The sequence below is a fragment of the Adiantum capillus-veneris genome, chromosome 10 (genome assembly GCF_014529385.1).
Source record: "Adiantum capillus-veneris isolate H3 chromosome 10, ASM1452938v2, whole genome shotgun sequence".
NCBI lineage: Eukaryota > Viridiplantae > Streptophyta > Polypodiopsida > Polypodiales > Pteridaceae > Adiantum > Adiantum capillus-veneris.
Genome location: NC_140940.1, coordinates 73,153,596 through 73,297,774, shown reverse-complemented (window position 1 = coordinate 73,297,774; position 144,179 = coordinate 73,153,596). Strand labels below are relative to the sequence as shown.

General features: G+C 43.7%; 1 protein-coding gene across 3 annotated transcripts; it reads right to left on the bottom strand.

Annotated features, from left to right (window-relative positions):
* Positions 1–63,504: 63,504 nt before the first annotated feature.
* LOC147449060 (vacuolar protein sorting-associated protein 60.2-like) lies at positions 63,505–116,810 on the bottom strand. Of its 3 annotated transcripts, none has more exons than XM_086521563.1 (9): positions 116,578–116,797; positions 116,351–116,449; positions 85,366–85,497; positions 85,064–85,215; positions 84,815–84,908; positions 84,282–84,353; positions 84,096–84,207; positions 83,875–84,017; positions 63,505–63,774 (listed from the first exon to the last, which is right to left on the bottom strand). In XM_086521563.1, exons 3-9 carry the CDS (start codon positions 85,432–85,434, stop codon positions 63,721–63,723), a joined length of 696 nt encoding a protein of 231 aa, XP_086377689.1. In that variant the 5' UTR covers positions 85,435–85,497; positions 116,351–116,449; positions 116,578–116,797; the 3' UTR covers positions 63,505–63,720. The 3 variants fall into 3 exon arrangements, with proteins under 3 accessions (XP_086377689.1, XP_086377690.1, XP_086377691.1); XM_086521564.1 differs by having other exon boundaries at positions 116,604–116,797; XM_086521565.1 differs by lacking the exon at positions 63,505–63,774 and having other exon boundaries at positions 83,845–84,017; positions 116,578–116,810.
* Between the last annotated feature and the right edge of the window lie 27,369 nt (positions 116,811–144,179).

Here is a 144,179-nt window from a genome sequence, read left to right as displayed (position 1 = left end):
GGCAAGGCTGCTAGGCAAAAACGATATTGATGATCGGTTTGAGGGTCATGGAAGCTCGGACATCCCATCCATGTGATCAACATGGCAAGTTGATATGGTGTCAAGCATGATTATGATCAACCCATTGTTGGCAAACAAAATTTGATGGGTTTTAAAGTGCATGCAGGTAGTATTGGGCAACTCGGTTGCACTTTGTTTTTGTAATAATTGTAGGTATATTTATGCTTCTAGTATGGTATACTACTCGACAAGGTCAACAATTGATGGGGTTAATTTTCTTTTAACTCGTTTTTATATGATAACATCATAAGATGCGCCACAATACATCAATTTTCACTAGGGAGCAAGGCTCCGTACAAAGATTCTAAGAACCGGCTTATGTATTATGTCAGTTGGTATCTCATTGATATGTCCTCTTTGTACTATGAAGAGGAGGGGAGAAGCAAGACTTCCAAGAGCACAACTTCATATATATTTATATGCATTGGGCGCACAATCACTACAAAGTAGGTACAACTTGCTAGAGTGATGAGTACACGAAGTACATTGAAAGCACAATCATGCCACAAGATGCTACGACTTCTGATCCCAAGAGTGGCGGTCACAAAAATTTGTAAGTACCTTAAATTTAAGTTTCATTTTTTAGCTTATTCCATGTTGCAAGATTCTACAGTGCCAATTTGACAAGAAAATGTTGCTTCAATCAAGTGGAGTTTGGCAGTTAAATGACATTCAATAGCTAAGCTTTAGGAGCTATCTCTTGTAAAATTGGAAAATCTCATGCTTCTTGATTTTTACTTTGACATTTGTGTGTCATCCCTAGCACCTCAATGAACTTATGCAAAGCAAGGATTGACTTTGTGGTATTTTGGAAGCTTCCAAAGTTTGGAATATGCTAGTAGCATACGAACTTGGGAAAATTTGGCAGCATGTTTACCTATTTTTTAGGTCAGAATGACACAAGCCACGAGGGCATATAGGGTACATCCGATTGATCTAAATTTCTTAGTGTACATGGCTATGAGCTAGATTCAAACGAAGGCAAGTGCTCCTAGAGGGGGGACAAGATTAGCCAATTTCTAGTTCTACTTGTTTTTCTGTCTTTATCGTTTCATTTGAAAAAAAATTCTTTGTTGTGCAAATCAAAGTGCTTTGATAGACATAGAGGAAAGCAAGGCTTCTATTTTGAGCCAAAAGTATTATCCATTGGCTTGAGATCAAGGATAATGGCACATAGGTATAGTAAGCTCACAATTATGGTAACTATGATGTATCTATACCAATAAACATTGTGCAAGGCACGTATGCTATCGGATTACATTGTTGAGACCATCATTGAAGCCAAAGGCTTATCGTTCTATGCATGCATGGCATGCCAATATGGTGGGCTCATTCCACTAAAGCATGGTTTACATTTCTGTTATAACATCACCTACTATGTTCAAAAAGAGTTGATGAGGCTGGTATATTTGCTTGTGATCGTTGTATATGACTACATCGTAGAGGCAACTACTATGCAAAAGGTGTTGGCAATACATATAATGTTTTCTATGGGTAGCAAGTAGGCCTAGACTAGCTATCTAACACCTAATTCATGGGACGATATGAATAGACTAATGAAGCTCAAAGTAGGGGATCTCTTGTTGAAACACCAAAGCAAGTTTAGTATGACTCCTTTTTTGGGGGTAGTAGTCATCTTTATCTTCTGTTCAAGGAGAGCTAAAATTATCCCAATCTAGTTGTGAATAGGATTCCAAGTGGAGAAGATCTATTGCTTAGTTGCAGTATTGATTATGTCTCTAGGAGTTGTATTTTTCAAGGGTATGACCCGGCTAATACACGATCTCTTCATAGGTGTTGAGGATCACAGTTTGATCTCATCGTAGTTGTACTTTCAAGGAAAGAAGTCCACAATCTGCCAAGGGATAGTGGACAAGTTCAACTTTCCAAGTTGATTCCAATCACTATTAGACACGATAAACTATTTTGGTTACCATTGGCTACTAGTTAAGCAATATTTATACAGAGTCTAACCAAGGGGTTTGACATTACACATTTTTAATCAAGGGGTTTGGATTGCAAGGGAAACACCCACAGTTATCAGCGTAATACTACTTCATTTTCACTAATGTTTCAATTAGTGTTGCTAGGCCTTTTAGGTAAGAGATTTGGTCATGTGTATTTCACTACGAGTAAGTGAGCACTATGTTCAACCTCCGAGTACGCATATGATTTGGTATTATTTCATTTTTGAATATTGTTTGATTGAATGTTCTAAGTAGAATGTATAAGCTTGAATGCTTTTATCCATTTTACTCTTCAAAGAGGTCATGTAGGAGTAAGGAATTTTGGGTCGTAGTGTCCTAGACACATTTCTGCATTATGCAATTAAGGACATACATGGTAGAGTTTTGTTTGGTATATGTTGTCCCAAGGGATACAATATGGTCTAGGAACTTATGAAATTTGGTTTAGCCAGTGTGGAGAAAAGATTATGAGGGTCCTTCTCACTCGTGCCGCAAAGTGTTTACAGTTTCCTCCACACACAAGTACCTCTTGTAGTTGATGGATGTCATTTTTTGGACATTCTTATATGATACATATTCCACATGTGGAGAATATGAGTCTCTAGGATTGACACTAGCACCCATTATTTCAATTATGTGTCATGTAGAGTCCCTTGGTGCTAGTCGCATCTGTTTATTAGACCATTTTGAGCTCATCGTATCAGGAACATGGCAAAAAATTATCGAATACCTAGTAAGACTTGTTAAGGTTACAAGGTTGTTTACACATGTAGAAAATTTATGTTCTGTTAATGAACAAGTTCATTTGGTACTTACATGTGATGGACTTTCACATTCTATTATGGTCCAAATAGGTTAGCATGGTTTTCACGTGGAAAATAATTAGTTCTTTTTCGGTGAGCTATGAACATAATATTAGCCATAAGCATTGGCAAATATGGTCATGGATATGTAGGTACAAATCTATTTTTTGCTAAATGCATATACACTAGGTGTTATGGGCCCTAGTTTTTAGCAAAGGTTGATTTGCAGCAGCACGCACATCTTCTAAAGAATTCCACATTATATGTGTAATACTTCTATGAGATTAATTGTAGATCTAGTACCAATCACCAATAGAGGTCATGGCTTGGTTTGAGTGCCTGTAGATTAGCTCACTAAAGCTAACCAAGATTAGCTCACTAGAGCATTGAGCAGCCCAATGGCTTGCTTGATTCCTATTGGCCAGGAGGCAAAGGGGTCCAATGAGAGTTTAGTTGAATTATTAAATTACCTAAAGCTCTCACAAAAGGGAAAAGGGGGACACATGTCAGAAGGCTATCACTTATACTGCTTAATTACAATTGGCTAGGCTTGGGGAGGTCCAATGAGAGTAGAGCACGAGCAAATAGCAAGAGGGGTCGACCAAGAGAGAGAGGGGGCTGATTTTTGCAAGGCATTATCACACACACACTCACACAATCTCATGTGTGAAGTAAAGAAGACTCCCTCTCCTTCTCAAGCTTTAATGAAAAGCTTACCACCTACTCCAAGCTTGTGAGAAGGGAGGCCTACACCAACAACTCTTGGCTTTGTGATGCAAATCCAACCAAGAGCCAAGCTTCAATGCATGCTCATCTCCTCTACCATGCTAATCACGAAGCTAAGCTATGCTAATATGAGTGATTATGTGAGGATATGTACATCTTTCTCGTAAGAATACTCCTTCTTCCTCTCAATCTACTCTCATACCCTGCTAGCTCTCACCATCTTTGAAGGTGTGTGAGGTCTTGGGTCTGAGACCGGAGATAATTGATGTTGTGTTTGCTAAGTGTTTTGCTTAGTGCATGAAGCTTTCATCTTCATTGCACTAGCTAGTCTTGAAGGAACACAAAGAATTGTATTGTACAATGTCTCTCTTGATGGGAGAAACCATAATACAAAGCCTTTTGGAGGGGGGACCGGCTCCATGCAAATCCGGTCCTCAACTGTTGTCAATAGTTTAATTTCTCTCTCTTTTGAAAGTATTGTTCGTGCTATCTAACTAGGTGTTATGTTTTTTGTTTCTCTCTCCACCCAAGCACTCTTGTAATTCTCATTAGGAATCTATTCTAATGAAATTCCCACTATGGATTTCCGCTACACACAAGTTTTTAGGCCATTAAATGTTACATTGCTATCATTGTTGATTAATTAGCAATGTTGCAAGGAATTCTGATCCCTGTTTACTAGTCATTTTGGAGGACTGTATGTAAATGGTGGGGATACACATATCAATAATACCAATAATCCAAAGAGGATAGGTAGATTACAAGTATTAATCTTGTGCTAAAGGATATGCTAAGCGCATACATTAGCACTAAGCAATCCAATTGAAAAAGCTTATCTTTCTAGTTGGAATTTGCTTACCATGAGACAAAGCATGTTGCAACTTAGGTTAGGCCCTTCATGTCTAGATCACGCTCTCAACCTTGATCACCAGTTATGGTGGAGTTGTTAACGAATGAAGAATGGTATTAAGTCAAAAACTTGTGCTTTGCTAATGAGTTATGTTAGCCAGTTACTTTCATGGAAAGTAAAAAGAGTTACTCTTTTAGATACATCTTACTTGTGATAACTTGTTAAGCATGCTCAAGTGAGTTCTAAATGGAGTCTATATGCTATGTTGGTGGATATGGGCTAGTTACACAAGACGGTTGTAATGGGTCAAAAATGTGGAAAATCAAGATGCTCTTCTTGATTTCCTTGAACTTCCTACCGTATTATGTTCCGGTCAAGTGGACAGTTGGATGTATAAAGGAGTCCATTGTAGAAAGCATTAGTTTCTTATGAAGATATAACCCACTTATGTTTTCGAGGATGAAAACACTTATCCAAGGGGGGAGTAATCTCATGCCCAGGGTAAGACCAGGCAAGCAAAGGGCCAAGGCAGACATGTGATCAAGGGGTGCTATATTTTAGCAGCCTATGAGTTTATATATAATGAGGTTGGATAAAGAGTTGCATGGCATCGTCCCCTCTGGTCTCAAAAGATGCCTTAGCTAGAGAGAAGCTACAAGATGTTCCATTGAGGGAAATCAAACTAAAGCTACCTATGTTTTAAGGTAGTGATGATATGCCTAACCTCATGAGGGTTTTAGACATATGGGAGTGTCTTAAAGGACTTACCAAGGGCCAGAGGGAGTGGCTTGTATGCAAGGCAATATCTCCTTATCAATAATGACCTCTACTGTAAGGATAAGGATCAAATTCTTAGGCGAATACTTCTCTCTAGAGAGATCACACAAAATAATTTCAAGTTTCCATAATGGTGTTTGTGGAGGACGCTTTACACTTGATATCACTAGTAGAAAAATCCTACAAGTTGGGCTTGTGTGGCCTAGTTTTTTTTTTAAAAGATATTCACCACTTGTGAAAAACATGCAAGGAGTGCCATAAGGTTGGGGATAGGAGGCTTACCAACGAGCCACAAATTCCTCTAATCTCTTCTATACCATTTGATAAATGGGGAATTGATGCTATTGGGCCTTTACCAAAAGGACCCAAATCAAGTAAGTTGTACAACATAATGGGTGTGGAGTACAAGACCAGGTGGGCCGAGATATTTGTAACCATTGTGGCACTTCTCTTGAGATAATCTTTGATAGGGGGCAAGGTTTTAGAGGAGACTTAGTAGGAGCGCTAATGGAGAAGCTAGACATCTCACATTGACACTCAACTCCCTACTATCCACCATGCAACGGGTTAGTGGAAAAGGTAAATGGTATGATCTACAAGATCATCACTAAATAAGTAAACAATTACAAAAGTTATTGGAGCAAGCACCTTATGGCTGCACTTTAGGCTTATCATACTTCATTTTCACATCTCTTGGATACACACCTTATCACTTGGTGTACGGTAAGGAGGCCATTCTACCAATAGAAGTATAGCTTGCCAATCTCAGGGTGCTAGCTAGGCAAATGGAGCAACATGCTGTCCACTTTTGCAACCATATTCTTGATTTGGAATGGATTTAGCTAGACAGAGAGGATGCTATCAAGTACTATACAAGACAAGGAGAAGAATGATGACTTACCTTCAACAACAAGGGACTCAAGGAAAAAGGTCTCAAGAAAGTTATATTGGTTTTAAGACACAACAACATGTTTGACACTAGGAAAGACAATAATTTTTTTATTCTAGAGGACAGAGACTCCTCAACCTCAACTCACAAAGAATCAAGTATGGAGCTAGAGGCATGAACGTCTTTAGCCTAAGGTGGAGGGCTAATGAGGGCTAATGAGGACCTCTTTTCAAATTTTTGGTCCATCTATCTCCTTTGCGAGAGAACCTCACCTAGTTCTTCACATTTTTTAATTTATCTTCAACTAAGTTTATTTCTACTTTATAGCTTTTACATCCAAAAATAAATAAAATTTATGACCATTATCAATTGACTTACCTATTTTCATCTCATCATAATTTTTTTGATTTTTATTATATTTTATTCCACCATGTAAATATTATTATTCCACCTTTCATCTCTTTTAATAATACTTGTTGACTACTTGCATTATGGACTACGTCTTTATATATTAACAAAGGGGGCCTCATTTGTATTTTTATAAGAAAATTCAAGACCTTGGTGGTGCTTTCAGACATGGATGAAGACGTTTTGGGATGCATAATGGAAGTGTCAACCAAGATGGGACCACCAAAGACTTTAGTGACAACAAAGGTACACATTTTTCTGGAACTTTTAGTGGCCTGTTCCACTTGGAATTTGAAAAAAACTAAAACATGATAATGTAGTCCATGAGCTAGAGTTTTTGCCTATATTTTGTTGATACTTTTTGGAAATGGGAGAGCCAAGATATGACCCAAATAGTGGTCCCGAGTTTGCGCATTGGACAGCCTTGAACTCTTCTCAGTTTCTCCTCTCCACACTCACAACCACACTCATTCCTCACTCTCCTTCACCAAGACCTACAAATTTCAGCCCTCTCACCATCTTGCTCATATTCATCTCTCCCTTCACCTCCATACCTTATAACTTCTCCTACATACTCTCTCTCTCTCTCTCTCTCTCTCTCTCTCTCTCTCTCTCTCTCTCTCTCTCTCTCTCTCTCACACACACACACACACACACACACACACACACACACACACATGCACGCGTGTGCGCACACACACAAATACATACTTACCTACATGCACACATATGTACATACAATATTAATCACATGCCCACATAAAAACACAAACACATCGCATCCTCAAGCTTGGTAATAAGGAGAGGTTGCTACCTCTCTAAAGGATTTTTATCGAGATGACATGACTTAGAGTCTCTCTCTCTACATGTCAGGAAGCATGATGGTAATCACTCTTTCATCGCCTCTAGTAATTCTTCCTCTAGGAAAGAGATTGAAATCATGCAATTTATTGCATTATTGCAAGAGACACAAAGATCTTCAATGTGGTCTTGGCTACTTTGGAGTGTTCTTTGCCAAGTCTGGTGGTCCTACCCTCTCCAACAACGTTCCACCTTCAACAATTCCTTTGTAAATTACTTACCTACCCTCTCTCTAAGCTAGTGTAACTAGCAACCATGTAAATTTACCATCTCTTTCTCTCTCTCTCTCTCTCTCTCTCTCTCTCTCTCTCTCTCTCTCTCTCTCTCTCTCTCTCTCTCTCTCTCTCCCCGTCTCTCTCTCCCTCCCTTCTCTCTCATAAAGCTATTAACATGGAACGTATACACCTAACCAAACAAGGGTGGCCCACAAACACATGGCCCTTATTTTAGCTTAATAAAAATATTAGAAAATCCCACCCTCTTTCTCTATATAAGGAGGGGTCTCCATCACCAAGAAAACAATCTCACCAAGGCACAAGCTCTAAGTATTAGAGGTTATCATGAGCACTTTAAGGAATAGGCATCATGCCTCCACATTCTAGCATAGCTAGAAGTGTTGATCTATGCAACAGGTTTTGGGAGCAACCATCTACACCATCACACCACAAACCTTAAGGAGGCCATGCAATAGATGATGCACACACATAAGGAGAGTAATGAACACATAAAGCATAATGTACACCCTACCCTTTCATCACCATCTTCACATGCACCCTTGTGTAATTGCAATGAAGGACTCAACATTCAACATCAATAACAATGAAGGCCACCCTCACATTATTGCTATCCATCACCTCCCATCCATCAAAGATGCACACATATTCTCCTCCTTTCTATCTTGCCCTTCTCTATCCATTATATCTTTCCCTTGCAAGTAATCTACTATTTTCTTATGTCATTCATTATATCGCATTGGCTAGCAAACTCTTGTGAGTATGTTTTTTATTGTTCTTTCTTTTGTTTTCTTGTTAAAGTGCATCTACACTAACACTCTCTCTCTCTTTCTCACCCTCTCTCCCAACTTGTTTCTCTACTGCCATATCCCACATGCGATATGAGTGAGTGCATCAGTCCATAGCATGTTTGGTTTCCTGACATGGTATGTAGTGTGTTGTATAATCTTGTCTTTGTGTCCTAGCCAAATACTCGCTAGTTGGTGCCCCCAATTTCTCTCTAGATAAAGCATATTCTCTTGAGTTGATAGGCGGATCTGGCTAGATAAAGGTGTAGAGGCCACCTCCACTTGGCTACAATTTTCCACCATCACAATCTTGGTGTTGGAATTAGGGTTGCAGGAAAACACACATAGCTTGGAGAAGACGAAGGAAGTTCAAGGCACACAATAGAGAGTGTTTTAGTTAGTGTGCAATGGAAAGATTAGATAGCCCTAGAGTGATGGGTGTATATACAATGCACGGGGGAAAAGACCTCCTTTTGAGGGAAAAAATGCCCCGGTGGTCCTAACTGTGTTCACACACATCATTACCACATGTATATGGCCCTGGGAGTGATGTGGTGAACAAGAGCTGGCACCTAGAGTATAGGGAAGTGCCATGCCCTAAGGACATGATCAATCCACAAAGGGGAGTAAGCCCAAAGCTTTGCAGAAAGCTTCAAACTTCTCACGAGACAATGCCTTTGTGAAAAGATCTGCAAGGTTGTCCTGTGTTGCCACATAAGCCAAGTTGATCTCTCCTGCTGAGAGCCTCTCCTTGACATAGTGGTAATGCACCTCAATGTGCTTTGTGCGAGCATGAAAAACTAGGTTCCTTGCAACTACCAATGTGCTCTGACTATCAATGTAGATAGTGTTGGCAGTGTCCTGTCAACACCCAAATCAGCCATAGGGCATCTGATCCATACACTCAACCGTAGTTGTGAAGACTGCCTTATACTCAACCTCACAACTGGAAGTGTCCATAGTATATTTCTTCTTTCTCAACCATGATATGCATGAATTTCCAAGCATGAAGCAAAAACCACTCATGGACACTCGTGTGTCAAAAACAACAGGGTCAACCTGAGTCCAAAAAAGCATGTAAATTTGGTGGCAATGATCCCCCCTTGGGATAAAACAAGCCAAGATGTAAAGTGCCACTCAAGTAGCAAAAACTGCTCTTGACAGTCTACCAATTCTTAGACCCTAGTCTATGCATAAATCTGCTGACTTGTGAGACTACAAATTGAATATCCGACCTCCTGTTGCATACATAAATAAGGAAGCCAACAGCAGTTTTGTAAATAATAGTAACATCAACATGATCACCAACATCATGGAGACTCACTTTCAAACTTGTTTTCATGGGAGTGGCAATAGTTTTTCAATCCTCAAGTCCAACCTTACATAACAATGTCTCTATGTAACTTGTCTAACACAAGGCAATACCACCATCACACTGCTTAAACTATGTACCCAAGTAATGATGCAACATCCCCAAATATTTCATCTTGAAGGTAGAATTCAGATCAACCTTAAATTCAACAATATGTCTCTCATTTGGTCTAGTGATCAACAAGTCATCCACATAGAGAACCATAATGAGAAGTACATCACCCTCATACTTTACATACAATGTGCTTTCTGTTGGAATGTTACAAATGCCTCATTTGACCAAATGAGTGTCAACTTCCTCATACCAAGTATGAGGAGATTGGTTCAACCCATACAAAGCTTTCTTACATCTGCACACTTTATCCTCTTGTCCTTTCTTGACAAAACTGTGACGCTACGTTACATAAACTTCCTCAAATATGTCACCATTCAAGAAAGCAGTAACAATGTCTGACTGATGTACATCCCAACCAAAATGAGTTGTCAATGCACATAGAAAATGCACATTAGTCATACAACAAGTGGTAGAAAAAGTCTCTTCATAATCTATGCCTTTTTTTTTGTGCATAGGTCTTTCAAACAAGTGAAGCTTTATAGCGATCAATCTCACCATCCGGGTTGCATTTCAACTTGTAAACCCAGTTCGTACCAATGGCCTTTTTTCCAGGAGGCAAAAGTCCATGTGTCATTTTTTATAAGTGCATCATATTCAAATTGCATGGCAACCATCCACAATTTTTTTAGTTATATGCTTCATTGAAATACAAAGGTTTCTCAACATCACATAAGGTAAACACAGCCAAAGCATAACAATTTGATGAGAAGTTGCATGGCAAGAACCTGAACGAGTACGACTAGACAAAGGTGCATCCAATTTACAGTCACGCAAAGTATGAACCAACCATTTTGGCATACCTCTAGCCTGCTCATTCTCAACCCTTTCCTCATCAAGTACATCATGTACATCCGCATTAGTAATAGGCTGGTTTGTAACATTTTCAAAAACCCCCATAGGCTGTACATTTGTCTCATTGAAAGTTTCATTCTAACCTCCACCACTGAAAAGAGGCAAGAAAATGTCATAAACGTCCTGTGAGCTTACATACTGTCTCTAGGACATGACAGCAAGGGCTAAATAGAATCTTCCACAAACACAACATCTCGTGAGACCAAGATACGCTGTGTTTGTGGATGATACAACCTGTAACCTTTTCTTTCAGCACTATATCCAACAAAAATACATTTGACAGGCTTATCATCCAATTTTTTGCATTGTGTTTGTGGCACCAAAGCATATGCCAAACAACCAAAAACATGCATGTGCTTAGTAGAAGGCTTTCTATCATGCCATGCTTCATATGGAGTCATAGACTACAAAACTTTTGTAGGACACCTGTTAAGTACATAAGTGACACACATGATGGCCTCAAGCCAAAACAAATGCGGCAAAACTTGAATTTTGACCATACATCGTGCCATTTCTGTAAGTGACCTGTTTTTCCTCTTAGAAACACCATTTTGGTGAGGCGTATAAGTCACTGTACATTGGTGTTTTACCCCATGACTAGCCAGAAATGCATTAAATTCATGAGACATATACTCCCTCCCTCAATCGGAATGGAGGGTGCCCATAATACATTTCGGATTTCACTTTAAGTGGATACACCCATGCATGCTTGGAGTAATCATCAATGAAAGTCACGAAGTAAAGGTAATTGCTGAAGGACGGTGGGCCCACAAACATCACTATGCACAAGCTGCAACCTGCATGTGGCCCGAGTGTGGCCCTAACTCAACCATCCTTTGGAAACTTCGAACGCTACATCTTACCCAAAATACAAACTTCACAAACATGTTTGACAGGTGCTTCAAGAGGTGGCAAAGAAGCAACATATCAGATTTTTGCAAACGCAACAAACTAGAGAAATTCAGATGTTCAAAACGTGCATGTCAAAGTTTTGCATCTGAATAGCCTAGAAATACAACTGCATTTGAAAAATTCTACCCACACTTGTCTTACAAAGTGAGCTTATACAACCCACGGCATAAAATGCCACATGCAACAATTTCATCAATCGATGTTGAGATCATGTATTGTACATCTGCCATCCACAAATTTGACTACAATTCCAAGTCTAGCAAGTGCAGATACAGACAAAAGATCCTTCTTGATCCTAGGTATTGAGGATAGCTTTATTAAAATTTTGCTTTATTCCCTCTCTTTTGTGTGAGAACCTACTCAACCTTTTTCATCATGTACATTCCATCTATATATGTTTTATTTCTACTTTATATCTTTAACATTGATTAAAAATAAATATTATTCACTATTATTATTTGACCCACCTATTTCTATCCCACCATATATGTTTTGTGATATTCTACCATGTACATATTATTATTCTACTTGCCTAAATTTTAAGGAAAAAGAAATACTATGTTGATTAGTTCATGGTGGGCTAGCTCATAGATTATCAATTTGACCCCACATGGATGGTGGTGAGGAAATTCAATGTCCTAAGGAATGCTTTCACACATGGTTGAAGACTCTTGGGGATGTCTAAGGAAAATGAAAACAAAAGGGGGACCACCATGAAGACTTTTGTGGGCAAAAATGTACATGCTTTTGCTCAATTTTTGGTGTCCACTTCCTCACCAAATTTGAAGACCTTTTCAATATAGAAATGTAGCTTATGAGCTGAGCTTTCCAGCCCTAATTGTGTTATAGCTTTTTGAGTTTTGAGCGGCAAGATATGATCAAAATGGTGGACCCCGGTCTGCCATGTAATGCTAGCCCAGGCAACCCTCCCTCAAACTCTACATATTTTTCTCTACACACTCACAACCCCATCTAAGGTCTCTTCCCCACCATCATGGGACCTTGCCACAATAGTCAAGGAGCATCTTTGCATGAGGCATGAGGGCATTAAAGGAAGTCTTCGCCAAGTATGGACAAAAACCTCTATCCCTAATAGGTTCACCCTTGTCATCGACTACTCACCTCCGACAAACCCTTATAATTTCCCTCTTCCCTCTTTCCTAATAAGCTAGCCATGGTTGGCACCTTGTAAATTCCCTATCCCTCTACCATATCCTTTCCTCGCTCTTATCTCTCTCTCTCTCTCTCTCTCTCTCTCTCTCTCTCTCTCATAAGACTCCTAACTTGGCATATGCACACACATCCAGACAAGGATGGCCCACCACCACATGGGCTTGATTGGATAATTATCTACCATTTTAGAAATTGTTGAAATTTCCCTCCTCCTTAGGGGTATCTATCTATTAAAAAAACGAAGGAGAGGGAGGAGACACACATCTCTATCACAAGCGCGCACACACACACACACACACACACACACACACACGACTACACCATAATCACATCATCACAACACCATCACCATGCACAAAATGAGCATTACATCTCCACACACTTGCTATGAAGGATTCAAGGCATGATTTCAAGAAGAAGAATGAAGGCTACCCTCATGCCATTCCTCGCCATCACCTCCCACCCTTCCATTATGCACCCGACGGTCATGTTTCCTTATCATCTTCTTGCCCCATGCTACCCGTTGTATTTTCTTCTTAAAAAGAAATCGACACACTCCATCTTGATGCCATATCTTGTGTCCTTTGGTGTATTCTTTATTGTGAGTATGACCTATGCTTGTTTACTTTCATTTTCATGTTGAGGTGTGCGGGTTCTCCACCACACAACATACTCTCTCTCTCTCTCTCTCTCTCTCTCTCTCTCTCTCTCTCTCTCTCTCTCTCTCTCTCTCTCTCTCTCTCTCTCTCTCTCTCTCTCTCTCTCTCTCTCTTATTGTTCCTCTCATCTTACTTAGGTGTGCGGATTTGCCACCTCTTGTATGAGGAGAGAGCATAGTTGCATGTTTCCCTTACATCTTCATCCTCCTTGCTATGTGCATGGGTAGAAAGTTCACTCTCACTATCTCTCTCTATCTCCTTACATCTTCATCCTCCTTGCTATGTGCATGGGTAGCAAGTTCACTCTCACTATCTCTCTCTATCTCATTGCTTCTCTCACGTTGACCGCCCCATCTCACACGTGGGTGTGAGCCTTAACATTGTTTACAAGGCATGTTTGGTTGTGTATATGTGTGCATCCTAGCCGCATACACGCTAGGTGGTGCTACCATTGTCATAGATGGCTTGCATATCTTTCCCTGAGGTGATTATGGACTCCAGTCAAGGAGGTGTAGAGGCCACCCCAACCCGACAGCAATTTCCCGCCATCAGTACATAAAGTGCATCAACAAGTGTGAAAGAACTACCATTCACAACAGTCGGCACAATCTTTCCAACTTCCTCAACAAGATAAGAGGCATTGTTGGCACAAGTAACAGAATTCCCATGAGGGACATCCTTGAGAGAGGTAAACAAGTAACAATGAGCAGTAATGTGCCTCATTACGACTTGCATACAGACCAACCAAAATATCCCAAGATTGTTTTGCAGTTTTTTCTTTATGAATGTGAGGAGTAATAGTGCAGTTCATAGACAATGCAATCAATGCATGAGCCTATGCATCTTTTACATCCTGACGAGCTTACTCAGCCGTAGGCAAAACAGCTCTAGCAGTAGCCATTCTGCCACCAAAACCTACAACATCCTCAGCAACGCCTACATCCTTAGTACCATGACGTTGGTGCATCCAAAGTTGGTTCGAGCTAAAAAATGGTCTATGCCAAGCAAAGGTTGTAGGCACGTGCAGTGCAAAAGGCTAGGGAAGGTACCGGGGTTCTAGGCAGCCAAAGGATAGCGGACGTGTATGCTCAATGCGGTTTTTTAGGCCAAAAAACCTTCAAGATGAGTCCAGATGGGAGAGTGGGTAAAGGTGTCCAAAGAGCCGAGTCAGTGCTCTAGGATGTAGTGTTCAATGTGTTCTAGAAGCCGGTCTAGACGGCTCATCAAACGGAGCCCCGGTGTGCAAGATACTGAAGTTCCAAAATAGAAGGTTTAGAAGATCCCTGACGGACAGGGCAGCTGGGGACAGATGACCCAAGCTGATGTTTGTGGATGCGTGTGTAGAGCTCAAATTATGGAGCATGTCTGTCTCTTGAATTGCAAATCGAAGCTCGGGATAGCAAGTTATGATTTGTTGAAGATTTTTCGAGGGCCAGGTTTGTGCCCACTTGTCCGCATCGTGGAATGTGTCATCTGACATCTTTTTGGCCTCACCAAGGTTCTCGATGATAGTATGCTTTATGTGGAGTTGGCGGAAACTGACCACGCATCAATCGGGTTCTTGGTCAGTGAGTTATTGCAAGTCAAAGTCGGTAGTTGGCAATGAACGCGGGGTGTCATATGATTTTTTTGGTGTTTTGTACGCATTGTTCGAAGACACACAAAGGCCGAAATGTGACGAGGTTCATGTGGTTAAGAGCCGGCAAGGAGTTCTTCCCACTGAGCTTGATAGACTGCTCATTGAGCATGTGCGCGGGGAGGTGTTACCAGTTAAAGAAGACCAAAAAGTTTGCCATTGGAGAGGTTTTTATGGGAGCATTTTCAAGTAAAGGGACTCCTTGGAAACTATTCACGGGCAGCTGCCACATGGTAGGCGGGCATAAGTCCCATATGCAAGGACGAAGCATGGACAGGCGGGCTATATAGGCCATGAGCGCCTCCATTTCTGGTATCAAAGAGAGGAAAGGGAGCTCCCCTTTCCGTGTGGCGATGGCAGACCCCCAGGGGCGCTGTTCTGGTTGTGCGCAGTGGCGCGGGGCACCTCAGGTGGCCCATTTTGGTGGTGAGGGGCAGCGCCAGTGGCGCAATCCCGCGTGAGGAGGAAGTGGAGGTAGCCGGCGGTTGTAGTGATGAAGTGGCAGCCCCCGACAAGGAGGTCATTCCCACGGCCCTTGCGGCCCAGCCTTTTTTGAAGATGCCTCCCCCCCCCCCCCCCCCCCCCCCCCCCCCCAATAGCGACATCGCCATTTCCTGGGGGAGGGGTTCCTCTGGCATATGATAGAGAATGAGAAAGAGAGTAAGAGATGGAGCTCAAAGGGCGCCCATGCGGGGGCAAATGCAAAGGGCGGGCCCATTTCAAGGGCCGGCAGGCAAGCTCATTTCAAAGCCGGCCGAGCAAAAGCAAAAGCAAGGAGGGAGGCCGGACCAAAAGGGAGAAAAGGAGGAGAGAGAAATAGAGAGAAAGAGAGAAGGCAGGTGTAAGCCAGACAGAGGTGGTCAAAGGGTAAAAAAAAGAGGGTGCAAGGCTAAGCTCCCAAAGGGGTAAAAAAATAAAGAAGAAATGAAAAATAAAAAGCCTAGGGGGAAATAGTGACATCGCTAATCCCCCCCAAGTGCAAAGAGAATAGATAAAAAATGAAGCGGCTACCCCCTCCAAAAGATGCCAAATGTGAATGCCAGATGGGCCAATGGGGGCTTTTTTTGTGCCGTTTGGAGCCTGCAAAGTGGAGCTCTCTCACAGAGGAGTGTGCCTATCAAATCCCTTTGTAATTTTTTCTTGAAAATGGCCAAAGGTGATGGTAGTGGAAGCCTTTGTACATGCCTTTTGACGTGCAATGTAGCCATTGTTGCCTCGTCTTGTTGTTGTTTCCCCTTCCCCCCTTCTCTTCCTCCTGCTTTCATGTTTCCCGTCGGTGCCGGCTGTGTGGAAGTGTGTGCCCCCCCCGGACCGACGGTGTTTTGTGTGAAAGAGTGAGATTGAGCGGCTGTGTGCGTGTATAAGGGTGGATACAAACCATGGCATTAAGTGTGCTTTGTGTGGTGGATTTGTGGAGTGTGTGAGCAGTGGAAATTGAGCATGCGGTGGTCTGCTAGTGTAAAGTGTGTTTTTGAAGGTGTTTTCCGAGAGGATAGGGGTGTTGTGGATACCTTGAGCTATAGAGAGGCCTTTGTTGTTGTGTCGGGTGTGTTCCCCCATTCTCCCTCTCCATCTTCTGGTGCCCCCACGGAGGAGTGTGATGATGCTCCTAGTTAAAGTCGAAGCGGTGATTTTGGTGATGCCAAAGGTGCGACCTTTGAAGAGCAGGTGCTGCTAGTGATGGCTTGGGTGGGATTTCCCATTTTCACTGGGGTTGAAGATGTGGAAACTTGGCTTCAAGACTATGGATTGTTCGTGTTGGAAAGCGATTTATCAAGAGAAGATGGTGCAGTACAGGTGTTCCCGCTCCTAGTTCGTGGTATAGCGAGGCTATGGTTCGATAGCCTATGTGAAGAAGACAAGGCAGATTGTGAAGCCCTAGAGGCGTCTTTTTGAAGAAGATTCGTGGCGGATGCGAAGCTGGATGAAGTAAAGCAAAAGCTGGATGGTTTGAAGCAAAGCTTGGAGGGTGATTTTCAAGCGTTCGAGTGGGAGTTCGAAGCCCTTTGGGGGAAATTGATCAAGGTAATTGCTGCAAAAAATGCCGGTTTTTAAAAATTGAGTAAATTCATGGATTGCCTGCATGAGGAAGTGCGAGATAAGGTGGAGGTAGATGGCCCGGTGTCGTATGAAGAGGCAGTAGCTCTAGCAAAAGGGCGGACCAAAAAGATTTTGAAGAAGCACGAGGCTAGGAGGTGTTTGCAAGGCAGTGTAATGCGGTGGTAGCCGAGCCACAGGTGGTACAAAGAGAAGTGCAAGTGCGGGAAGAACCCAGGGTTATTTGGCAACGGAGAGACAGGGTGGTTCCTATGCCGAAGGTGCCGACTGGAGCGGTTTCAATGGTAGAGGAAGTGCAGGGGTTCCACAGTGGACAAAGGATGTGCTGTCAAGTTCGAGTGCAGTTGTAGAAGCTCCGTTGAAGTGTGGTAAAGAGCAAAGAGTGCGGTTCGCAGATGAGGTCAAAGCAGTGAAGCTAGAGGAGATTCTTGAGCTTGAAACAGAGGAAGAGATTGAGTCAAGGGAAGAACCAAGGGTTCTTTGGCTACAGAGAAACAGGGTGGTTCCTATGCCGAAGATGCCGGCTGGAGCGGTTTCAATGGTAGAGGAAGTGCAGGGGTTCTAGAGTGGACAAAGGATGTGTTGTCAAGTTCGAGTGCAGCTGTAGAAGCTCCGTTGAAGTGTGGTAAAGAGCAAAGAGTGCGGTTCGCAGACGAGGTCAAAGCAGTGAAGCTAGAGGAGATTCTTGAGCTTGAAATAGAGGAAGAGATTGAGTCGAGTGACAGTAGCTCTATGGATGTAGATACGAGTTGGGAGACCAAGTCGTCTCAATCCAAGTATGATGAGTTTGACCTCTTGCATGTGAGTGGAGAGGCAGTAAATGTGTGCGAGGAGCAGCATGAAGTGCAAGCCGAGGTGCCTAGTGGAGACCAAGTGGAGCGGTCTAGGCCTACTTGTGGTGAAGAGCAGGTAAAGCTGGTGTGCAGTGTCGTTCCCACCTTCACCTCATTGGGTACCTCCCACTCTCTCACCTAACGAGCACCCTCTCCACTGCCTTTACATCCCCATCGTCTCGCCTAACGAGCTGTAGGCTTCAGCACCAAGTGCTTTTTCCCATCTTCTTGCCTAGCAAACACCCTACACTGCCGTCGGCACAATAGACACCTCCCATGCTGCGCCTAACTCACTGCCTTCCCTACATCTCATAGCTCGACTTGTAGCTATGGCTATGGCCTCCATAGCAGCAGCGCTGCTGTGTACACCTGTGGCAACCACATAAGGACCCGCGCCACTCGAGCCGGGCATCCACGACTACCGTCTTGGCGTAGTTTACGGACCTGTTGTGCTGCATTAAACCCCTGACGAAAGCCCTACTGCGCTGCAGCACTTGGCGCACCTGATGGAGCTTCTGCTGCGCTGCAATACCGCCATGAGGAAAACATTGCTACGCTGCAATACCTGCAGCACTTGGCGAACCTGACAACACACTTGCATGCAATTTCGGCAACACCTACAGCATGGCACACCTGACGACTTACTGAATACAATCTGCGGCATGGCGCATGCAACGGCATACTGCATGCAACTTGCGGCATTACCTACAGCACGGCGCAGGTAACGGCACTGATACTTCAACCGTGGAGCGCATGCTCCCTCTCTCTTACAAGCTTCACCTGCACAAGCTTTGTTTCACCGGCACATCTTGATTTTGAGTTTAACTGTCCTCCCTCCCCTACCTTTGTCAAAACCCCCGCCCATTGCTCCACTTCCTTTACTGCACCCAAGCACACACCTACACACTAAGCCCTGCTCACGCTCTCCAACCTTTAGCTTAACTCTTAACCTTGCTTTATTTTTTAACTTCATCTTGCTCTTAACCAACTTGGATCTTGATACTCAGTCCTCTACATAGTGACACAAACCTTTCATTTTACCCGCCAAGACCTCCACATTTGGTCGCCTTGTCATTAGCCCTACACCCTACAATCCCTTGGGTCACCTTCTCTATTCCAATGGATGCCAACACTCCAACTCCGCCACAACCCCACGACAATCTCGCCCCGGATCTCCCTTCCTCTATGGCTATCGGCCCTTCGCTCCCCGATTTCATCTCGACTGCCACGTATGCAAGAGTGGAAACCTCGGCTTCTCACCCGACCACCTCGACTCTACTTTCGATAAATAAGGATGACGTTACAACCAACCCCTATGAAAACATCACGGAAGAATTAGAGCGTCTTCCGGAGGAGTCCTTTGATTTCTCTTCGGTGCTTGCAAAAGGAAGTGGCGAACTAAACCATAATGTTAGCACCCCTACTATGGCTACGACCATTCCACCCCAAGCTGGAAAACGGTCAACCCCTCAACATGTTGGCCTACCCTCAACCGCCCCCCTTACCAATGAAGAGGTTCTCCCACATCTCAAGCAACCTCGGGACTTTGAGGTGATTATTTCCAACTCGCTTTTGGAATATAAGAAGCTTCATGGTAAAGTAGGTAAAGCTAAAAGCTTCCTTAAGCACCTCAATGATCTACTTTGTAATCAAAGAGCACTTAATAGCCTTTGTATGAAGCCACCAAAACTATCCCTAGAGGATACACAAGCTCAAGCCCTCCTCAATGCTAAGTTTGTCTCACTCACTGTTAGATATCAACTAGATTGCACAAAAGCTCTTGTACAAGCATAAACTCTCCTCATAAATAATTTGCAAACCTACCTTGATGGCTATCATGATTTAGTAGAAGAACGGCTCAATGATCTCCTACTAAAGCTCCTCCAAGTCTCCATACCCTTAGTCTCCAAACATGCTTGGAGCCTCAAGCTACAACAATGGAAAACCTCATCCCTCCTAAGCTTCCTCTCGGATATTCAAACCCACATTGTAAATGCACACCTTGCTACCTCAAAAGAGGATATAGCTAAACTTGCCCGCAAGAAGGCCATCAACAACATTGAACAAGAGGTGCTCTCACTCCCTGAGGAGCAAACCATCAAAGAACTTGTGGAACAAGTTGTCACAGAAAAATTCCATACAATTCCTCCCAAGTTTCAAGTCTCCCCTTCCGCCTCCCCACATAAGATGGTCTTCCCTCCCTCTAAAAAACCCACCCACCTCCTCTCCAAAAAACCGTTTGTACCGCCAAGAACCTTTAAACACCACCACCCCTGTCCCCAACCATCCTTTATAGCCACCAACAAACGACCTTTTCAACCTTCCTCCAAACCCTCCCCTGAAAAGTCCTTCCCTCTATCTAAAAAACCTAAATTTACTCCTTCTCACAACACCCCCGCCTATCCTCTTTACCCCCTTAAAACCCTCAATCCTACACCCACCTCCATTGGTCCCTCCTCTATTCCATCTCAAAAAATCCCCAACCACCCTTACCCACACCCACACAACAAGGATCACTCCCGTAATGTTTCCACACACCACAAGAATAACCACTCGAGAAAAGGCAAAGGGAGGAGGGATTCCATACACTTGGGTACACCTCTACTTCTCCAAACCCCCCCTCCTCCCATATATTTGGATTTCTAATGACACTCCCGTACCCCCACCCCACAAAGGAAGAACAAGAAGAAAGTTGTGGCTCCCACTCACTAATCCACAAGGGTACAAACTTTTCCTCTTTGGAAAAATTCAAGTTTCAACCTTGGAGCATGGTATCTCTAACTACAAAATCCACAATTTGGCACCTCGAGCTCTCTCCCTCTCCGAAAGGCGATGTTTGGCCTTAGGCTTAAAATACATCCCTCCCCCTCTAAACCCTTCCCCTCTCTTGCTTCTCAACTCACACCGCAATCTTTCAAGAAATCTCAACCTTAAGTTTTTCTTCAAAAACCTTAAACCCTCCTCCCCCTCTCCTTTTAAGGAAACCAACCCACTTTCGAAACCTCCTCTAATAAACCCCCATCTTAACCAAATTTTGTCCACTAACCAACATAAATTTAACCTCATGCTAAATGCTTGTAATTTTCCCACTTCAAAGCGACCCCGTTTTGTCATTGAAGCTTTATCTAGCCTCTCCTTGGACTCATCAATAATCATAAAACCAGCCGACAAAAACCTTGGCGTAGTTATCTTACCACTAGATTGGTATGAGAAAGATGCCCTCTCACATTTCAATAACCACTCCACCTATGAACCTTGCCTTAACTTCCCTCTTGCCTTCTTAGCTTCCCTTCTTACCTCTATCACCCTTCGCTACTCCGCTCTCCCCTCTATGGAGCGGAGCTTTATCCTCTCCCCCCTTAATAAACCCCCAAACCGTGTCCTATCTACTTTATCCCTAAACTCCATAAACCATGCATTGTCTCTCGTCCTACATGTTCCTATAAGGGTTACCTTTTTGAAAAAGCATCTATCTGGCTCCATATAGAACTCTACCCAATCCTCCTTGGCCAAAAGCAACACCTTCAAAACTCCCATACCCTCATCCAAGACTTGGATAAACTTCCCCTTCCACCTAACACCCTCCTTTTTACCTTTGACGTTGAAGCCTTATACCCTAGCATCCCCATTAATCAAGGCCTCATTGCTCTCAACTCCTTCATCTCTAACTTTTTTGACCCGCAAAAATCTCACTTTATACTCTCCCTTGCCTCCCTTATCCTATCTCATCACTACATTACCTTTAAAGGAAAATTTTGGAAACAAACCAAAGGCACTGCCATGGGCTCAAACTTTGTCGTGGTATATGCATGTCTTTTCCTCTGCCACTTGGAAGCCTCTTGCTCCCTCTTGCATAACCCTAATCTTCTTTACTTCAAAAGATATGTGGATGATGCCTTTGGACTCTGGAAAGGGTCCCTCAAAACCCTTACTTTTCTCTTAAGCACATATGGTGAACCTCTTCAAGAGCACATCAAAATCTCTAAAACCATCTCCTCTACTCGGGCCATTATCCTCGACATAGAATTCTTTAAAGGTACCCGCTTCGCTACATCTAGCCTCTTGGATTCCCATTGTTTTCAAAAACCTTTGAATGCTTATAACTATATCCCTTGGATCTCCTGGCACCCAACACATCAAAAAGTCGCATTCATCATCTCAGAGCTCAAACGATATTGTATTAGAGAATCAACCTTGAAGGGATACCTCTACCTCCGCAACCTCTTCTACTTACGCCTTCGGGCTAAGGGTTACCCACCTAACTTCCTCCAAAAAGTTTTCTGCAAGGTCTCTTACCTCAACCACACCTCTCTCCTCCTTCCCCTACACAAAATAACAAAAAATCCACCCACCGTGTTCAAAATCCCCTTCACACCTACCACTAGAAGATTACTACCCTCTCAAAATATTAGCAATCCCATTTCAAAAGCTTGCCAGCTTGATGCTGACCTCTCCTACCTCCCTAGGCCTACTATTTGTTGGACTTTAGGCCCCAACATCCACAGCCTACTGGTGCATAGTTCACACCCCCCTTAACCCACCCCCCCCCCCCCGCCCCCCCCCCCCATTTTTTTAACCCCGCACATAGTCTCTTTTCAAAACCTCCCAAGCCATCCCAAAACCACCTGTATACATCTAGCCTTTAATTCAGTTTACTGAATTTTCTCTTTTTTTAAATAAAAGCACCATACCATCTAGAGCTTCAATTTTTGGATAAACCGCCCTGCCTCCCCTTGAATTATCCTTTGGACACTCCTTGCACTCTTGTTTCATCATTACACTTCTCTCTCACCTAAAATAGCCCCCCCCCCCCCCCCCCCCCCCCCCCCCTCTCACACCTCTACCCCTAACCTCTCATTCCCAAAAACTTGTACCTTGAAACCTGGTAATTTTCTAGCTTACATCCACACCTAACTCACAATAACTCCCCCCCCCCCCCTTGTACCCTAGTACTTGGCCTTTAAAGCCACTTCTCCCAAAAAGTGATGTCCCCCAAGATAGAAACCTCAAAAAGACTCCTCCAAGCTCCCTTTATAAACCCCTTGCCTCCTCCTCTCTTACAAACTCAATCCATTTAACACCACCACTGATGAGCTCATTAGAGCGAAACGCGTTTGGTGGTACTCTCCCTATCTTTACCCACTACTTTTGGCACCTATGCTAATCTTATGAAGTTGTTTTCGCACGCTTGAGTACTCGTTTTATTTTTCATTTTTTTTAAAGTTTGTGGTAAAGCGAGGCTATGGTTCGATAGCCTATGTGAAGAAGACAAGGCAGATTGCGAAGCCCTAGAGGCGGCTTTTTGAAGAAGATTCGTGGCGGATGCGCAGCTGGATGAAGTAAAGCAAAAGCTAGATGGTTTGAAGCAAAGCTTGGAGGGTGATTTTCAAGCGTTCGAGTGGGAGTTTGAAGCCCTTTGGGGGAAATTGATCAAGGTAGCTGCTGCAAAAAATTTTGGTTTTTTTAAATTGAGTAAATTCATGGATTGCCTGCATGAGGAAGTGCGAGATAAGGTGGAGGTAGATGGCCCGGTGTCGTATGAAGAGGTAGTAGCTGTAGCAAAAGGGCGGACCAAAAAGATTTTGAAGAAGCGCAAGGCTAGGAGGTGTTTGCAAGGCACTGTGATGCCAAGGCAGTGTAATGCGGTGGTAGCCGAGCCACAGGTGGTACAAAGAGAAGTGCAAGTGCGGGAAGAACCAAGGGTTCTTTGGCTACAGAGAGACAGGGTGGTTCCTATGCTGAAGATGCCGGCTGGAGCGGTTTCAATGGTAGAGGAAGTGCAGGGGTTCCAAAGTGGACAAAGGATGTGCTGTCAAGTTCGAGTGCAGCTGTAGAAGCTCCGTTGAAGTGTGGTAAAGAGCAAAGAGTGCGGTTCGCAGACGAGATCGAAGCAGTGAAGCTAGAGGAGATTCTTGAGCTTGAAACAGAGGAAGAGATTGAGTCGAGTGACAGTAGCTCTATGGATGTAGATACGAGTTGGGAGACCAAGTCGTCTCAATCCAGGTATGATGAGTTTGACCTCTTGCATGTGAGTGGAGAGGCAGTAAATGTGTGCAAGGAGCAACATGAAGTGCAAGCCGAGGTGCCTAGTGGAGACCAAGTGGAGCGGTCTAGGCCTATTTGTGGTGAAGAGCAGGTAAAGCTGGTGTGCAGTACCGTGCTAATGACCATGTTGGTGAAGGTAGTTTCAAAATGTGCCATGGTGGTACAACAGGTGCAGAATTTTTCCAAGAGGGATAGAGCAGGCGTGCCTATGGAAGAAGACAAGGATGATGCGATAGAGAATGAGTTTCTCTCTTCCTTGCCGAAGCTTGATGATGCAAGGGTAGAAGAGCAGGTAATTGTAGCCGACAAGAAAATGGTGCTTATCGATCTTGAAGGGCCAGTTTTGACGAAAAGGAGCTCGATGATGCTGGAATTGAGTGCATAGTAGGTGAGAAGGGCAGTGCGGAGTCAAAGATAGAGGTGCTTCCTATCTAGTCGGTGCACTCTATGACAGGTGATGTGGATTCCAAGGCAGTGTCCAAGCTTTCTAAGGATGTCTGTGAGTGGTGGTTGAAGGGAATGCTAATAAAGGCAGTTGTGCAGTGGGCCGTTGAAGAAGTACAAGATCTGCTAGATGAGGATCTAGCTTTACATGGTTGGGAGGGTGGGTCAAGTATGTTAGGTATGTCAGGTCTATTTGGTGCAAGTGATGGGTCAGATATGTCGAGAGTGTTGGGTGAGCAAAATAGTGCTCTATTTGGTGTTCTTGGAGGTGCTTGGACGCGAGTGTGCAGTTTGCCAATGAGTGCTTGGAGTGGTAGAAGTATGCTGATGGCGGTTTGGATATGCAATTGGTTATGTGCCTTGGTGTGGCATTATACAAAGTTGTTGCAAGTGGGTGGAGGAGACCAATGCAAAGTGTTTGACCCTGGTGGGTGATTACAGGTAAGGAAGGGGGTTGGGCAACACGCATGAGCAAAGGTGGCGGGTGATAGATGTCAGGTTTTGTACATATGTTAGGCGTTTTATGGTGTACAGAGAGTTTGTTTTGGATGTGCAGTTTTTTAGTGCAATAAGCCCATGTGTGGTTGAACATAAATGTTCAACGAGGGGGTGGGCAATGATGGTGTAGCCAAATTTGGTCCGAGCTAGAAAGTGGTCTATGCCAAGCAAAGGTTGCAGGCAAGTACCAGGGTCCTGGGCAGCCAAAGGATAGCGGAAGTGTATGCTCAATGCGATTTTTTAGGCCAAAAAAGCTTCAAGATGAGCCCAAATGGGATAGCGGGTAAAGGTGTCCAAAGAGCTGATTCAATGCTCTGAGATGTAGTGTTCAGTGTGTTCTAGAAGCCGGCCCAGACGGCTTGTCAAACGGAGCCCCAATGTGCAAGATACTAAAGTTCCAAGATAGAAGGTTTAGCAGATTCTTGACGGACAGGGCAGCTGGGGACAGATGGCCCAGGTTGATGTTAGTGGATGCGTGTGTAGAGCTCAAATTATGGAGCATGCATGTCTTCTCGGATTGTGAATCGAAGCTTGGGATAGCAAGTTATGATCAGTTGAAGATTTTTCGGGGGCCGGGTTTGTGTCCACTTGCCCGCATCGTGAAATGTGCCATCTGGCATCTTTTTGGCCTCGCCAAGGTTCTTGGTGATAGTATGCTTTATGTGGAGTTGGTGAAAACTAACCAGACATCAATCGGGTTCTTGGTCAGCAAGTTATTGCAAGTCAAAGTCGGCACTTGGCAATGAACGCGGGGTGTCAGATGATTTTTTTGGTTTTTTGTATGCATTGTTTGAAGACATACCAAGGCCGAAATGTGACGAGGTTCATGTGGTTCAGAGCCAGCAAGGAGTTCTTCCCACTGAGCTTAACAGACTGCTCAATGAGCATGTGAGCAGGGAGGTGTTACCAATTAAAGAAGACCAAAAAGTTTGCCATTGGAGAGGTTTTTATGGGAGCATTTTCAAGTAAAGGGACTCCTTGGAAACTATTCATGGGCAGTTGTCACGTGGCAGGCGGGCATAAGTCCCATATGCAAGGAAGAAGCGTAGACGGGCAGGCTATATTGGCCATGAGCGCCTCCATTTGTGGTATCGAAGAGAGTAAAGGGAGCTCCCCCTTCCGTGTGGCGATGGCGGACTCCCAGGGCCGCTGTTCTAGTTGTGCGCAGTGGCGCGGGGTGGCTCGGGTGGCCTGTTTTGGTGGCGAGGGGTGGCGCCAGTGGCACACGCCCACATGAGGAGGAAGTGGAGGTAGCCGAAGGTTGTAGTGATGACGTGACAGCCCCCGACAAGGAGGCCATTCTCGCGGCCCTTGGGGCCCAACCTTTTTTGAAGAGATGCCCCCCCCCCCATAGCGACATCGCTATTGCCTAGGGGAGGGGTTCCCGTGGCATATGACAGAGAATGAGAAAGAGAGTAAGAGAGGGAGCTCAAATGGCGGGCCCATTTCAAGGGCCGCCAGGCAAGCTCGTTTCAAAGCCAGCCGAGCAAAAGCAAAAGCAAGGAGGGAAGCCGGACCAAAAGGGAGCAAAGGAGGAGAGAGAAATAGAAAGAGAGAAGGCAGGTGTGAGCCGGACAGAGGTGGTCAAAGGGTAAACAAAAGAGGGTACAAGGCTAAGCTCCCAAAGGGGTAAAAAAATAAAGAAGAAATGAAAAATAAAAATCCTAGGGGGCAATAGCGACATCGCTAATGCCCCCCCCCCCCCAAGTGCAAATAGAGCAGATAAAAAATGAAGCGGCTACCCCCTCCAAAAGATGCCAAATGTGAATGTCAAATGGGCCAATGAAAGGGTAGTTTCCAAAGTTGAAGGCCCCCCCCTATAAAAGTCAAATTTTAATCAAATTAGGGGCTTTTTTTGTGCCGTTTGGAGCCTCCAAAGTGGAGCTCTCTGACAAACGAGTGTGCATGTCAAATCCCTTTGTATTTTTTTCTTGAAAATGGCCATGGTGATGGCAGTGCAAGCCGATGTACATGCCTTTTGAAGTGCAATAAAGTTACTGTTGCCCCGTCTTGTTGTTGTTTCCCCTTCCCCCCTTCTCTTTCTCCTGCTTTCATGTTTCCCATCGGTGCCGGCTGTGTGGATGTGTGTGCCCCCCGGGACCGACAATGTTTTGTGTGAAAGAGTGAGATTGAGCGGCTGTGTGCATGTGTAAGGGTGGAGACAGACCGTGGCATTAGGTGTGCTTTGTGTGGTGGATTTGTGGAGTGTGTGAGTAGTGGAAATTGAGCAGGCGGTGGTCTGCTAGTGTAAAGTGTGTTTTTGAAGGTGTTTTCCGAGAGGATAGGGGTGCTTTGGATACCCTGAGCTATAGAGAGGCCTTTGTTGTTGTCCCAAATGTGTTCCCCCATTCCCCCTCTCCAACGTATATCAATGTCCTGCACAATGTTACGGACACCCTTTGACACAAGGACATGTTGCATCATGTAAGACCACATAGGGTAATTGTCCCCATCCAAGCAGCAAACATCTTGAACACATCTGTGTTGTTGTCATCCATGGCGAATGATGCACCTAATGTGAAAACTGCTCAAAAAGAGGAGAAATGAGGCAAGAACAAGGCATGCTATAAAGCACAAACCATGGAAGACTATAAGGGACCCGTTATGCAAAAAACGGCATTGATAGAAATTTTGCACAAAATGACAAAATTGCCTCTGAATTACTACCTGTAGCGGAAACAGAGGCCGAAATGAGCCTGAATCAAAAATTTGAGCAGACCAAGCTCTACGAGGTTACCCGAAGTATTTGTCAACTTGTTGACGCTCCCAAAGCTCACTAAAATCGGAGAAAGTGAGCAAGCGTGTGTTGGAGCTGCTGGCGACTAAGCCCAAGAATGCAACCTTCTCTGATACCAATTGTTGGAATTAGGGGTACAAGACAACGCACAGCTTGGAGAAGACAAAGGAAGATCAAGGCACACAACAGAGAGTGTTTTACTTAGTGCCTAATGGAAAGATAAGATAGCCCTAGAGTGATGGGCGTATATATAATGCACGGGAGAAAAACCTCCTAGTGAGGGAAAAAATGCCCCGGCGGTCCTAAGTGTGTTCACACAGATCACTACCACATGTATATAGTAGCACTTGGTAACTTCTAGATGTCTAAAGTAGGCAAGAGAAACCTAGTGAGCACTTTTTTGGAATAAGTGAGTAGATTTTTTAATATTCTTAAAGAATATTTTGTAGAATATTATTAAAGAGATTATTTAAAGAGCATGGCTTTTATGTGCTCCTTCGTAGAGACACCAAGCGAGCATGGAGGTCCAACTCTACATGGAGCCAAGCGAGTATAGAGGCTATAGGACCAGCCATTTTTGGAGGCCCCGATAGAAGCTCACGCCTTGGTGAGAGACAGTAGCATCCACACGACCGAGAGTGGTTCCGGCAAGCAAGTATGTGCTACAAGAAATCTCTCTCTCTCTCTCTCTCTCTCTCTCTCTCTCTCTCTCTCTCTCTCTCTCTCTCTCTCTCTCTCTCTCATGCGCGCGTTGAATAGATCTTTAAGGTCTCTTGGGATAGTTTCCTACGGCGTTCAAATAATCTTCTTCTCGCATGTGTGTGTGTGTGTGTGGATGTGTGGGTGTGTGCTAATAAAATGAGTAAAATGGTATAACCTTTCTATCACCCAAGTGTGGTAGATTGGTTATGCCATTTCCCTCTTTAATAACAAGTCTTGAGTTCAACTCTCCTCGTCACATAGATCTTTAAGGTCTCTTAGGATAGTTTTGTATGACGTTAAAATACTCTTCTTCTTGGGGGGTGTGTGTGGGTGTGTAGGTGTGTGCTAATAAAAAGAGGAAAATGGTATAACCTTTCTATCACTCAAGTGTGGTAGATTGGTTGTGCCATTTCCCTCTTGAATAACAGGTCTTGAGCTCAACTCTCCTCGTCAGATAGATCTTTAAGGTCTCTTGGGATAGTTTCCTATGACGTTAAAATACTCTTTCTCTTGGGTTTGTGTGTGTGTGTGTGCGCGCGCGCTAATAAAAGGAGGAAAATGGTATAGCCTTTCTATCACCCAAGTGTGGTAGATTGGTTATGCCATTTCCCTCTTGAATAACAAGTCTTGAGCTCAACTCTCCTCGTCGGGGATAGATCTTTAAGGTCTCTTGGGATAGTTTCCTACGATGTTAAAATACTCTTCTTCTTCTTCTTCTTCTTCTTCTTCTTCTTCTTCTTCTTTCTCTCTCTCTCTCTCTCTCTCTCTCTCTCTCTCTCTCTCTCTCACACACACACACACACACACACAAGCACAATTGTGCTCACATATAGATATTCTTTGAGAATTTTGCCTCAAGTAGCTCTCACCTTTGACTCTTGATGTGAATAAAATCTTGCTATTGAGACTAAATGAAAGTAGCAAGAACATCAAAATGAGTTTCATGTAGACATTGACATTCCTCACGGAGTCAAGACACTCATGCATGTCTTGTGAGTCTTGGAAGCCCAAGTTGTCAAAGAGGGTGGCAATCATAAATAATCCAAGGACGTCCATGGTAGCATCCCAAAGTCTCACAGAGGCAACATGGTCAAGGCTTGGCCAATGCATATGCGAGTATTTGAGCAAGTATAATCAATGTTAATATGTATTGGGAGAGCTGGCTTGCATGCACAACAGGTCTTAGACTCAAGGTTTTGCTCAAGTTTTTTCATGGAGGTGGAAAAATAGGGGATCCAAAGGAGGTATAAGGCAAGATGGACAATGATTGTCAAAGCGGAATATATGTAATTGATATTGGAGCTTGTGTAAGGATCAAAGCTCTCAACAACACTTTTTGGCCTACAAGGCCTTACCTTTAAGTTGAATGGGGAGGTCCAAACCCTTTGTCTTTTTCATCCTCTCTCTAATTGGGGGGTTGAAGGAGGCATATCTTGAAATTGAATGTCTCCTTGAAACTCTCTCTCTCTCTCTCTCTCTCTCTCTCTCCCCCCCCCCCCCACATGGGAGTTGGGTCCCCTCCATTGTGATCTTTCCCTCAATTTTGAGAGTAGAGGGTTACTATTCCCCTTCCCTAATCCCTCCTCTAGGAGCCTCCTTCTCTATGAGAGAAGCACCGCTTAAAGACTTACTGAAGGTATCTAGCCCTTGCTTGTTTGGAGAGGATATGCTCAATGGTCCAATTTTAGGAGCTTAGAACCAAATTGTGGTTGTTTGATACCCTAATGACACCCACATTATTGTATGGGGTATGGATTTGGGGTCCCAGTCTTGATCATCACACTCAATCGGATGGGATGTCAGATGGGTGGAGAACTGTGGAAAAGCCACTAGCTAATTTGATCTCCAAGATGATCCGATGCAAGGCCTCGGAACAGCATGAGATAGTTAGAGCAAAATTGGGTGTTGCACCGATTGTGGTTGAGGCACTTAAAACCAGTATCTAAGATACATAGATACTTAGCTTGTAGGATCTCCTATTCATTGGTATGCTAAGCTTGCCCTTGAATCATCTCGCCACCTAGCTATGGGATGAAACTCTAATTGCTAGTATGCACAAATGTCATCATGGTTTTAGCTACATGGCTTTACAATGGATAGACTGACTTTCAATACTCTCTAGATGCTTCAACGCTCACACTAATTTTCCCAGAGATTAACAAGATGGTTAGACAGGATCTTACACAGTTCGAGACAAAGAAGAGCTGTGAGCACCATAGCTAGAGAAATGTGGGGTTGATCTTCAATTGACACGCAAAGTGTGTGTGGTTGGGTTAGCGCGCACAAGATGTGGCTAAATTTGCAACAACATACAGTAAGATTTGTGCTATCATAAATCTGTGTTTGAGATCAAGCTTGGGGGCCACATACAAGGTGTGTGTGCGAGCTTGGATCACACATGTGGGAAGTATTATCTGGCAAATTTGCGCAAGAAAGCACAAACTTGTGCCATAGCAATGCCTATGTACGTTTTGGGATAGTTTGCCTAAGCAACCACACAAGGTGTGGGTTATTTTGGTTGTGCCATTAAGATCGGTGCTATAGCCAAGCCAAGGGCTATGGCTTAGCCATATTCAAGAACATTGCTGCCATAAGCTTGCATGCTTGTAGAACTAAGCTCTAGGGATGCTAAGGGTAACCACAAGAGCGCATCATGCTTGGGACTTGTAAAGAGATGTAATCATAAAAGTTATACACTAGAAGAATATAATTCATCATCAATAAAAGCTTAGGGTTACCATATTGACATCGAACTCATTGCATGCAAGAGCATCTTGCATAAAGGTAACAATCTGTAAGTTCTCTGTTGCTTCCAAATTTCTTTCTTCTTTTTTTAAACAAAGAGAATTGCATAAGGTTTATGCAAGTTACACACACGTGTAAAAAGGTCGTTGTTCTACATGCATAAACACATTTCTATACATACATAAGGTGTGTGCATGTCTATACAAGACCTTAGACAAAAGTTGTATGCAATCAGGGATTGCATGCATAAGTATCTAGTTTTGTAGAATCAACAAGGTCGCATAAGGCAAGTTTTTTGCATAAATCTTACATGAACAATTTCTACAACTATTGATGTAGCTTTTGTGCCAAGTTGTTACACCTATCAATTGGTTCTACTCGTCCGCTCATGTTCCACACCAAACACTAGGGCGACAGAAATCACAACCAACCAAGTAACCAAGTGCACTCCAAAATCTATTAGAACATGTACAACAAAGAGCACTGGTCTCATTGCTCAAACAGTTGTAGAGATAGCCATGAAATTGGACCATTTTAGAGACAACTATAGAGGTAATCAATCATCATATATGTTTAAGAAATACACATACAATTCTTTGTTAAAAATATGCCAATGCACTTTGTACTTATTTATGCCACGAGACGATGCTGCACTAGTCCAGGCAATGATGGATGTGGAGTTTCTTTTCTCTAATCCTACCTCGAGGGTTTTGGTGGATTCCCTTCACTTCGCTCGACCCTTTTCCTCCTCAGTTCTAGGCCAATGTAGGGTTTCCACCAATATATGGACCTCTGCGGTATTCTAAGCTGCGAGACCTTGTTTTAGGCTTGTGCAGTCGGACGACAGATCTAGAGCGCCTTCCTATCACATGCTTGCAGCACTGGCCTGTGATTTACTTTCATGTTTCCACAAACTTATTGCAGGAAAGCAACGGGTTGTTTACATCTCCGACTGTGAACAGTTGTGTCGCCCACTTACAATGATTTTTCTATATCAAAGGGCTTTACTTCTCTCCTATGCTGATGCAAGAGAAGACATTCTCGCAAGAATTTTGCCATGGAAGATGATTTATCTTAAACATGGAAAGAGAATCAAGGGTGCATATCTACTTGATTCTTCATCAGATTAACACCTTGGAAGACAACATAGGTGGTACTCATCCACTCATGTAGTTAAAACACAATGCCATGAAGGCCATATGGATGCTGGCTAACTCGGCTTTAAGCATGCAAGGTGCATCTGCTAATAGTTAGAACGCTGCAAAAGGAGACAGGAAACAACCCAAAGTAGCACTAGCAGTCCATCATGGTGGGCTTGACGATGGAGAGTTCAGACAATGGTGTCAGTACTTTGGTGAAAATGAGTTCTTAACTATTGGAGCCAATCTTGCACTCTAGAAGAGGGGTGGAATTGCTTCATATCTCTACTAGAGGTGAAGCGTGCAAAGTATGATATTTCAAAGAAACTGAATTTTCAATACAAGAAGGTGCATTGGATGCGGATTAAAAAGGCATACCTTGGATTCATGACACAGGGATTGCATTGTCTAAGTGATATGACTGTAAGTACTTCTATATTGATCATGATGATGGTTCCACTGCAGTGTGTCAGTGGTGTTGCAGTTTGTCGGTGGTGTTTTCAGGGACATCCTTGTACAACTAATGCTAGAACAAGAGAAGGATTGCATACTTGTGTCAGAATGGGAGAATGCGATTACCCGGGAGGTGACAAAGGCAAGTCCCAATCTGTGCATGTTGGGATTTATGGTAGAGCACGAGGTGCTTGCTAAGATTGTTCGAAATTGATTTTACATGCATGGTAGATGGGTCAAGTGTGAGAACATTGTTATATTTTAAAAAGGACATGAAGAATTTCTAAAACTAAAGGATGGATGTACTCTTTATGTTCCTTATGGTATCAAAACGGCATGACGATCGAGAGCTGTGACATAGGACATGGACATATTGCAAGATTTGAGAGTGATAGATTTGCTACCGCTAGAGATGGCTTCATTTTGTTGACTCACTTCTTGAGGTTGACACCCTCAAAGAGTCTTCGTGCCCCATATAAGTCACTTCCCTTAATATTGACATTATGTTAGTTTCAAATACCTATGCTACAGACGTCCGTTGTAGTAACCCGCTAACAACAACATTTTGACTAAAAGCTTCAGAGGCTTTACTAGTAGCTTTCCAATGTGGTGGATCAAAGGCCATTGTGTTGCTAAACATGACTCTTTTGGCGAACAACCCTCGAGTAGTAGCACTCTCATCATGAATGCTCTCACCCATGTTAATATTTTGCATAAGGACACAAGCCTCAAGGCGCAAGCAAAGGTGATTGCATTTAGAGTGTGGATTTCTCTTTGCATCAAGTGAAAACAACCTAGAGCATTTTTGTCCAACATGGCAATTATCGCATTCCAACAAACGTCGTTTTGAAATTGGCTTGCAGGGAGGTGGTCCCTTGTCTGTTCATTAGCACCCATAGTGTGCTAGTTCTAGTCTTTTTTTGGGATGAGTACAATCCAGCAACAAGGACAATTTGTCGCAAGTTTTTGGGTGGGTGGAGGCATACTCTCTCACACCCCTTTGTGATGCGTTTTATCATCCGTAGTTTGCGATTTGGCTAAGGTTATACACGCAACATGGCTAAGTTTTGCAAGATTTTTGCGGGTTGGTTCCTGGACAGATCTATACACCAGCTAGGTGTAGTGCTAATGTTGTCAATGGGCTTGTGCTTTCTAAGCTAATTGCCAGAGTGTGTTGATTCCTTTGTGGTCTTAAGACTTCTATTGGCTACTTTGTAGGTTGTCGAGCCCCTCGTATGTATGCCTGTTGTGGTTTTTCTGGTACGAGCTAGGAAGCTCTTATTCTCGTTCCTTTTTTGTTGTGGAGCCTTGTACTGCCTTTACGAGTTGAGGTGCATAAACCCTCTCTCATTTCTACCCTATTGTATCAAGTTATCAGGTGAGCCAGCTACTATACCCGGTCTCTTTGTTGCTTCAGGACTCGAAAGGAGATCCCCCATCAGTCAATACACGCAACCACTCTTTTGCAGCAACTGTTGTCTTCTAGTTTGTAAGAATTAAAAACCATCCTACACTCAAGCTTGAATGCGCTAGCCTATGTTGCTTTTTAGATCCAACAACTCTTTTCCCATGTCACTTTCTCATTGTAGCCTATATAATAGACTTCAACTACTTGTTCTACACCTTACTTGCATCACCATTTGTTGTCTTACATTCTATCCTTGAGAAAATCGGATGTGTAGGAGTGTCATCATTGACAGTAAAGAGGCAAAGATTAATGTTTGTTATTTCAGCCCTATAACCACTAATGAATAACTATAGTCCATCAACGGGTTGAATTTTTCATTGTTATAAAATAATGGTTGTCTTCTTGCGCTCATCGACCACCACATCAAAAAGCAGTAATAAGAACAAGGATAATGCAGTCAATTATTGGAGAGAGAGAGATGCTCGTGTTTGATGGACTGGTTGGCTGCAGAGTTGTTCACAAAGCTGGCTGGCTATGGAGCTATTCTCAAACCTGCAAAGGTTGGCCTTGAGAGGTGGGAAAGCCGGTACTAAAGCCACCAGGGTCACAAGCGCCCTCGAGAGTCCTACCTTGACGAGGGTGAGACCCTTTATATTGCACGTAGGGGTTTTCATGGTTTTGCGCATCCACGGACCACGTGGTTGCTTGTGCGCCCAACGAGGTGCCTGTTACCATATACATGTGGTAGTGATGTGTGTGAACATACTTAGGACCGTCGGGGCATTTTTTCCCTCTTTAGGAGGTTTTTTCCCCCATGCATTGTATATAAGCCCATCATTCTAGGGCTATCTATCTTTTCATTGCACACTAAGTAATACACTCTGTTGTGTGCCTTGCGCTTCCTTCATCTTCTCCAAGCTGTGTGTGTTTTCTTGCAACCCTAATTCCAACAATTGGTATCAGAGCAGGTTGCATCCTCTCGGACTTAGTTACAGCAGCTCTAGCACACGCTTGCTCACTTTCTCCAATTTCTATGAGCTTTGTTAAGCATTCGCAGGTCCACAAACATTTTGGGGGATCTTGAAGAACTTAGTCTCCTCAGCTTTCTGATTTGGGCTCATTTCAGCCTCCATTTCCACTACAAGCAGTACTGCACATGCTATTTTGTCATTCTGAAAATTTTGTCAGCGCCATTTTGTGCATAAGAGGTTCCTTATAGTCTTCTACGGCTTTTTCTATATAGCACATGTTGTTCCCGCTTCATTTCTCCTCTTTTCGGGCAATTTTTACATCAGGTGTAGGCATTCTCCGTGGCCGACAACAATACAAATGTGTTCAAGATGTTTGCTACTGAGGATAGATTGGATGGGGACAATTACCCTTTGGGCTTACATGATACAACATGTTCTTGTGTCAAACCGTGTCTAGAATATTGTGCAAGGAATTGATGTACGTCCTGGTTCTGAGGATGTAGGCGATGTTGAGGATGTTGCAGGTCTTGTTGCAAGGATTGCTGCTCTCGTAACAGCATCTCTTGCTTTGGAATAACTCCCACTGGATAATCTAGCCACCAAGGGCAAACATTGCCTCCCATGTGGTCACGTTCCTCTCAAGCAGAGAGGGAGAGTACATAGTACTCTCATCATGCACATTAATCCAATCCCTAGTGAATAATGGGAGTGCATCCAATTGTTGCTCCTCTACACATTGTGTAATCCATCTACATAGTTTTTAGAGCATATATTATTGAAAAAAAATACATAGCTTCCTTTGTATGGGGATCACTTTTTCAAAAAAAAAATGTAGACCCTATCTCGAGCTCCCACATGGGAATAAGCATGGTCGTTTGTTACACAAACTTCTTACAAAAAGTCCATCCACCCATCCTGGGCTCCCATAGGGGATTCAAGGATTCTATTTAATGTCAACAATCAAGTAATCACACTCACTTAAAAATTTTACAACCCCCATTATGTTGAAGAGTGCTCTCTTTGCTGAAAACACAAGTTCAGGCATCTTTTCAGTAGCATCGGAAGATTTCATGCATCCATTAGATAAAGAAAAGCCTACATACACAGTAACACGCAAAAACCATACTCAAGTAGATCTTGTGCAAACTCAAACACATCTATAATCAATTAAATACAATTCTTAAATACCCACTGCAAAATGTGATTCTTCATGCTAATCTTGTAGAATAGATCAAAGGAATTTGGAAGTTGGGGACCTTCTACTTGCAGCCTCTCAATCATACGTGTAGCCTCCCCATGCAAGTGAGCCCAATAAATTTCCTTCTTCATGTAGGTACGAAAAAGTTTATAGTTTCTAAATGAGGGTATTGTGGATCTTTAGACTTAGTGAGACTCATTAGATGTAAAATTAATTTTTTCTACAAAAAGGTACGTCATATCAAACAATAATATATAAACATGAAATAGCAAGTAGATTAGTATCAAATGAGAAAAAAATTGCTCAATTACCTCTCAGAAGTGATCTTTGAGCTTGTCAAACAATAGAGCTTATCTCTAGTGATTGTAAGCATGCCAGGTTCATCCCATTTAATGTTGAGCAAAATTTGAAGAACTCATCCCCATTGAGAGGATTGTAAATTGATAGGTACTCATATCCCCTATCCTTCAATTGCTCTCCTCCACTTCAGTGGCCTTGTCTAGCCGCTTCTTCCTCTTAACATCATTTAGACCAAGTGCATCAAGTTTTGCTTTTTCTTTCCCATAAATGCACTAAACTCATCCTAAAACATAATACCTTATTGAAACCATGACAGGGATATACATTAATCTAAAAACATGTAGTATAGGTATCACCTTCCACACTAGTTGAGAGATGATTCCACGTGGCATGTTGTACCACGGTGCAGCACCATGGTAATACCTTGCCTCCACAATCATCTCCACCCTAGCCCATTCTCTCATGTCGGGTGTCAATTTGTCAAGAATGGACTCTTTATTTGCCATATCAAATTTTTGAAACATATAGACTTCATGAGTGATGTTTGGTGTGACATGTGCCCTAGATATGTTGTAAACAAAAAAAAAAATTAAAGAGATAAACACAAGAATTTTTGCAAGATATGATAGTAGGTTTAGTGATTAGTAAACTTACACATTGGACGTGTCAAGTGCAAATAACAACTCTGCTTGAAAAAATGATACCACTTGTTCAGAATAGGGTATTCAAAAGTATTGTTTCAAATGAGAAAGCTAAACAAGGCCAAGTCGTTGGTGATGGATATGACAATATTCTAATGTTGCAAAAGCAGTGTTTTTCTATTCTTTCATGGAAGTCTTTTGTCTGGTCAAGGTGGACCTAATGATAAATGTTACATGTTCATCTACTCCACGCACATCGGTGTAGTCTTTAGGAAAAAGCCTAGGAAACTTCCTTAGCACACATTTGCACTCCTCTCTTTCATCCTTTGTAAGTGTTGTTGATAGCATACCTTCCAGCATCCCTTCATCTTGAACACCTTCGTTCTCTTGAGGACCTACCTCCTCCAAGCCTTGACAAGAGGTCTCTTGGTTGCTTGGCTTAAACCTTACCCCCATGACTTCGATGGAAGACTCCTCTTCAGTAATGCTGCCGCTACTTTCTTCTTCTGAAGTGCTATCGGTCCAACCTTCTTCCGTCTCACTTTGAGATGATTCTTCATGGAGCTCCTCTTGGCGTTGCTCCTTCATGTCAAAGACAACCTTCTTATGATTGTCATTCCTGCAAATTAATTTCCCACTCTCCCAATCCTGCAAAGCTCGCATTTTCATTAGCCATGGTCTTCCTAGGGTGTCACACTAGTGAGGGCATAAGGCGACCACACCAAGGTGCCAGGCAAATATTGGCTTAAAAAAAGAAGAACTTGAATTTAATTTTGACTATATATATATAGCTGGAACCCTATTAACCTGGTTATGTTTTCCTTACATTGTACACAGGCTTGTTCTGTTGCACCTTTCCTTCATGGTACTACCCTATATATTTTGAGTTTTTTTAAAAGATTTTGGGTAGGGGAACCCTCATTCTATTATATTCCTAATGAGATTTGCAATTGGTAACTTCATGTTTGAATACATCAACTGGTCATAGGCTGAGATTTAAAGTCTTTCTTTGAGAACTTTCATAAAATGACATGAATTAACTTATATTGATTTGATTTATTTTATAGAGGCTAAACAATACATTATAGTAGTAGACAATGTTAGGTTTTTGATTTTCTAAGTACTCTCAATTTAAAGCATAAACTATTGATACGGGATCAAACACTTATGGGGGATTTCATTGGGTGATTTTATGATGTTGACCCAACAATGCCACTAGGTCCTTTCTAGCATGGTATAACTTGGTTATGATTATCTTCTAGACATCTCTTGGTTCTATGAATCATGCATTGGGTGATGATAATATGACATTTCGGAAATATAATTTGTTCCTTTTTGATTTGGACCTAGTTACGGTTGTGTGCCCTTATCTAAACCTTATGGTTTCAACATAGGGATGCTGCCTTTTTGAATAAAATGCCCTTGAGCATAGCTTCTGGTTCTTATCTTGCTGATATTTGCCCTAGTTTTTTGATTCTCCCTAGAGTGTTGATGTGTTCTCTACTCATTGAGACCTCATGACTGATGCATTATTGTATCTTGTTTGGTTTTTATTGGGATTATTATGGTTGTATAATCATGTAATCCTAAAAAAACATGTTGAACTTTCTTTTTGGTCTATAGATTTCCTAATGTTTGATCTAAAGACTCTCATAGTTGATCTTACTTCAAATGCATCCTAATTTGACCGATGGATGGAAAACTCAGGATATATGATGATGCAAGCTACTTTGATGCTTCTTATGATTGTATCGACACTACTTTGAGAGTGTGTAATGATGTCTTGGTCTACTTCCTCATGGGATTATTCAAATGAAGAACTTACAACATCTATGAATTTGACAATGACTAGTTTTGAAATAAGGGTTGCCACGTTCCAGAGTTTCTCTTGGTGATAGTCTAAAGAATCACCAAAATCATTTATAAATTTCAAGAATAGGTTTTTGAAAACATGAAAACATTGAAACATAAATAAGAAGTTAAATTTCAAGAACATGTTTTTAAAAACATGAAAACATTGAAACATAAATAAGAAGTTAAAACAAAAATCTTTCTTACCCATCACAAGGGGTCATGGCTTTTGATGGAAAGACAAATTCTCAATAAACTCTATACAAAAAACAAAGAAAACAATCTCTTTACTTAAAACCTTTTTATATTTTAGGGTGGTAGCTAATTTGATCATTTTTAAGTATGCCATGGATCACAATTGATAGGTTCACTAAGATGTATCCAAGGTTACCCAATTTGTTGTCTTGTGTAGGTGAGAATTCAATCTTTGTTTAAAGAGATTTAGATTTGTTGTAGACCAACACTAAAGATGAAGGCCTAATTCATCCATATATTCATTTTTTTGTTTTGATTTATAGCTTTACTGGAATGATTCCTCATTTTGACCATGCTGTAAGAAAATAATCCGAATGCAAAATTTCTATTGTACAAATATCTTTTTGTTGTCTAAAGCCACATGCCTTTTGAACATAATGTTCTTATGTGTGCATGCCTTTTTGTTGTCTAAAGCCACATGCCTTTTGAACATAATGTTCTTATGTGTACAAGTATCATTTTTTAAAAACAACACAAGCAACACACGCGCCCGCGCGCGCGCACACACACACATGTCATCAGTTTAATTTGAAATTTATACTTAAACACTAAATATCTGACCTACGAACATAAAATCCATGTAGACAAGCCTAAGAATCTGACACATTTACCTAGCCCAAAAAACCTCACTTAGTTACTCCTAAGTTGTAAAAAAACCAGAGTCCAATATACTTTAACTGACTGAAATAGTAAAATCCCAGTTAGTTTTTTGGTCTTGCCCTAAAGAAAGAGAGCCATGGGACGGGGCCCTACTATGGCGAAGCTACTCGGGGAATTTTCATAAAAATCCACAGGGATTAGCTCGCTGTACTCACAGCATCAAGGGAAAGATGGTTCGTCATTGGAGCTGGCTGAAAGGAGCACCTTATCAACCCCTCCTTGCTTGCTGTGATTCAACACAATCGCTCACTATCGCCATGACGATTCTTCAGTTTTTTTCCTCACAGGGCACCCTCCCAAAGTAAGGGCCGTGCCCACACGGATTGGCCATCGGGAATAGTCATGATTAGCAACACGCTCGACATCGACATGCATGCCTCGACAATGGTCATTGACAATGGTCTTGATCGGCAAGGCCCTCGACATGTCAGAGTTTCAATATGCACACCTCCCTTTTGCTAGCCATTGGATGCGGTGGAGAGTCAAAGGCTCGGCAAGCTACCGAGTGACGATAACAGAGCATTTACCAAAGGAAACAAGGATTTTAGTTTTTGCAAAGTTATCTGCCATCATCGACAATAAGTTTTCGCACATGCAAAACCAAGCTTTGATGCCATTGCACACCACGGAGGAGGAGTTTGCTTTAAGGGATGCTTCCAAGGACAATTTCATGGACTATGGGATGGCCAAGTGCCATTTCCTCATGCTTTTGACAAGAAGTATGCGGCAAGGCTGAAAGTGAACATAAATTTCACACTTGCTTTGAAACTTAATTTGGGTTGCATGGAGTGGCTATGAGCTCACACGTTACGTAACCAAAGAAAAATAGCAAGGGAATCCTAGGTAAAGAAGGTTGCCTAACCGTAAGGCAAGTTGAATATTGCACAAGCACCCGAAATGTTTAGAGTGGATTTTCCAAAGTTGGGGAAATTTTGAAATGTACAAGGCATCATGCAGAACATCTTACGGACCATGGACCTTAAGGTTGGAATATTTTACGATTATGTTATTTTTTTGACTTCACATATGATTGTATATTGTAGAAGCCTCCAAAATATTCCGAAGTAAATTTTTAATGCAAAGGCAAGGCTTGATGTTAGAATGGAAAATGGGGCAAAGATGTTCAGCATGGCAGGCTCTTTGCTAATTAGACAGAGCGCTCTCTCCTATGCTTATGCTTGACAACGGAGATAGACATGCTCGACATCATTAGGGGAGGTTTGAGGTCTCTTTTTTTCCTTTTAACATCGTGAGAGAGAGAGAGAGAGAGAGAGAGAGAGGCCAATGAGAGGAGTGTTAGGTTTAATGGCCATGTGGTCGGCCGCCCATCACTAACTGCTCTACTCACCCTAAGTGTACAACTATACACTTGTGTGAGCCACTAACAATAAGTCTAGTGTGTATTGTGCTTGTGTGTATATTTGGATAAATGAAGATTAAAGGGGCATCGTGTGTTGGCTCTTCCCCTCCAAGCTGTGAGTGTGTGTGGCTATGGTGGTGTGAGTGTGTGTGTGTATTCCTCTTCCCCTTTCGATGTGCTCCCGGCTCCTCTCCTTCATTTGGTATCAAAGCTTGGCTGTGAGTGGTAGCGAGGCCAGTATTGTCTCCATGCGTGCACGAGCTTCGAGAAGAGCTAAGGCTTAAACCTTAGTGTGCAGCAAGAATCAACCTGCAATCGATTTGCTATATATGTTGGAAGCAAGGCAAGCACACATTCGATTTTCATTTCTGTGTGCAGGTCAAGCAAAGAGGAGGATCTTATTACGAGATCCTTGTGTCCACAGATCAACCCAGACACACCACACAACAAGCGGTTTTGCTCGAAAATCACTTTTTTGGCCATAAATCCCTCATACGGACTCCAATCTACGCAACCCAGGACTCTTCTTTGGGGTTTTGGCATGTTCCAAATGCAATGGTGATGTTTGTTTGACCTAATTTTGATCACAATTTTTTTTGAAGCAGCTGTGTGTATTTCGCATTTTGCATAGGTACATATTTCGGAGCTTAAATCAGGGCTTCAGATCAGGGTGATGGAAAGCTTTGGAGAGCTGAATCTTCAGCCAATTTAGAGTGGATGTATGCATGTGTGGACAGCTTGGCTGATTGACAGATCTCCTGTTTTGGTCCATAGGTTTCTGGCATCGATTGCATTGGTTACCATTTGATCTGGCATTATGTTGAGTGGTTTATGCTCATTGGTTGCAGTTTTTCAGATTGGGTGGTTATGCCTTGACATGGAGATCCTCAATGATGCTTGAGTTGGCTACACTTTATGCCAATGACTTGGTGCAGCTTGAGACTATGATTTGGCACAACTTGTCGATTTACTACCATTATACTGCCGTTTTTTTGTTAGTGTGCATTGAGGATTCCACACTTTGTTTTGTGGCAGTGTTTGCTCTTGCTTAGAGCGTGTTTTTTGGTAGTGGTTTTGCTCTTAGGAGGAAGGTTGTATGCATATGCTTTTGGTGCATGTTTGAGTGCATTGTCAGATCTTGTACGTTATTTGTGGATATTGCATTTGTACACCCTTTGTGGAGCCACTTTTGGCTTATACGGCAGTCCTGGCCATTTATGAGACTTGGTCCAAAAGATAGCCATTTTTGAGACTTGGCTATACGTTTGTTGCATATCCTACATTGAGAGGGTCATGGTGAGGTTTTCTTGAGCTGGGGTATTCTCAAATGTGGAGATACCTTTGGTGATACAAGTATCTGGAGTTACCCTTGCGTGACCTCGCCATAGAACATGTATAGAGTGGGATAGGTGCTCTTGATGCCAAGTTGGCGGTCTATGGTCAGTGTGATAGTTTATGTGCCTCAGTTGCTTTCTATACGGTATGCCTTGTGAGTGGCATTGCCCTCTTTATGCACTTTGAGTGACATATTGGTCATTTTGTCTCTCATATTTTGGTTACATTTTGGTTATATTTTGGTTGATATAGTCTCAAATACAAAGGAGACTCTGCCAAAATTTTTCCAGAATCTTTTGGACTTGTTATAATATCTACTACGAAGGAGCATGATATCTATGACATAAAGAAGTTTGATGGCACTAATTTTTATCTTTGGAAAAACCAAATGCAAGATGTGCTTGTCCAAAAGAAACAAAAATTGCCTATTATCTATGCGGCACAAGCTAAAGAAATGAACTTGACTCAATTTCAGAGGGAAGAGCTTGATGAGCTATCTAGGTCTACCATTAGACTACACCTTGTCAATCAGTGTACTTTTTAGTGTTAGAATGTGATATTGCCTATGCTTTATGGCAAAAGTTATGCAACACTTATGAAAAAGATACGACTAGTAATAAAGTTTTCATGATGCAAAAACTCTTTAACCTTCTCATAAAGGAGTCAGCCAGTGTTGCCAGTCATATCAATGACTTTGACTCTTTGTTTGCACATATTCATGCACAACGAATTAACATTGACGATGAGAAGAAAGCAATCTTCTTGCTTTGTTCGCTACCACCATCATGGGATATCTTTTGCACATCTGTCAGTAATTTTTCTCCTAATGGTACACTAGTGTACAATGATGTCACTAGTTCTCTTTTGTCAGAGGAAATGCATCGAGAGAGTATGAGTAGCTTGCATCATGGCAAAGCTCATTATGTACAAAAGGATGATAAACAACGTAAAGGTCGTTTTTGGCACCGTGAATCCAAGAAAGAGGGCAATAGAGATGCATCAAAAAGTAGATCAAAGTCTTGTGGTCTCCGCAATATACAATGCCATTATTATGATAAGTATGGTCACATAAAGAAATATTTTCATGCTTGGAAGCGTGATAAGGGCAAGGGCAAAAGCAAGGATCATGATGTGAAAGACAAAAAGCCAAAGAGTTTTGTTAAGATTAAAGAACTAAACATAGTTCAAGATGACAGTGATGCGCAAAACATTAATGTGTTGGACTGAACATTCAGATGTATTTTATGATGCACAAGAAACTTTGACTTTACAAAGTTCTATGCCAACTGAACAACTTGTTAGTGGTGAAGTGTCCCACACATGGGTTCTTGATTTGGACGCTTCGTTGCATGTCACACCTCATAGAGATTGGTTTACTACATACGAAGAAACCAATGGCTTTGTTGCGCTTGGTGATAGTTACTCTTGTGACATTGTGGGCATAGGCGATATTTCCATGGTGATGGCTAATGGTGTGAAGTTTATCATCCATAATGTGCGTCATGTTCCAGTCAAACATGCAATTTGATTTCAGTTGGACATCTTGATGACTTGGGTTACAAAGTCACTTTTCACCAGTAGTCTTGGCGCATTGCTAAATGTCATCTTGTTATAGCCTATGGTTCAAAAGTTGGTTCACTATATCCTCTTTACGTATCTGACAAAAACAGTGTTCTTTCTGTAGCCGGTTAGGTCATGTGTCGAAGAAGGGAATGGAAATTCTTTCTCGTTTGGGCTACTTACCGTCTTTATTGTTTTCAGATTTTCTTTTTTGTGAGCACTATCAATATGGAAAACAAACACGGACACATCGTACACATTCTTTTGAAAAAGAAAGAAAACCCTTAGAGCTTGTGCATCGTGATTTATGTGGCCTATGCCTTCTAAATCACATGGTGGAGCATCCTACTTTGTCACATTCATTAACAATGCAACACAACATGTTTGGGTTTATGCCATGAAGTCTAAGGATGAGACATTTTCTTGTTTCAAGAAATTCTTATCTAGTGTGGAAACCAAGTCTGAACATAAGTTGAAAGCTTTGAGATTAGACAATGGTGGAGAATATGTCTCCAAAGAGTTTACAGACTTTTGTTCAAGTAGGAGAATTAAGCGTGAGTTTATAGCTCCTTATACCCCTGCACAAAATGGTGTTGCCGAACAAATGAACCATCCAAGAAAGGATAACCGCAAGCATTTTGGGCTGAAGCATTATACACTGCTGTGTATTTGATCAATAGATCACCACATGATTGATTACAGTTTTGTGTACCGTTAGAGTTATGGTCAGGACACAAATTGTCTTATAATAAACTCAAAACATTCGGCTGTGAGGCTTATGCACATGTACCAAAGGAGTTGCGTGCTAAGCTAGATCCTAAGTCTAGGAAATGCATCTTTATAGGCTATGGACTAGATGGTCAATTTGGCTATTGTTTATGGGATCCGAAAAGTCGATCAGTAATCCGTAGCAGTGATGTTGTCTTCAATGAGACCAAGCTGCATAGACATCCACTGAAAGACGTTGAATTCCGGAAAGTGACGTTTTTTGACGTATCACCTCCTTTACAGAAGCTCTAGAGCCAATTGCTACACATGCTAGTACGATTTCTGATTAGCCAAGGAGAGTCTCACATCCGCCAGAATGATTTGTTCCAGGCGTGGATTTTGTTTTGCTGACAGATAGTGGTAAGCCTTCTTGTTACAAAGAAGCCATGCTAGCCAACCATAAGGTTCAGTGGGAACATGCTATGAAGAGGGAGTTGTCTAGTATTCAAAAAAACAAAACTTGGGAATTTGTTTCATTGCCAAAAGGTAGGAAAGCATTGCCTTGTAAATGGGTTTACAAGAAGAAGATCGCATCCAGTGTTGAGAACTACAAAGCTCATTTAGTGGCCAAAGGTTTCAAGCAAAAATATGGTATAGATTTTCAAAAAATCTTTTCTCCAGTGGTCAAGATAAGGACACTAAGACCGTTGCTTGGTTTGGTTACCGCTGAAGATTTGGAGCTTGAGCAAATGGATGTCATTACAACCTTCTTACATGGAGATCTCGACAAGGAGATTTATATGCAACAACCAGAAGGGTTTGTGCTAAAGGGCGAGGAACATTTAGTCAGCAAGCTTCTGAAAAGTCTCTATGGCTTGAAACAATCATCCAAACAATGGTATCAAAATTTTGATGCATTTATGTGTTCCCAAGGCTATAAGCGCATTACTAAGGATCCATGTCTTTATGTGAAAAGACAACCCGATGGACAACTAATTATGCTTATTCTTTATGTGGATGACATGCTCATTGTTGATCATTCAAAGAAGGACATTGCTGACCTCAAAATGAAGCTAAAGAGTCAGTTTGACATGAAAGATTTGGGAAACGCAAATCACATTTTGAGTATGCACATTACTCGAGACCATAAGAAGAGATTGTTATACTTATCTCAGAAGGATTATGTACATAAAGTTCTTGAGCGTTTCAACGTGCAGAAGGGAAAGGTATTGAGTACCCCATTGCCTGCATATTTGAAACTTAGCAAGAACGATTGTCCCAAATCTACTGAGAAAAAAACTGCTAAGGTTCCTTATGCTTTAGCTTGTGGTAGTCTCATGTATGCCATGGTGGCTACGAGATCTGACATTGCACATGCAGTGGGAGTTGTCAGCAGATTTATGTCCAACCCTGGTAAAAAGCATTGGGATGTTGTCAAGTTGATTCTCAGATACTTACCAGCAGATAGACATTTATGCTATGGTCGTGGATAATTATCCATTAAGGGATTTGTAGACAGTGATTATGCAGGCTGTGTTGATAGTCGTAAATCACCAACAGGTTGGATTTACACATTTGCTGGTTTTGCTATTTCTTAAAAATTAGTTATTCAAGAATGTAGATCCATTTCCACTACAGAGGTCGAGTATGTTGCATTGAGGCATGCAAAGAAGCTATTTGGCTTGCTCGCCTAGTAAAGGATCTTGGATTGGAGCAGTATACACCGGTTCTTCATTTGTGACAGTCAGAGTGCTATTGCCTTGGCTAAGAATCCAATGTTTCATTCCAGAACAAAACACAATAATGTGCATTATCACTTCAATTGTGAATGTTTGGCAAACAAGAGCCTTGATTTACTGAAGATTCCTACATTAGAGAACACAGTGAATGCAGTCACTAAGAGTCTCTCTAGCCTTCAGTTTCAACACTGTCGTGAGTTGATGGGCATTGGGTGAAGAGTGGTTCTCTCCCATTCTTATGGTCTCCCACATTGGCCATCAAGTGGGAGAATGTTAGGTTTAATGGCCATGTGGCTGCTGCCGATCACTAACTGCTACTGACCCTAAGTGTACAACTATACACTTGTGTGAGCCACTAACACTAAGTCTAGTGTGTATTGTGCTTGTGTGTATATTTGGATAAATAAAGATTAAAGGGGCACTGTGTGTTGGCTCTCCCCCTCCAAGCTGTGAGTGTGTGTGGCTATCTGTTTGTGTATTCCTCTCCATTTGTGTTCCCGACTGCGCTCCTTCAAGGAGGCTCCCGTTATGGAACCTTTCATTTAAAAATTGCTTTTGAATTTCTAGCATGATTTTTTTGGAGAGAAAAACTTTTGCAGAACTCATGACCAGAACAAAGTCTCTGGTCACCAAGCTTCCCCAACAAAACCAGATGAATTTATGGTGAAGAAATGGGTAGAGAAGGCTCTTCCTAAGTCTTCTCAATAAAACTTAGAGAAAGTATCCTACCTGAAGCCACTCTCCAAGAGCTTGTTGCTGCTGCGATAGAGGGGGCAAGAAGGTTTCTCAACGACTCTCCTCAGGTAGATTCTACCTCTGTACTCTTGGAAAGTCCATCTCACCTTATAACTTCTTTACGCAGGGAACTAGAAGCCCTAAAGCTACAACGAGCTCTTCAAGAGGAGAGGTCCTTCTCTCTTAGACAGGAGAAGCCTCCACATCACGAGACGTTGGAACAGATCAAGCGCAAGCAAGTTAGACAAGCTCAGGTCATCTAGGACTAAAGCCCCCTTTGGGTTATTTCCATTTCTTTCTGTGAAAGAATGGGACATAAGGATAAGGATTGCAAAAAATACAGCAAAGTCTTGGTCCTACTCTTCAACAAGGGCTAGCACCTGCATCCAACATGCTCTCTCCCTATGGCCATCCAAACCACAAGCCACCATTGTTGAATACCCCTCCTATGCAATGTATGACAAGCACTTTTTTGCCTCACAATTTTTATCAGGCCAATGCTCCCTCAGCTCCTCAGAGCTTCTACACCTCAACCTCCACCTCTATGCAGTTATGCAGAGAGAGACCACCTCATCCCCATTTCGTCCATCAAATTGTCCCATTTTATGCTATAGATGCGGAGAATATGGGCATTATCAAAGTAAGTACCCTTTACCTGTCGAAGGGTCCTCTCCTCGTCATTGTTTCCCTGAGGCAAAGGACCACTACAATAAGGATTTTCCCAAGCAAAGCGCATCCACGTCTTCAGGCCCAACTCACAACCAACAAGAGTTCACATTTCCAAATCTCAACCTGATAGCAATAAGTGCTATCCCTCAGCCGTCCCCTGTAACTCATGTGGTTACCCACAAGGATAGGCCACAGCAAGTGGAGGAGCCTTCTAACGTCCTCACTTGGGCACAAAGAGCAGCTCTTGGTCTCAACCTCCAAAAGGTCCACTTCATCCATCTCCACTTCCCCCTCCTAGTACACCTAACCCAATTGATGAGCAATTCACTAGTGCTAAAGGCTGCCCTCCCTCCATGCACACTGATATTGATGGGGCCTTTTTGGAAGCAATGGCTGATTTCCAATAGATCAAAATTTTAGAGAAATCCCAGATTCAAATTTCAGAGAAAGCCCAGATCAAAAGCACCAGGCCGATAGGAGGAGCCATCTTGAAGAACACCTTTCAGCAAGTGTCACTTTATGACATGCTCTGTCTCGATGCAAATCTAAGAAGTGACACCCTTACAGTCATTCAGTCTCTATACCCAGGTGCACAACCTAGTGGCGGGCACCTCACTCTTCATCCCTCCCTCAGAGTCCTACATGATTTCCTATCCCGCCGCTCCACTCATCGGTTACAAGAGTCCTCATCTCATTGTATCTATTCATGGGCGTCAATTCTCCAAATGTCATTGTCGATAGTGGATCTGGCATCAATTTGATGCCAGAGTTCACTATGATGGTGTTAGGTCTGCAGCCTACCCCTGCCCCCCCTTCACACATTGGTTGATCACATACAGTATATTGATCATAGGACAGTTACCCAATGGGCATAGTAGACAAGGTGCCTATGCGAGTACAAGACCTCACGTTCAACTTGGATTTTGTTGTGATTCTTCTTCCCCAGGTTGAGGTTCTTCTCGATAGCTCATCGATAGACTTGGTTGCGGCCATGTGGATTCATACTCCTAGATCCCCAATGCAACCAATTCGAATGGAAGGAGGTATGGATCCAGTGGCTCATCATAGTTATTTGGCAGTGGAGTCCAAGCTCGACATTGAGCAGTCTACCACACCAGATGGGTCCGACAAAGATATTATGGAGTGGTTGGAGGCTACCACATCGCTGCCATGCTATGTGGTCTCTACTCAACCCTTGCTTGATGATCCACCCTCTTTCCCTGCTCCTCTAGCTACGATCAGTGAGCCACACCCTACAGATGCAAGTGAGATAGTCACCGAGGACCATACTTCTGTGGGCCCCTCGTTGGAAGCCATCGTCGGTGAACACTCATGAACCTTAACACACCACAAAAGGGGAAAGAAATATCCTTTGCAGGAGTTCACCACCACCTCACTTCTTCCCTTATCCTCCTCTCGTTGTAAAGCATGGCATGATCGCCATTTTCGTAAGCCAAAAATAATGAAAGGATCAGTAGTGCTACTGTGTCAAGCTACATATCAGAAAAAAAAAAGGAGTTCATGGTACAAGAGATTTTTCCACAGGGAGCGGTCCAGTTAGTGACTTTGGAAGGTGTTTCCTTGCCACTGGTAAATGGCTCTCCCAAATCAAATGCTATTATCCCTCTTAGTAAGCCATATGTAGTTGTTTCTACCTCTAGTATAAGTTCCAACATCTCCTTCTCTTTCTTTACTTACCCTCTCACTAGATATGATGATGTCCTTGCAAACTCTCAGTCTCTGCCATGCCTATCGTGTCCCCACATTCCTCCTTCGGTATACTTTCTCTACATTGTAATGTGCTTGTTTTGTCCTAAATTCTTGTAATCGGTTCATTCTTTCTGCGATTGGACTACCTTGTATCCTATTGTCCCGTCGTCTCACTTTTGGCATTCAAAATGGTTCATCCTCACTTTCACATCAAATTGGGCTCTGAGTGTTAAAACATTATTGGTCAGTAAAGAGGCTTTTTCTACGCAGTAATTCTCTTTCACTTCTTCTTTCTAGTAGCAGGGAGTTCCTTCTTCTTCTTCTTCCCATCGTTTTTTGAGTGTGGATATTGGGACTCTATAACCCTTCTCTTTACACCAGCTCTCTCGGTAAAGTTACTACCCACTCTCTCTGCTCTCTATGTGTAGTACTTCAGATTGCCATGGATTAACTGCGTTTCTCTCTCCCGAGTCGCCCCTTAAACTACAAGTCCCTCTCAACTCCTTGCCCCTACCCACTAACTTTCGCCTCTACCTACTCGTAATCGCCCCTATCTACTTACCCTCACCCCTCTCTACCTTCACTCACCCTACCCACTAGCCCTCGCCCCTCTCTACCCTCCCTTGCCCCTACCCACTAGCCCTTGCCCCTCTCTACCTTCTCTCGTCCCTACCTAACTGCACTCGCCCTACCCACTAGCCCTCACCTCTCTCTACCCTCCCTCGCCCCTACCCACTAGCCCTGGCCCCTCTCTATCTTCCCTCGTCCCTACCTAACTCCACTCGCCCCTACCCACTAGCCCTCGACCCTCTCTACCCTCCATTGCATCTACCCACTGCCTCTCTCCCTCTCTACCCTAACTCATCCATACCTACCTGTCTCTCGCCTTGCGCACCCACTCATCCTCTCTGCTGTCCTCTGTGCCCCTATCTACGCACTCTGTACTCCTCACCGTATCTACCCACTGACCCCTCTCCCATTTTCCTTTTCAATTAAGGCCCTACCTGAACACCCTCGTTGTACTCCCCTCTCCACTCAGCTATTGCAAAAGCTTAGTTGCCAGCAGGTACCTACACGTTCGTTCTCCAGCAAACATTGCAACTCCGGACAATCTACTTCCTTTCAGTCTTGCAAACTCACGTAGTGTGATATGTCGTCTACTCTCATCATGATCTGTAAGGTTATGTATGTATGCTTTTGTGGTATTGCACCTGGAATTTAAGCTCTTGTGGTACATAACAGTATACATCTTGCTGCGTGTACTTTTCTTGCGTCCATCACAAAGTGGTACCTGAGATAATATGGCAAGTAGTAGTCGGCAAAGACGACGGGAAGTTTTGTGCAAAAAGCCTACACGTAGGGAAAGACAAAGTAGTTCCGTAGAGGAAGCAAAATCTGATCACAACAGCCATGGTGTTATTGAGATGACTTCCAATGAAGCCAGTGACGAGAGTTATAGAGTACCCTCTCACATGGTGGATCCGAATTCCAGCTCAGAATCAAAATCAGAGCCTTCTAGCAGCCCATAGGTGGATCCCAAAACATAAGAAAGGGTGCACAAAATGTGCTACGTCATGCAATCAATAGACCTCCTGAGTCCAAAAATCAAGCACCTTTCACATTAAACTTTCACCTATAGCTACCTCATCCTTCTCTGAAGGATATCTTTTCTCGGGATCAATTGCAACAACTAGGTTTGACAACATTAGCCACTGCAGAATTACCACTGATGTGCCTGGAGATATGGTACAGGAACTTTTGAACCGTTTTTCTAAAGTGCGGGACCACAACCTTATACCTACCAGGATTGATCATGTGCTGGGAATGACCACCTTCCCATCTTTGAAACCGTCCACGCGCACATACTCCAAGCTTTCCAAAGATGCCACAGTTCACGCGTGTCAGGAGTTGCTACACTCTGATCACCCAGACTATGCGCGGAATAAAGAGTTGTGGAATGTCTTTAAGTATTAATTTTTACGTAGAGATGCCAAAGAATCAAACAAAAGTTTGCCCACAATGTTTTCCCACTATGAAGGACTCTACGATTTGATCCACACAACACCTTGTGGATTTCACCAGATTCTTTACACATCTTTGCAGTCCCGGACTAAGAGGTTTCGAGCCCAGGTGCAATCGCTACAGTCTAGCTTTTAGTGCTTTGCAAGCTCCTATGTTGGCTTGGGTTATTAACATACATATAAGCCCTGTGGATGTGGATGTCGAGCTGCAAAGTACACACTCCAAAGCAAAAGGGAAATCTATTGCCCATACAACAGGTCTACTTGAGAAGAAAACAAAGAATAAGACTAAAGAGGTGAAGGATACAGCAGAATCTCTAATATTATTGCTAGTATCAGAAAGTCAGCAGCTTTGAGTGAAGCACCCTGTCCGACGCTCATCATCTACTCCTGCTACTTGTTCTATGGTATGATCGGTGTTTCGGATCACACTATGCATGTTACAGTGTGGCTTCTACAATGTGTGTCCCTCTCTCTACTTCTGACATTTTCACTCCTACCACAATGACTAGCTCCCGTGAACCGCTTGCAGTTGCTTCTTCTCCTATACCTATGTCTATTGCAGCCACTCCACCTATCTCTACTTGAGGCATGCTCCCAGTTCACCACTAGCAGTGCCACTTGCCAACCCTCTCCCACCTGACACTGCTGCGGATTATTCCATAGTTTCGAACGCTATGTCACTTTTTCGACTATCTGAGGACAACCTACAGGAGTCCAAGTAGGCCATTGCTACCATTGAGCTTGAGACAGAGCGGTTGGCTGCTACTCACCAACGCCACTCCGCTACATATGCAACTATGGAGGGCTCTCTGTGTGTCGTAGAGAGCGCAATTGTATAGAGACGCTACTATTTTTGCTTTGCGACACACATTGCAAGAAAAGTCTAAAATCATTGACGACCTCCGAGCTCAAATGCACGGACTTCCAAAAGTGCTACTCCAAAGTGATATGGGATTTCAGGCTAACTGGACAGGGCAATGGATACAGATACAGGCTCCTGTTGGATTTGTACAACAAGGTAGCTTTGCCCATTTCATGGGACCCTCTACACACATTTCTGTCGGATACGGCCAGCCTCAGCATTTTACCTACTATCCATCGAGGCTTCAATCGTCGACTTTCTTACCACATATGCAGTTGACACAGAGCATTCCTTGCAAGACTGCCTTGCTAGTGCACACCGCCATGGCTGTGTTAGTCGAAGCCTTGAGTACACTTCAGGCCAAATGCTCCCATCAGCCTGCGAAACAGGTGGCAGCTCTAGTCAGCGGGAGCCAATTTGTCCAAAGCAGTAAAGCTCATCAGTAGTAGCAGCCTTCCACCATCGATTCGATGGCTCCTCCCCCCCAGAGGCGGATACTTCAGGTGCAGCAGCGGCGAAGACTCTTTCTCTCGGGTGACAGGACCGCACTTCTCTGCTTAGTCTTCTTCTGTATATATAGTGGCGGGCAACCTGTATAGCAGGGCTACATGTCGCAGGCACTGGACAGACAATTAGTTGCAATAGGGCTAAGCTAAGTCTATACTGGACGGACTTTTACCTGGGCAGTGACATGTGACAGGCATACGGGTGGTGTTCTATTGAACGCGGGGCCAGACCACCACAACCACAGTTTTGAGATAGTCTTAGTTGGATTAGATATTTGTGAGCCATTGGTGGCTCTTTATGGTTGTATATATCCGTAGCTGTTTGGGGTTTTGTTTATCCACTTTGTATGGTTTAACGTCTAGTCTCGAGTCCTAAGTCTAGAGTTCTGCACAATATGGACATATCTCTAATCGATAGGGTTAAAACACTATATTATCTATAAGAATACACTTCAATAATAGAAGTGTCTTAGCAAAGACATATGTTGAAAATTCTCCCCTTCATCGCATAGGTGAGTCGAACAAGCATGCACATGAATGCAAAGATCTCTTAGTAGTCAAAGAAGTGAAATTAAGCCCATAATAACCTTGCCAAAAATCAAGTGCAACAATCAAAGTTTGTACACTAGGCAACAATTATACAAGATGTGTGTGTGTGTGTGTGTGTGCACCCATAATAACCTTTCCAAAAATCAAGTGCAACAATCAAAGTTTGTACACTAGGCAACACATATACAAGATGTGTGTGTGTGTGTGTGTGTGTGTGTGTGTGTGTGTGTGTGTGTGTGTGTGTGTGTGAGAGAGTGAGAGAGAGAGGGGGGGGGGGGGGGGATAAAGAGCCATTGCAAGCAACAAGTACATAGAAAATATGACAAAGGAGCCAATCATGAAAGAGTTCAATTATTGAAAGGAATTTACATATATTGATACCCAAAGTATGTTGGCTCCAATTTTCCCCCCACTCCCCCACAAGACCACCACCACCACAAAAAAAAAAAAGAGAACACCATAAGATATGTGTCCTCACTAACAAAGATTACAACAACAAAGACTCCATCACAAGTAGTATGCACGTGGTTAGTAATTTCTACAACAATCAAGATGATTAAGTCCAGGAAATCACTAACCTGGCAAAGTACAAGAACGAGAGAGAGAGAGAGAGAGAGAGAGAGAGAGAGAGAGAGAGAGAGAGAGAGAGTGTGGTGATGGCCAAATGAAGAGCTATGGTGAGCAAGAAGATTGTAGATACTATGGCAAAGAAGCTAGTAACAACAGAGTTTGAACAATATTAAAGGAAAATTTTGCATCTGTTTGGCAACCAAAAGGTTGGTCGACATGCAATGCATGTAGACTCCGCTTTAAGTATTGTTATTGGTGGAAAACTACTTGAAATAGCGAGCCTTTTATTGCAATAATGGTGGCCGATATCCCGCTAATACCACAACAAGCAAAGGTCTAGGGCTAGAAAAACACATTTTTCCTAACTGATGAAAATAAAGGCAAACTTGTGTAAGTTTCTTGGTTTTCTTAAAGGAAAGATCAAAATCTAACAGAGATTTTACAATTTCAACCTGTTATAATACACTAGACCCCGTTTTTTTCTAGCATCTATTGTCGTAAAGGAAAAATTGTATATTTTATCATTGATGATTTATTGTATAATAACCTCTCTAGCCAATAACGCAAGAAGCATCAATAGCCTCTACCACTGGCCAAGGAGTAAATACACCATCTACTGTACGCTTTGTACGCTTTGCATAACGTGGAACAACAATATTCCTAAAACATTAACATCATCTTTATATATATAGTACCAACCAACCTTTAAAAAGCATGAACTATCAAAGTCTAGGGTTACAAGGCAGAGAACTGCAGCCGTCCATCTACTGTACATTAAAAGCTGTATTATGGACCTACATGTTTTGTATGCTTGCCAACTCATCACTCAAAATGTTCAAAGACCAGTACACTTGTAGGCTTTGTCGTGCTAACACATCAACACACAGAATCCTCTGTTGTGCCAAGCCACTATTTGATTGCTTGCCACGCCAACAACCGGAATATTTTTTGCATGTAGCCAATTTAGTGAGCTGGTCCCCCCTTCCCCTAGATTGTTGATGGTCGAGAATGGTCCCCTACTGACCATTCCCTATTTCACAATGACTGCATGGTGGGTAGGGAATGGTCCCTTTTTTATGACCATTCCTTGTTTTCAAGACTCCTCGGTTATCGCCAATGCAATCTCCTTGAAAACAAAGAATGGTCAACAAGGGACCATTCCCTACCCCTTCAAAGAGACTCCATCCCTTAGGCCATAAGCAAAAGCATCAAAATCAGGGATAGCGAGGAACAGAAAGGACATTTTCAAGATTAAAGACAAGAACTGACCATACTGGATTGTCAAAGGTAGAATGATAGTTGTGGGCAAGTATTCTAGTGGGTCCCTAATGATTATAGTTTACACACAAATAAATACAAGGGTCCCCTCCTCTTTCGACACCTCTAAACTTTAAAGTAGGCAACAATCTCTTTTTAAAGAACAATTTCCATTTCATTGATAACGCAAGGATTGTAACCTTTCATAGCCTTTTATTCACCCTTCATTTCATTTCCTTTCCTCGAAATCAATATAACAAGACCTTTGATAGAGAGGACCTTTAAAGCTCCTTATGCATAGTTGGACTTGCAAGTATCTTGCTTTGAATCTCTTTAGAAGTGACGAATTTTAGCAATGTTTTTGCTTGCACTTTTTCAGAATCTTTAGTCATTTCCTATCCATCCTACAAGTTTGGTAATGTTTGGACTTTGTTTACTTGGTGAATCCATGATGCTCATGTCAAACTGGTGCAAGTTAAACATTCCTTCTTTTTTTTAAATCATCAGTAGGGAGAATTTTATACATATATGTGTATTTACAACCGGCTTTGCTATACACATCACACCCACAAGGAGCCATACTGTGGGAACAACTTCCCCAATGGAGAAGTTGTTAGCACCCATTGAATTTTAGACCGCCACACCTAGGTACTTTAATGCTCGTAACAAAAACTACATTGCATTAATACCACAAAAAACTAGCACATGAAATAAAGACTTTAATGTTGCACACACCAAAGTCCAAACCAATTTCCCAATCTCGGCGGAGGTATACTCAACATCATTCATTGCTTTGCTTGTGTAGTTGACAAGTCACATGTAGAATTGTTTCTTCTCTCTTTGCATCAATACCACACCAATAAGATTCAAATCAACACTTCAACTTATCTTGCTCTCTCACTCTTTTCCTCCATCAATCTTTAACAATTATGATAGCTTCGTCATTATTTCCTTAAATCCTTGGGCTCGCCTTTATTTTGTATCAATGTATGCATGAGACAAATGGATCTATTATTCTTCGAGCAGTCGAGGGATTTGGTTTTCTTTGAAAATTTTTAGAATCCTTTTCCAATATGCTTCCAACATGTTTACGTGCATGTTGATATCCTCCTCGTCAAGGTCGGCGGTCAGGGGGTTGCTGATCCTGGCCGTCTATCTAGTTGACTTTATCAGCCGTTATGTACTGTGCAATCATTAGATGCTTGCCAAATCAGCATGTGTAATAATCTGCATGATATTGACCAATCAAGGCCTCCCCAATCAGCACACGAAATGTCAGCTGCTTTTGACACATCAACAATCGGACTATCTGTTAGGAAATAAAGGCCTAAGTGCCTTGTACTTATTAACTTATAAGTTAAAAGACTTATAAGTGAGGGGGCCCAAGTGTGAATGGCCCCCTAGTTACTTACTCATATACTCAAAGGTCAAGCCCAAATAAAAAAAGCGTGACTTCTCCCAAAAACTTCTACGAGCGTTCTCTCTCTCTCACGTTCTTCTCTGCGTGTGCTTCTTCAGCGCCTCTCTCCTCTTCTCCTTCACTCTCATTGCATAGGATAGCAAGTGGGCTCTCTCTCTTGCTCCCCCACACATGGTATCAGAGCTTTAGAGTTTCCAAGAGAGCCATTTTCGCAACACAGATCAGAATTCTGTTCTTGCTCGCTGCGGGAAGGATATTCAACCGTTTTCGATCAACTCTGTCGCGAAGGGATCCTCTCACCGTGTAGAATCGACCTCCGGTGACAGTTTCCCCAAAATTAGGGTTTCAAAAACTGGCGAACAGCAGCCTATTTCTGCTGAAATTGACCAATTTCGGGGTCAATTTGATACAATTTCATTAGGGCAAGTCTCACAGGTCAATCTTACAGGTGTTTCCACCAACGAGGTTCTGAAAATTCAGCAAAACAGGTGTTTACAAGTCTGATTTTTGCCCTAAAACAGGGAATTTCAGCAAGCAAATGATGTATACACCTTGTGGAAACCTTTGGTAAGGGTTTGGCAGTGAATGTACGCCGTTTTGGGGTGATTTCGCGTGAAATTTGCTCGCTGTTTTTCTGTAACAGCAAGCTATTTTTTGCCCGATTGCGCACATTTGGGCGTGTTTAGGTCGGCAAAACAGGGTTTCAGTGTTTGTAATCACTCAGAATGGCTTCTAGCAGTGAAAGTGACAATTTGTTGCACATTCGCAAGCTTGAAGGGGCCCATAACTTTGCTATATGGAAGAAGCAATGTTATAATGTGATGTTGCAGAAGAAACAAGCGAAACCTATTAAGTTACAGGGTGTGAAACCGGTTGATATGGAGGTTGAAGAATGGGAAGAAGTGGACGAGTTGGCTCGCTCCACGATCATGCTTTCGGTGTCTGACAATTTACTCTTTAATGTAGAGAATGAGCAGACAGCATGGGGCATGTGGAAGCGTTTAAACGAGTTGTATGCACAGCAGAGTGCTTCCAATAAAGTGTATTGGCTTAAGAAGCTTATGGATCTCCGCATGAAGGAGGGTACGCACATGTCAGTGCACCTCAATGAATTCAATTCTATTTTCAGCCAACTGACAGAGCTGAAATTCACGATTGATGAGGAGTTCAAAGCTACTTTTCTGCTATGCACATTGCCTGAGAGTTGGGATGTATTCCGGACAGCTCTTAGTAACTCAAGTGCATCACTTAAGTATGCAGATGTAGAGAGTTCTCTCTTGATGGAAGAGATGAACAGGAAGAACACCACAGGTGGGTCTTCTAATGCATTGCACTTGAGAGGCAGGTCTCAACAGAGGGAGAAATCTGACGGTAAGGACAGGGCACGCAGCAAATCTCGTAGGAAAGATGTTGTGTGTCATCATTGTGGAAAGAAAGGGCATTATAAACGGGAATGCTATGAGTGGAAGAAAGAGAAGAACAAGGGTGCTGAAACTGATGCAAAGGACAAGGGAAATGCCAAGAAGAGCACTGTGTTGATTGAGGAAATCAATGTTGCTAGTAGTTGTGACAGTGACAGCAGCACTGATGTACTCAATGCCTCTTCTGTGGATGCACATACCCTTGCTATGGGTTCTGATGTGGACATGCATACTTGGATTCTTGATTCAAGTGCCTCCTTTCATGTAACACCTCATAGGGATTGGTTTACACAGTATTCAGGTGAGGTGCAGGGCACTGTTTATTTGGGAGACAACTATGCATGTGACATTGCAGGTATTGGCAGTGTCCAGTTTTCCTTTGCTGATGGTATGACTTTTGTTTTGCACAAAGTGCGCCATGTGCCACAACTCAAGAAGAGTTTGATTAGTACAGGGCAGCTAGATGATGCAGGCTATCACACCACTTTTGGTGATAACAAGTGGAAAATTTGTAAAGGGGCCCGGATTGTAGCCAAGGGTTGTAAATCGGACACTTTGTATCCTTTGCATGTATCTAGTGTGCGTGACCATGTTGTCGCCGTAACCGAGCAGCCAAGTGTTTCTTTGTGGCATGGCCGGTTGGGACACATGAGTAAAAGAGGAATGGAAACTCTGTCTCGTTGTGGTTATTTGCCATGTTTGAGGTATGCTGATTTTTCTCATTGTGAGCACTGTATTTATGGTAAGCACAGTCAAACACCGCACAAAAGATCTATTTCTTTGAAGTCTGACAGGTTAGACTTAGTGCATTCCGATGTATGTGAAATGCCACAGTTGTCCTTAGGGGGAAAGAAATATTTTGTCTCGTTTATCGATGATGCTACACGTAAGGTGTGGGTGTATCCAATACGTGCTAAAAACGATGTTTTGGATACTTTCAAGAAGTTTCTTGCGTTTGTTGAGAATCAAACAGACAAGAAGCTTAGGTCTTTGCGCTCAGACAATGGGGGGGAGTATGTATCAAAAGCATTTATTGACTTTTGTGCTACTAAAGGTATTAAAAGAGAGCTCATGGCTCCTTTTAATCCCTCTCAGAATGGAGTTGCAGAGAGGTTGAACCGGACTATCCAAGAGAAAGTTCGGAGTATGCTGTCACATGCTGCATTACCTCATGGTTTTTGGGCAGAAGCTGTGCAAACAACTATTCACTTGATTAATCGCTCACCTAGCAAGGCTTTGGGTGGAAAGGTGCCTGAGGAGGTGTGGTCTGGCAAGCCACCCTCATATGCACATTTAAGAGTGTTTGGTTGTGAGGCCTATGTTCACATCCGGAGTGAACTGCGCACCAAACTAGAACCAAAGTCTCATAAATGCATTTTCCTAGGATATGGTAAGGATGGTGAAATGGGGTATAGATTATGGGATCCCGCATTACGAAAAATCATACGCAGCAATGATGTCATCTTCAATGAGAATTGCATGCACAAACAGCCCACAAAGGTCGAGGAAGTGCGCCGGGTTGTTTTTCGTGAAGATGTTACATATGGATAGCCAAGAGGGCCCAATATTCAGTAGCCTTTACATGCTGAAAATGGTGCTGAAAATCAGCCATTAGCTGCTGAAAATCAGCCCCAACAAGTTGCCATTGATGCACCACAGGTAGGGGAACAGGTTGATGCTCCTAGACCGCCCGTTGTTGCGATGCAACCGGCTGAACAGCCTGCTGTTTTTGATGGTTTACAGGCTGAAAATCCACCTATTATGGATCATTGGGTGCGTAGGTCTACTCGGGTGACAAGGCCCCCCGATAGATATGAACCGTCTTTGGACTATGTTATGCTTACTGATTGTGGTGAGCCGTCTTGCTATAAAGAGGCTATGCAACGGGAAGACAGTAAGAAATGGTTCAAAGCAATGGTTTCGGAAATGCAGTCTTTGGAGAAAAACCATACATGGGACTTGGTTGATTTGCCTAAAGGGCATAAGGCTCTGCCATGTAAATGGGTTTACAAGAGCAAGGTCACATCTGATGCTTCTTCTAAGTACAAGGCACGTTTGGTTGCTAAAGGGTACAAGCAAAAGCATGGTGTTGATTTTGATGAGATTTTTTCTCCTGTTGTAAAGCTTGCCACATTACGTCTTGTCTTAGGCCTGGTTGCTTCTGAAGATATGGAGTTAAAGCAAATGGATGTCAAAACAACGTTTTTGCATGGCGATTTGCTTGAGATGATCTATATGATGCAGCCAAAAGGTTTTGTGTCAAAGGGGCAAGAGAAGAAAGTATGTAGACTCTTGAAGAGCTTGTATGGTTTGAAACAGTCTCCCCGTGCATGGTATCACAAGTTTGATACATTCATGAGGTCTCAAGGATACAAAAGAAGTAATTCTGATCACTGTTTGTATATCAAAACGGCAAGTGATGGATCTCTTCTATTGCTGATTTTGTATGTTGATGACATGCTTATTGCGGGTAAAAATGTCACGGAGTTGGATGCATTACAGCAAAGCTTAAAGAATCGCTTTGACATGAAGGATCTTGGTAATGCTAATCATATTTTGGACATGCGTATCTCTCGAGATAGACTCAACAGACGTCTGTATCTATCTCAACGAGATTATGTTAATAAGGTGCTACATCGTTTTCATATGGATGGGGGAAAGGCACTTGGTACTCCGCTGCCTCCATATGTAAAACTGACTGCACATGACTGCCCAAACACAGATGATATGCAGGCTGAAATGGCCAAGATTCCTTATGCATCAACCGTTGGCAGTTTGATGTATGCTATGGTTGCTACACGTCCGGACATTGCATTTGCGGTGGGAGTGGTAAGCAGATACATGAGCAATCCTGGCAAAAAGCATTGGGAAGCAGTGAAGTGTATCTTGAGATACTTGAAAGGCACTAAAGACTTGTGCATTTGTTTTGGGAAGAGTGAGACATCTGTGCATGGCTTTGCAGATGCACATTTTGCTGGACATCCAGATTGCAGGAAGTCTACCTCTGGATTTGTGTTTACATTCACAGGAGGTGCAGTTTCTTGGATTTCTAGACTGCAAAAATGTGTTGCTTTGTCTACCACTGAGGCTGAGTATGTGGCTGCCACTGAGGCATGCAAAGAAGCTTTGTGGCTCATGCGTTTGGTAGAAGAGCTTGGCATTAAGTCACCGGTTCCTGTGCTACACTGTGATAGTCAGAGTGCTATTATGCTTGCAAGGAATCCTGTTTTTCATGCCAAGACAAAGCACATAGAGGTGAAGTATCATTTCATCAGGAGTGTGCTTGATGACAAGAGCATTACACTTGTCAAGGTGCACACAGATGACAATCCTGCAGATCCTTTGACCAAGAGTCTTCCAGCAGAGCGGTTTGCATATTGCCGTCAGATGATGGGTGTTGGAGGAGTAAGTGCATGATCAGCTGATGTATTATAGTTAGTTGATTCTTTGATCTCCCAAGGTACATTGCCTTTAGGTGGGAGGTTGTTAGGGAATAAAGGCCTAAGTGCCTTGTACTTATTAACTTATAAGTTAAAAGACTTATAAGTGAGGGGACCCAAGTGTGAATGGCCCCCTAGTCACTTACTCATATACTCAAAGGTCAAGCCCAAATAAAAAAAGCGTGACTTCTCCCAAAAACTTCTAGGAGCGTTCTCTCTCTCTCACGTTCTTCTCTGCGTGTGCTTCTTCAACGCCTCTCTCCTCTTCTCCTTCACTCTCATTGCATAGGATAGCAAGTGGGCTCTCTCTCCTGCTCCCCCACACTATCAATGCACATAATTTCTCCAGTGTCCTGCAATGAAACTCAACCAACTCAGCAATCGGAATCCATGTGCTCTACAAGCCACTGAGTTGTGGTATGCTGCTTAGATAAGGTGCTTGATATGCTTGAGAAGCTTTGCGGAAGAGCTTCAAGGATCCATCTTGCGATGAGCCTTTCTCTGGTTCACAAGCGTGCAGGTTCATCTGCAACCAAGTCAACGAATGATGAAGTGGCCCCGACTGCCTACCTTGATGTCCTTGTCATTGCTTCAGAGACCTCCACGTGAAAGTCTGCTCTGATCAGTGCACTCAATTTTCATTGCTGGCCCCCTTCCCCCCCACACTTGACGGCCGGGAATGGTCCGTCAGTGACCATTCCCTCGTAATCACTGCTCCCGCCATGGCTCCGCGCTCCCCGCCGGTCGCTGTGCAGTCGCAGTGATTACGGGGAATGGTCACTGACGGACCATTCCCTATACCTTCTTTTCGTTGATGAGGGGAGTTACTTAGCTCCCTAAAAAAAACCATGTGCTTCTCCTCCTAGCAAAACATTCACCAATCTACCTTGAAAGTTATTGTTGACTCCTTTGAATGCTTCATATCCTTCCCCCAGCCCAAGGTCTTAAGGTGACCTTCAAGTGGTTGCAAACATGCTTTAATGAAGGTCAAAAGATGCGATGAATTTATGAAATGCCTCCATAACACCCATCACCAAACATGGAGGGAATGGAAGAGAAAATTCCTATGGGATTACACCATAAACCACTCGCGCCTATATGATAATGCAAATGCTTGTAGCTGTTTTGATCTCATGCCAAATTTTCTTATTGTCATGTTACATTCTGAGCTTCCACTAATGTTTTCATCCATTCTCGGATCCCAATGAGCTACAATTAGTTCGCCTGCGCATATTGAACATCTTAATGGCTCCACAATGGTTATATTCTACATCGATAGAATCATGCAGCTATCAAAAACGCTTGTACTAAACAAATCGTTTTGCATGCCACAACTGCACTTGCTCATCCGTAACCTTATATTATCTCATATTCAAAACCTCATCTATAAAGCTATCTTTCCATTTCAGTAAGTTACTAAATCCAGTAGATTATATCAACATGACAGGGTAACTGATAGCCTCAACTCTTAAACGTGGCATGCATAACAGCCAAACATTGAATTATTATGGTCTCAGTAACTCAAAAAAAAAGCCATTCAATACAGCCCTTTACACAACAGAAAACCACCATTATGATGCAATGGAGCTGCATTCCAACAAGATGCTTGGGCAAACTTGCACAACACAAAAAATGAAGTTCATATTAGCTCTTTGAAAGCAAAAGTGCTCACTTATATTTGTACAGAATAGAAAGAAAGAAAATACGGGGTAAGAATCCAGGTGTTCCTGTCCTATTCCTGTTGTCAATCATGTTAACTATACAGCAACATCAACCTGCAATGGATCAAATCTACATGCTGGCATGTTCATAAGATGAGCAACAAGCAGTCAGCATATCACGAGCGAAGTGATGCCCTGGGTACAGTAGGGAGCCCAAATTCGTCCGCAGCCTGAAGGAAAAAAAAACCATTGGCATCTCTCTCTCTCTCTCTATATATATATATATATAGATGTGTGTGTATGTATGTATGTATATGCGGAGTATGGTTTAGAGTTGCAGAGAATGTAGACAAATGTGGAGTAAACATGTATGCGTAGTAAAGACCTATATACGCAGGTGGATTTCGCTGTATCTCAAGCACTTCTCTCTTCTCTCTCTTTCTTCCTCTCCCTCTCCTATTGCCGTTCTCCAACATGAAGAAGCAAAATGGCAAGGACGATTCTCCGGAGGATACGATTCAAAACTGCAAAGAAGAAATGGGCGAGACCGTCGACAAGATTAATCGCAACCTTCTAGGCACAATAAAGGCACTCGAGGAACGTGTGTCGGTCCAGGAAAGCACGATAAACACACTTGAGGATCGTGTGACGGCCCAAGATGAGGAGATCGCATTACTCAAGAAAGAGCTTGCAGAGGTGCGATCACAAAACATACTCACAGAGGGAGAGCATTCACCATGAATCACTTCCGCTGCACATTACACCAAGAGTATTGTCTTTCAAAACAAGTAATTGACTATGAAGCCATTGGCTATAAACTTATGAAAGATAAACTTCTCTTTGCGCCTAAAACCGCCCAAGACCCTCTTGCTAAGGATCGAACCTGACCACCGATCCACTGCTAGAGATCCATCGACTCAACCTCGAAAACGTGTATGACTTACTCCAAAGCAACGAGAGACTCTTCAACAAGAAGGCGGATGTTTCGAATGTCTCAAGACTAGTCACACTTCTTTTACCTGTCCTAATAGAGCAGATAAACAGGTTATAGAGCAACCTCTTGCCAAGAAGGCCAAAACCCCCAGTGCGATTAGTTCTAGATATTTGTATCCTAACCCTACTAGATTCATCCAATAAATTATGTAAAGCTTATGGCAAAATTTGGGACCACAGCGAATATCTCTTTTTTCTTTTCCGAGAGAGAGATCCTTCTATCAGTTGATGAAACTGCCCATAGGGCTACAACCACCTCTACTAGAGAGGGCTACAACAATCATAAGGGGAGACACTCCCAATGAAAAAACAGCATATGTATAATGAGGCTAAATCAGGAGATGGGAGGGAAAAGCCACACAGGTGGGCGGTAGTGCCATTTGACACCACCCTGGACCATGGTGAAGAAAGGCTTAGGGCGCCAGAGCCGAAGGACCGCATCTCTACGCTCCCGCAGGTGGTCGGAGCTGCCCTGGAGTCTCTTGAACTGTCCCCTGAGAGTATGGATCAGCTCTAGCCAAAAATCTCGAACAGTCTCTGCTGGTGGCACAAGGCGAGCCTCAAAGATGCAGAAGTAGCGGGCCCGCCAGATGAACCAGAGAGTGAGGCCACAGACGAGCTCCCAACACACCTCTCTCTCACTGCACCACTCCTGTGGACTAAGCTCTGTAGCAGGCTGGAGTGTAGGTCGACCCCCCTGCATCACTATCATCCTGGTGGTGGAGGATAGCTCAAATTGTAATGCAGGGCCCACGAGAGTGGACCAAGCAGCTTCCCCCCAAGTGTACTTTTGTGCTGTGGAAAGAGCTGGCATCAGCCAAAGGACCCGAAGCCAAACCTGTTGTGCCATAGGGCAGTCCCAAAGACAATGACGCTGGCTCTCCAAAGGGTGGGCACAAGTTGCACATGCTGCCGAGAGGCCACTATGTACAAGCCAGCTCCCCACCGCTGTAGCTCTATGTGCAACCAGCCACTAGAACAACGTGACTCGACGCGGCTGTCTGGCGTCCCACAACCTCGCCCAAAAAGCTGACAAGAACTCAACTGTGAGACCCTCCTCCTGCAAATAAGGTGCTGCAACAGGACGAGCCTCTCTCCGTGCTGCCAGTTATGTGACGTCCCAATCGAACACTTTACTGAAAGAAAGGCACACTGGGATGGTCGGCTGAGGAAAAAGGATCCCTCCAAGATCCCACTGCATTCGTGCCAGTGGACAGCTCTCCCAAGCCCACAGCCTCCAGTGGCCTGTCTCAAGAGCTGCTGGTCAGGATCTATGACACAAGTCCTCCCACAGATGCCCACCACTGGGATCCTCTCAAAACAACACTCTGCAACCTGTGGGGCCTCTTCTGGGACTCTGTGTAATCGACCCTCGCCCTGTAGCTCGAAAAACAAGGAGGGTACTGTCTCTGAGCAAGCCCGAACTGCGATGAGGACCTCCAGTCGCGTGAAGGCCCCCATCCATCTGGGCGCTGCTGACTCGACAGGTGTAAGCCACTCAACTGGTACAGCGTCTGTGATGTCCTGACACGTGCTCTGCACCCGTCTCATGCCCTGTAGCTAGATGCTCCAAATCTCCTCTGACAAACATGAGAATTGTAAACAATCACCTAAAGTGCGTGTTGGACCCTCTACCATGGGACCCCAAGAAACATGAGGCCTACTACTAACCAAGTGGCCTCTCTGAGTGCTGACCATGGGGTTCCAAACAAGGGGCTGTCTCAGGCGCTCCTCCGTGCAAGTAGGTTGGTGCTGCTCCAGGCCTCTCCGCGGCTGCTCCCAGGAGCGAAGCAAGCTCACAGCAAAACGGTCCTCTAGTCTCCTCTTCAAGCCAACTCTGTGCATCTCTGTCAAAATCCATATGGTGGAAGGTCTCCAAGGGCCTCTTGCCTGAGGCACTCTAGCTCTAAGCCGCTGAAGCAAAAACTCCTAGGGCTCCTCCCCTAGAAGCAATCCTCTGACAACAACCTTCCCAAGGATGGCTCTGCTCTGTTGTGCTGGGTCTATGATCCCCAACCCCCCCTGAGAACAAGGTAGAGTGATGACTTGCTAGCCCACTTTGGCCCGGGCTATCTGAATATCGCACATCGACCAAAGGCAATTCCTGATCAACCTCTCTACCTGGCTGATGCAGGAGCTCGAAAAGATCCAACAAGATGTAATGTACCACATAGTAGCCAAAACCACCTGGCTGGCCACTACAACTCTACCTGCCAAAGAAAGTCGTGCCGAGCTCCAATGTAACAGCTTCCTCTGATGGACAGGAGGAGGGAGCAATCTGTTGCTCAGGAGATAAGTCCAAGCCAACCTGACAGCCCAAGTATCGAATTGCAGCCCCTAGGGGGATCCATATGAAACCCTCACCTAGCAGCCAATCAGGCGTAGGACAACCGAGAAAGCCACTGTCTTCCTCCAGTTGCTCAGTGCGTCTCATGCACAACAAAAGGTCTCAAGAGCCTGCTCACACCTGTGTAGGTTGGCCTCCTGGCCCTCCAAGTACGAAGCTGAGTCGTCTGCAAACTTAGCATCGAGTAGTTCATCGCCCCAAATAGGGAGCGCTAAGCCACGTAAACCAACCTGCTATGAAACCAAAAATCTGCTCATCGCCTCAGCATAGAACAGACAGAGGAAGGGGGCAAGAGGGCAGCCCTATCTGACCGAACGTGTGAGCATGAAAGCATCTGAGAAGCCCATCCTCCAAAGAGTGCCCTCCAAAAAGTCCCAGTCAACTCTATCGTAGACCTTCTCAAAATCGAGAAGTATCACCAGATCCTCACCATGGAGGCGCGCGAGGGCAGAAGCCTCCCAAAAAGTAAAGATGTTGTCAAGTGCTCCTTGACAAAACCTGTCTGAGTCCCATGTATAATGCTCTCTAGAAGTGGCTCAATCCTCAAACTCAAAGCCTTGGCAAGAATTTTGTAGGCCAAGTTAAGGATGGTGATGGGCCGCCACTGCCGAATCTCATCCAAGGAGCCACTCTTGGGAATGAGGTAAATCAAGCCCCCACTCATGCTGGCAGGCATCTCTCCTGTGTGTAACATCTATTGAAAAGCGCTGCAGAGGTCTGTGCCAAGCAAGTCCCAGTACTCTAAGAAAACTGGGAGTAAAACCATCCTCACCTGGACAGCTATCACAGGGAAGTGCTCTGAGGGCCACGTGGAGCTCCTCTAGCTGAAGAGGCAACTCAAACCTCTGGCGCATCTCCTCCGTCACAAGACAAGGCATCTGTGCCCAAACCTGCTCTCTGCATGCATCCTAATGCTCTGACTGAGGCTCTGCTGACAAGAGGTCACAGTAGAAGTCAATAGCAATTGCACGCATGTCCTCTGGCTCTAAAGCAACTGACCCGTCACGCCTCCTCAATTGGCTGACACTGGTGTGCGTATGCCGAGGTCCCACTGTCTCAAAGAATGCCCCCGTCACTCTGTCACCCACCTGGGTCCACTGAGACGCCTGTCGATGGAAAGCAAACTCATGACGCCTCTCCTCTGTGCAAGCAAGCTCCTGCAGAGCCTGCTGCAACTGCTCCTCCAACCAGGGACTGTCTGGGTGTTGTTCCTACATCCTCTACAGGGAAGCAACGCCCCATCGAAGACGCTGCTCCTCTCTCGCTGTAGCTAGGCGGGCCGTAGACTCCTGAAGAAAGAACCGACTAAGCTCAGCAAGTCCAAAGGCCACTCTGTCAGCAGGAGAGTCCTGCGTATCCAAGCCCTTTGTCCAAAGAGCCACCACTCGCTCTCTAAGCTCAGAGTCCAACAAGATCCTCTCAGGGATGCGTAGCATTGTACTCCCCCTCCTCTGTCTATCGGTCACTGTGAGAATCACTGGTGCATGGTCCGAAAAGGATGTCCCAGCCAAGATGCAAACTGCCCCACCCAAGTCACAAATGCGGTCACTAGCGTAGAAGCGATCTATTCTAGATAGATTCAACCCTCCAACTCTGCGATCAGAACGAGAGAAAACCAAGCTGTCAGGGGTCCTCACAAAACCTGAGTGTTGCCAAACATCAAAAACCCTCATAGTCATACAAAGCCGCTCCCAAGTTGCCAGCTCAGCCCCATGCACCATGACATGGCCACCTCTAATCCGATCGAAGGGGTCTTCCAACATGTTGAAGTCCTTCCCAGCACACCACTGCTCTGCATGCAGCAAAGACTCCACAACCTAAGACCAGAACTCTGCCCGTGCACTTGCCACATTGGGCGCATAAAGGTTCAGGAAACCTATGAGGGAACCCTGAACCTGCATAGTAATCCACTGAGCTCTGCCTGGTATAATAATACCTCTACCCACAATGGCATGCTGCAAAGAATCCGCAACAGTCATACATACCCCTCCCTGGATGCCTCCAAGTCCAAATGCAGCTGACCAAAACGTCTCATAGTGACCACGCAAAATCTGACCACACCGTCTAATGCAGCTCTCACACAGATGATGTTGCTTTAGCATAAGAATATCAATCTCACCACCCACAAGGCATCGCTAAAGCTCCTCACACAATCGACCCCTCTGACGCTAAAATTGGGACCCTCCTAATCCCTGCACATGAGATGATCCTCATGGAGTCGGTGAGAGAAAACAGATGTTGCAACAGCAACCGCTATCTTTGAGGCTGGTTTGGATGAGGAGTAATCCACATCTAAACGACCTCTAGACAAGCCCGTATGGAGTGATTGTCCCACCCAAGCCCAAGCCGAGCGTGCAGCCCATAGGGCTACATCCTCTATCCAAGGATCCTCATGTACAAATACATGGAAAGGAGGGCTCTGAGTGTCAGCAAACAAATGCACCACAATGTGCCTGCAATCCGCTGCATCGGGTGGCGTCACGCTAAAGTTGGCAAGAGGTCAAAGTGTCTGTATCAGATCTGTCATCCCTAAGTCCCTTGTGTGGTGTGAGAACTCAGTGGCTTGAATCTGGAGCCAGTCAAGAACTGTGTGCAGAGTCCACTCTGTAGGATCCCTACCGCACAGCGGGAAGAAGAAACCCACCGTTGTGTCCAAAGCCTCAATGCCTCGAGCTACAAGAAAGAGGACGTGGACTCGAAAGCAAGCCACCTCCAGGTCAAGAGAAGAGTCACCCAAGAACCGTGCGAAGCTGTAGTCGAAGAAGTCCCAACGTCTACGAATGTCAAAGCTATTCAAGCCTCCAGGGACTACTGCAAAAGGAGAAGTCTGTACCAGAAAAGGCGACCTCCGATGGGGTTGTCCCTCCCAAGCCACACAGCTCGTAGCGAAAGCACAACCAAGAGATCGCCTCGTGGCAAACGCGTGTCCAGTCCCCTGCATCTGAGGAGTGGTGGGGGAGGGGTCGGGAGATGAGGCAGTGGGCCCCAATAGGGAGAGAGGAGGGACGGAAGACGGGGGTGGAGGTGGAGGTGTAGGAGGGGGGGGGGGGGGGAGGGGAGGAGGAGGAGGAACGGCAGCGTCACCGTCCTTATGTGATCCCTTTTCATCGGCATGCCATATTGTACGTTGAGCACGAATCACTCATGAATGAGCATGGATGTATGCGGATTTCTCATGAAAAGCTGAAAAGGATGCATTCAAGGAAGTCACATTCCATGTCTCTTCCTTGGCATGACACAGTTTCCGAAAAACACAAGAAAGATTCAGCATCAAGCATGGGCATGTCCATTGTGATTTGCCACAGTTGATTGATTTAGATCAGAAACACAAGATTCGATTTCATTGTTTGCGTGTGTGTGGTGAATGGATTGGCACTCCGTGAATGGAATGGGTATGTTCATGTTTTTGTGTTGGAAGTGGTTTCGGGAATTTTCAGCCTCGGAGATTCTTGAAGAAGGTAGACGCATGACTATAGACGAAGTTGACGCATTGAAGGAGCTACAGATGACTTTGTGTCGCTTTCGGCGCGGCCCAAAGAAGCAAGCGTTGCAGACCTTTATGAAGTTCAAGTATCGCATGACCCACGCATCAGAGTGGGCCGGCAAAGAGTCCTTTCCAGGATTCCAGACCCTGTTGGCTATCTCCCTCGACGCCATACAGTTCGGTACCAGCACCTCACTTTGAAAAGGAGGGGATGTTACGTGCACATCTAACCCTATGTGTACGTGGACAAGCTACTTCATGGCATGGGTTCAGTTCAATTAGATTAGAAAGTGATCTGGCACTTTCGTGAGTGTGTTCACAGACCGTGCATGTCCAGACACTTAGGTTAGATGCATATCCTCTGGTTGCACACAACATGATCATCAACATTACCATCAGAATCCATCAGGAGCATTTTTGAGGACACAGAACCTATTTTCCCTATTTTTGACATTTTTTAGTTATTATTTTTAAGTGACTTTTGTTGGAAACTAGGTAGGGCAATTTTGCTAAGTTTGTATATACAGAAACCTAGCGCTAGCACTTTCTGGCAGAAGAGGCAGCAGGAGCACTCGCTCAACAGGAAACTTCTCATGTAAGGTGCAGCGGAAATGGATGTTGTTCTTTCTCAAGATGAGTGCTCCGTAATGTGCTCAAGGTTCCTTTTTGTTCTTATGGAAGGGAGAGCCTTCCGTCCTTAATGAGAGAGTGCAATGATCACGAACAAAGTGAATGGACATTGTGCATGAAAGTGTATGAGACTGAGAGATAGAGAGAGAAGAGAAATACGACACTAGAGACGTTGTAAAACCCTCCTCTGAAGGCCCCACTCTCGTCGGCAAGAGTGGTCTACTATTGATTGCACAAACTGGTACAAAGTGAATGATTGTGACTGATGCAAGTCTAGGCTAGATCGATGACGACAACGGGGATGGCGAGACCGATCTAAGGGCTGAAATCTATTGTCCTTGTACTGCTGTCCAAAAAACGCTGCTGGCTGAGTTCTGCTGGCTGTTGAAAACGCTATGGAAAAACGCTGGTTTGCTGGTCTTTATTGCTGAAAATCTGCTGCTGTTGTGAGCTTGAAATGGCTATGGAAAGAGGGCGACAAAGGCCTGCTGAAATCGCCCAAGGGCTGAGATCTGTGGCGACAAATGCTTGGATGAAAAACGCTAGACCTGATGAGACTTTGCGATGCAGGTTTACTGCTGAAAAGGCCAAGACTTGGGACTGTATGGCGATGGTGACTTGCTGAAAACGCCAGCCAATGGGAGGCTATGGCAATGCTGATGAAAAACGCTAGGGGCTGTGAGGTTTCTGCTTGGAGGGAAACGCCAAGGCTTGGTCTTGCTGAGAGAGAGGGTGAACCTGTTGCCGAGGGCCTATGTTCTCCTTGCTCATCTGCCAAATAGTGCTAGCCTTGGTTTGCTTATATATTATCTTACCCAATTTGCCCTACTTAGTTCCCAACAAAAGCCACTTAAAATAATAAGTGAAAATTATCAAAAATAGGGAAATAGGTAAAATACACTGGAAAATTCCCTTGAAGGATTCTGATGGGAATGCTTATGATCATGCTGTGTGCAACCAGAGGATATGCATCTATACTAAGTGCCTGGGCATGCACGGTCTGCGAACAGACTCACAAAAGTGCCAGAACACTTCTAATATAGACTGATTGGACTAACGGAACCCTTGTTATGAAGTAGCTTGTCCACGGACACATAGGGTTGGATGTGTCACGTGACATCTCAGCAGAACCCCCAAGAGGCCCTAGCGTTTTTGCTCCACAGCAGAAGGCTAGCGTTTTTGGACAAAACCTTAGATCAGCCAGCGTTTTTGCTTTGACAACAGCCTAGCGACAGCAAGAAGCAGCAGACTCCCTAGCGTTAGCAGATTCTCCACAGCAAGACCATTTCAGCCCTAGCGTTTTTGCATCTGCAAGACACTTCAGCATTTTTTCAAATCTTCGTGACGGAATCCCCACAAGCATCAACGTATTCAGTTTTCAGCAGTCAGACTCCACAGTAGAACCCCCGAACCTCGTAGATCTCACCTTCCCGCAGCAGATCCTCGCCGCACGGTCAAATCCCGCGAGGTTTACAGATTCAGCCCGGAAAACGCAGATTTCAGCATCTGCGTTTTCAGCGCGTCATCGTCGCATCGTCGCCATAGACATAGAGTCAGAATTCAACAGATAAAGATTTGCAGATTTCAGCCCTTAGCATTCTTAGATTTCAGCCCCCGTCTTCGACATCATCGGCAAGTCCAAGCATTGTAGAGATTTGTGCAATCATTAAGTAGACCGCTCTCGCCATAGAGAGTGGGGCCTTCGGAGGAGGGTTTGACAACATTCTGGTATCGTATTCTCTTCTCTTTATCTCTCAGTCTCAACACCTTCATTCACAGTCTTCACCGCTTTGTTTGTGTCCATTGCACTCTCTCACTAAAGGAGAGGAAGGCTCTCCCTTCCGTAAGTAAAAGGAACCCTTGAGCACAGTTCGGAGCACTCATCTTGAGCAAAGTTCAACATTCACTTCCGCTGCACCTTACATTCACATATTTTGGGTCTCTAGAGTACTTGATCAATCTTTCACACAAGTGTCAACCTACAATTGACCTTTGTACTCCGCTCTGTCGAGATTCCCCGTCAGAAATTTGCCAAAATCTCCTTTGGTTTCTTATGTTCCCATGCGGGGTTTCTACTTTTCTTCATTTACCCACAGAACAAAGGTTACGGATCCTCCGTAGAAGAAGAATCGTTTTGAGCTGTGATACCATTGTTACAGGCTTGGACACTCCAAGCGAGAAAGCAATAGCAACACACGAACCGAAACTGCAAAATCACTGACTTAAAAAGGGGAAGAGGTATATCGGCACGACGGAGTTCCGAGCCAAGAAGTAGTGGCCGCAAACACTGGCTCCGTTTTCGGTATTTCTTTATTATTTCGCTTCGCAAAGTACAACTCCCTAGGGTCAAACTCTCTTTGAGACTTTGCGTCCAAATGCTCTGCAGAAGAGTGGCCAAAGGGCTCTTTTAAACTTACAAGGGATGCGCAAAAGCAGAGCCCCAAAAGCTGTTTTTCTAAAAGCACAAACCCCCCAAAAGCATCTGCTACCAAAAGCTCTCATGAAAAGCTTCCCAAAACAGCCAACGCAAATCGCAAAAATTCGTACAGCCTGCCACGTCATTAGTTAGCGTAATTTACGAAAATCAGCCTTGGCGTTCAAGCTTTTGTTATTTGGGTTTTTGGCCCCTCGCCTAGTGCTCCATAAGCTGGGAAAGCCCCTAACCCCTTCAATTTTAGGCCCCTCAGCCACACTTTTTGGGCTTGGTTCTTCGGGTTCTAGTTCCTCTTGTCCACCCGACCATTGCTCTTCCAGTTGGGCACCCGGCACGCCACGTCATCCCTTTGTGATAGGTACTCAAATTGTTGTCTGCATAGAAGATTTCCACACAAGGCAAACACAATTCTTACTAACTCTAAACGTTCAATATTAAACAAGCTAAGACAATACTCAAACAAGGTTCAAACAAGTCGAAACAAGATCAGACAAATTCAAATAATACCCAAACAATATTCTTAAATGGAGCATCTATACACAAACATAAGTTTAAAGGAAAGGTCATGCAATGGAGCCCTCTGTCAGTCTGACTCAATGGATAATCTGCTTTCCATCCTGTTGCAAGGTAATTACTTGTTGTTGAATGACAATGCTAGCATCATTCTAATGATGCCATGACATCCGCAACAATGCATCACAATGCCCCATTTTCATAATATGAAAATCCCCTTTGCCATTATATCCTTGGCTGGTAACCAAAAGGGAGCCAATGAGTGTTGTAACTTCATGAATGTCACCAGTAGCAAACTCTGCCTCGAATTTTGATTCAACGTGATTGTTAGGGACGCCCAAACTTTTGATGAAGTTATGGAAAATGAAATTCTCTGTTGCTCCTGGGTCAAAAAAGATATTCGTTGTGGTCCTAAATTTTGCCATAAGCTTTACATAATTTCTTGGATGAATCTGGCAAGGTTAGGATACTAGGTCAAAAAAGATATTCGCTACACTTGAAATAGAAAAAAGGACGAGAAGGGAAAGCTCGTTGCTGCCTCACACACACCTCGCACTCGCACCTGCAACCCCTCCACACCATCGCTCTCATCTCTACCCTCCTCCCCAGCCCACTTTCTCAGCTCGTAGGAAGTCGATTTTTTAGCCTCCTATGAGTTTCGCGTCACCTCCGCCCTTCTCGATTTAGCAACAGACACAAAATGGCAGCTTCTGCTCCACCTCAGAGGGACTCTACAGAAGCCCCCTCGCCTGACACCGCGGAGCCGACCCTTGGACTTGCTCTCTCGCCAGATTAGCAAGCGAGTTTGATGATCGAAGTGGAACACTTGGAAGCCACTTCGGTTAACTGCAAGGTCATTGGCATTTGGCCCAGTCGGGGCGAGGTTCGGGATCTACTTCAGGTCCCCCTTCTCTCCGATGTGGGCGAGATCATCGATGTCCAGATGCTCGGGAGAAGGGTACTACCAGATAGCATTCGAGTCTCCAGAGATGACGGCCAAGTAGATTTCGATGAGCCCGCTCAGCATCCGAGCAGCTCGAGCTTACTTCAGACAACGGCATCATGGTTTTGACCCTACTATAGATGTGCTCGAGGAGGAGGCCGACTTGCCGATTTCAATCTACTTCCCAGGCCCGAGGTGAGAGTACCTCCCTCTTCTCCCCAGAATTGGTTCCATGTTCGGGACAATTCTGGAGTCTCCGCACACTGCAGCTTCAGTTGTGGCCACGGCCGCAGGTTTACCTACTGTGCGGGTTCTTGTTCGAGACACACACTCCCTCCCGAAGGTGATACTACTGCCTCGGGTGAGTGGGGGTTGGATCAGACAGAGTGTGGAGTATTCGGGTCTCCCGAATCACTGTTTCATTTGCAGACAGATGGGCCATTTAACAAAGGCTTGTCCTCGTAGGAGACCTCGATCCACAATGCATGCGCAGCCTCCCAAGGCTGAGCATGCCCAACAGCCAGATACACGGGATGCACAGGCTGGTACCTCGACAGAGACCAGCGATCAAACAATTGATGGTTGATAGCAGGTGCTTGACCACCGTCGACAGGGGCGGGCTCGCCCCGCTGCTCCCCTTGGTGGCCGACCTCCCGCAGCTCAGCAGCACTAGGTTCTGACAGGGAACCGTTTCGACCCCCTTCAGCAGGACCTGCCTAAGGAGGCCCTATCCACTTCAGTTCCTCCGCCTCCATCTCCTCCTCTCCTTCCTGCGGGCGCACCCCTTGGCGGCCTTGCGCTCACACCAAGGTTGCTTTTTCCCACATCACGTCGATTGGCCGGCTGCTAAGTGCACGGTCCGCTCTCAATGAGTGAAAAGAGGCACAAGGGGAGGCTGGACAAGCCCTTATTTCTTGGGTTACCTATCACTCTTCAAAAACACGATTAAAAATCGACACGCCCAAGAGGACTTGGGTTACGTGCGACCGCAACAAGCAAAAAAAAATTATGTGGTTCTTGTGGTTCTTTCCTTGAGTGATACAGAACACTACCAAAGCTCTAATACCAATGTAAGGTGCAACGGAAGTGAATGTTGAACTTTGCTCAAGATGAGTGCTCCGAACTGTGCTCAAGGGTTCCTTTTACTTACGAAAGGGAGAGCCTTCCGCTCCTTTAGTGAGAGAGTGCAATGGACACAAACAAAGTGGTGAACACTGTGAATGAAGGTGTTGAGACTGAGAGATAGAGAGAAGAGAATACGACACCAAAATGTTGTCAAACCCTCCTCCGAAGGCCCCACTCTCTATGGCGAGAGCGGTCTACTTATAATTGCGCAAATCTCTACAATGCTTGGACTTGTTGACGATGTCGACGACGATGAGGACGACGGGCTGAAATCTAAGAATGCTAAGGACTGATATCTGCAAATCTTTATCTGCTGAATTCTGACTCTATGTCGATAACGAGGTCGATGTCAACAATGCGACGACGACGCGCTGAAAACGCAGATGCTGAAATCTGTGTTTTCCGGGCTGAATCTACAAACTTCGAGGGATTTGACCGTGCAGTGAGGACGTGTAGCGAGGATCTGCTGCGGGAAGGTGAGATCTGCGAGGTTCGGGGGTTCTACTGTGGAGTCTGACTGCTGAAAACTGAAAACGCTGATGCTTGTGGGGATTCCATCGCGAAGATCTGCAAAAATGCTGAAGTGTCTTGCAAATGCAAAAACGCTAGGGCTGAAAATGGTCTTGCTGTGGAGAATCTACTAACACTGGGGAGTCTGCTGCTTCTTATCGCCAGGCTGTTGTCAAAGCAAAAACGTTGGCTGATCTGAGGTTTTGTCCAAAAACGCTAGCCTTCTGCTATGGAGCAAAAATGCTAAGGCCTCTTGGGGGTTCTGCTGAGAAGTTGCCTGTTGAGCGAGTGCTCCTGCTCCTGCTCCCTCTTCTGCCTGAAAGTGCTAGCGCTAGGTTTCTATATATACAAACTTAGCAAAATTTCCCTACCTAGTTTCCAACAAAAGTCGCTTAAAAATAATAAGTGAAAAATGTCAAAAATAGGGAAAATACGTTCTGTGTCCTCGAAAATGCTTCTGATGGATTCTGATGGTAATGCTAATGATCATGTTGTGTGCAACCAGAGGATATGCATCTAATCTAAGTGTCTAGACATGCACGGTCTGCGAACAGACTCACAAGAGTGCCAGATCACTTCCTAATCTAACTGAACTGAACCCATGCCATGAAGTAGCTTGTCCACGTACACATAGGGTTAGATGTGCACGTGACAGTGAATCACCTGATAGCGAGAAGCTGTCGATTCTCCTCTCAAGACGGTATGTTGAAAGAAAAGCCCAGTGCACAAAAGTAGAAACTGTACTCGCATAAAGAGTTTGATAAAGCTCTTTATAAGAAGACGAACCAATTAATGAAAGGCTTAAGCACTCTTAAAAGAAAAGGAAATTAGTGGATTTCCCCAGTTATTTGGGCCAAAAGTAGACTTTCGAGGTGGTAAGCAAATCAAAGAAGCATGTTCATTATAAGAATGACCCAAATTTTTCTTCGTCTTCAGAGAGTTCCAACAATTCATCATCCTCTAGTTCCAAAGAGGATGAGAAAAGGTAGAGGAAGTGGAGAAAAAGCAAGAAAAGCAGATCTTTGAAAAAGACTAGAAGGCATAGGGAGACATCTAGCAATTTAGAGGAGGAGATCTCATCCTCTTTTGAGAGTTCAAATAGTGAACAATAGGACAAGAAGATCAAGGAGTTCAAGAATGGGGGTCATCAGTCTGCTTTGACACGTTTTCAACCTACCAAGACACCCATCGAGCCCTTGAATTCATACAACTGTTTGACATCGTCTTCTCGGGAGGTCATTTCTCGGGACGCTCCAAGGTGCGATGTCACGTGACACATCCAACCCTATGTGTCCGTGGACAAGCTACAGCATGATCAAGGTTCAACCAATCCAATCAAGTCTAGATTAGAAGTGATCTGGTACTTTTGTGAGTCTATTCGTAGACCGTGCATGCCCAGTCACTTAGCATAGATGCATATCCTCTGGTTGCACACAGCATGATCATTAGTATTCCCTTCAGGATCCATTAGATTCAGTCAGGGGAATTTTCTAGTGCATTTAGCCTATTTTCCCTATTTTTGGTATTTTCACTTATTATTTTTAAGTGACTTTCCAACAAAAGTAGGTAGGGCAATTTTGCTAAGTTAATATATAAGCAAACCCAAGTTAGCACTTTCTGGCAGAAGAGGCAACAGGAGCACATGCTCAGCAGGCACCTTCTCAGCAGAAGCAAGAACCTTGGCGTTTTCCATTGCTGTCATCGCCAACAACCTCAAGCACCTAGCGTTTTCTGTTCTAGCAGTTTCCCGTACCTGCAGTACCCGATTCCCCTTGGCGTTTCCAATCCTTGCATCATCGCCATCAGCAGGCAGCCCTAGCGTTTCCTATTTTCAGCCAAGCTTCCCCATTTGCCAACGTTTTTACTAACGCTCAGCCCACAGTCCAGCGTTTTTTATTTTCAGCCAAAATGCAGCAGAATAGGCAGCGTTTTCAGCATGCTTGATCAACAGCAGATTCAGCCCTAAGTACACGTAGAAGATCCCCCATTTTCAGCCTTGAAAACGCAACCAAAACAGTCATTTTCAGCCACCGAAACAGTCCCGAAATTCAACAAATAGAAGACCACAGATTTCAGCCCTAAGTCGTCGTCATCATCACCGTCGTCGTCATCGGCATAGTCCAAGTTGCATCAGTCCATTGCATACGCATTGTACCACTTTGTGCAATCAAAAGTACACCACTCTCGCCGACGAGAGTAGGGCCTTCGGAGGAGGGTTTTACAACGTCTCTAGTGTCGTATCTCTATTCGCTCTCTGTCTCTCAGTCTCATACACTTGCACGCATAGTGTCCTTTCACTTTGTTTGTGATCATAGCATTTTCTCATTAAGAACGGAAGGCTCTACCTTCCATAAGAACAAAAGGAACCTTGAGCACAGTTCGGAGCACTCATCTTGAGCAAAGCGCAAACAATCATTCCGCTGCACCTAACATGCGAAGGGCGGCATCTTACTTGAAAGGAAACACGCACACATGTTGGTCTACCCTATTGTTTTGCAGAAAAGCACACAAAAAGTGGGTAAAATTCAAGAGAATTTTCACTTTTGCCTGGATAACAAAAGAATATGAAGAAGATGTCATCACGGCTTGGCATCATCTGAGAATGACTAAGAAAGACACTTTGGATGACTATTGCCAGAGGTTTTGGGATACCTATTTGCCATTGTCCTCGTTTTGGAAGGTCACTTTGAAGGACCAGATTGAGTGGTTTTGTTGTGGATTGCAAAAAGAGATTTGACTGTATTGTCTGCAACAAAAGTTTGACTCCATTCAGAGACTTATGAGACATGCCAAGCAAGGTTTGGTATGCTTGCCGGCTCATTGATCTATCCTACCGACAAGCCAGTGTCCACCTTAACAGGGAAAAAGTCTTCCAATGAAGAGAAAGAACCAAGGGAACCGGATGAAAGTTCATTAGAGGAAGTAAGGGAATTATATGATAGTGCGTCCGAGTCGGCGGATGGTTTATTGAAGACTTGCGACAGATCAGATTGAGAACAAGGGAGGCCAGTAGGGCTACCAACAAGTCACAATGCACCGGAAAAGAACGAAAAAATAAGCTAGGTCCATCGGATAAATTGGTCAAGGGTACTCTTTGGCCCTCGATGCAAAGTGGACAGAGAAGAAGAACATCGCAAATTCCTCTTCAAAGAGAGCTCTACCTTCAAGATTTTCAGATATTAGTCGTGTCTATGCCAAAAGTTACCGATCGGTAGATTGAATATGGTGCAGTGCGTCATAGATTGCCTAGATTTTAGGGCTACTGACGGACTGACAGTATGACTTTATGAATATATGTTCATTGAATTGAAAATTTCCTTAATTGAATCAAAGACATGTGCTCTTTCATGTGTGTATTGTTAGAGACATGTGGAGAAAGATGAAATGTCTGCAACATTATGCCTGATGAACGATTTGAACTTAGTACATCTAGAAATTTGTTAGAGATTAGAGAGATTTGGATGTGATGGATGAGTGAATGAGAACCGAATGTGATTCTAAGCGCATCAAGATGTCTATTTGGATGAGATAATTGGATATTGTTGTGAGTGCATCAAGAGTTTTGGAAGGATAAGATGGTTGCAAAGTGATCTAGGTGCATCAAGAGTTCCAAAAGGATGAGATGGCTAGATTGAATGATTGAAACACAAGTGTTCAGTTGTCACGTGCGCACTTTACTTGCGCCACGTGGACACGCTTCTGCCATAGTCTAGCGTGAGTCTTAGCTTAGGACTAAGCCTGGCACTTTGTGAGCCTCTAGTAGAACGTGCATGCCCAAGCTGGTCATAGTTGCATTTACTCTTGCACACTCAATTTAGCTGATGCCCTTTCACGTGTGAACCACCCCTAGCTTGGCACTTTTAATAATCAATTTTAATCCTATTTTTTTAAGGTGAATCGTGGGTTGAATTAAGCCCTACTCGACCCAGCCTGCGCCACTTATAAAGGGGGCAACGATCTTAGCTAGAAGGAGGAGGGGCAGCGTTGGCAAAGTCACCTGCAAACCAAGCAAGGGAAGGCCTGCACCTGTGTTTTGGAGCCTCTCCAACAATGTTTCCAGATTTTGCAATTGTCAGCGTTTCCAACCAAAGCCAACGTTTTGACCTTCCTCATCAGCATTACATAATACCAATACAACCCCGTCGTCGACACCGTCACCAACAGCACCTCGTCATCGACTTCACCGTATTCGACACAAAACCATCGTCGACAAAGACCCTTAGTACACCGTCGTCAACTTCATCGTCGTCGACAAGGACCCTTAATACCTCGTCGTCGACTTCATCGTCTTCGACATAGACCTCGTTGTCGACCTCCTTGTCTTCGACATGGAACCCGCAATACCCATCGTCAACATAATCATCACAAACACGGGCCCATCAGTACCTCGTCATCGACATCACCGTCGTCGGCATAGAACCTCTCAATTCTTCAGTACCCAGTAGTTCCCAACACCAGTAGCATCAGTTCAATACCCAGCATCTCAGCATTTAGTCATCGTAGTAGCATTTGTGCAAAAATAAAGGAAGTACTTGCTTTGGCAAAAGAGCAAGGAGACCCTTGAGGGTAAGGATCCCAGCATTTAGCCATTGTAGTAGCATTTGTGTAAGAATAAAGAAAGTACTTGCTTTGGCAACAAAGCAAGGGGACCCTTGAGGGTTGGGACCCGGCATCCCTATGTCGTCTCTTTTCTCTCTCTTTCTTTCAATTCAGTTCAGTTCCTTTAAGTGAAGTAAAGTGTCGCTTGTGTTTGTGTGCAGAGTACTAGATCCGAGCAAATCCTTATTCTCTTCTGCTGCACCTGACATCAGTGACAGCTAAGTGTCTGATTTTGTTATTTGCATGCTATGTGGATGGATGTACTGGCTTGATTGAAATGTGAAAAGAAAGGATGTGATTGCTAAATAGATTACAATGATCATGATTTGTATCTGAGACCCTCGACAAAAATGTGATTGATCAATGACTGATGTCTTCGTAGAAGTGCTGATCGGTGGAGTTTGGTGCATGTGTACATAGAGTTAGTGTCTATTGAAGAAAGTTTCTGCCCCTTCGCAGTTTTGCAGGCATAATCGAGGGCGATTACAATTCTTTCAAAATGGAGGAATGTCACAAAGTGAGGACGTAGTGTGCCCAACTAGCAAAGGAATGGCCATGTGGACATGAGGAACTGGAACCCGAAGGACTAAACCCAAAAAGTGTCGTTGAGGGGCCTAACTCAAGGGATTGAGGTTTCCTAACCCTACCCAACTTATGGAGCGCCGGCCCAGGGGCCTAAAAACCCAGATTTCAAAAGTTTGAATGCTGGGGCTAATTTCCGTAAATTGCGCTGATTGATATGTGGCAGGTTGTGTGGATTTCCACAAATTGTGCTGGCTGTTTTGGGCAGCTTTTTGCGAGCGCAGGGGTTTGTGCTCTTAGAAAAGAAGCTTTTGGGGCTTTGCTTTTGGGCATCCCTTTTAAGTTTAGAACATCCCTTGGGGCCACTCTTCCACAGAGCTTCTAGACGTAGAGTCGGAGAGTTGGACCCTCAGGAGTTGTACTTTGTGAAGTAAAATAATAAGAAATACCAAAAGGGGCACCAGTCTTTGGGGCCGGTGCGTCTTGGCTCGGAACTCCGCCGTGCCGTGTCGACTCGTTCTCTCTCTCCCTATTTAAGTTTAGTGATTTTGCAATTTTTCTTCGTGTGTTGCTTATGATTTCTCGCTTGGAGTGTCCAAGCCTGTAACAATACCATATTAATGTGACTTGGAAATCTTCTATGCAGACAGACGAAAGTCTCTAGTACCGTATAGATATGAATTGGAAATTGTCCGTCCAGAAAGACAAGTCTTGAGTACTATACATATGTGGGAGAGCTTTCCATGCTTATGTGAATGCATCTGTAAGTTGTGCATCTTTGGCATTAACATTGGCATTGGCATGGCATTCTGTCGCATTTGATGAAGCATTTAACTCTAGTGAATCAAAAGTTCCGGCTTGGATGAGATAGACTAGATGAGTGGCCTTAGTGTATCGAGACATCATGAAAGATCAGTGAGGTTTGGATGTGATGAGTGAGAAGATCACTATTCTAGAATATCAATCGATCTAAAAAGGATGAGATGACTAGATAATATCTGATTGTAAAACTAGAATTTATGTTCATCCATGCAAGAGAATGTATTCTCTAGTGGAGATGGTAATTGGCATATAAGCATGAAGTCAATGTTTGCTCATTGATTTTTGTAGGTGTAACCACAACCGATTATACCAACAAATGTATGCATGAAGTCAATGTTTGCTCAAGAATCAGGTTGATATTTGTAGGTGTAATTGCAACCGATTACCTTTCTCTAGGGGGATATATGTCACAACTCGATGACATGGCATAACCTTGCACCGTACTTGAAGGGAGGAGACACATTCCACCCAAACGGGCACAAAACTAAAGGATCAAAAGCTAGCCGTACAACCCCGTAAAACATGGCAGAATTCACGCCGTAATTTGTGGCAGAAAATACTGTGCTTACATAACACTTGTTCGGATAGGTGACGTCACACAAGGCAGCTTTTTGCATCAGGTTGTGAAAGCGGATGACTTTTTGAGTTTCAAAATTTAAGCCTCTTGTGAAAAGCACGCAAAGGGCCTTTAAATATACTTGCAGTCAGTTGTAATGGCAATTGCTCCTCCCGGCAATTGTCCATGTGAAGAGCAATTAATAAAGAAATACCATAATGGGGCACCTAGTCAAGGGCCAGTGCGTCTGGGAGTGGAACTCCGCCACTCCATGTCTCGTCTCAAGTGTGAAGTGTTCTCTCGATTCAAGTGTTTAGAGTGATAAAGTTTGTTCTGGTTGTTACTTCCCATTGGCACGTGATGCCCTCCCGGTCACAGCTCCCTCTAAATGCAAAAATGCTTCAAAGAGAGAGGTCCCTGCGACGCAAACGCAGCCACAAGTCACCCTCCTGCTGGCCTGAAATCTGGAGACAAATTAGGCTGGAGTCGTCAAGCCGTGGCTCTGATACCATGGCAATGTGCAGCAGATAGGGAGGTACACGAGGGAAAGAGTGCAAGGCCGGCAGGCAACCTCTACAGCAAGAGATGGTACAAGACTCTGCCACCACCCTCTTTGTCTCTGTGCACACATGTTTTGCAAGTTCAAGTTCTTCCTGTTCAATGTGTTAGCAGTCTGTTGTCAGCCGACCGCCTGTTCATGTACGGCTACAATCAATAATTGAAGAAAGGACGACAATGAGGAAAACAAAGAAAATGGGGGGGGCGGAGACAAAGAAAAACAAACTACGTGTCTCTATGTCTTTAATGCTCCTTTTCTCAAAAGCTAAGAGCCTTAGTTTAGTGCTTGTGTACCTGGGCTTGTGGAGCGGTTGTGTGTCCAGCAGGTACAGGCGGAAGGTCTGCATCCAAGTCAGGTTCCTTATCTGGCTGAAGGTAAGATGGCACTTCACTGGATTCTGTCTCTAGGCCCATGTCAGCCTCTAAAGCATCTAACTCTGAAAAATGTTCAGTAACATTAGAATAATTGACGTGAAGTACCAAAAGCATCAATCAGACTTGTCTCAAAGGATCACCTCCTAAGAGGTCATCCTCATCTATGTCATCAGGAACACTGTAGTTTCGCCCCAACGACTCCTGGATCTCATTACTTATGTCCATCAAATCCATCATATCATCTTGCATTCTCTGTCAACAAATAGAACGTTGGCTCAAACTTACAAGCATAAGTGCAGGTTGAAGTCAAGACAAGGCTTCCTTACATCAACATCCTCAATCTTTAAAGTTTTCAAAGTTCCTTTCAAATCCTTGTTTGCGGCTTTCATTGCTGCCATCTGCCATTCAAAAAAATTATTAAAGCATCACAATGCATCTTAAAGTTAAACTATTCTGACAGTTGATATCAAAAGCCTGTGTGCAGTGTATGGGCAAATGTGCAAGAAAATTTTTTCCCCATACTTTCCCAAAGTACACAGACATGCATACATACATTTCCCCTTCCAGAAACATGGTGGGGCATCTACTGTTCTGCAAGAGCAATGAGCTCTCATTAACACTATTGATGGGTGCCCACCACGTGCTGAGAAGCTGAGGAATCACCAAGGGATCCTCCTCCTTGAGGAAACCAGCCAAATGCAAGGGTGGTTTATAACCAAAGGTATCCCTTCCCAAGCCAGTCGAAGGGGACTTGAACTTGAAACAAATTGGTTATGAGACACAAGTTGCACCATTCGACCAACTTGTTGGGTGAGGGACAAGAGTTTTCTAAAAGTTACAAAAACAAGACCCAACTCACAGTTTGTTGAGCATCTTTGATTCCTTCAGTGGCAAAGGCGACTTGATCAAGATTGAATGTCTGATTATACATCTGATCTCTTTGGCCCTCATACCTGTCAAGCAAAATTATTCCTCACATTATTCCTGCTTCTGCATAGGCTGCACTCAAAGACTAGCCTCTTGTTATTTAAAGAATCCCACGCAGCCTTATTCTAGACTGAAGCAGATCAAACAGCCTCAAAACATGACTTGCCAGTTTAACCCTTACATTTTCTTTTGTTTCAGAATGCGCATAGCTCGAGATTTTATTGCTTCTTGTGCAGGACCTGGCCTGGTCTTCTTGATCTGCTCACGATACTTAACCAGTTCAGCATCAAGCTTCCTGATTTTCTCATCAACAGACTCGCCTCGTTTATTGATCTGAAGAGCAATCAGAAAAATGAGAGTAAAAGACAAGGTACAAACTGAGCTGACTATCATGGGTGTAAGGCACTGAGATGTGTGTGTGTGAATGAGAGAGAGAGAGAGAGAGAGAGAGAGAGAGAGAGAGAGAGAGAGAGAGAGATTTACTCGCTCAGAAGCCTCCTCCACAGTTGGCGGGGGCACCTTTTCCTTCTTCACTCCGAACACTCGTTTCATTGCAACTCTTAATGATACCAAATCCTGAGTTCAAACGCCTCACAGCAAATGTTTGTTTTGTACCTTCAGAACAAAATGTCCGATCAAAATATATAGAATAATTACATCCATACAATTGAAAGGAACCATTATTAAGCAAACGATAAGGGCTTAACTATTGTTAATACCTTAACGTGTAGTAAAGGGACATGAGATCTAGGGAAAGTTACTAAAATACCCCTGAAATTTGTGGCAATTCCCCTAATACCCCTCGGTTTTCTAAAATTCCCCAAATTTCTTTGCACCAACGTTTGGATGGATTGCTTCAGTTTTGACATACCTAATTCCTTCTAATGATAGAGGTCCCATCTTAAAGTGTCTTAGATGCACACACGAGCTCACAAATAGTGGAATTTGAGTCTACAAATAATGAGCCATTTTATCGTGAGAGCCCACATTACCATTTAAAATCCTAGTTCTATCACCTTCTATCAAGGGAGAACCAACCTTCTTGCGAAGATTTGCAAAAAGAAATGTGTTTATAGTGATTTTGTGATATTGACGGGGGGTATTTTGGGAATGTTTGGCTAAGTTTGCTAAATATATGAGGAATATTTTGTGAATTTCATAATTTCAGGAGTATTTCCAAAATTTAACAAATTTCAGGAGCATTTTAGTAAATTTTCCTTACATCTTAGAAGACATAGGTCAAAACATCAAATATACAACTAAGACTAATGGTTTCAAAACAATGAAGAGAGCAATAACACTAAAAGGGATCGGAAGAACCCATGTGTGTTGCAGAAGGGATCGGATCCTCCGTAGAAGAAGAATCTTTATGAGCTCTAATACGATTGTTTCAGGCTTGGACACTCCAAGCGAATTGCAAAACCACTGAACTTGACTAGGGAGAGAGAATTGACACGGCACGGCGGAGTTCCGCGCCCAGACATACTGGCCCCAAAGACTAGGGGCTCATTGTGGCTGTAGTGGGTAGATTTAAAGTTTTCCTCTCTTCTACCTCAACCTAGCCTCGTCACATGCCGAAGTTCTCCAACACGATGGAGAGGAGTGATGATTCTAACATGAATTTGGTCCGTGATAAAGAAGTACAACCTGAGGTTGCGATTGGCGATGGTGGTGACCAACCCGGCAACGAGCAGTGGGGAGATTGGTCCCAGTTCTACTCCAACGTAGGTGATCAAAGGTGATCAACCAATCAAGATACCTACCCTCTCTATCTTTCCCTCGGATAGGTAATTGAGTGGCAAGAACTAAGCCATTTGGAAAGCGACCATGATGGCGGTCTTCGACTCTTACGAGCTTGCAGGCCAGCAACTTCCAAAAGCCAAAGGACCTTGTAGGAGCAAAGCTATGGCAGCGTGTCAATGCTCGAATTCGGTCTTTCATAATCCTCAACAATACACCATAGTCATCAGTCACATCCAATTGATGAAGGACGCGAAGTTGATTTGGGATTGCCTTTCTTCAAAATATGATCGAGTTTCTCCAATGAAGCGCATAGTCCTCATTGTGCAGTTGAGGACCTTGGATGCGAAGAACTCATCCATGAGGCAGGAGCTTCAACAAGAGATACTTCTTATGGGAAAGCTTATCACTTCAAAGGACATGACCATCCATCTTTTGGCCCAATTACCTCCTCGGTATACCAATTTCTATCCTTCGCTAATTACTATCCTTCGCTAATTACTAGTGGCCAACTGAATAATATTTCTTGGGACGAGATTGTTCCAATATTGTTGGACCGGGAGGAGCATTTCAATACGAGGAAGAAGTGAGGCTCTGAAGCCCTGATTGGTTCTTCCAAGAACAACTACAATAAGCAAAAGGGTAAAAAGAAAAGCAATAACAACAAAGAAAAGAAGAGTGATGCTGAAAAGGAAGCCTTGAAGGCGGAATGGCATTGTAATCATTGTTGGGACAAGGGCCATTATTGGCAGAAGTGTCCAAAGCGAGTTGTAGATCTTCGACTTCTTCGGCGACATTGGTGCAGTCACCAGCCCTTGTTCAATTGGAGATTCTACTCTCACAGGACTCTCCACGGACATCAGAGGGTGCGTCGACTCTTGCGGTTCCGGATGGTCGTAATTGGATTTTGGATAGTGGTGCCTCACTGCACATGACACCTTTAAAGGATCTTTTGTCAAACATGCAACAACATTGTGGTGCCTTTTTTATTGGCGACAAATCTGAAATTCCTATTCACAGCGAGGGATCTATGGAGTTGATTTCCGACGGAAGGGGGTATGCATACCTCCAAGGTACTTTATGCTCCAAAGCTAGGATTTCATCTTATGTCTGTGCACCAGATGTGCAAGCTTGGCATGGAGGTGATTTTTATAGAGGATGCGGTATCTATTCAGGCTCATGAATTCGGTAAGGAGGTCAGAGGGGGCTCGGTGGAGAACCGACTCTACAGGCTCCATGCTCTTTCTTCAACAATGGGGATACCTACAAGTGATCTTTGGCATTACATATTTGGTCATTTCAACAATGATGCTCTTCGGCTTGCTTTTCGTGAGCAGATGCTTACAAGCTTACCAGATGTTGGGAGTAAGCATGGGTGTCACGTGACACATCCAACCCTATGTGTCCGTGGACAAGCTACAACGCGACAAGGGTTCCGTCAGTCCAGTCAGTCTAGATTAGCAAGTGTTCTGGCACTTTTTGTGAGTCTGATCACAGACCGTGCATGACCAGTCACTTAGTGTAGATGCATATCCTTTGGTTGCACACAGCATGATCATAAGCATTCCCATCAGAATCCTTCAGGAGAATTTTCCAATGCATTTAGCCTATTTTTCCTATTTTTGACATTTTTCACTTATTATTTTTAAGTGACTTCCCAACAAAAGTAGGTAGGGCAATTTTGCTAAGTTAATATATAAGCAACCCAAAGCTAGCACTCTTGGGCAGATGAGCAAGGAGCACAACAGGCCCTCAAGCAGCAAGTACCCCTTCTCTCTCAGCAAGACCTCTCCAAGTTTCTTGGCGAGCCCGGAACCCCCCTAAGCCTAGCGTTTTTGGCTTCATCATCGCCATCAACCATAGCCCGGCGTTTGCAGATTTGCTTCATCGCCAACCTCCCCATGACCTTGGCGTTTTCAGCCCAGCCAACATCGCCAACAGTCCCAGCCAGCCAGCGTTTTTGCTAACGCTACACAAGGACATCAGCATTTTTTATTTTCAGCCAATTCTACAGCAGATAGTTAGCGTTTTCAGCATGCATGGATAGCAGCAGATTCAACCCTAGAGAACTGCAGAAGATCCCATTTTCAGCCTTCAAAATCGCAGCCAAAACAGTCATTTTCAGCCACCCAAAACAGTCCCAGATTTTCAGCCATAGCGTTTTTATGGACAGCAAATAGAAGACCGCAGATTTCAGCCCTAAAGTCGTCGTCATCATCACCGTCGTCGTCACCGACATAGTCCCAGGTTGCATCAGTCCATTGCATCGTCATTGTACCACTTTGTGTAATCATAAGTAGACCACTCTCGTCGGCGAGAGTGGGGCCTTCGAAGGAGGGTTTTACAACGTCTCTGGTGTCGTATCTCTCTATCTCTCAGTCTCATTCACTTCCACACACAGTGTCCATTCACTTTGTTGTGATCATAGCACTTTCCATTAAGAACGGAAGGCTCTACCTTCCATAAGAACTAATAGGAACCCTTGAGCACAGTTCGGAGCACTCATCTTGAGCAAAACGCAAACAATCATTCCGCTGCACCTAACATTGGTATCAAAGCTTTGGCAGTGTTCTGTATCACTCAAGGAAAGAACCACAAGATATTTTTTTTTGCTTGTTGAGGTCTCACGAACCCAAGTTCGCTTGGGCATGTCGATTCCTGATCGTGTTTGTTGAAGAGTGACAGGAATCCCAGGAAAGAAGGGCTTGTCCAACCTCCCCTTGTGTCTCTTTTCACTCATTGAGAGCGGACCGTGCACTTAGCGGCCTGCCAATCGACGTGAGGTGGGAAAAAGCAACCTTGGTGTGAGCGCAATGCCGCCAAGGGATGCGCCCGCGGAAAAGAGTAGAACTCTGGTGAAGAGAATATCCTTCTCAAACACGATTTGCAAGCGAAAGAAAACCTCCAGAACCTCAAGAACCTCAAGAATCCAAGAACCCAAGACCCTCAAGAACCCAAGTTCCTCGTGGACTTAAGGACCAAAGATCATAGTGCATGGTCGTCACCCGAAGCGGAATGGATACTTCGCATACAGGTGATGAGCATGAGAGAGGCGACGAAGAATTTTCCCCACCAGGAGATTTTTTCGACCCTCCCCCTTCGCCATCTACGCCACCAAGTGTACCAAACCCTATGGAGGCAATGGTCAAGCAGATGATGGCCATGATGGACAAACAAGAAGCAAATCGCCTTGCTAAGGACCACAAGCAAGAAGCAAATCGCCTTGCTTTAGAACGCGAGCGCGACGCACGCAAAGAAAGAAAACAACAAAGAAAGGCAGAAGAGGCAGCACGAAGCGCAGCCTTGGAGGTCGAGCGAGAGGCTCACAAGAACTACGCACTCAAGAATTGATTCGACAAGTACTTGCCTCGAAGTCCGCCCCACCAAAAGATCATGGGAGTTCCTCAAGTGGTGCAAGCCACGATGCGGATTCCAACCATCCAGTCACAGAGAAGTTGACTTTCAGTAAGTATGACGGTAAGATGGATGCTACAGTTATTCATTCTTGGTTGCATCAATTTAATGCTTATTTTGCGACAACTAAGAAGAACGGGAATAGCAAAGTTTTGACGGCAGCTATGTACCTTGCCGATGATGCCATTAATTGGTACCACGCATGGCAAGAGGCACAATTAGCCGCGCACCTAGAGGAAGCCGACGAATTCACTCCCCTTTCCTTCAATTGGGCAGATTTCCAAGACAAGCTCAAGGCGCGGTTTATGCCACCTCAATACCTCGCACGATTGAAGGACGATTGGCGCGCTCTCAAGCAAAATGGTATCCCGGTTATGTCTTTCTCTAATCGTGTTTTGCAGCTAGGTACCCAATCACATAAATCGGATGATGAGTGCAAAGAGGCTTTTCTCTTTGGATTGGACGAGTATATCAAGTACGATGTCGAGGTGCTCGATCCAATCGATCTCAACAAGGCGGTAGCGATTGCTCTCGCACAGGAGATGAAGCACAACAAGGGAAAGCCTAAGGAGAACAAGACTTCCACAAGTACCTTGCAGACTTCTCAGAACCCTTAGAACGGTAAGAACAGTAAGAATGGTAAGAATGGTAACTCTTCTAACTAATCTTCCAACAATCTCTCGGAAAAGAATTCGTCCAATGAATCTAAGGGTAAGGCTAACACAATCGCTAAACCTAAGCTTACTCCAGATGAAAAGGTAGCACAAGGAATTGTAGGAGGATACATCACGTCGGAAGAGCAAAGCACTTATTCTAAGGAAGGTCGTTGTTTTCATTGTCACATGAAGGGTCACATAAAAAGAACATGTCTTAAGCTTGAATCGAATGACTCTAAAGAATCCACAGTACCCACTTCCTCTGTCAATGCAATTAATGATAACACGAGTATGTCCCAAGTTTCTCAGGACCCTCCCGTTGATGATTCTCTCATTAAATGTTATGGTCGTACATCGGGGCAGCGTTTTGTCATATTGTTTGACCCAGGTAGTATACATGATGTGATCAGTCCCTCTCTTGTTGAGACCGGGGAGAAACCGGAAAGATTCCAAATCTTGCTCAATGATGAGTTGAGCTAGTCCTTTCTCAAAAGAGAACTTAAAAATTAAATTAAGTAATAATTCAATAATCCAATACTTACCTTACCGGTTCATGTCTTTCCTCTAGTACCTCGAGGATATCCTTCACCTTTCATTAAAGTTACGAGCCATGTAAGAACTCGTCATTCGCGTCTTTCCAACAAATTGGAAGTTTCCTCATCCGAGAATCTGTTAACTCAATTCCACCTTCTGAATCCCGAGAAGAATAATCGTCCTAGAAATCAATCTAGGTATCTGTCCTTGCGCATAATCCTGCATTGTTAGTCCATAGGGTATTAAACCTCTTGTGTCCTCCCATATAGGAATGCCCAAATCATAAGAGTATTAATCTCGATGTCTTCCTTCACAAACAAAGTTTGCGATCATCTAAAAGAAGGTTCTGGTTTCGGGCCGTCGCTCAACGTAGGCGAACGGTTCCAATCCGAAGATTCCTTGTGCACGACGGCACTTCCTACCAATCTTTTCCTCCTGCAAGTTATTACCACCAGTAGTGCTTTCCCGACGCCCATTAGAGTCTGTTCCTTTCAGAATCATCAAAAATGATTCACTTTGCGAGCATCAATAACGCCTTGCAAAATCTCAGGCAGATAGGATTCTAGCCATAGCATTTTCTGAACGTACGTTCAAACCCGGTTCACAATAGAGCGATCTCTCTTTGATTCTCAGGGATGTTCTCCCATATGTAATTCTTACCATTTTGAAACGGTTGGCGAACTATATTCTTACGAACATACTAGTTCGAATTTATTCCAGCAGCGTGTAAATGCTACTTGACCTGCTCATGGAGAAACATATACTGCAACCAAAAGTTGCTACTGTAATGGTAAAAGCACATAGCATACTCAATGATCAACGACCATCAGAAACCCTCTTCTCCGTAGAGAAACTCAAATTCCTTCTACCAAACACATCTCAAATAGAGATTCTCGTGTCGGAATATCCTTGCGCGCAAAAAGGCGTTGAAGAGAGTATAGCAAACTCCCGTCGAGATCCTAAAAAGAAAGTTGGTTCATCTCATTCTGCTCAACAGAAAAAAATTCGATTGGTAAATGACCTACCTTAGCATAGGTCTGCATCTTCGTGTGTGATCCATGTACCCAAAGGTGTACATAATTCTTAAGTTGTGTTAGAGTTTTCGTGAACCTTGGGCAATTACCTTCCCTTCATAAGATCCTTAGAGCAAAGACGCTCAACCTGACGATCCCTTGGCTCGATCTTAGAGCAAAACCCGCTCATCAAATAAGCTAGGATTTCAATCCTTGAATTCCTCGAGTACAGGCCATAGTCGTCACTTGTTCCTTCCCTCGTAAAGAGAGTATTCCTTCACTTGTGCGAAAAGCACTACCATATCTTCCCTTACCGGGTAGGGGGTGTGGGCTTAAAGAATACTCAACCTTCATGAAAGCTTTTCTTTGCTTGAAAGCTCAAAATGGTTCCTTCATAATTTCCTACCCACAATAGCAGGTAATTTGTTGGAAAACTACCAGATACCAGATCAATCATGGACCTTCCGGATGGTTAAGCAAAGCAGTTCATCATATAAAACAATGTTCTGACTCAACCTTACTCTCATAAGCACTCAAGAGTGATTGTCTTGGTTAGACACGTGCATATCTCGTGGATAAAAGCAATACGCAGTTGATGAGTTCCTCAAAGATTTAACTTCGATCAAAGACCTGCCCTCTAAATTAGTTTGAACTTTGAGGGTCTTCTATTCAAAATCTCAGGAGTTAGATTGAATTCCCTTACTCCAAACTTTCTTCGGATAGCAATGTATCCTTCGAGGAGAGGTAACAAAAATTCGTTGTTTCTGTGTTCAATGGTTCTTGTTCCACTGCGGGGATTGTATTCTATGTGCACTAAGGTGTACACTTTCAGCTTTTATTGTTGACTCCACCATCTACTGCAAAGTATCTTGCAGATTCGTTTACAAAATTCGGGCAAAAAGTCCTTCGTTAAATTTCTTCATCTTTTTTTCCTCAAAGAGGATCACTACCTTGGCAAGAATGAACCACTACTTGCTTTGATTCACTCGTGTTCCTATTGGGCAAACCGATCCCAATCATCTTTGATGCCTTCCTCAAAGCGTAGAGGAAAAAAAATTTGTCGGAAAATTCAGCCTTGAATTGAATCCCAAGTCTTGTTGTTAATTCCTTGAATAGCTTTGGTATACCACCAAGTACTTGCAATCCCCTTGAGGTGTTTGGTCACAATACCTCACCTTCGACGCTTTTTTTCAAAAATTGCCGTTTGCAAAGGCAACTTCAAACTTGTCGAATGAAAGCGGTAGCTTTCGAGGCATCCGTCAAAAGTATCAAACTTGACCGGAGTGTTCTGAGATCTAGAGACCTTCTTCATATCCTTCCCGGAATGACGGGATTTCTTGGCTATAGTTCTGGATTGATGTTCATGGATATTTTCTAGATTCTGAAGGATCTTGAGCATTCCACTCCTTGGATTCTCTAGGCTCTTGAGTATCATGCTCGTCGCCTTCTCAGGGAATCCCAAGTCTTGTGTCGACTTCTTGCAGAGAGAAAAATTTTCCCAACTCTGCGAGCTTTTTCCTGCAGGGCTTAGGGTTCCGCCTGCTTGCTTCTCTCTTGGCTTGTCATGGCTTCTTCCCGTATCTTCCCAGAGTCGTCCCCCACTACAGAGAAAGAGAGAAGACCATGCTCTGATACCACTATCACAAACGGGAGCGCATAACAATATAAAATATACTCAGATAAATAGAATTTATCACTTAATACTGAAGCCAAAGGATATAGAGAGAAATAAATAGAGAGAGAGAAAAGATCGACACAGTACTGGGGACCAGAAGATAGGCTGGTCCCCCCCCTTAAAGAGAATTCTTTATAAGTGAGAATCTTTTTTTTTACAAGCACAAGAACCAGAGAAAACCCCTCCGTTCTAAATCTCTGATTCGATGGTCGTTCCTTCCCGTAAGGGAAATCCAAGAGACGAGCTCTCAATCCTTGTTCCGTCTGTACTCGGAGTTGAGACTCCGCAGACAATTTCCGAATTCCGTTTCCAGAATTCCCAAGCGTAGGGCGAAGCCTTCTCGCTTCTCCTTCGCGATGAAGTACCTGCAAACACACACACAAACACGCGACAACAATTCGTATGGCGAATCCACAATAGATACATGTCGCTCTTTCACGGGAAAAGCGACTTCCGTGCTTCGTAGTCTCGCGATCTCTTGCGTTATCTAGCGGCAGAGTCTTCTCTTGCTAACGTTGGTAACCCTCTTTTCAGTGAGGGCATGTGGTGCTTTTATAGCTCCTTGGCCATGGCACGAATAGATGCTTGCGTAGAGATCGCAGCCGTTTTTTTTTTTTTTTTTTCGCTGCTCTACCCGAAATAGGGAGAGAGAATTCGTTGGCTGGTTTTGTTGCTTTATTTTCTAAGTGGCTACCCACTTATTAAGTGGGCGGCCAGCATATTTTAAAATTGGTCTGAACCTGCCCAAAAACTCAATAAAACCTTATAAGTTAAAAACAATGCCTTTCACAACACTTCCCAGGCGTCCCTGGATGCAACCACATGCACGAATGCAATGCAAACATAGATTCCTCGCGGGACAGCGTCTGCTCTTTCCGGAAAACTCTTTAAAATATTCCGCTTTTTAAGAAAAGCTTCTCAGAACCCATCTTTATTCTTGTGCTTGCGTCTTTACGCGTATTCCTCTTTTCCAGTTCGGATTTCCTCTCGACTATGGATATCCCCTTTCCGATGCACCCGTCACCCACCTTGTGACGCATCAGGAATACCCATCACCTAGTCCTTTCCTACCGAACTTACAGTACAATCCCCTTCACGATGCTCTATGTCACCCATCCTATGACGCATCAGAGATGTCCGTTCCTGGATGGTCGGATACTTCTTCTCGATGCTCCCTGTCACCTATCCGATGTGACACATCAAAAGTACCCATTCCTGGTGGCCTTACAGATATTCCCGTTCACAGTGCTCCCGTCATTACTTTGAATGACACACTAGGAATACTCTGTACTCGGATGTCTCCAGTGAGAAAAACCCTCTCACTTAAAATTCCAATAATTCATTTAGAATTATTTTTCCTGTTTTTCCAAGCGAGAAAACCCTCTCACTTATAAATCCAATAATTCATTTAGAATTATTTTTATGTCAGATAAAGCCAATTTAGCAACACCAAGTCTGTTACAGTGGTATCAGAGCTCAATCGATTTTCCTTCTACTGAGAATACGATCCCTTCTATGGTGATACACATGGATTCAGTTAACGAATCCCGCAAGGAAAAAACTGTTGCACCTGACCATTCAAGTTCGGGTGAAAAACCGGAAGATTCAAACGAATGACGACCACCTTCTGTAGACTCGAAAGGAGAGAACGGGCCACCTCCGCCCACAGAGTATGAGCGAATGGAGATGCAATGTCAACAGTAGGTTGATGCCTGTGCTCAGCAGATGCTCCAGCTTCAAAAGATCCTCAATATGTGAAACTTTGATTGACAAAATGCATTCGCGATGGCGTACGGCCATCAATTTACCTCTCAATTCAGCTTTGAAGAAAACACCCACTCCGAGGGTGTTTTCGGAGGATGAACTTGATGAAGCAGTAGAAAGGCAAGTTAGTCGACTCCTGAAGACCAAGAAGTAGCCGAGGAGACAGAGTCGAGCAGCAGACTACCTTGGCTACTTGGGTCGGAAATCTACTTTTGCAAATGCACGCAAGACAAAGAAGCGTGTACGCTTCGAGGGTGTTTCCAGTTCATCCTCATCCTCTTCTAATAGTTCAGATAGTTCTTCCATCTCTGACTCTAGTGATGAGGACCGAAAGAGAAGGAAAAGGAGAAAGACACAAAGGCACGGCAAGAACAAGAAGGCAAAGAAGAGAAGATCCTACCGAAGATCTTGAAAGTATTCAGACTATTCGGATGAGGACTCATCCTCTTCTAAGAGTTCGGACTCCGATGAGCAGACATTTTATTCTAAGAGGAAGCATTTCTACCGAGCCAACCAAAATGATTTCCTCGAGGACAAGGACAAGAAGACGAAAGATTTTAAGGAGGGTGGATAAGCCCTAAAGTTTGATACTTTTTCAGGTTTTCAAGATACCCATAAGGCCCTCGCTTTCATCCAACAGTTCGACATAGCTTACTCTGAAGGACGCTATTCAAAGCACTCCAAGGTCAGGAGGGCAACATCTTATCTGAAGGGAAACGCACATACATGGTGGTCTACCCTAGTGTTACGAAGAGAAGCGCCGACAAAGTCACTACACTTCAAGCGGCTTTTTATCTCTTCTTGGCTCACGCGGGAGTACGAATGTGACGTGATCACGCTTGGAATCATCTTCGGATGACCAAGGAAGATACTTTAGACATTGAATGCCAGAGATTTCGGAATCTCTTCTTTCGAAAAGATCACCTTTAGGCAGCAGATTGAGCAATTTGCTATGGTCTACCTAAAGAGATACGGGATTACTGTTTGCTGCAAAAGTCTTGAGTCCATACAACAACTAATGGGACATGCCAAGCAAGGGTTTGCAATGCACGCGAGTACTCTTAAGTATCCCATTGATCAACTCTTGACAGCTAGGACCGGACAAAACTCGAACAACAATAACAAAAGAAGAGGAAATTTTCAGAAAAAGAGAAATCCACGCCCTCAATTGTCAGCCGAAAAGCGAGTTGAGTATTTTAAGGAGGGGAAGTGTTTTGGATGTGGAGAACACATGCATGTGTCGGCCCGGTGCCCACACAAGGCACCCAGAGGAAAATCTAAAGAAAAGATAGAGTTCCAAAGCAACCAAAGAGCGTGGAAGAAAAGGAAAGACAGAAGCAGGAGTGGTACCAGACTGTGTGGAGACCGACCCTAATCTGATGGACAAAAGTATTGAACTTTGCAGAGCATGGATCAAAGTGCGAGACCAGGAAGCCCTTATTTTCTTCGATGGAGGAGCCAAGACCAACTTCATTTGAATTGAATTGGCGGCTCGACTTGGAGTTACGGTCGAGGAAATGGGACCACTAGCCGAGACCGTTCTAGCGGCACCCAGACGGGATGTTACCTTTACACATGTCATTGGCAAACCACGATTGCATTGTCAGGGGTATTTAGGGCACGAGGACTCTTACATCATGCCTTTGGAAGGATGTGACGTCCTCCTAGGAATCCCTTGGTTCCACAAGAACAACGTCATGGCCCATTATAGGGCAAGAAAAGCCATCTTGAAGAATGAGAAGAGCAAAGAGATTGTACTTAATGTAAAACTTAAGGGCGAGTTCATCCCACTCGTATCAGCTTTAGCCGTTTCCAAATTAATGAAATCAAGCTTTTTTGTTTACTCAATCTTCTTGAAAGAATTGAATGGCAATCAAAGGTCAAATATGTCAAACCTCGAAAAGAAACAACACGATTTTTTGCAAGCTCGGGCTGATTGTTTCTCTGAAGGCTTACCAAGCGCGTTACCTCCCTCACGTCGTGAAGATCACACGTGACTTGATTCCCCAATACACCACCGAACCAGCCACCTTATCGAGTTAGCGAAGCCCAAAATGAAGAAATAATGAACCACCAGGTAAAGGAACTTCTTGAGAAGGGTCTCATCCACCCTAGTACTTCACCATTATGTTCGCCAATGTCTCTGAGCACGGAACTACACAGGGTCATGTCGCTCTCTCTCAGTTGTGATTAAATGTATTAAGTTGTTTTCAGTTTCTCTCACCTATTAGGGTGTCCAAGTCTGTTACAATGGTACCAAAGCTCAATCGATTTTCCTCCGAAGGAGAATCCGATCCTAGCTATCACGACACACATGGATTAAGTTAACGAATCCTACAAGGAGTAAACTGTTGCACCTGACCAGTCAGGTTCAGGTGAAAACACGAAAGATTCAAACGGACGACAACCACTTTTTGTCGACCCGGAAGGAGAGAGTGGGCCACCTCCGCCCACGGAGTATGAATGAATGGAGATGCAGCGTCAACAACACGTTGGTCAGCCTGTGCTAAGCTGATGCTCCAGTTTTCAAAAGATCCTCAGTATGCGAAACTTTGACCAAGCACCCGATCGACGAAATGCATTCACATGGCGTATAGCCATCAATTTACCTCTCAATTCAACTTTGAAGAAAACACACACTCCGAGGATGTATTCGGAGGATGAACTTGATGAAGCAGTAGAAAGGCAAGTCAGTCGAAGAGGTAGCCGAGGAAGAGTCGAGCAGAAGACTACCCTGGCTACTTGGGTCGGAAATCTACTTTTGCAAATGGACGAAAGACAAAGAAACGAGTACGCTTCGAGGGTGTTTCCAGTTCATCCTCATCCTCTTCTAATAGTTCAAATAGTTCTTCCTCCTTTGACTCTAGTGATGTAGACAAAAATAGCAGGAAAAGGAGAAAGACTCAGAGGCACAGCAAGAACAAGAAGAAGGCAAAGAAGAGCGGATCCTACCGAAGATCTCGAAAGTATTTAGATTGTTTGGATGAGGACTCATCCTCTTCTAAGAGTTCGGACTCCGATGAGTAGACATTTTATTCTAAGAGGAAGCATTTGTCACGAGACGCGCACCACGTGCCAACGGAAAAGAACAAACTAAAGAGACTTTTAGCACTTCAAACCACTGACTGTAAGAGATGCACGACACATGAGACGGGGAGTGCGTGATTCCACCCCAAGAGAGCACCGGCCCCAAACCTTGGTGCACCTTTCGGTATTTCTTTATATTGCTTGATCTCAGTAAAATGCCGGTACTTACGCTCTGCACCTTCACCTGGAAGAGTGCCAGAGAATGAGCCCTCTGCACATATTTAAAGGCCCTTTCCCTTGAAAAGTAGTTACATGAAAAGTAGTCAAACTCAAAATCATCTGGCCCCAAAAGCTGCCAGCGCGTTTGGCGGAACTCCGTACAGGTACCACGTCAACACAACCAGCGCAATTTGCGGGAATCCGTACCGATCTGCCACGTCAACATGTCAATGCAAAAGCCAGAAATCGGTACAGGTCTATCACGTCAACAGCCTCTACGCGTGTGTGTGGGCTTGCTTTTTTTTAATGCCTTTATGTAACTTGGGCCCCATCGGACGGGGTCCCATAAGTTGGTGGGAACTCTTCTTTAAAAATAGGCAACTCGGCAAGACTTTGTAAGTCAGTAAACTTCTTCTGCTGTTTCTACTTCTTCACTTAGGGTTTAGGCTTCTCGGCTGGGATCTGTAGGTTGGCTCCGTTCTTCAGTGGCTTGACACATCAGCAATTTGTGACATCCCCCCTTCATGAACGACAATAATCACCGCGATTACAACATATCTGCAAAACAACTCAAGTTAGCTCAAAAATTTACGAGGGACAATCAGTTTGTCATTCCAAATCAGAGCTCTTGATTTCCTAGGTCGTTGGCTTCCCAGAAGAATCTCATCCAATAAGGAGTCTCATTCCAGATTGGAGCTCTTGATATCCTGGGTCGTTGATTTCCCATAAGTATCTCATTTAATAAAGAGTCTTATTCCAGATCGGAACTCTTGCTATCCAGGATCGTTTGCTTCCCAGAAGTATTTCATCCAAAAAGGAACATTCAGTGGTTGGCACATCATAATGCAACACAAATGCTCACATATGCATGTTACAAGACACAACGAACAGCGCCGTTGAGCACTCTCCCGAGACAGACGGTCAGCGGTATAAAGCGTTGTTCCGAGGTTCAGACACTACCAAAACAGCATTTCTCACTACTCCACCCGGGAGTAAATTACCAATCAAAGGAACGAGTATTTAAAACCAGAGTCAAACAGTTCAAATCGGCACCAAGACGAGTTTAAAACAGATACCATCCATTTCAAACAATACTTCCTCAAACAGAGTTCAAAAGTATCCAACTACAAAACTACTCCAAAATTTATTCACATTTTTGTTCAAACAGTCGAACTTTGAAAACGACTGGCTTGTCCTTTTGCATCAGGGTAATGGCTCGGTTCCGAATGTAGAGAATCGCATCATTCTTGTCGTGCCAAGGCATGCCCAAGAGAACGTCGCAATTGCCCAACTTCATAATGTGGAAATCTACTTTTCCATGATAATCTTGGATAGTCACTGGAAGAGCACCAATGAGCGGTACCACTTTCTGAGTTTGCCCCATGGCTAGCTCGGCTTCTACTTCTCCACTCTCTACATCATAATCAAAGTGCATTTGCTTCAAGAATTATGGATGGATGAAGTTCTTTGTAGCTCTGGGGTCAAAGAAAATAAGGGCTTTCAAGACGTTGACTTTGCCATATACTTGACATAATTAATTTGTACTTTCGAAGCGTATGCCATAGATATCACAGACTAGTCCAATAGCGGGTCTAGCTCTCTTAGCTAGAGGTGGCCTTGAGGATCGTTCTGTCGTGGGAGAAGAAGGTTTCTCTAAAGACGTTGAGGCTCGCTCAAGACATGTAGTGAATGCATGCCCTGTTTGAAAACATTCGAAGCATCGGGCTTCTTGTAAAAGGGTTTCTCGTTGACGCTGTGTCAAACGAGGTCTTTGAGGTTGGGTTTCACAAGACTCCAGAGAATTTGTTCGTTGTTGCTGAGAGGTTTGGTTGTTGGCTAGAGTTGGTTTTGTGGAAAACTCCAACTTTTCCTTCATCAATTTGTAGCCGACCGCGGCATAGTCCATAAGTTCTTGCATGGTTGAGACTTGCTTGGATAGACAATATTCCTGCAATGGTGATGATACTCCAATGGAGTATCGCTCACATTGGTCCTCCAAGGAAATGAACTTAAAGAAGGACACCGAAAGGTAGACGTCGAGAAACCTTTGGCTATAGTCGTCCACGGTCTCTGTGGCAAGCATTTTCAAGTTTCCCCATTCTACCAAGATCCGGACTTCAAAAGAGAGAAGTCATATAATTGTGTGCAAGTATTGTCTTGAAAGCTTTCCAGGTCCTTGGAGCATGCGATTGCGTCGAGATGGAACTCCACCACTGCATGGCATTATCTCTAAGAAATCCCGTTGCTCGAGAAATCTTGGATTCTTTTGTATAGTTTCCCAAAGCATAGATGTGTTAGATTTACACCACTCTACTGCTTCACAGGTCTAGGGTATACATGTACGGCTAGTGTGCCTCCGGGTTGGCCACCCTTTGCATACGCATATAAACTGCATTGTCCAGCCGCCCACTTCTGGGCTGGCTGTCCACCTTGTCCAGGCGCCCTCATATTTCATTTATTTCTTTTTGGGTCGAGGGGGATTTTTCCAGGCATTGCCCTACCTCCCCTTAGTCACCTATTTATAGGGCCAGGGAGGTACCCACTTCCATCATCTGTTGTACTAAGGGTCTTCTGCTCATGGTAGTCATGGGGGGCTGATCTCCCCCTCTTCACCATATCTTGCGTTTGTGGTCTACTGTCTCTCTCTCTCCTCTCGCATGCTTCCACACACGCGCACTCTCACATGGTATCAAAGCTCAGGCAGCACATGGTATCAAAGCTCAGGCAGCACATGGTATCAGCAGCTTCAGGCTCTCCATGGTCCGGACGCTTCTTCCGTATCAGGTACTCCCAAGATCAAAACAGACAACGTTTCTGCAAGTGGAGCGATGATCTGCCAGCGTTTTTGCATCAACCAGGCCAGTGATGGAGTTTGGAGCACTTTTATCGCGAGAACTCAATTTCCACCTGCGTTTTTGCAAGCAACCATCAAATCTGTTGTTTCTGTTGCTAGCGCTACATTTCTGGGACAAATTCTTCGCCAGAACACCCCTCCCTCTACCTGCGTTTTCGGCCAGATCTTGCGTTTTTGGCAATCAGCAGTGTTTTCAGCAGAGGGGCAGCGCTCAACTTGGCCCACATGGATCTTGCTTTCCCACACGGCTTCGCATCCGGTGCCTTGCCGTCAATATTCCTCTACATCTGCTACAGATATCAGCCATTTCATACCTGCTGGTTTTTCTCTGTTTTCAGCACTCCGACGGCTGTGCACACAAAGATAAACCCTTCCTACACCCTCTGCACCATTCCGATCCCTGCCGGGAGCGTACGAGCATGCTGAAAATCACTGGACAGCAGCGTTTTCATCACGTCGCAGTTGCGTTTTTGGGTGGACAGCAACCTCTTGGCTTGTGTTTTTCACAGAGGATGAAGTTACCTCCTACCAGGGCACTATCCGGTGGTGGTCCGTGCCGCAGTGCAGTCTCTCAGTGACTGTAGCTATCACTCGGCGGTTGCGCACTCCAGAGGGGGTGGTGAATTGTGGTTTGCTATGGACACACCTATGCACTCATCAGAGGAGTTCACACAAGATATAGCCATATGGGATTCCGACATTCCAAGAAAAGACACCACCATCTCGGGTGGAAAGACACTTACCACTTGACCTCGACACGTCATCACTTGCTTACACAGGCGCATCTACATGGACTTAGGAGAGGATCTTGGATCCCTTCTTGGACAGGTTCATTGCTTGGATCTACAGACTGGAGTGGGCCTTCAGTGCTTTGGACTCTCTTGGAGAGTTTGCCTGCGAGATGCGGGAGATCAGGCATCATCATGGGACTACATTCGGAGTCACCCGGGGCTTCGCTTGGATGGTAATGCAGTTGCTCTTCTACACACCTGATCATTTGGATTGCTACCTTAGAGTTCTTTACACTCACCCTCGGTAACCTTACAACAGACTTATCCCCCAACTAGGGCATTAGGCCACTCCCAGCTCATTTATATTGAGAGCCACACCGAGATGCGGTTTAATGGCGTTGTTGGCGTGGATTTTGTTTTGATTGACACCGGAGGAATGGAGGCAGGAGATACAGGCAAGACGGCGTAAACAGATTGGTTTGGCCTTTCCTCTTCTCAGAGGATCTTCACAGTGCAGAGTGTTGAGTCTAGCTTTCCCCTCATCTTGGATTACCCTACCTACTGATGGGACACCATCCGATGGTGGTCCGTGCGGTCTATCGATGACTGCTGCAGCTTACGGAAGCTTATACAGTGCAGACTGTTCAGTTTGGCTTTCCTTGATTCGGAGGACGTTTACGGTGCAGGTTGCTACATCTTGCCTTCCTGGAGTTTTTTCACAGCTTAGCCACCTCCCCACACTGGGTGCGTTTTCTGTCCTAGCAGTTTCCCGCATCAACAGTACCCGATTCCCCTTGGCGTTTCCAATCCCTGCATCATCGCCATACTCAGCACCCTGGCGTTTTTCTCCCATGATCGCCAGCCCCCCTGATTGTCATCAGATTTTACTAACGCTAGCAAGGGCCAGTAGCGTTTTTGGTTTTCAGCCAACCCTCAGCAGAAGCAGATCAGCGTTTTGTTTTTCAGCCAATGCCGCATCAGAACAATAGCGTTTCAGCCCTATGGAACAGCAGTAGAATCAGCCCAAGTTGGTTGCAGAAGAACCCCCATTTTCAGCCATAGAAAACGCAGCCAAAACAGTCATTTTCAGCCACCAAAACAGTCCTGAAATTCAGCAGTTAGAAAACCACAGATTTCAGCCCTAAAGTCGTCATCGTCATCACCGTCGTCATCATCGGCATAGTCCTAAGTAGCATCAGTCCATTGCATCACCATTGTACCAGATTGTGCAATCATAAGTAGACCACTCTCACCGACGAGAGTGGGGCCTTCGGAGGAGGGTTTTACGTCGTCTCAAATGTCGTATCTCTCTTCTCTCTCTAACTCTCAATCTCATACATATGCATGCACAGTGTCCATTCACTTTGTTTGTGATCATAGCATTCTCTCATTAAGAACGGAAGGCTCTCCCTTCCATAAGAACAAAAGGAACCTGGAGCACAGTTCGGAGCACTCATCTTGAGCAAAGCGCAAACATTCATTCCGCTGCACCTTACATTGGTATCAGAGCTTTGACAGTGTTTTGTATCACTCAAGGAAAGAACCACAAGAACCACAAGAATTTTTTTTTGCTTGTTGAGGTCGCACGAACCCAAGTTCGCTTGGGCATGTCGATTCCTAATCGTGTTTTGTTGAAGAGTGACAAGAATCCCAAGAAAGAAGGGCTTGTCCAGCCTCCCCTTCTGTCTCTTTTCACTCATTGAGAGCGGACCGTGCACTTAGCGGAGCGAACCGTGCACTTAGCGGCCGGCCAATCGACGTGAGGTGGGAAAAAGCAACCTTGGTGTGAGCGCAAGGCCGCCAAGGGGTGCACCCGCAGAAAAGAGCAGAACTCGGGTAAAGAGAAGATCCTTCTCTAACACAAATTGCAAGCGAAAGAAGAACCTCAAGACCCGCAAGAACTCAAGAACCCCAAGAACCAAGACACCCAAGAACCCAAGTTCCTCGTGAACTTAAGAACTCAAGAACCCACAAGAACCCACGACTTCAGAATGATCATCACTCGAAGCGGAATGGATACTTCGCTTGGAGGTGATGAGCATGAGAGAGATGAAGAAAAATTTTCCCCACCAGGAGGTTTTTCCGACCCTTCCCCATCTATGACAAAGATTGCACTAACTCCTATGGAGGAGTTGAAGCAGTTGTTTATGGAAAGACAGTTAGAACGCGAAGAAAGAAAAGCAGAAAGAAAGGCCTACGAAGAACAAAGGGCAGCCATAGAGCGTAAGCACGAGCAAGCACGCTCGGAAGCCAAAGAAATACAAGCCAAATTTGATCATGAGAACAAAGCCCTTAAAGAAAAGAGCGACCAACACATGAAAGAATTCTTGCGACTCTTTTCTCAAGTTCAGGCACAGATGCAAGAGATTCGGAAAAGGAGACTCTCTCAGTCTCTTCTTCTCCAACGCATGATACACAAGATTTGCATGATTATGTGAAGCATGATGATGATTGATTGACAATGATAAGCACAATGATTTGCATGATGATAAGAGTGACAAGCATGATGATTTGGATGATAAAGACAAGCATGATGATTTGCATGATCAAGATGTGATTTCTCACAAGAATGATGATTTGCATAATGAAGATGTGATTTCTCACGAGCATGATGATTTGCATGAAGATGAAGTGATTGTTCACAAGGATGTTGTGTTAGTTGATGCTTTTTCTAGCGAAGCTAACCTCGTTGCAAATTCGGTCAATCACAAAGGATCGATCTTGGCTTTCGAGCCTAGGTCAAAAGAACCTACTCAGGAAGAACCCCTTCAGGAAGGACCGATCTTGGCTCTCGAGCCTAGGTCAACAAAACCCTCACAGGGAGTATTATGTGTTCGCATGATTGATACGCACGCATTGTTCGAGTGTTTCAGTCGTGATCGTTTCCTGTATTTTAGTCAGCCACTTTATGTGATCCCTTTTCCTAGGCATGACATATTGTATGTTGAGCACGTTTCACTCATGGATGAACACGAACGTATGCAGATCTTTCATGAAAAGCTGAAAAGTATGCATTCAAGGAAGTCACATTCCATGTCTCTTCCTTGGCACGACACAGTTGTAGCAAGAGCACATGAAAGTATGAGCACCAAGCATGGGCATTTCTCTTGCGAATTGCCACAGTTGATTGCTCTAGATCATAAGAGAAAGATTCGATCTCATTGTTTGCATGTGTTTGATGAACGGGTTGTCACTCCGTCTCTATGTTTATCTACAATGCATACACAGTCTTTAGAGAAGACAAGATTTTTTCCCTTCACTTTACATGGAATGGGTATGTTCATGGTTTTGTGTTGAAAATGGTTTCAGGAATTTTCAGCCATGGAGATTCTTGAAGAAGAAAGAAGCAGGTCTCTAGACGAAGTTGAAGCAAAGAAGGAGCCACAAAAGACTGTCGCTTTCGGCGCGGCCCAAAGAAGCAAGCGTTGCAGACCTTTATGAAGTTCAAGTACCGCACGACCCACACATCAGAGTGGGCGAGCGAAGAGTCCCTTCCACGATCCCGGATGCTATTGGCGATCTCCCTCGACGCCATACAGTTCGGTATCAGTACCTCACTTTGAAAAGGAGGGGATGTCACGTGACACATCCAACCCTATGTGTCCGTGGACAAGCTACAGCATGATCAGGGTTCAGTCAGTCCAGTCAGTCTAGATTTAGAAGTGACCTGCCACTTTTGTGAGTCTATTCGTAGACCGTGCATGCCCAGTCACTTAACATAGATGCATATCCTCTGGTTGCACACAGCATGATCATCAGTATTCCCTTCAGAATCCATCAGATTCAGTCAGGGGAATTTTCCAATGCATTTAGCCTATTTTCCCTATTTTTGACATTCTTCACTTATTATTTTTAAGTGACTTCCCAACAAAAGTAGATAGGGCAATTTTGCTAAGAAAATATATAAGCAAACCCAAGTTAGCACTTTCTGGCAGAAGAGGCAACAGGAGCACATGCTCAACAGGCACCTTCTCAGCAAAACCCTGCAAGAACCCCTTGGCGTTTTGATCTCCCCATCCTCACTACACCCGCAAGCACCTAGCGTTTTCTGTCCTAGCAGTTTCCCGCATCAGCAGTACCTGATTCGCCTTGGCGTTTCCAGTCCCTGCATCATCGCCATATTCAGCACCCTGGCGTTTTTCTCCCATGATCGCCAGCCCCCCAGATTGTTATCAGATTTTACTAACGCTAGCAAGGGCCAGTAGCGTTTTTGGTTTTCAGCCAACCCTCAGCAGAAGCAGATCAGCGTTTTGGTTTTCAGTCAATGCCACATCAGAACAATAGCGTTTCAGCCTTATGGAACAGCAATAGAATCAGCCCAAGTTGGTTGCAGAAGAACCCCCATTTTCAGCCATAGAAAACGCAGCCAAAACAGTCATTTTCAGCCATCGAAACAGTCCCGAAATTCAGCAGTTAGAAAACCACAGATTTCAGCCCTAGAGTCGTCGTCGTCATCACCGTCGTCATCATCGGCATAGTCCTAAGTTGCATCAGTCCATTGCATCACCATTGTACCAGATTGTGCAATCATAAGTAGACCACTCTCACCGACGAGAGTGGGGCCTTCGGAGGAGGGTTTTACAACGTCTCTGGTGTCGTATCTCTCTTCTCTCTCTATCTCTCAGTCTCATACACTTGCACGCACAGTGTCCATTCACTTTGTTTGTGGTCACAGCATTCTCTCATTAAGAACGGAAGGCCCTCCCTTCCATAAGAACAAAAGGAACCTTGAGCACAGTTCGGAGCACTCATCTTGAGCAAAGCGCAAACATTCATTCCGCTGTCACAAAGTGATGACGTGGCTACGGACAGCAAAAACCCTAATTTCTGCCAAAAACCCTAAAATTCCTGCAAACCCTAATTTTCAGAAATCGCGGAGGCTCTTTTTTTTTAAAAAAAATTTTGTAACAGACTTGGATACTCCAAGTTAAAAATCAACCGCGACAGCACCAAATAACCACTTCAAAACAATTCACAGATCACAATAGATTTGCACTGGCCCGGCGGAGTTCCGTGCCTAGAGATATTGGCCCCAAAGACTGGCGCCCCTTTCGGTATTTCTTTTTATATTAATCAGATCAAAGTACAAGAGAGTGGCTAGGGTTTCACTCTCAGACTCTGCGTCCAGATGCCTTGAGAAGTGAGGCCCTCACCACTAATTTAAAGATTACAAGGGATGCCCAAAAGCAGAGCCCCAAAAGCTTCAAATCAAAAGCAATTGCTCTCTCTCCCACAGAGAGTCAAAACTTGAAAGCAAAAGCATTCTCTCTCTCTTTCTCATATTGTAGAGAAAAAGCAAAATTTGCGTCGCTCATCATTTTCAACAAAAAAAAAACCAAAAATTAGGGTTTCTGGCAAAAATTAGGGTTTGCAAGAATTTTAGGGTTTCTGGCATAAATTAGGGTTTCTGTTGTCCGTAGCCACGTCATCACTTTGTGACATACCCCCCTCTTGAAAGCATTGTAATCGACCGCGATTACGCCTGCAAAACCGACAAAAGCCATAAACCGTCTTAGCAGACACAAACTGTTAGTACCTACGTACTAGGAACACACATCTAGCACATGTACAAAATCGACAGTCACATCACACGACATCACAGGACATCACATGAGATTCAACATTCATTCGGATCTTAGACCATGATTTATCGGCAATGTAGCTACCAATCACATCTAGGTCCAATCGGGACCTCATCGATGTCCGATTGACTAACCCCTATTGCAACCATGTCTATTCGAGATCAATCAGACCAAAATGCTGCAGTCATTTCGTTTGTCAGTTCCTGCACTCACAAGAAGTCAAGAACAAATCAATCTCATTATCAGGAATTCCATTTCATAAAGTCATCCAGCACAATACTGTCAGCTCTTAGTATCCATGAAGCTCAAAGAGACATCAGTGACTTTTTTATCAAAATCGAGGCATCTGTTGACAAAGGAGCGGAGTAACTCCCCTCTTGTGCATCCCACTGCACCAGATCTTCGGCCAAGCTGAGTTTCTGGGTTCCGTTTGGAGTAGACTATGCTAAACCAAAACATCGAAGTAAAGTTTCACAATCCGAGGAGTATCAGCTAGGTCCTCCTCCTCCATCCACTTCGCATCAAATGCAGGAAAGTTCTTGAACTAAACCAAGAACCGCCTTCGGACTTTACCTTTCTTCGTATCGTTATGTGCCAAAATCTGTTCAGGAACAAGGATCTCCTCGTTTTCTTCCATTTCGGGTTGCTCATCAGGCTCCCCATCATCAGGCACATCACCCTTAACAGGGTTCAAGAGACTCACATGCAATGCATTATGAATCCTCCAAGTATCTGGCAGTTTCAATCGAAAGGAGACATCATTTATCTTGTCAGTGATCTGGAAAGGTCCGTAGTATCGCATACTAAGCTTTGGAAAAAGCCTCTCCTTTCCCTTTTTCTTTCGTAGGCGTGCCTTCTCAAAACGTAAGAGCGCCAAATCATCCTCCTTCAATTTCAAGTCGCGACAATGGCGATCCGCTGCCTTTTTCTGTCGTTCTTGAGACTCCTGCAAAGTCTCGCAAACCTTGGCAAAAGCCGTATCCAAATCTCGCGAATATCCAAATCCGCTTCAAATATCTAATCTTTCGTGCTCAGGAAGGATGGAACCTTCGCAGCACTTTCAACAATCTCACATGGCGTCTTCCCCGTCGAAGAGTGTATCGTGTTACTGTAGGCAAATTCCACCAAAGATAGGTTCTTTTCCCATTGAGTCTTCTGATCTGAGATACAAGACTTCAATAAATCTAAAATCACTGAATTGGCAATCTCAAATTGCCGGTCAGTCTGCAAGTGGAACGATGACGAGAACTGCAACTGCGTGCCAATGTTCTTCCAAATTGCCTTCCAAAACAAACTCATAAATCTGGGGTCTCTGTCTGAGACAATCATCTAATACGTGCCATGTAATCGGAAAATCATCGTGATCATTTTGTGTTCTCGGGAGATCAAAAATGAAATCCATTGAGCAACTGCGCACAAACTCTTCCACGTCCTTTTTGAGTCTCGGCCCAAAGAAGTATCTCTCTACCCCCTTCATGGTGGTAGCAATGCCGCAGTGACCCGTAAAAGGTGGACAGTGGCATTCAGTCATAACCTTATCCCTCAATGGCTGTGTAACGCACAACATAGTCTTTTTCATCGAGTAGCCTTCCCGAAGGGAGTATCAAGCTATTGTCTCCCCATCCCGTATCCGTGTGAAAATATCTGCAAAATCTGTATCTGTGGCATATTGATCGACCATATCCTCGAAGCTCCTATGATGTATCGCGGAAACAGCCAGAACCAACGGTTTCCGAGACAAAGCATCTGCCACCACATTCTTCTGTCCCTGCACATGGACAATCTAGAAGTGGAACTGTGACAAGATGTTCGCCCACCACATCTGCTTTTCCGAAAGCTGCTTCTGTGACAAGAAGTAGCGCAAACTCTAATGGTCTGTAAAGACAATAAAATCCGCTCCGAGTAGGTAATGCCGCCACTGAGTAAGAGCATGGATAACCGCCAAAAGCTCTTTCTCATAAATCTGTGATGTCATCTCCGGCCTAGAGAACAAACGGTTCTCGTAGGCTATGACATGGCCTTCTTGCATCAAGACTGCACCCAGACTACGACCACAAGCATCACAATACACTTCAAATGACTTTTGCAAGTCCGGCAAAGTCAAAATAGGTCCCGTAGTCAATTTCTCTTTCAATGTCCGAAAGGCAGTCACCTCTGTGGGTCCCCACGAAAAAGGTACTCCTTTCTGTGTCAAGGTATGCAAAGAGGAAGCAACCTCTGCAAACTTTCGTATGAACCGCCTGTAGTACGAACACAGTCCCAAGAAGCTTCTAACTTCATGGACATTCCTCAAATCGGGCCAATCACGAATAGTCTCTATCTTGGCCGGGTCCATTTTCACTCCTGCTGCTGCTAACACAATGTGTCCCAAAAAGTGTATCTCTGGTAGGAACTTCTTTGCATTAATCACTAACGTGTGATCTCGTAATGCCTGAAAGACTTGAAGAAGATGATCTCTGTGTTCTGTCTCATTCTTGGAGAAAACAATGATGTCGTCAAAGAAAGTGCCAACAAATAGCCTGTACTCTCGAAAAATCCTGTCCATCATCCGGTTAAATGTCGCAGGAGCATTGGTTAAGCCAAAAGGCATCACCAAAAACTCAAATAACCCAAAAGTCGTCCGAAAAGCTGTCTTGTAGACATCTCCTGGCGCTATCTTGATCTGATGATATCCACTCTTCAAGTAAATGCTGCTAAAGCACGAGGATCCTTGTAACTTGTCAAGTATATCATCGATCCTAGGAATCGGAAATCTGTTCTTGATGGTGATTTTGTTGAGAGTGCTATAATCGATGCACATTCTCCAAGATCCGTCTTTCTTCAAAACCAACAACACCGGAGAGCAATACGGTGAAGTACTAGGCTGGACAAGACCCTTTTCCAAGAGGTCTTTCACTTGGTTCATAATCTCTTCATTCTATACTCTGCTCACACGATAAGGTGGCCGATTCGGTGACGTGCTTCCAGGTATCAGATCAATGGTATGATCTTCAGGCCCTCTCAAAAGCAATCGGCATGAGCGTGGAGAAAAAAATCTTGGCATTCTTTTCTTCAGGTCAAAACATATTCAACCTTTATCCATCGTTCAGTTCTCCCAAAAGAATGAGTAAGAAAACTGAAGTTCATCGAGTACAATCTCTAAGCCCTTCATTTATCAAAGTCACTTTCTCGGCCCGGTAGTCAACCACGGCGTAGTTCTTGTGGTACCAAGGGATCCTGAGTAGAACGTCACTCGCGTGCCCTGAACACCCCTGTCATTGCAAACAAAGTTTGCCAATGCTTGGTGTAATGGCAACATCCCATCCGGGTGCCAGTCGAACTACCTCTGCCTGTGGCGTCACTCTGTCGGGCGTAATTCCAAATCGAGCCGCCAATTCCAAGTGAAAAGAAGTTGGCCTTGGCTCCTTCAAAAGAGCTTCCTGATCCTTCACTTTGCCCCAAAAGCGGCAAAGTTTGTACTTTCATTCATTAGATTCGGTACAGGTCACACGCCATGTGGTACCAGTTCTGCTTTTCTATCTGCCTTTTCTGCCACATTCCTCAGCTGCTCTCGAACTCTCAGACCTGTAGTCGTCTTTATCATTCTGTTCTTTTTGTGCCTTATTAGTGCACTTCGTGAGATATGTCCATGTTCCCCGCATCAAAAGCACTTCCCCCCCCTGATGAAGCGAGCTCTCTCCTCAGGAGTAAGCTTGGGTCGTGCATCCTTTCTCCCGAAGATGGTTCCAAGCAGCTCGTATATCTCATTCATATTCTTGCGTCAACCAAGAAGAAATAAAAAGCTTTTTAAATTTCAGCCATTTAACTGGCGCAGTCTTGTTTAAAAGAAGCGTGGACCACCAAGTACGAGCATTCCTTTTAAAGTAAGAGGCAGCTCTCCGAATCTTGGAGTGCTCTGAATAGCGTCCTTTCGCGAAAGCGATGTCAAACTGCTGTATAAAAGACAAAGCCTTCGAAGCATCTGAGTATCCTGAAAAAGTATCAAACTTGATCGAGTGGCCACCTTCCTTAAACTCTCGAACTTTCTTGCTTTTATTTTCGAGAAAGTCATACTGGTTAGCTTTGTAAAAATTCTTCTTGTTCGCATAAAAGTTTCTGTCATCGGAATCTGAGTTGTTTGTACACGAGTCCTTAGTAGAACTGTCAGTCTCTGGGCGAGATGTAGCCTTCTTTGCCTTTTTCTTGCCCTTTCCGAAGCTTTGTTTCTTGCTTCGCTTTTTTGCTTTTTCTGTCTTCTTCGCTCGAGTCTGAAGAGCTAGACGAATTGTCAGAAGAAGAAGAAGAACTGGGTACTCCTTCAAATCGAACACGCTTCTTCTGTTTCTTTGCCTTGTCAAAAGTCGACTGACGACCCAAATAACCTGGAAAGTCAGTGCTTTTCTTCTGCTTTTTGTCGTGCTTTTTGGCTTTCTTTTGCGCGTCAAAAAACTGAGCAATCCGTGCATCAACCACGTTCTCCAGTTCCTTCTCCGTATATTTCTTGGAGGCAGAAGGTTTCTTGAGAGCGGGTTTCGGGAGTGGTGTTGTGGTTCTCTGCCACTCCGTTTGTACCTCTTCCAAAGAGGTCTGGTTCATATATTTTGCCATATTCGGGTCCCTGGCAAAATTGAGCATCATCTTTGTTGACGCTCCATCTCTCGCTGCTCCGCATGAGTAGACCGAGGCGGGCCATACTCTCTGTCTGAATCTTCGTTGTGATCCCAGCCCGCATCTCCAGATGCAGAGAGTCGACTGATCCTTGCGTGAAGCCATAGGTGCCGCGGGAAAAAAAAAATTGGGGATCGGATTTCTCGTAGAAGAGAAATCGGCCGTGCTCTGATACCACTGTAACAGACTTGGACACTTCAAGTCAAAAATCAACCGCGACAGCACCAAATAACCACTTCAAAACAATTCACAGATCACAATAGATTTGCACTGGCCCGGCGGAGTTCCGTGCCTAGAGATATTGGCCCCAAAGACTGGCGCCCCTTTCGGTATTTCTTTTTATATTAATCTAATCAAAGTACAAGAGAGTGGCTAGGGTTTCACTCTCAGACTCTACGTCCAGATGCCCTGAGAAGTGAGGCCCTCACTAATTTAAAGATTACAAGGGATGCCCAAAAGCAGAGCCCCAAAAGCTTCAAATCAAAAGCAATTGCTCTCTCTCTCCCACAGAGAGTCAAAACTTGAAAGCAAAAGCATTCTCTCTCTCTTTCTCATATTGTAGAGAAAAAGCAAAATTTGCGTCGCTCATCATTTTCAAAAAATAAAAAAATAAAAAAAATTAAATAGCCTCCGCGATTTCTGAAAATTAGGGTTTCTGACAGAAATTAGGGTTTGCGGGAATTTTAGGGTTTTTGTTGTCCGTAGCCACGTCATCACTTTGTGACACGCTGCATCTAACATATCATGGCTTGCCAATCCTTGTCACAAGATAGGTAAGCTGAGCTTAATACTTAAATACATTATACCCATAATCTCTACTTGTAACTTCCTAAGTCCTGACACATGTTTGCTTCGGTTTTTTGCAGTTGAGATGATGTCCTAGCTCTTGTAGAGAGTCGATGGGAGTTTATGAGTCATCCCATTCATGGGATGGCTGCAATACTCTATCCTTTCTACAAGACCCCAGAGTTGTTTCATGAGAGTAGTCTCTTGGCCCTGAAGGACGAGTACATCAACCGCATGTTTAGCATTGAGGAGCAGTTGCAGATAGATGCGGAGATGAGCAGTTTCATGAATAACTCGGGGCCGTCATTCACATGAGCAGTGGTGCTACGTCCAGAGGCCACCAAGCTTCCTCTCACAATGGTGGCAAAACTATAGTAGACAGGGCCTTTCACGTCTCACTACTATTGCTCTACGCTTGCTCTCACAGGTATGATTTTGACACACAGAGGTCACTGTTGATTGACTTCAAGTTTCATGGTATTGATGCTACCATTGCACTTGCCATTGTAGGATTGCTCAGCAGGCGCTTGTGAGCGCAATTGGAGTACCTACTCCTTGATTCATACGAAAATCCGCAATCGGCTTAGCACTTCACAGCTAGAAGCTAGTATATTGTAGGGCCAACATGAGGCTTGTACGTTCCTACCATGCTTTGGGGACACTCAAGCAGGTTTGTTGAGCTTTGTTCTCATTGCTCAATGTAGTATTAGTATGTATAATGTTGTATACAAGTCAGTGGTCACAGTTGTTTATACTTTGAAGTTTGAATGTTGAATAGGCTGACCCTACAAAAGTGAAGCTGATGGATGATCCGACTACAGCGACGCTGGATCAACAGATTCGGAACGAGCTGGAGGATATTCTTTGCATGTTCCACAAGGAGTTGGAGAGTGTGGATAGGCATGTGACTAGATCACGCGCACGTGCTTACTGTATTCCACTCCGTGAGAGACTTGCAGATCCAGGGATTGCACGGCGGTAGATGACTCACAAGGGAAAATTGCCTATTCGTACACCTCGGCGACGTGCGAATGAGGCAGTTCCTCTCATTCATACTCAGGAGGAGGAGGAGGATTTTGATCCAGACTTGCAGGCACCTTGCCTTGCAATCGTAGAGCCAGAGTATGATGAGGAGGGCAATGTCTTGACTAATGGAGACATGCCTTCTTCAGTTTCCTCATCCTCTACCTCTAATGATGAGTTTTGAGGTCACCATTTGCTAGACATTTTAGTTCATTTGATGTATGCTCTTTTAGGAGCTATCTTGACTATTGACTCCACATTTGTGATTTGTGACTTGTAGCTGAGTCCCGACAACTGTTGTCAGTTGTGACATTCACATTAGTATGGACTCTGTTTGTTAAATGTTCATTGTCTTGTGACTGTCCAGTTGTCTTAACTCATAATTGTCTTGCTCTTTTGATGTCATGACTCATGATAGCAGTCTATAAGTGATGAGTCTAATAGGTAAACACGTACACCGTACAAGTTCAAACTTCAGTGCCCGCATGCGCATATCGCACGTCATGTATGCGATCCTTGAGTCTCTAGCTGCTGTATATAGAATTTAGACATAATCAAAGTGTAAAACATCAAATTGACAAATTCTATAGCTTTGTCTCTGAAACTGAGAGTTATTTTTGTGGTTTCTATTCTTTTTTACCAATGCCACGTATTTTTCCGTACATAAAAAATTTACCCATACGAAACTACGTACAGTACGTACTTCCACGTATCGTACAACACGTATGGTTCCACCTTGCCACAAAGTGATGGCGTGTCTTCTTTTCATACAACTAAACGAATGTTAGCTGCTAACATTGAATTTTGTACAATCATCCAGAGATGACATAGCATTGTGGTCTCTCCAAGCAAAGGAAAGTTGTTCTATGTTTGCTTGATTAGTGAAAGTATAAAGAAATGCTTCCGGGGTTCCTACCTTAGGGAGCCAAGGCATCTTTGATAGAAACTCCCCGACTCCTCTCACAGATACAACTTACACAGTAGCGAGTACTTGCGATATTGCTTTTGGGCATATATGTATGCTCATTTTGTCTAGCAGGCAGCTTGCATGGTTTGATGTCTAGCTTGTGCAGCATGGCTTTGTGACTCAGGAGTAGTCGCTTGGCTACTACCAGCACTTTCGGAGGCTGCACTTGTTGTATGAGGGGCAACACATATCCATTCTTGCCAACAGACAGCGCACGTTGAACATGTTGTATTCCACATTGCATGATCTTGACCCCCAACCCCGAGGCTTGTCTTTGTCACAGTATGCAACATTACTTTGTGAATTAGTTGAAACGCTAGATGCACACATGGTTTAAGTGCTTAGTGCTACTCCATTCTCGACGTCTGATACATTGGTTGAGATATGGTCAGAGTTACTGCACACTTTGTGCAATAGGTGGAATATAGCAGCTGCCTATTCTAGGACAACATGAGAGCGTCAGAGAGTCTTTCTCATGTGGTGGGCTCACACTTCAGTTTCTTGGATCAGGGAAACCTTACATGGCAATATGCACCTCCCCAGTGGTTCATCTTACATTCCTCGTATATGCTTCCTGATGGTACTGTTAAAAAAACAAAGACTGAGGCAGGGTACAAACGCAACGGAGGAAGAGATGGAAAAATGGGTGTGCTGCTACGATGGCATGCACCCCGTAGCAACAAAGGACCTTTTTTTTCACATCGAACACAGCATGTGCAAACCCAACCCTAACACCACCCCCCCCCCCCCCCCCCCCCCAAACACCCCGCCAATACCGCAATGACTGCATACAGCACCCATCATTCGCTGATTAAAAGAAATTAGCATTTGCGTACCTCAGCCTGTTGTGAAAAATGGTGGAAGCTCGAAGATGGTGCAGGATAGCCCGCTTCTCGGTCCAAGCCCAACCGTTTTCTGGCAGTAGCTTCTCTCCTCTGTTAGCAACACTTGTCTAAGTAAAAGTCCTCCTCTCTCCCTCTCTCTCTCTCTCTCTCTCCCCCCAAGGATTTTATCTACTCTTTCCCAAAAATTCACGTATCATAGCAATGAGAAACAGACGCACCTGTTATGTGGAAGGACTAGGCTGACCTGTGGATTCTGGCATGCAGATCACGACCTCTCTCTGTTCTACAAATGAGGATTCAAGTTCAAAACGTGCCGGCCCTGCCGGATCAGGTTGAGTAGTTCTTGCGCGGAAGGAGGAATGGCGACAATTAAGAAATACTTTATCTTTTTTAGTTTTTTATGCATTTCTAAGGCTGAAGGCATTCCTCTGCTTAAGAAATCCACCAAAGAGCTCGCTCTCTCTCTCTCTCTAATTAGCTTTGGTCTTCACGTCTAGGTCATATCCCACTCAATGACCCAGTGAGGTGATTATCATCCTCTCGAGGGCTATATAAGCCCTAATTGTACCATCACTCGTTTTCCCATTATGGATTGTTATTAACATTATTATCATGCTTTGTTATCTTCTTTCACTTTACTATTAGAATTATAACATGGTAACATAAGAGAACTATGATAGGTTTATGGGTTTTATTCTATATGTGTAACACTTCTTGTCTATTGGATGTTTAGGTGGCATGGAATCATGTGGTAGCATGTGGAAAAGACATCTAAAGGGTGTAGGTACCCATGAAGGGAATTTCTAAAGGGTGTGGACTCACCTAAACTTAGTAAAAAGGTTTTTAAAGTAGCTTAAAAGAGCACCCACTAATTCACAAGTGGATTTGCATTGATTTGAAGCTTCTTTTATGATGTCAGATGAGATTCTTACACTAGCTCTATATAATAGGCTTTTTTGCACCCACTTTGGATCAATATAGTTATCAAGTTCGTGTCTACACTCTGCTCAAATCTCTAGTGTAATTAAGTGTTAATTATTGTGTTGATACCATGAATGGTTCTCTGTTTTATCCTCCCTCTAGCCTGTCTATCCACTCTAATGCTTGACGATGCGCATGATGACACATGTTTGTAGATCATGATATTTGAGAATGTGCTCGGGGTTGGAGGTTCGATGAAATCAACCAAAAGTCGTCCCTATGCAAGCATTCACGTAAACGACTAACGTGAAAAATCAGATGAATAAAAGAGTACATAGGTAAAGATAGTGTGTAAGCCATGTCTCTAGCTTGCTTGAGTAACTTAAAGGCCCACAACATCTCGGAGATAATTTAGGTGTTCGCCAAGTTTTCAGACTTTTTGCATGTTTTGGCACATGCAAAAATACATCTTCTCCTTCCATGAAGGTTACTTGCTGACGTTTCTCATCGCCATACTTTTTATATCTATCATGTGCTTGTTTGTCAAACATTTTGACGAGTAAGTTTTAGCATAGCCGTGTGATCTTGGAGAAAATCCTTGACCTGCTGAAGTTTCTCAGTTGCCAACCCCACCGTAACGAGTGATCTAGGTTGAAAACCATACATAAGCATGAAATGACTAAAATCAGTCATCACATGAACCTCATCGGTTGCATGGGAAGCCCTAGAGAAGATTTTGGAAGTAGGAGAAAGAAAAGTAGGGTAAGCTTGAAGAAGGATCTTTACAAGCTAAAAATGGGGCATGACAAGGATATCACAAACCTTGTCAACCACCTTAAAGCATGACCTGCACACAGCTTGTCTACGCGAACTATGCCGTACTAGAGGAGGATAAGATTGTCATCTTAATAGGAGCCTTACCATCTAGCTTTGACCAAATAATAGCCATTATTGAGAAGGACCCAACACCCAATTCACGGAATGTGATCAACAATTTATACTCTCAGGAGAAGAAGTAGAGGAGGAATTCAACTTCAAGGGGAGGAGCATTTGCAGTTAGTTCTAGCAATAAAACTTGTTTCAAGTGTGGCAAAGAGGGACATATAGCCAAAGATTGCCTAGCATCAAAGACAATTTTTGTGGGAAGAAGAGCCATTACAAGTTCTTCAAGAAAGACAAAGGTAGCAATCTAAAGTCCAAAAGATCAGTCTGTCAAGCTGAAAGAAGAAAAAGAAGAAGACGACGATAGCCTTCCAGTCTCTTGGGACTACGACTATGATGGAATTCTCCGGGGTTTTTTTTTTGCCTTACCTCTTAGTGTATTTTGTTGGAGATAGCTCGTGTTAGCTTGGTCTTGGGATTTATACATCTCTTTAATGGGAGGTGTGTAGTGTCTCTTGGATTAGAGATGTTCTTTGCTCCTGAGTTGGAGTGTGTCAAGAGTTGTCAGGTTTCACATTCTAAACCCTAAGGGGAGGGTTGTTAGGTTAATGGGGTTTATCCTATGCGTGTGCATATGAGGGGGAATTTATAGAGGGTATGGACTCACTTAAACTTGGTGAAAGGGTTCTTAAGAGGCATTTCTAGAGGGTATGGACTCACCTACACTTCGTAAATAGGTTCCTAAAGTGGCCTAAAAGAGCACCCACAATTCACAAGTGGATTCGTGTTAATTTGAAACTTCTTATGATGTCATGTATGATGCCAGATGAGTTGCCTACACCAGCTCTAAATAATGAGTCTCTTTGTACTCACTTTGAAACAATTTAGTTTTGGAGTTGTGTCTACACTCTACTCTTATCCCTGGTGCATAATTAAACGTTAATTATTATGCTAAATCCATGAATGTTTCTCTATTTTATCCTCCTTAATCTCCACGTACTTGGCCAGGTTAAGTTATGCATTATCATTTAGAAACTTGTAGTCAACCCAATTAGTCAATTTCACTAATTCTCTACTTCATTAGTTAAGCTCTATAGTGAATTAATGACCATTGAGTGGCATGTAATCTTAACTAGGTCAATGGCTCATTATGACAATGGATAAGCTCCCCAATTTGTGGTTAGTCCAAGAGAGATTCTTTCATTCCATCTCTACATTTTAGGAGAGAATTTCTCCCCAATCATCCCCTCTTTTTGGAAAAAGGAATGATTCCCTAACTTCTTTTTTTCTTTCATACTCTTTGTAAATTATTAACCTTATACAAAAAAAGGTTAGCATTCAAGTTCTCATTGCCATGCTTCAAGAAAACTAAACTTTTGGCTCGAGCTCATAACTCAAGCGCCCGAGTGGGCTATATCACCCTCTAAGGGCTCTATTCACGAGCTTTCATGACTAGCATTTGCTTGTATCAATCACTAACATCATTTGCACCCAACTAGCGGTTCTACCACCTTCCAGCCTCAAGAGACTTAGCCAAAGGCTAGTCACCATATACAAGTGTAGTGTGGCCCATGGTCTCCTGGAAGCTGCTTATGGTAGCACTCAACCGCATAGAATAGCTTATGATAGTGCTCTCGGCTCATTTTTCGACCTACAATTGTCGTGTACGATAGGCCAAAATTAGCCTCGTACGACAATGGTGTAGTGCCATCCTACAAGAGCTCATAAGCTCTTCCCCTTTGTTATCATCACGAGAACCTCTCAAGATCATTATCGTCTTCTCTAATCAGGGATCATTCTCATTTTTAGAGAGAATTAAAATCTTTATTTTAGCTCTAAAAAGAGCTTGTTTACACCTCTTCAAATGAGGTTCCTTGTTATGTCGCCTAAGGATTGCCTCATGTACGCAACAAAAGCTAAAAGCAGCTCATCTATATATAGATACCAACATTCTTCTAAACTCAAACCTAGGAGGAAATCAACAAAAGATTGAAGCTATGGAGCAAGAGTAACATGAAACCATAGCTAGCATACCTACCATGGAACTTGAAACGTTGATATTATGACTTAGCCATAAGGTTGACCTTGGTCCATTACTAGTATCTCATATGGAGTTATATGGCATTGGTGTTAGGTAAAGGCAGTGTGCCTCACCGTGCTTTGTCCTGTTCGCCGGCCAGTGTCCGGCCGTCCACATTTATCTCCTTATTCTTTATACATACAAAGAATAAGGAGCTCTCACTAATTCTCACATTATGCTTATACAGTGAGATTTGGGAGCTCCACCTCAAATCCTGTGTTGTTCTCTCTCTCTCTCTCTCTCTCTCTCTCTCTCTCTCTCTCTCTCTCTCTCTCTCTCTCTCTCTCTCTCTCTCTCTCTCTCTCTCTCTCTCTCTCTCTCTCTCTCGCACCGCATTCGCGCACTCACAATTGGTATCAAAGCTTTGGCCCGACGCGTGTGACGGCTTCCTGACGAGATGGAAGCGATAGAGCTCGGCTATGGCGGCTTGAGCTCGGCGGTGGTGGATACGGCTTGATAGTGTCAGATCTCAGCTTAGGCATGTATATTCAGCCAGTGTATATAGCAAGCCATTGCTGAATTTTGCAAAAAAAGAGCAGGAACAAGAAGTGTTGCTGCTCGTTTTGTTGTTTTTGGCTCCTGAAACAAATTTTTTTGCAGCTCGTTTTTGTTGTTTTTGGCTCCCGAAACAATGTTTTTTTGCATATCTCCGTTACACAGACTCGGATGGATATGATCCAAGAGTTTAGGTTGGGGTTTTGGCACATTCCAGACACGATTGTGATGTCCATTTTCTGAAATTCTTCTTTGAATTACAGCAGGTGCAACAACAACAAGTTTATGCTGCATTTTTGGACCGAAACGGAGGTTTTTGGCATATCTCTCACACCCGACTCGGGCACATGTGATCCAGGAGTTTATCCTAAGGTTTTGGCACGTTCTAGAGGTATTGGTCGTATCCAAATTTGAAATTGCACTGAATTTTTTGCAGCAGCCTGTCATCAATCTTGACATATCAAGGTTTTGCAGTTTGATTCCTACAATGTAGACAGTGATGCGGTTTGTATCTTTGGCTATGTATGGCACACTGTGGTGCTATTTGAGAGAGAATTCACCTTGCTTTGTGTATGTAAAATGATGCTTTGGGATGTGACTTTCGGATTGTTCACATCCAGATGCGGTTTCATGCGCATTGTTTAATTGTGTGGGGTATTTCAGAGAGTAATTTTAGCATGGTTTTGTGCAGTTTCTTGCTATGTATGCATTATGCGGATACAATTTGAGCTAGCCATAGCTCACAGGTAGCAGGTTTACAGGTTTGTAGTGTTTTTTGGATAGGTACACGTCCATAGAGCTACTCAGTCAAGAGTGAGCCAGTTTGCCAAGCTTTTGGCATTGCATGTAGATCATTTGTGGATTTTGCTACTGAGACACTGTCTATTGTCATGCGTATTTGGTGAGATTTTTTGACTTTTTTCTCAGTTTCCAAGGAAAACTCCGTCGAATTTTTTTCTGGATTTCTCACCATGGTTTATGCGTAGTCGCAGTTTGCTCTCTAATGGTTTAGTGATCGAGTTGACTCCCACTCTGGCAATTATCTGCAATTTTTTGGCTTGCGGTTTGTGTTGAGTTTTAACTCATTTTGCAAAGGAAATTTTGTTCCTTTTCCCCATCTTCTCGCCATAAAAGTTTGCAGTAGTGATATATTCCCACTTTGACAGTGATCCAGTGCGTTTTGAGCTAGTTTTCTCTCTACTTGCGTATATGGTTATGCGCTTTACGCTCGGTTGAGCAGTTTGTCCCAGTTTATGCTTGCAGAGTTTGCAGATTTTGGAGTTGTTTTAAACATATGTGAGCATCGATTTTGATGCGATTGATCATGCTTTTGAGCATTGTGTAGTGGTCGAGTTACCTCCCACTTTGTTTGCCATAGTTTTGGCATGGATATAGAGATGCTTCAGGTTAGAGGCGCTTCTCGCTCACGATCGCGACGACTGACATGTTGGCACTGCGACCACAATGGGCATATTAGGCACCGTTGCTTTAGGTGTATGAGGCAGCGAAAGAGGCAGATGCATGGTGCTACTATGAGGACAGATGCTAGAGAGTATGCATGTGACGAACATGTCACTTTTGAGTCTAGCTTGCCTTCGGAGTACTTTGTGTCTTGGGATAGCACATTGTCTACGCATTTTCTACTAGAAGAGCATCCAGTTTTTCACGTGATGCCACATCGTGATTTGTTTTGCTCTTTCTCTAGTGGGAGACCTAGTTGTGTGCAGTTTGCTGATGGTTCAACATATGACATAGAGGGTGCTGGAGATGTATGCATGTCTTTACCTAGCGGTGCATTGCTTATGCCACGAGATGTACGTTATGTACCAGGACTCAGCCAGAATCTCATTTCAGTGCGTCAATTGTTTGCAGAGCAGTGGATATTGTCTATTGCTTGGAGACCAATCATTCAGATGCATAGGGGATCACTGGTGATAGCCAGAGATGCTAGGAGTTGTCTGGTATACCCTTTGTGACACACGAGGTGGTGTAGTATCTGTGTATTTGCAGCCATGTTTGGAGCGAGAGACAAGGCATGTCTCTTTTGTGGATGTGCTACATGGAGAGCAGGTTATGCATTTGTCTTGTGGTGACATTCACACAAACAGTGGTATCTTTGGGGATGCACAGCTTGGTGAGTTCATCAGTTGAGGTGACATTAGTCAAGCCAGAGACCGGTGCATTGTTCTATGATGTGTCTGATACGTTGGAGGGGGATTGTGTCCTTCAGATAGCTGTGTGTGATTGCAGTGGTGCCGATTTTTTGGTTTTGCAGTCATTCTCAGCAGATATGCCTTTGCCAGACGATGCTGACATGGTGATGCATAGTCAGGTGGTTCCTGATGAGGATGCATATGGCACTGAGGTTGCTGATAGGGATAGGTTGGCACACATAGTGCATGTTTCATCGGCTTTCAGGTCTCTCATGTCTGACCTTTTGGTATAGAGACCTGATCTTGCTTATGCGATTGGTGCATTTGTAGTGGGAGTTGTTAGTCATGCGATGACTGAGACTGGCATTGTGCATTGTGGAGCCATGCAGGTCGTCACTCGATACCTGCTTCAGGAGTGTCATCGTAGCTCTAGCCCTAGTGGTATGCATGTTGCAGCTACACTAGAGTAGTTACAAATGAACTCATATGTTTGGAGTGAGCTAGTAGGTATAGGTTGAGAGCCGTCTTCTCTCACCTCTTGTATATACTAGTTGTAGGCTAGTCTTTTGGCCACTTATCGACACACAGCCTTTAGTGGGAGAATGTTCGATAAAGGCGGTATGCCTCACCGTGCTTTGCCATGTTTGCCGGCCAGTGTCCGACCGCCCACATTTATCTCCTTATTCTTTATACATACAAAGAATAAGGAGCTCTCACTCGTTCTCACATTATGCTCATACAATGAGATTTGGGAGCTCCACCCCACATCTTGTGTTGTTCTCTCTCTCCCCCCTTCTCACTCTTCACATACGCACCGCATTCGCGCACTCACAATTGGAGTCTCTGAGCTTGACTAACAAGCAGGCATCTGATAAAATCATAGGCTCCGAGGAGTAGATTTCTGAATACCCCCCACATGTTGGACAATAGCGTAAAAACCTTAGATAGGAGCCATTAGATCCTGATTTACTTTGAATAAGCATGACATTTGGTTGTTCATCCCATGGTTTTACCTTTGAACTGTATAAGCTATGTCTAGTTGTTTTTTGTGTGAGTTTAGGTACCACCCATACTTTAGGTATGTGGTAAGACCACCCATTGCACTTGCATGCAACGAGTGGTCTTTAGAATGCACTTGCATGCATTCTTTCCTTTCTAAACAATAAAATTTAACCTTACATGCTTTAAGGGGTGAGAAACCATGGCTCTTTTTGTCCAAGGGGGAACCATTATATCACTTTTTTTGAAGGTCACAAACACTCAACCATCAAGAGCTCGTGACGTTGATCCATGTTGGCTTTTGATCAACTATGAGACATGCATGGTGCTTCCTCTACTCATGTTTCTCTTTGTCACCTGTGAAACCTTTCACAATTATGCTAATCCTTATGTACCTTTCATTTGAGCATTCCTTTTCCCACTTTCTGTACCATCCCTTGAATTGGTTTCAGACGTGTGTTGAAGGGGGAGTTGCTAGCCTAGGTCTCTACCTCTTGATGAGGGCCCTCTGTACACTAGAATGCCCCTCATTGATCCAAGCAATGAGATCACTATCATCATCTCTAGGGCTATGTGACCCCTACTCTCATTGTTAATGTACCATCGCCCATTCTCTCATGATGATTTTTATTTAAATTTTCTATCTTGTTGTGTGGTCTTTCTGTGTTTGACTAGTATTCCCTTATCATTGATATAAAGGCATCACAATCTCTCATAAAATCTATCTTCGTGAGATCTTGATGTGGAGACCTCTACATAGGAGCAAGACCAAAGACTTTCCACCCCACCAAAGGAGTCCCATGCATAAATAATCATGGACCAGATTATTCACAAGTTAGGAAATTAACTATGGACTAGGTTATTCACAAGTTAGGAAACTAATTATGCATGTGCTAGACTTGTGGTGTGATGGGTTACATGCTTGTGTGGCCATCACGAGCCTCTTGACATCCCGTGTAGTGTAATGTCTCTAGTTATGGACTCCCACCCCCCAATCTTTACGCACCCACAATATACTTCGTACTCTATCCTTGCATGCCATGTGTGCTCCATGGTCCTGTCACTACAAATGATGTTGTGGGGCTGAAAAGATGATTTACGAATAGAATACATATTGTAACTTGGTCAACATTGAATCAATTAATAGTTAGAAATTAATTGATTTTTGGTTTTTTAATTTTAAAGATTGTGAGAATAATAAAGTTGCTTATCTTGAAAGACGAGTCCAAGAGAGAAGTTAATCATAAAAAGTCCTAATAAATAGGGCTTACACAGATTTTAAAGGAATTTTGTGAGCATAATGAATTTGCTTGTATTGAAAGACCACATCACCTTTAGATGAGTGCCAATTTTTTTATGTGATCTCCGCTTGTGAAGCATGTAGGTAAAGTATAGGTACATCATGCGCTATAGAGACTAATTTTGTGATCATGAATGGGGGTCATGGCACCTTGGGTGACTCTAAACTCTTGCTTGTAAGATGATTTTTCTTAGAATAAAATGTGATGGATTTTTTCTCTAACCTTGAGAAAAGATACGCCTTGATTGTAAGCCTCAAATGTTGTGGTGGAAAAAACTACGTGTAGAGAGAGGAGCATTAAGAATTTTTTGAAATGAGCAAGTGATGCCAAGAGGAGTGACCTATCGGGGAGAGCCCAAGGGGATGAGCTAGTTAGAAGCATGCTTTTTTTAGTGTATGCCTCTAAATATGGTTGTGTACATGCTCTATCACTATAATCAATGAGGAGGGCTTAACAGAGCTTAGAGATGACTGAGTTACAGAGGTCAGACTGCTTGTGGACTCTCCATCTAGCTTGATCCCTTCAATATTCACGATAAAAAAGAGGGTCACTACATTGAAACATTCAAGGCAAGACCATCCAAAAGCCCTTATTCCTTGGACTTCGCTACATGTGCTACTCTTGGCTTGATTCTTTGAATCACATTTGGAAGAAGGTTGTTGCATCTTCCCACAATGCATACAAAACTTGTTGATGAATTGGTCCTTTTGAAACAACCTACCCTGCCACATACATAACACTTCTTAACATGATTAAATGATGATTCATAGATGTATAATGCAAATAAAACTCCTTCCCTTGAAAGCGTGCCCCTCTCTCATGCTTTCTCTCTTCCATTTATAGTGAGTTGAGCACATAATGGAGATGGCCTTTTAACTTTGAAAGTAGCAAAAATTAGAGAAAGTACTTTTGTGAAATTACTTTATGAGCATAGCGGGTGAACTTAATTGATGGTATCAACATAAAAATAGCATTTACTTAACTTGGCATGAACAATACTTTTGCAAGAGAGAGAGTTTCGAGAACATGACAACAGTTGAGGACCGGATTTATGTGGAGCCGGTCCCCCCTCCAATAGGCATTTGTATTATAGTTTCTCCCATCAAGAGAGACTTGGTACAATACAATTTTTGTGTTCCTTGTGACCTAGGTGATGCAATGAAGATGTAAAGCTTCATGCAACACGAGCATAACATAAACTTTGTGGAAAGCATTAACTATCCCAAGCCTCAGTCCCAAGACCTCAAACATCTTCGAAGGTGGAGAGAGCTAGCAGGGAATGAGGGTAGGAAAGAGGAAGAAGAAACATTTCATAGGAGAAAGAATTAGCTCATCACTTATCATCACTCTTCTTGCTAGCATACATAATAGCATAGTAATGAAGATGGAGAAGATGGCAAGCTTAAGCGTTGAAGCATGGCTCTTGGTTGGATTTGCATTCCATAGCCAAGAGTGTTGTATAGGGTCCCAACTTCTCTACTAGCATGAAGAAGGAGATGGATTTCTTGCACTTTGCACTTCACACAATGAGAGTGTATGTGAGAGAGTATACCCCTCAAGCAACCCCCTAGCTTGCTTTGGTCGAACCCCCCCCCCCCCCCCCCTCCCCCTCGTAGCTCATTCTTGAATATCATTGGACCTCTCTAGGCCTAGTCAATCACATGCAAGGGCATATCAAGCAACAAGGGTAGCCTTGGGACAAGTGTCCCCTTTCCCCTTTGAGAGAGAGGACTTGACAAATGCTAAAACAATTAATTAAATCTACTTAATTATCATTGGACCGCTTGGGAGGCCAACCAATAGGCTTTGGACATTCCTCGAGGGTAACCTAGCTAGGGGCTTGACATGTGTCCCACTTGCCTCTTGTCCAAGGGGTGCGCTTTGGAGAGAGAGTGGTCAAGAAACCACCCCCCTTACTTGCATGGCTCGCCCCCTCTTTGTAGGGATATGATTTGAGTTTTGTGACACCGCAAGCCCGTTAACCTTAGGCCCAGTCCTCACAAGCTCGGTCCTTAAGCCCTTCAAGCTTGGGCTGGGTTCCCACCTCAAGTACAACCCTAGCATCTCAAGCATGACAAGCACCTCAAGCATCTCAATCATCAAGCATCTCAAGCATCACAGTCATCAGGCACGACAAGCACCTCAATCTTGGGCCGGCTTCCCACCTCAAGCACAATCCTAGCTTACCTAAGGTCAAAGGACTTTTAACACTAACTATTGGAGGTATTTAATGAAGCTAACCCTAAGGTCTTTAAGCTCCATTGGTTAGCCTTTCTCTTTGACAGACCATCTCTCATTTGGGCCTCTTTAACATTGGTCCCGTGTTGAGATAGATCTGTAAGCACGTCTATATCCTAGCCCTTGTTCCCATTTATTCTACCATATTAAATGATCAACTTAGTATGAGAAAATCATTTGGGTTGGTTAGATAATAGATTTTATGACATTACCTCTCTCTTGAAATCATAGTCATCCTTGACTATGAGGTAGAAGAGATAAAGCCTTAGTCATTAGTCAATTTTGCTTAGCGGCCTTTTTATCCTATGACATCTTTCCAATATGGATGACTAATCCATTTGGTGCTTGGGAGACATAGCTGCCGCAAGCATGTCTGTTCGCTAGTCCATTTCATACTCCAAGTAGAGTGACAAATTCTACTTGGTGTTTGAGAGACGTCGTCAGCATAAACATGATTCTAAGCATGTATACTATTTAAATTTGTGCACAATAAAAAGATAACTAGTCTTTTAAGACAAAAACAATTGGTCATTTAAAAGAAATGTGTACATTTCCTTACTCTAATATGGCATTGTAAGCATTGACAAGGTTCATACTATCCTTAAGTTGTATTCCTTGCATCCATCTAGCATCTTCAAAAGGATAATTTTTGAACTTAATATGATACAGTCGGATAATCTTACCATGTCGTAGTACCTTGTCTTCATGCCGAAGGATAGTTTTAGGTTGTAATACCTCTTCTTGGTCTTCGATTTTGAGAGGGTCTTCAATAATTGTTTCACTTGGTGGCTCTCCTTTGTAGGGCTTAAGTAGGCTCACATGATATGCATTGTGTATTAGCCAATGGTTAGGCAACTTGAGTTGATAAGCCATCTCATTGATGGGCTTCAAGATTTGGAAAGGACCATAGTATCTTTTTGCTAACTTAGCATAATACTTTTGATGGCCCATATGAATTTTTCCCGTCGTTTGCCTCAATCGAGCCTTGGGAAGTATGTACAGTATTATTGTAGGCATACTCCAAAAGAGGTAAGTACTCTTCCCATTGTGAGCATTGATCTACTTCGGTAACATAAGTCTTTTGTAGATCGAGTATCGTAAGATTGGCTATATCACTTTGGCCATTTTTTTGTGGATGATAGGCCGAAGAGAAATTCAATCTGGTACCTAGATTTTCAAAGAGACCTTTCCAGAATTTGCTGGTCATTCTAGGATCTCTATTTGACACGATGGATGTTGGTAATCCATGGTGTTTGAAAATCTATGATATGAAGAGAGTTGCCACTTGGTGTGCCTTAATAGTCTTTTTGACATAAATAAAGTGTGCTTGCTTATTAAACATGTTGACTATTGTCCATATTCTCGTATTCCCATGGATAGACTTGGGCAATCTAAAGATGAAATCCATGGATATCACTACAAGAGGCTCTTCATATTAGCGACGCTCACACAGCGACGCTCAATTTTTTTTTTCCTGGCGTCGCTATGAGCGTCGCAAATTTCTTTGTAAATTTGCGACGCTCATAGCGACGCTTATAGCGACGCCGGCTGGGGTAAAAAAATAACCGAGCGCGTCCAAAAACTCAGATCTCAGATCTGAGTTTTTCGGCGCCCTCAAGCAAGGAGCAGGTAACGCTCTCCCTCACTCTCTCTCTCTCTCTCTCTCTCTCTCTCTCTCTCTCTTTTTCTTCTCCACACACACACACACACACACACGAGGAGAGGAAGGAGAGCCAGGTATGCTCCTTCCCTCTCCTCATTCTCATGTTCCCTTCCCCTCTCTCTCTCTCCCTCTCTCTCTCTCTCTCACACACACACATACACACACACATAGTGTTTTTGAGAGAGCGATAGAGAGAGAGAGAGAGAGTACAAACAAAAACAAAAACGCACACACACATACATAAACAAAGAATGCACACACACATTGAGAGAGAAAAAGAGAGAGAGAGCATGCATAAACAAAAAACGCACGCATTGAGAGAGGAAAAGAGAGAGAGAACATGCATAAACAAAAAACGCACACATTGAGAGAGGAAAAGAGAGAGAAAACATGCATACGATCCAAAAAAACGCACACACATTGAGAGAGAAAGAGAGAGAAACTAATTTAACGTCGTAGGAAACTAATTAAAATTAAAAGACCTAAAGATCTAGCCGACGAGGAGTTGAACTCAAGACCTATTATTCAAGAGGGAAATGGCATAATCAATCTATCATACTTGGCATGGGTGATAGAAAAGTTATACCATTTATCTCTTTTTATTGACACACGCGCACACACACAAGAAGAAGAGAGTTATAACGTCGTAGGAAACTATCTTAAAAGACGTTAAAGATTAGGTTATATGTAGACTTACATTAAATTAGATTTAGGTTTATTTTTAACTAGATTTACATTTATTTAAGCTAGATTTAGATTTACGTTATATTAGATTAGATTTAGGTCTCCATAGACTGCGATGCCTGCATGAAGCGGGTGAAGAAAGCCCTCAATGGAATATAGGGTATTGCTGCCTTCACTCATGGTGGGCTCCGTCGATCCAAAAGTACTGGTGAAATGTCTTCAGAAGATAGGGAAGAAGGTGGATCTTCAGGGCGGCAAGAGTCACTACATCCCCGACACAATGACCATCTAGACAACCTCTAGTCATTAGACTTACGTTAAATTAGATTTAGCTTTATGTTTAGTTAGATTTACGTTTATTTACGTTAGATCGAGTCCACGCAAGAATTACTTACGGTTTAGGGTTTAGAGTTAGACGAACAGTGAAAAGATCTATTGTGAAAAGATGTTAAGATGAAGTGAAGTGCTACAGCTAGAGAAGAGGCAAAGGGGTTTTGTCCACTACATGAAGTATCATGTAGACGTGGGTGTGTAGATTTCTTGTACCCACAAATATAGGTATTGACCAATAAAGACGAGATTATAACCCGGTGGTTCTGATCTCCGTGCACCTCTAGACCGAGGTGTGCGGGGATTGGACATGACTAGAGAATGTGAGGTAAAGAGAGAGAGAGAGAGAGAGAGAGAGAGATAAGACGAAGAATGCCAATAGAATATTAAATTTGTTATCCAGGTAATAAGTTTTTTATCCTCATTATGAGTAGCGACGAGGATGTGGGACCGTCCAACCGAAACACCTATCTCTCAACGAGGGTCTTATGTCCTTGTAATCAATGCAAGCATGCTGTGCGACGGACAAGACGTGTTTCTTTGCAGCACGTTCGCGAATTTGGCGAGTTCGATCCATCTATTATAGATCGAGTTGTTGCCAATTATAACTCGTCGGACTCTGACGCTGGCCAACAAGCAGCAATCTTGCAACCCAATAGACGTGTTCGCAGGCGCTTTGGTCAAGCAGCATATGTGAGGCCACAAGATGTAGCCTCTGACAACTCGGGGGATGATCATGCAGAGCACATTCCCAACGAGGCAATGTTTGAGCCCGAGATTGATGAAATGATCGAGACGATCATGGATTCAGAAAGGCTTATCTATGATGATATGAAAAGTGAAGCCGATATGCCATTGTATAATGGAGCACGTATGTCTAGATTGAAAGCACTCCTGGTTCTTCTCAACATGCAGGCAAAGTTTGGATGGAGTGACACTAGCGTCACAGCGCTTTTCAGGTGATCTATTACAATTAGTTTACTTTAATAGAACTCTAAATGTACAATGATCTAATAGATTTTTACACGAATGTATCATATTTTTATGTTGTGTAGATTGCTGAAAGAGCACATACTACCAGTTGACAATGTGATGCCAGATTCCCGAGATGAAGGAAGAAAGATTTTGCGAAACTTGGGGATGGATTACAATTCTATCCACGCTTGTCCTAATGACTGCATTCTTTTCAGAGGGGAATACACAGACATGGAGAAGTGTCTGAAATGTGATTCCGAAAGATATCGAGTAGATCTCCATGGGACAAAAATTCCACAAAAGGTTTTGCGACATTTTCCTCTGCTTCCTCGCATCAAGCATTTCTTCGAATGTAAGTCCATGGCCGCCCTAGCATCATGGCATGAGGAGAATAAATCTTCGGATGGTGTGCTACGAATTCCTGCAGATTGCGCAGCCTGGAAACATATAGATGGAACATGGTCGGATTTTGCCAGGGAAGCTCGAAATTTGCGCTTAGGCCTGGCTATGGATGGTGTAAATCCATTTGGTCAAAGATCAACATCTTACAGTGTATGGCCCGTTGTCATCGTCAACTACAACATTCCCCCGTGGTTGACTATGAAGAAGGGGCACCTATGGCTAAGCTTGATTGTGCCAGGGCGATATAAAGTGGGGAATATGGATGTGTATCTTCGTCCACTATTGGAAGAGCTACAACAATTGTGGATTGGCATAGAGGTGGTGGATATGAGCCGACACACAGGACGACGGAATGCTTTGATCAGAGGCATTCTAATGTGGACCATGCATGACTATCCCGGGCTAACATAATGCTCAGGTGATCTATTGACACTCCTCACTCAGACACTGTAAATATTGTTTTTTCCCATAGTTGATCTATTATCATGTGTATACATGCAGGGCTTCAAACAAGCGGATATAGAGCATGTGTCACATGTGGACCTAGACTGAATGCACGTAGGGCACCCTCACTGAAGAAGCAAATCTACGAAGGTCATCAAGCGTATCTTCCAGAGAATCATGTGTTACGCGACGGCTTTTTGGGAAGAGAGCCACCAAGGATGTCTGCACAAGCATGGTTAGAGCAGAAGGAGATGTGCGATGACGGATTGCCTCCAAGGATGAAGAGACTATCTCTATGGTATGAGTTACCATACTGGCCCCGACTCATGATCAATCACTTGCTCGATCCAATGCACATATTCAAGAATGTGAGTAATCTACTATGGGACCATTTGACCGGCAAGAAAGATACTTTGGGAGCCAGAGTTGACCTTAGAAATGTGGATCGTATGGAGCAATATTGGCCGCAAACAGCGTCTGATGGATCGATAAAACTCCCTAAAGCACCATGGATTTTCACAGGAGCCCAAGAACGCAAAGTAAAAGAGGCCATTCGATCTTTGCGGACCCCCACTGGCGTAATGCACTCGCTCCGAACGTGTTTTACTAAAGAAGGAAAGCTTACCGGTTTGAAGTCACACGATTGGCATAAAATGTGTCAGGTACGTTCATAGTGGTCTTTAATATCATTGCATAAAATGTGGACTTTAATATCATTGCTGCACATACTTTACAGTTTATTTTACCGATTGCCATTGAGGGATGTTTGTCTCTCGACATCCGTAACACAATCTACAAACTTGCAAAGTTGGTGCACTGGATCTCACAAAAGGAGATCAACGTAGACTCCATACCATTCGCCAAACTAAATGCTGCGGAGCTTGTGTGCATGTTTGAGAAACATTTTCCTACTACCATGCTAACCATTCAGGTGCATCTTCTTGTTCACATAGTTGATGAGGTGGAAATAGTTGGCACAGTTCATTCCAGATGGATGTTCTTCTTAGAGCGTTTCATGAAAACGCTTAAGGGATATGTGCGTCAAAAGGCACGTCCGGAGGGTAGCATGGCAGAAGGTTGGTTGGTATCAGAGTCCCTAGTGTACATTGGAGAGTGGCTAGACGGATTTGATAAATCCCGGGACACGCTATGGCGAACCATAGATGATGAGCGCATATCTGGGATTGTCATGTGCAATCCGGTGTTGAGAAGAAGATGACGGAAGATCTAGAGGCTAAAATCAACCGATTTTGCATGCTTCACAATCCAGTGATGCAAAAGTGGATTTCACAATATGAGGATGCAAAGCAAGAGCGACAAAGGGCACGAATCGAGTGGAGACGGGGAAGACGACCACCGATGCACTATCCAGCGGTTCTGGAGAGCCTACCAACCTTCATGAGCTTAAGATGGTTGCACAACCAATTGAAAAGCGCACAACAATGCGGTGACGAAGTGACTGAAGAAGAGTGGGAGTACTCTCGGGGTTGCGCGACCAAGGTAAGTTTGCAATGTACGACTAGCAAGTGACTTTATTTATAAACGTTTGAACGGCCACTCATAATCTTTGTTCGTTGTAGTATAAGTCATACACAGCAGCATGGTGTAAAGGTCGACATTTTAGGGTGGAACGAATCGACAAAAAGCGTTTTACTCAAGATTGTGGAATCATGGCAAAATTTGAACAGTATAGTCGACGACGTTCCTCTGATGCAGATCCTGTGGTGGCGGAACTCACTTACTTCGGCACGCTGCAAGAGATTTTGAGGATCGATTACAGAGGATTTTTTGTCGACTTGTTCGACGTGCAATGGTTCAAGATAATCATGGAGGGTCGCAACGCTACTGTGCGTAGAGGAGAGTCTGGTTTTCTTGAGGTGGATTCTACTAAGAAATGGACTGACCTAAGAAACACTTTCGTACTACCCGAGCATTGTGAACAAGTAAGTATATAAATAGTTAACATCCCCCTTTTACAAGTTATGTGCTTGAAAGCTCTCATGTAAGTTATGTGGCTCTGGCAGGTAATATTTCATCCTACAAAGTCTACATCAAACTGGTGGTACGTCATAGAGGTAGCCCCTCGTAGTGCAAGGACGTATGAAGGCTACCATGTGCCAATCACAACGACATCAATGGAGGAGATCAGAGAAGATGCTCAATTAGAAGCCGCTGCGGTGGTGCCAGACGAGCATCAAGATGCTACTACTCTATATGGGGTGCATGCAGAGGAGCTACAAAATGAAACAGAGGATATGTGTTTAAACGGAGAGCTCTATATAGATATAGGAAGTTATGCTGAGTTATGCGAGGATGAGAGAGAGATCTCTTAAAGCCACAAATATTGTATTTGAACAATTTTGCTCCGTGTTGTAAAAGCTCTGGCTCTCTAAGTACCTTCCATGGTGTATAACGTTCTTTTCTACTCGCGCTCACATCTTTTGATTGAAAATTCTGAGTTTTCGACTTGCCTCTTCTATCACTCGATTCATTGCATCATTGTATTTATATGCGTCATTACGTCATTGTATTTAATGGTCTTTGCGTCATTGTCTACTCTATTCATTCAATATTAAGTTTAAATATTCGTGTGTTTAATGCAGGTATGGATGATGAGGAGTTTCTTTCTTCTTTGTCACCGCAGCAGAGACAGTGGTATGTGGAGCGTCATCGCTCTGGCGCATCATCGCGCGTTCCTACACCATCCGCATCTCCCTCTCTTTCGGAGCATTCGGCGCGCTCCAAAGCTTCGGCGTCGACGAGACGAGCTTCACACTCGTCTAGACACCGGCGCTCTAGTGGTGGCGGTGGCGGTTGTTGTGGGGATTCCGCCACCGATGCCTCCACACCGCCTCGTGTTCGACGAGGCTCTTTACCCTCCCCTTCTTTGCCCGCCCCCACACCAGCCACAGCATCGCCATCTACGCCAGGTTTTGCACGGCTGACTGTTCCTAGAAGCTACACACCTCTACCTACTCCGCCAGGAGCCACCCCACTCGACACTCCTCGCTTCGGGGCCCAGACGCCGGTGGAGACACCTGACGTCCGTACCCCCATCGACACGCCGCTAGAGACCCTTGCCGGGACACCCAGGTTCACGCGTCACCGGCCAGAGGGCTTGCCTTACTCCGTCGACATCAGCGGCGGCATCATCATGGATGATGACGGCAAGAAGGTGATCTCGCGCATGCGTGGTCTTTGCTCTCAGTTGTTTAGACACTACATACTAAACAAATGGAGTGAAGTACCAAGTGATTTAAAAAACAGAGTCATCAGCATACTTCATGATGAGTTTCCCGTTCCAACACGGGATCAGCGCTTCAATGAAGACCTGATGAAGATTCGAAAGCGCGAATACTGCAAACACAAGCGTTCCGAAGTGCAAAAAGCAATCAAGAATGGGTGGAACAGGCCAGATTGGCTGGCCAAAGAAGATTGGAAGAATGCGAAGAAAGCAGCGCGCGAGAATCCCGACAAGTGGAAGCAACAAAAGGATGTAGCCAGAGCGCGAGTAGAGGCAGGGAGCTCGCACCACTTGGGGAGCGGTGGATGGGCATCATTTGAGGCCGGTTTTATAAGTCTTTTCACATTGCTCTTTATGCATGTTCGATAGTTTAGGGTTTATGAGTTTTTTAGTTCTAACATAATGAAATCTTTGTATGTTTTGACAGTGGTCGATGACAGGACGTGATCCCACACCGTACGAGCGCGAGTACGCAGGCAGGAAGGGCTTAAACGCCCTGATGGACATTCTCAGTTCTCGCGGCGGCATGGTTAGTATTAGGGTTTACTCTTTTTTATTTTTTGTATTGTTTTATAAATGTCGTTATATGTTTATACTTACTGAAAGCTGTCTTATTGACTTTTTTTGCAGAATCCGACAGATACGCCGCTTGGACGCGATGAGACGTCTGACTAGATGACGTCAGTTTAGCCGTAGCTAGATAGCATTAGTTTAGGGTTTCTCATAGCTTATGTATCATGAGACGGATTTTATACGTCTTTTTGAACCATGTATATTATTACATTTGTCACCGCAGTTCCTTTTGCCAATCAATTCTTTATGCCTATGATGTTGTACAATTGTCATTATTACATTTGCCAATCAATTCATTTTGCCTATGATGTATACAATTGTCAATTTTGCAAACAATGCGTCTTGTGGGTGACTATTTTGGGTCTATTATCTACCTTTGCACTTTTTTAAAAAAAGTGAATCAAGTACAATATGGTTGATGGGTGGCAGGGCATTCAATGCCCTGCTACCAAAAAAAATTTCTCTCGGGCGTCACTATTTATGGCTCTGTAGCGTCGCTATGAGCGTCGCTATAGTCTTCTGTGTAAACGTCGCTATAGGCGTCGCTATATGCGTCGCTATATAGCGACGCTCATAGCGACGCTCGTAGCGACGGTTTTAGCGACGCCGGGGGTTATAAAAACCCAATGTATTTCCGTCGCTAACAACGTCACAAGAGCACACAACCTCTTGTAGTGTATACTCTCCCTTGGTGAGTTTGGGATAGGCAATGGCTAGAGTAATACAAGTTGCTTTCCTCTATCATACTTGGTCTTTTGGCATACTACAGATTTTGAAACATACTCTTATATGTCCACTTTCATGGTAGGCCAATAGAAGTACGTTTCTACTCCTCCGAGAGTAGGTTGAATGTCTCTATGCCTTGCATAGGGAGGAGCATGGGATTCATACTTGACCTTGTCACGAAGGCAGTGGGTAACACATAGCCTATTGCCGTGGAGAAGATAACCATCCTACAAGGTGAATGGTTCCTCTTTCTTCCCCAAAGCAAGGGCTGACATTATGTCTCTAAAGTCAGGGTCAGTAGCATACTCATCTATCATAGAAGATAGATCATTGTGAGTTGCTATAGACACCGCATTAACTTTTCGTCGTCGTGAAAGTGCATCGGCCACTTGATTGTGCTTACTAGCAATGTGAGCAATATGAAAATTAAAATGCGAAAGAAAATTTGCCCACCTCGTTTGTTTGTCGGAAAGCTTGGTTTGCATTATGAAGTACTTGAGACTTTGGTGGTTGGTTCATAGAATAAATGGAGTCCCCAATAAATAGTGCTTCCATGTGTCTAGGGCATGTAGAACATAATCATGTATGCAGAAATTGAGCTTTTCATTGATTTATCAAAAGCAAGTGAATTTACAAGTGGTATAGTACGACCAAACTCATTAGCATCTATGTACATGTTCTTTCCCCTGTAGGTGAAGTAAATTCTCCTTCCAAGAAATTCATGTTGGCAGCCATGCAGTTGAACCATGGTGCCCCTAGGATAGCATCCTCATGTTGGAGAAGAGAGCTGAAAAAGTCTTCTTTGTTGACATAACTTTGGAAATGGAGCCTCAACTTCCCAATGAAGGGAGTAACGGAGGCTTGCTATCCCTTGAAAGCAGCGTCGGTCGTTACAACATCTCCCATCTTGAAAGCTTGAATGCCCAACTTGGTGGCCAACTCCATTGATATGAAGTTGTGAGTAGAGCCAGGGTCAAACAAGATGAAGGCATCATGCTCTCTTACCTTTCCCCAAGCATAGGAGAGAGGTGCACCTTTGTAATGAGCATCCTCTTTTGGAGCTTCGATGGTGGAAGCCCTAGGAGTCTCATTGAAAGCATTTTTTTTGGGGCAAGAACGATAGCCATGTCCTTGCTCCCCACACTTAAAACACTTATGGTCCTTGCAAAAAGCTTCAAGCTCTTCAGGAGAGAGTTTGTTTTTACCTTTGTAAACTCTCTTCTCCTTGGACCAATTGTTGTTGTTGTTATTGTTGTTGGAATTGCCTTGGGAGGAATTTTGGGCATTGGTTTTTCCCTTGGCATCACTTTTGTCTTTATCTTCCATGGGCTTGAAATTCCGTCTAGCCCCTTGTTGGAAATTGATGCGCGAAGCAACCATGGTGTGGTGGATTACTTCAGTGATAGAACCAGGCCGTTGAGAGTTGACATACTCGGCCATCTCTCCAGGTAATCCCACACAAAACTGTTGCTTTTGCTCGGCAAAATGTATATTTTGGAAGACGGTAGCCTTGAGATGTAAGTCCCAAAACTTGTCTACATATTTGTGGATAGACTCATGAGAGAGACGCTTCAAACTGCGCCATTCGGTAAGCACTTTGTCCTTTGTATCGCTTGCAAGGAATTGCTTCATGATGGAAACTCGTAGAGTTTTCCATGTCTTTGGGGCTTCTCCGTTGCCACAAAGGCGTCTAGCCCACCATTGATGAGCCGATTTTTTAAAGTGCATACCTACATGGCGTAGCTTGGAGGATTCCATGAAGCCCTTGTCTCCAAAGGCCGCATCAAATTGCTGGATGAAGGCCAATACTTTATTGGTGGCACCAAACGTGCCATCATAGGTGAGAAAATAGATACTCTTTCCTCCCTGTTTGAACTTCTAGAGCTTTTGTGACCTTCGCCATGTAGGGTATGATTTGCAATGTCCTCCCCTCTTGTATTCTCTAGGAGAATAGCCATAGCTTTCGTCGTAAGAAGAGGAAGGTGAAGAAGAAGGAGAAGAGGGTGACCTCTTTCTTGCCCTTTTCTTCCTTTGTTTCCTCTCTTCCCTTTAGGAGTGACAAGGAGAAGGACTGTGTGTTGATCTTTTCCTCTTGGAAGGAGTTGGCGATCGTCTAGACTGCCGTCTTCGTGGAGCCACATCTTCAGAAGAACTTAAAGTTTCATTACTTTCTTGCTCTTTGGATTCCTCCTCTCGTATGGGAGAGAGTCTTCTTTTGGGATCTCTTCAAGAGGCCTCCTAAGCTCTCTCTCCTTCTGGAGAGGAAGGGTAATCCCATAAGCACAAAGTTGTTGAGTAACCTAGCTTGTTGCAACCTAGTAACAAGATAATTGACAAACATGGGGGCATCATCATTAGCACCTTCATGTGCAAAATCAAAGTTATCAATGTTCATTCTACTCTCTTGGTTATTGTCAGCCATGTTAACAAAATTTGTGTACTTACTTAGTGTATGCTTTGGCAACTCAAAACCTTAGTTGCTACTCCTCTTAGCCTTCGAAAATCGGCACTTAAGAATCTACACCCACGGCTCGAATTGGTTAATTATAGAGAGTAGTGGAGTGGGTCTAATATTGTAGAGTTGTTGAGGGCTAGCTCCTTTCGAACTTCTTATGGCTCAATAATGGTAAAGCTGTAGGCAAATCTGAAAAGACCCCATTATTAAGTCCAAAGCTCTCGAGGTGTACACCATATCCCACATAGTGGGCTCAACAAAACCGATAATAGATCCTAGTCCCACTTGCCCTAATATAATTAACAAAATCAACCATTTATAGGCTACTTAAGGACCTCTCTTCTTAAGGCAAAAAAGAGAAACCAAATGCTCTGATACCAATGTAATGAAAATGGCCTATTAACTTTAAGAGTAGTGGAAATTAGAGAAAGTACTTTTGTGAAATTACTTTGTGAGCATAGCGGGTGAACTTAATTGATGGTAGCAACATAAACATGGCATCTAGTTAGCTTGGCATGAACAATACTTTTGCAAGAGAGAGAGTTTAGAGAACATGACAACAATTGAGGACCGGATTTATGTGGAGCCAGTCCCCCCTCCAGTACGCATTTGTATTATAATTTCTCCCATCAAGAGAGACTTGGTACAATATAATTTTTGTGTTCTGTGTGACCTAGGTGATGCAATGAAGATGGAAAGCTTCATGCATCACGAGCATAACATAAACTTTGTGGAAAGCGTTAACTATCCCAAGCCTGAGTCGTAAGACCTCAAACACCTTCGAAGGTGGAGAGAGCTAGCAGGACAGGAGGGTAGGGAAGAGGAAGAAGAAACATTTTCCTCATTTATCATCATCACTCTTCTTGCTAGCATACATAATAGCATAGTAATGAAGATGGAGAAGTTGTCAAGCTTTAGCTTGAAGCATGACTCTTGGTTGGATTTGCATTCCATAGCCAAGAGTGTTGGTGTAGGCTCTCAACTTCTCTACTAGCTTGGAAAAGGAGATGGAGCTCTTGCACTTTACACTCACACGATGAAAGTGTGGGTGGGAGAGTATACCCCTCAAGAAACCCCCTAGATTGCTTTGGTCGACCCGCCCTTGTAGCTCATGCTTGAATATCATCGGACATCTCCAAGCTTAGCCAATCACATGCAAGGGCATATCAAGCAACAAGGGTAGCCTTGGGACAAGTCTCCCCCTTTCCCCTTTGAGAGAGAGGACTTGATAAATGCTAAAATAATTAAATAAATCTACTTAATTATCATTGGACCCCTTGGGAGGCCAACCGATAGGCTTTGGACATTCCTTGAGGGTAACCTAGCTAGGGGCTTGGCATGCGTCCCACTTGCCTCTTGTCCAAGGGGTGCCCTTTGGGGGAGAGAGTGGTCAAGCAACCCCCCCCCCCCCCCGCCCCACTTGCATGGCTCTCCCCCTCTTTGTAGGGATATGATTTGAATTTTGTGACACCTCAAGCCCCTCCACCTTGGGCCCAGTTCTCAACACAAGCTTGGCCCTTAAGCCCTTCAACCTTGGGTTGGGTTCCCACCTCAAGTAAAAACCTAGAATCTCAAGCATGACAAGCACCTCAAGCATCTCAATCATCAAGCACTTCAAGCATCTCAGTCATCAGGCACGACAAGCACCTCAAGCTTGGGCCGGGTTCCCACCTCGAGCATAGCCCTAGCTTACCTAAGGTCAAAGGACTTTTAACACTAATTATTGGAGGTCTTCAATGAAGCTAACCCTAAGGTCTTTAAGTTCCATTGGTTAGCTTTCTCTTTGACTGACCGTCTCTCATTTGGGCCTCTTTACCATTGGCCCCGTGTTGAGATAGATCTGTAAGCACATGCCTATATCCTAACCCTTATTCCCGTTTATTCTCCCACATTAAATGATCAGTTTAATATGAGAAAATCATTTGGGTTGGTTAGATATTAGATTTTATGACACAAGCACATCTTGCATGGCTGGTGTAGGGTCCTTCTTTTCAAGTCTAGTAAATAGATGATAAGATGATGGGGCTAAGGCACCTAAATGCCAAGCAACAACTTTTTCACCCTTTTGGTACTACACATGTGATGTATGTGAGTTGGTTACAATGCTCTTTAGCATATCAATACGCTATCTATCTTTTAATCTTTGTCCATGGTGAGCTTAGAGGGTTGCTTTTCAAGGCTTACTTTGCTCATTTTTCTTGGGTACCATAAAATTTTCTATAATGGGTGACAAGAAAGTCAACCTTGGCCAACTACCAGGGTTCGTCTTGGGGAGGACCCCTATGTAGGCTAGGGCATTGCTTCAAGCTGATGCTAATTGAGGGGAAATGATTCTTTCCTCTTTGGAGATAACCAAGCAACAACAAAGGAGTGTGGTCACCAACATCCTAAAACAAATAATGTATAGCAAAAAGGTCATTGTCGATGCCCCCGACCCTAGCTTCCTAGCTTCATGTGCTATCACACCCAACTATTGGGATGTGATAATGAAAGCTTTGATCGTCTTTGGCTAGGAGTTGGGCACTAAAGGTGGAAGATGAGGCCCTAGTTTGTGTGCCATCACTTGATTGTTGATTAAGAGGCGATTTTACAACTGTCCATAGGTTTTTTTCCAATAAGCTTGGTTTACCCAAGTATGAAACCCTCACCATTGAATTTCTCAGTGCTCCTCTCCCTATTGCTAATGAAAGGGTCTTACCTCCTAGTGACGAGTCTCCATGCATAATGTTTACCTCCTCACAAAAGCACTAGAATGTACGAGTTATAGCACAAGGTGCTTTATTTCTTTAAAGACTTGTGAGAACCAATCCTATTGGACCCTATAGCTTCAACAAAAAGGGTTTGAAAGTCAGTTAGATCTACCCAAACGCCTTGAGTATAAACTAGTTGCAAGTATTAAGGAAGGTGAAGATCCACCAATTAAGGCAACACAAGTGCAAATTCCCCGATATAGGCACACAACCTATTGGTGTCGATTCGCTAATTCCACCAACATCGGTTCCTGCAGGCTTGCCACCACTGCCCCTAGTGTCATTTTGTTAATCTAATTATATGATGGAGATGATTTGAATTATATGGATTTGGATTTGGTTTATGATATGATGTTGACAACGTTTATGGAATTAATGGAACTTGGTTATTGAGCAATGATTGTGACCAATTATATCCTATGCATTAGGATATGACACATGCTACTTATTCTAGTGGTATGGGACACTAGAATATGGAGCATGTGGAGGACAGAAGGCATACACAAATTAGCCTATTTAAGTTTGTGAGATTGTATTTTGATACATGATGTTTAAAATACGTAATTTTAGCACAATTTTTGACAAGTATGACTTGCACATTAATAATGTAGCAACTCAGGACAATTGCTTTGGGATTTGATCATGAGGCATTAACAATTATTTGTTATAGCTGACAAGTGGCAAAGACACAATTGATTTATGGCTTATGCAATTGAAGGATAGTTTATATACATTTTTAATGATCGAGAGCTCTTTATGAGAAATGGTCACTTTTATTTCTAAGTGGACAATTGTAATCATTGTGACCATTGAATGAAACCTATAAATAAATGCGTGCAAGGGAAAAATGCTCACTCTCGCACAACAAGAGATTGTATCAAGTGCCTTGTGTATCTTCTTCTCCTCTCTCCCCCTTCTCTATCATGCATGTGCAACACTTCCCTTCTAGGAGGTACCAATGTGCATGCTCTTTCACTCTCCATCTCTCTTGGATTGGTCTCAGCTTGGATCATGTGCATAAATGATCTTTCGAGTGTACAGATCTCCTGGTTGTATTGTTTGTAGCATATTTTTTTGGATATTTGCAGAGACTCCATGCTACGGTCTGTTCCAGCCCTCCTCTTCACCGAAAGCTCCATGACATTCACAACCAAAAACAAAAAAATCCCTTTTTAAAGTTTTTGATGCACTTGTCTTTTTTTGTCTAGTAATTGATACATATAGCCATTTCTATTATGAACAAAATCATGATAAAAGCACGATATGTACATGGGAGATTTCTAAAAGCATATCAAAAAATTCCCAAGATTTATTAGATGAATCACATCATCTCCCAAAAACCCACACCCAACAAGCATGGAACACTTTTGTGTTCCATGTACATACTATAGCTTGAACTAGCTATCCTTGCAATCTGCATCCCAAGAGAAACCCATGTAGGGATGAAAAGCAAGGAAAGTATGCATGATCTCACTAGCCACATCCAAATCAATCCTAGCATCCATTTGAATAAAGCATAAAATCCATAAGCTTGTCTTCTCTAACAAATGACCACGAATTATTTTAAAAACAAACATTCTACCCTATCATCCACATAGAGTTGCATGGATTCCAGATCAAACTAGATGTGCATGGGGAGTGGTATGACAAACTTGGAGGATTATCAAACAAAGGCATCATTGTCAATTTCTTGGAGAATTCAATCAAAATATCATGTATGTCCATCCAATCAAAATAACCAAGACCTTGTTTCCCATACCCATGGTGGATGTATCGTGTCAAGCTCATGAATAACTTCTCACTTACAAGTGCATCACTTTGAATATAAACTCACCAATGTTATTTTTGAGTTTTTTTCAAGTAACCAAAATGTCACCAATGCTGCCATGTATCCCAATACTAAGCTAATCTTTTAGATAGATAGATAGATAGATAGATAGAGAGAGAGAGAGAGAGAGAGAGAGAGAGAGAGAGAGAGAGAGAGAGAGAGAGAGAGAGAGAGAGAGAGAGAATTTTTTATCTTGATAGCACTTCTTCTTGTAAAGGCTACCATTCTTTGAGATGAGAGATTTGGTACTTCATCAAATTTGGAGCATGTCCTCCTTTCTAGGCATGCTAAGATCTCCTTTAAAACACAAAAAACAACAAACAATAGGTCACCAAAACATTTTTGATACTTTTTTGTCGCATGTATAAAACACTAGTCACATTTTTGCATGGTACATTCTCAAAAGAGCATAAGTGATCAAAGACATGGCATACATGATTATTAAAAAGAGTGTGTAGAGAGAGGTGGTGCTCTTCTCCCCCACTTAAAACAATCACAGAAATGTGCACCCTCCTTTTTGTTAGCGTGGAGGACTCCTACTGTTAGGGTCCGAGTTTGAGCTTTGGAAGCGAGAGTTTTAGAAAGGCCCAAAAGAAATTTAGACTTATGTTGCTAAATATCAATGTCAATGTTTGTTGCTTGCACATGTACCTTAAATTGCTTCTGTTTCATTGCAA

Bases quoted from the DNA above. Each gene is read 5' to 3' on its own strand.
- LOC147449060 (XM_086521563.1), bottom strand. From the start codon at position 85,434: ATGAAACGAGTGTTCGGAGTGAAGAAGGAAAAGGTGCCCCCGCCAACT. The intron at 84,354-84,814 runs GTGAGTTGGGTC...TTTGAATGGCAG, and splicing joins TCAAAGATGCTCAACAAACT to ATGGCAGCAATGAAAGCCGC. The intron at 84,208-84,281 runs GTAAGGAAGCCT...ATTTGTTGACAG, and splicing joins TAAAGATTGAGGATGTTGAT to AGAATGCAAGATGATATGAT.